This window comes from Nesoenas mayeri (assembly GCF_963082525.1).
Source record: "Nesoenas mayeri genome assembly, chromosome: 15".
Classification (NCBI taxonomy): Eukaryota; Metazoa; Chordata; class Aves; order Columbiformes; family Columbidae; genus Nesoenas; species Nesoenas mayeri.
The window spans coordinates 6,213,556-6,335,451 of record NC_137559.1 but is presented as its reverse complement, the minus strand read 5'-3'; the positions used below and the strand labels follow the sequence as shown (position 1 = coordinate 6,335,451).

The 121,896-nt window shown below is 53.4% G+C and overlaps 2 protein-coding genes across 2 annotated transcripts; one reads left to right on the top strand and one right to left on the bottom strand.

The window, feature by feature from the left end:
• Positions 1-648: 648 nt before the first annotated feature.
• RAB26 (RAB26, member RAS oncogene family) lies at positions 649-25,021 on the bottom strand (the record flags this gene model as incomplete). The annotated part of the gene is made up of 9 exons (XM_080354135.1): positions 649-751; positions 1,246-1,322; positions 1,724-1,780; positions 1,937-2,002; positions 3,935-3,987; positions 4,702-4,768; positions 5,344-5,385; positions 22,034-22,144; positions 24,809-25,021. 9 exons carry the CDS (start codon positions 25,019-25,021, stop codon positions 649-651), a joined length of 789 nt encoding a protein of 262 aa, XP_080210261.1.
• Positions 25,022-37,300: 12,279 nt separating this feature from the next.
• Positions 37,301-121,233, top strand: PKD1 (polycystin 1, transient receptor potential channel interacting; the record flags this gene model as incomplete). The annotated part of the gene is made up of 46 exons (XM_080353888.1): positions 37,301-37,554; positions 68,746-68,817; positions 69,646-69,717; positions 71,093-71,262; positions 74,050-74,718; positions 75,003-75,186; positions 78,772-78,986; positions 79,691-79,803; positions 79,885-80,011; positions 80,935-81,212; positions 81,686-82,435; positions 83,449-83,580; positions 85,217-85,392; positions 85,829-85,962; positions 86,509-90,131; positions 91,080-91,229; positions 93,586-93,729; positions 94,598-94,877; positions 96,218-96,434; positions 97,260-97,410; positions 98,319-98,471; positions 100,904-101,048; positions 101,878-102,480; positions 102,976-103,132; positions 104,772-105,024; positions 105,674-105,869; positions 106,975-107,145; positions 107,576-107,719; positions 108,262-108,472; positions 108,808-108,934; positions 109,773-109,880; positions 110,267-110,316; positions 110,492-110,694; positions 111,498-111,603; positions 112,085-112,203; positions 113,278-113,480; positions 113,778-113,972; positions 114,753-114,892; positions 115,869-115,996; positions 116,686-116,854; positions 117,351-117,476; positions 117,632-117,806; positions 118,474-118,761; positions 119,107-119,241; positions 119,919-120,233; positions 120,601-121,233. 46 exons carry the CDS (start codon positions 37,301-37,303, stop codon positions 121,231-121,233), a joined length of 13,164 nt encoding a protein of 4,387 aa, XP_080210014.1.
• Positions 121,234-121,896: the final 663 nt, after the last annotated feature.

Sequence of the window (121,896 nt, the reverse complement as noted above, 5' to 3'; positions counted from 1 at the left end):
CGGCAGTAAGAGAACCAAAGCCTTTACCGAACAGATAAACGTTCAGGAACCTCTGTACAACGGACGGGTCAGCAGGAGCTCACTCAACAGACAGCGAAGCTCTTGTCTTCAGCGGGAAAGGGGAGAAACCTTCATTGTGGAGGCGTGTTAAACCACAGGAAAACGGACAGACATACGTAAGCAACCACAAAAACCGTTGACTTGAAAACAAGTCCTGTGTGCCTCAGGCCAGGGCTCCCAACAGCTGAATTCCAGGTACATGGGGAAAGAAAACGGGAATTTGGGACTTTTTCCTACCCAGATGTTTGGTGGGGAGATGGCGTTTGTTCCCCTTGGTCACGACTGTTAAAGAAGCCTTGTAATGCTGTGATGCTGGGACACCAGCCCCCCAAAACCCCCTGGGGCCCAGTGGCTGTGAGGGGGGAGCTGGTGGTGCCGAGGGACGCGCCGGGGGCTCAGGGAGCAGCACCACGCACGGCCCCGGCCCAGAGACCTCGTTTTGCTGCTGCTTCCATTCCCCACGTCTCGGCTCAGCTTTCCAGCAGACACGGACAGGACAGACAGACAGACATGCACACACCGGCCACAAGGAGAGCGTGCAGCACACAGACGCGGGGCGTGAGTCTCTGTACAGACACACCGAGCGTGTTAGGACCGGCAGCAGCCCGAGCCTCTCACTTCTTTCTTCACGTAGTCGTGGAGCTTGAATTTGGGCTCGTTGGGCAGCTTCATGGACCTGTGCTTCAGCTCCCTGCAGGAGGGGAAAACCATGACCGTCCTGCCTGCGCTGCCTGGCCCCGCTCAGCTGAGCTCGGCTTGGGCTCATGGGTTACTAAACCTCCCCCTGATGAGAGATTTTGTATCTTGGGTGAGTCTCTTCTCCCAAGTAACAAGTAATAGGATGAGAAGAGATGGCTTCAAGCTGTGCCAGGGGAGGTTTAGGTTGGATCTGGGGAACAATTTCTTCCCCAAAGGGCTGTGGGGCATTGGAACAGGCTGCCCAGGGCAGTGCTGGAGTCACCATCCCTGGAGGGGTTGGACAGATGGAGATGAGGTTCTCAGGGACATGGGGCAGTGCCAGGGCTGGGTTATGGTTGGACTCCATGATCTTGAGGGTCTCTTCCAACCAGAATGATTCTGTGAACCTATGGCAAGTCCTTGCCAGCACAGGAGCTGCAGGTAGGGGCACAAGGAATGGAAAGGTGTGTGACAGTGCCAGATGCGGCCGCTGCACCAGTCACTTACTTTGCGATGGCTGTGAATGCTAAGTCAACGTTGAGGCCACTTTTGGCGCTGGTCTCCATGAAGGGCACTCCGTACTCCTGCAGGACAAGAGACAGAAATGTCACCCAGGTTGTCCCTGGGGCCTGGTGTCACCACAGGAGCTCACACCCTGCCCTGGCACGGGAGCTCTGCTGTGGGGGCAAGAGCTGAGCAGGGGTTCACAGCTCAGGTGTTTCTTACACAGCTTCAGATAAAATTTTTGAGGGCAAAGAACTAGAAAATATGAGCGGGACCTTAGAGAAAGAAGAGTAGATGAGGAGGAAGAGGAGAGCAAGACAAGGGAAAAAAAGTAAAGTGCTCCCAGGCGGATTTTGGGTCAGACTGGTCTCCAGTTACCCACTTAACTGGTGCACATCACCCAGTACAGGTTGTACGTGCACATCCCTGGTCAGAGCACGTAACAGCTGATTCCACTGCAGCAGACAGATGCATCACGTACCTTGGCTAATTTTTCTCCATCTTCCCTTTTCACCACTCTGTCCTGGGCTGAATCCACCTGCCGACAGGATCAGCGAAGAGCAACGTGGGGTGATCTGGGAGGTCGGCAACCCCCACCTCCCCTACACCCTCCCGGCTCCCCAGCCCACAGCTCCATTGTGGGGCCTCAGGGGAGGAAGAGGAGGCTCTGGCAAAGCCATGGGGCCAGGCTCACCTTGTTTCCTAGTAACATGAGGACCACATCTTGCTGTGCGTATTCATGGATCTCTGTCAGCCAAGCCTGGAGGGAGACAGCCAGGCAGAGGGTGAGCAACAGCTCCGGGAGGAGGAGGATAGGGGCTGCCCGGGTCCTGGACATCGCACACCCTCCATGGGAAATGGTACCATCCCCAAGAGATGCTGCGGGGCTTCACTTGGGCACAGGGTGGAGGTGGCTGGGGCTTCGAAGCAAAACACAAAGCCCAGCTCAGAGCCTGGGCTGTGCAGGGCAGGAGACGATTCCTAGGTGAAGAGCTGCCGCCTTCCCCGCGGCTCAGCAGGACAAATTGGCCAGTGACCCTGGGGACACCTTGTCCCACGGAGCCCTGCAGACGGGCGGGTGTCCTGGGTTGTCACTGAGCCTCCAGGACCCGCTGTGCCCAGGACCCTGCTTCGCCTGCTGACCGATTGCCATGGGACAGAGCAGCCTGCCAGCCCTGCTGACCACTTCGTCTGAGCACAGCCCCTGTGGGATTTTAACCCAAATTCCCCCCTGGTTGGGACATTAAGACTAAACCTCCTTTTGGATGACAAAGCCGAGGGTTTGCTCGGGGACAGGCCCCATGCCATGTCTTGTGTGTACCAAGCATGCTGAACCTGCCTCCCCGCACCACGGGCTGCTTTTCCTGCCCTCTAATCCAGCCTAATCTAATCAAACCTGCCCTAATTCCCTGTAATCCCTGACCCCATGGGGCGAGCGGCCGCTTGCTGCCTGCCAGGTGGGCAGTGCTGCCACAGCCCCTGCCCCACGCTGTGCCCACGGCAATGCCAGGCAAGCCCCGCTCCAGCACCATCAACCCCCCGCCAGCCAGGGGAACGGGGAATGATTTGGGATCAGAGCGGGAGCCCAATGCACACAGACACAGCACCAGGACCCTGTGACATCCTGGCTGGGCTCAGGGTGCTCAGCTCCACAGATGGGCTGGTCCAAGGGAGGCTCCCTCACCCTGACAAACTCTTGGTCTGCCTTCTGGCACCACTCCCCCGCCATCCCTCTTTTCAGCACTTTGCAATTGTCCTGGGTGCTCATTCCTCCTCGCCAGGGCCATGCGTGCCCCATGGATGTCCCTCTGCAGCCGTCCCTCCCGTGTCCCCATGGGGACAGGAGAGCTGACGCTGCAGATGGGGCTGCGTTACCCAGCAGAGCAAAATCTCCAAGCTATTCTCCATCTCATTGCAGGGCTGCTGACAAAAGGAACCAGAGCAGGGACAGCCCCAGGCACCCAGGGCCAGGGGAATTGGGGGGCAGGACCCCCCAAGAGCCAGTGTGGTGGATCACAGCCCCCCTGCTCCCCACGCCAGGGTGTTCACGCCAGCATGGCCCCCACAGCGCCGTCAAATAGGGTGTTTTTGTGGGCGCACAGCCTGCTCGCCGCAGACACACACCGTGTACTGCGAGTCCAGGACACGAGCAATTACATCCTGTTCATTCAGGGCTAATTGCTCCTGGGTTCACTGTGCTTTGCTGGCGTGGGTGGCCCCCAGCAGCCACCTGGGTCTGGGGGTTGAGGGGACATGGGGCCCAGGTCCTCCTGCCCCCCCCAGCAGCAAACCCACAGGCCATCGCCCCTGCCCGGGTTTGGCACCGAGGCAGGTGGGGGCAACACGACCCCCAGGTCCGACACACCAGGGCCTGGAGGTGCAGGGGGGTGAGGGAGCCCCTCGCTCAGTCTTGCCTATGCTCATTTACCAGAGCAAGTTCTCAGAATGTTAATTTGCCGGGAAAGTGAATCCATCACCCCTTTTATTTGCTAGGAAAGGGAAAACCTCTGTGTGTCCCTGGTGTCCTCGCAGCAGGCCCACCATCAGACAGGCGCTCGGCATCACCCGCAGCCCTTGCAGCATCGCTCATGGTTCTCACCTCCAACCCACATCCCCTGCAGCACAGACCCCTCGGGCCGACCCGCAGCCGTGACCCAGCGCAGCGCACACAGGACCCGCGGTGCTGCCGTACCTGGATGTTGTCAAACGACGCTTTGTTGGTGACATCGTAGAGCAGGAGCAGGGCTGTGGAGAGAGGGACGGTGCGTTAGTGCGGCTGCCGTGGTGCCGGGCAGGCGCGTGGCCAAGCAGAGCCCACGGCTTGGAGGTCCCTGAGTCCCCAAGGCACCATGTCACCGAGAAGCACCCACCCCGCTGCCTGTCACGTAACAGCATCGCAGACATCCCTGCTGTGAAATATAAAGCAACAGGCTCCCAAGTAACAAGCGATAGGATGAGAGGAAACAGCCTCAAGTTGCACCAGGGGAGGTTGAGGTTGGATCTGGGGAACAATTTCTTCCCCAAAGGGCTGTCGGGCATTGGAACAGGCTGCCCAAGGCAGTGCTGGAGTCACCATCCCTGCAAGGGTTGAGCAGATGGAGATGAGGTTCTCAGGGACATGGGGCAGTGGTGGAGTCACCATCTCTGCAGGGGTTGAAGATACGGAGATGAGGTTCTCAGGGACATGGGGCAGTGCTAGAGTTAGGTTAGGATTGGACTCAATGATCTTAAAGGTCCTTCCCCACCAAAACGATCCTGTGATTCTGCACTTAAACCCAACCCTTAGACACGCGCTGTTTGCACTTTGACACACAGAGGCTCCTCCATCCTTGGCAGCTGCTTCCTAGAGGGAAACTGCTCCGGTGATTCCTGATCCACCCACTCCAGAGCTGTGGGTCAGAGCCCTGTGGAGCTGGAGGGATGGGCTTTGGGGTTCTCCCCCCGAGAAGCGGTTCTTACCATGGGCGTCCCGGTAATAGGCATGGGTGACGCTGCGGAACCGCTCCTGCCCAGCCGTGTCCCAGATCTGGAAGGCAGATGAGAGGCGGGGGGTCAGCCACAACCTGCTGCCACGCAGGCTGAGCCCCCCACCCTGCACCAAAACCAGCAGCAAAGCCCTCGGCACAGCGTGAGCCCAGGAACCTGCTTCAGCCGCCTGCTTCTAGGGACAGTAAATAGGAAAAATGACAAGTGCAATAAATATTGAAGCAGCACTTCCCCGCTCTGCAGTGCATGGAGACGATGGTGCGTGGCAAAGGGCTCCCGACATGTCCCTTAATGAGAAAATCCATCCAGCAGATGGATGCGTGGGGACGTACTAATTTAATTTATCAGTTTTTAATGCAGCAATACGTTTGCAGAGTGCCACGCTGCTGTCGGGGGAAGATCAGCACTAATGTTGTTACTGAGCTCTAGGCAAAGGGCTCAGAGAAATGGTCGGGTGTTAGGGGGCTGGAGCAGCCAAATGGGCTCGTAACACCGTCCCAGGCAAAGATTAGGTTGGGGGAACCGCTTCTGGGGCGCTCCTCTGCCGAGGGGCTCTGCACAGCCCCAAACACCTGGCGGGGGCAATGGAGCTGCTGTGGGGCCGTGGGGACATACCTGCAGCTTCACCTTCACCCCATCCACTGTCAGCACCTTGTTCTGAAAGAAAGGGGGAAAAAGAGGTGGGGAACAAAGAGTTAATAAAACCCAAGCCTAACGATCCAGCATTCCCAGTGGAAGGAGCAGAGAAGAGATTAATTTCCCTGCTCAATCCACAGAAATTAGCACAGTAATCAGTAGGACGTGATGAAAACATTGCCAGGGAATGGTGCACCACCACGATGGGACAGCCACTCTGGTGATTCCTGATTTAAATCCCATTTCTCTGCCCTGGGTCACCTCCTGGCACTGGTCACAACACCAGCTCCAGTGCCACCAACTCCCCTCGGCAAATGGTGACATACATGTGCCAAGGGCCATCTCTGCACATTCCACATTGCTCAGCACCAGGCACTGCTGGGGCTGTGCATCACCCATTTGATGTTTTTCATTAGGTTTGAAGGAGCATCTCGGCTCCTGCACATCCACGCTCACCAAACAGTGAGGGTATGGACAGGAGGAGAGGGCAGGAGCGAGCCAGAGCGCTAAATTTACCCAGTCTGCTAAAGCAGGCGCAGGGGAGACGATCGCGGTTTATAAATACCTTCAAAGGCAGCGACTGAGATGAGGGAGCGGAGTGATTCACAGCCCAGGAGCGGTAAAAATAGGCAGCCGGGCAGGGGAATCAAAATGGGCTGAAGGAACTGGTCGCAGGCTCGGGACGGCTCACTTTGCCGTATGCATGGGGCCAGGGAGCCTCAACCCAGGACAAAGAACCGGGGCTGCTGAAGGCTTGAAGGGCTCAAAGCCGAGGGTCCCCCTGCCAAGAAGTGCCCCACAGCCTCAATGCCTCCACACACGGTGCTGAGAAAATCCAAGCAGAGGAGCTGTGTCTTTGCCGTCATACCAGCAGCCGGAGAATCACGCTGCCAGGTGCCCATTCTGTGGGGGAGACGGGGCAGGTTTCTCTTCTGCAGAAGATCCAGTTTCCGCGATGTTTACTCTCCAAAAGCCCAGCTCCTACCACCAGCCCCGTCTCAGTGCCGCAGCAGAGGCACCGGCACATCCCGCACAACTGGGAGCCCCGGGCTCCGCACCAGCACAATGCTCATCCAAACACCATCCCCAGCCGGTGGCACCAGCTGCCAATGTCACCTGCCATGGACTGAGCTGAGGACACCGTGTCGGGAGCTGTGGAAAGGAAAACACTGTGTGCTGCCCCAATGGCCCCGGCTGCTCTGGATCTCAGCACAGGCACCACCAGCCCTATGGGACAAGGACACTTGGTGTGATGGGACACTTGGATGATGAAAAAGGACGATAACAGGAGCCTCATAACAAAATACGCACCAAACCAGTGCCCTTCTCTGCATAGCCACCAGCAATGACAGCTTGGAGAAGAACAGGTGCTGAGGGACAGCTGTGCCCAGGGACGCAGCCACGTCCCCAGTGTGACCAGTGAACACCAGCGGGAGGGAGGGTGGACACAGCCCTGGCCCTGAGCAGGGACCAGCCAGCCAAAGCCACCACAAACCATCTGGTGAGCAGCCTAAAAAGCTGAAGCTCCAGCACTGCACCTCCTGCATCAACCTCTCCTTCAGGAGCTTAATTAAAACCGAAGCTGGCAGCAGCAGGATTCACACTAATTACCACTGGCCTACATTTTAGGAGGGGGAAAAGCTTAAATCTAATTAAAGTCTGTAAGTGGACCCAGGTGCTGCTGGGACTGGGCTGGGGAAAAAAATGGATTCCCTGGGGTTTCGGTGTGACACAGCCGCGTTTCAGGGCGAGTATTTGCAGAGATGCACCTGCGGGCAGGAAAAACAGAGACATTCAGAGCAGCAGCTCCTGCCTGCATCCCTGCCCGCATCCCTGCCCGCATCCCTGCCCGCATCCCTGCCCGCATCCCTGCCCGCATCCCTGCCCGCCCCCGCGCACAGGGCAGCTGCAAAATGGGGGTGAAGAAGCCGAGCAGAAGGTGGGAGGAGCAGTGGGGGAGAAAAAGTCTTCCCCCCTACCACGGCTAATAGACTTTCCAGCTTCCAATTATTATTATTTTTTCCAGTTCAATTCCACGCTCGCAGCCCTTCAAAGGCACAGCTGGGGAGTGTAATGACTAATAAGCATCCAAAGACAAAAGACGACGTGTGTCAATGCACTGAGACACAAAATGCGCTGCCAGGCCTGGGCTCAAAGAGTGGGGCTGTGCTGCTCAGGGCTTGTTCTTGCCTAGTTTAATGGAACAGAGGTGATGCTCACAGCAGGAGCAACAGGAAAGCCGAACCCGCAACTCAGTTCTGTTGTTGCCCTTCGCAATTTCTGTTTTTATGTGTCCTTTTTCCTGGGGCTTTGGCAATGTTATTAAAATACCTCCTAGCAGGGGCTGCAGTGGAATGCCTGGAGTGCCTTTGTTGGAGGAACATGATGCCCGTAAGTTAAATAATCCTCGGGACCTCAGATAAATAAAGTTGGAACCTTGCAGATGCAGGAAAAATTAAATTACCAAGTGCAGATGGTCCTCAATTAAGAGCAGCGTTATCAACGCACCAGCGGCCCCGTCGGCTGCAGCCCCAGCACAATCCCATCCCAGCGACACGGCATGAGCAGCAATGACAATGTGTTGCTCCCCAAAACATGCACCCCATGATGGATGATGCTCCCACCCAAACCAAGGTGCCCCAGTGTTGGTCTCGTGTCCGTTGGTCTCCGGGGTCCCCACGGTGCCGGTGAAACACACTGGGAGCCAGCAGAACATCCCAGCCCACCTGGACACCGGAGCCTGTGGCGGTGACGGCTGCACCATAAGCCAGGGTCAGCAACTGCATGACAAACCAGCCGCTTCCCACCTTTTCCACACATTAGCTCATTAATTAAAGCCTTAAAAATTAAATTGGATATGTGGATTAACTCGCTGCATCCCACTTTGTCATCACCATCTCCATTACCAGTGCGCTTTGGGGGCAGCCCCTGCGGCCGACCTGGGAGGAGCTCCTGCAGAAAGGGGAAAAAATGGCACTATAGAACGTACATGAGCCCGACCGAAGGCGGCTGGGCCACCGGCTGTGTTAATTAGCGGCGGTAACGGCTCTGCTGCAGGACCTACGGCGCAGCCGCCCAGCAAATCTTGTTAGGGCTGCAACATCACGCACCGGCTGGGCTGGGGGCGCTGCAGGTCCCCGTCACCGCTCGGGAGGGCAGGGGACTGGGTGACAGCTTGGGGCACCATTTATTTCAATGAAGGCAGGAGGAACCCAGCAGCACGGCAGGGTGAGCTGGCTGAGGGGACACTGGGGGACCCCAGCCCCTGCCACAGCATGACCTGCATCCCAATTCCCACTCAGCAAAGCCTGGGGAGCCCCCACCTCCACAAGCACCAATGCTGCTGTGCCGAGAGGAGCTGGGATGTGGTTGTGACGGAGCCAGAGCAGCCAGACAAGCAAACGCCACCTCCAAAAGCAGCTGCAAAAATAGACTAAGGATCGATATGGAAATCTGCCCGAAACAGCAGGACACTGCATTAAATTTGCTCATTAAAACCCTGAAGTTTTCCCACACGCGCGCGTGCCGCTGCCAGCGAGCTGGTCCTGGCGGCTCAGCATCTCCTGCAGCCACCGCAGCCCGAGCGGGGACGGGGACAGCCCAGCTGGGGACAGCCCAGCCCTGGGCCAAGGTCAGGGCTCGGACAGCAGTCCCTCCGCTTTGCTCCCCCAGTACAAGCAGTTCTCTAAAAACCCGGCCTCTCAAAACTAAATCAGCCAAACAAAGCTATTTGCTTGAAGCCTGGGAGAGTCGTTTCATTGGGATCCAGCACTCGCTTTCCTAGTGCAGCAATAAATTAGAAAATATGAGCCGCTCTAGAGGAGGAGGAGGAAGGTCCCCTCTGCTTCTCTCCTTTGGTGTTTTCGCTCCGAGATGCTGCAGGCCCCGCTCTCAGCACAGGTTTTGCACCGCGTGTCGCTCCAGAGATGCCTCCAGGTTGAGCCCCCAGCAGGTTTCGGCTCTGCCTGCCCGGCATGGAGCTCCGCAGCCGGCACGATGCTGCGGGCACGTGGTTGTGCCTGAGGCTGGTGCAGCAAACGCGACCTCAAGAGAAAAGCTGCCCCAGAGCTTCTATTTGAAAAACTGCCCTGGAAGGAGCTGGTTTAAAACATCCCATTATTTCTGCTGGGGCTAATGAACAGGAAGAGAGTGGGCGGCCGATACCGTGCAGGGATCTGCGCTTCCGAAATCGAGGTCTGTTCAGCAACCACGAACAAATATTGAAATTTCAGCCATTCAGAGATGGCAAGCAGACACCAGAGCAATACGAGCAGTGCTGAGCTCTTATCTCAACTCTGTGCAAGTGTCCACAGCTGTAACTGCCCATCGCCGGGTCATGGGCAGCACACGTCCCTCCCGGACACACTGCCGTCACAGCCCGGCCACACGGCACCTCGGTGGAGAACCCAGCCAAGCACCAGCCCCAGCTGGGCAAAAACAGTTCAGAAGCACCATCCTTGCAAGAGAGGGCAGGGAACAGCCTGATGATGGAGCCCATCAAAGAGCAGGGAGGGACACAGAGAGACACAGGGCTGTGCCCTGGGGTGGCTGGATGCAGTCCCCACAGACAGGCCGGGTTGCTCTGGAGGATGCCCAGAAACATCTTCAATGATCCTCCTCATCCTCCTCTTCCTCAGCTATGGAGCAGCTACTCCTGGGCACACCCTGGACAGCCAGCACACCCCTCCAACACCTCATCCCTTTAATCTGCTCGGAGAGAAAACCCAACCATTCATCTCCCAGGGCTGGTGATGAATTTCGTCGGCAGCACCGTGTGTTTGCACTCTGCAGCTAAAAATAGAAACTTCTGCCTTTTTTTCTTCCCCAGAGGACCAGCACACCCCGGCCTGCACAGGGATGCTCCAGGGCCACGACCCATCCGCGCTGCCAAGATCCTTTCGGAAACCACGACGTGTCAGCGCTCAGCGCTCTGTTCCACAGCGAACTCTGCAACAAGCAGATTAACAGGGCACCTTGAGCGGATGATGCTTCTGATCCGCTCTGCCGCCAGAGCCACCCCGTCACCTCTCGCCTCCTTCTTTGGGGATCGCCCCGCCACGTCCCCTCTCCCCCTGCACACCGGGTCCTGGCCAGAGCACAACCTGCCGCACACACAGGAGAGAAGCCACAAGCTCTGTCCTGTAGCAATGTCCCTGATGTGGTGTCACCCCCTGTGTGCCCTGCAGAGCCCCTGCCCACACCTCACAGCACTCACCAAACACCCCGGGGTGTCTGCAGCAACGGCCTTTGCCATGAGCCACGTACGCTGCATTAAAGCACAATTAACATCTCCCTGGCTGCCAGCCCCCCACGAGATAAGAGTCAAGGCTCTTGTGAGAGCAGACACACAGAAGAATTAGTGACTTATCGTCTCCTATTCACATCAGTCTGCACATAAAAGGTTTTTCTGGCAAGAAGTACAGAATCTTGTCTTAGGGAGAGATTAGGGCTAAGAGGATCTGGTTAGGATCATCCATTTTAAAATAAAGTCATGCTCTGCTTCTCAGCATCCTGCAGCCAGCCGGCTCCTAGTGCTGGTGGCCTGGGGGGAAAGGAGCGGGATGAGGTGGGTGAGGTGTCCCCTCCCCAGCCAGGCTGCTCCATCTGAGCCAGGATGATCATGGGGACTGTTGCTCAAAAGAGGCACAAACAGTCAAGATTCAGACCCACAGAATCATTTTGGTTGGAAAAGACCCTCCAGACCATCAAGTCCAACCATTCCCCCACCCCTGGCACTACCCCATGTCCCTGAGAACCTCATCTCCACATCTGCTCAACCCCTGCAGGGATGGTGACTCCACCACTGCCCTGGGCAGCCTGTTCCAATGCCTGACAGCCCTTTGGGGAAGAAATTGTTCCTAAGATCCAACCTCAACCTCCACTGGTGCAACTTATAGATGCTTTTAAGCTCAACAGGGCTGCTCAGGCTCATCCCAACAGGCAGGAGACACGACCATGGGAGGTTTCCAGATGTCCCCATACCCACGGGCAGCCAGGGAAACTGGGTTTTCCACCCTTCAAAATCCACAGGATGGGATCTGCTGCAGCCGCCCCGGAGCCCAGCGCCAGTGACCCAAAAGCCAAGTCAGCAGAATGGCTGCGCATCCCCGTGGTTCCCCGTGCATGCCGGGTCCCGGCACAGATGGAGCTGCCGGTGTGCAGCAGCTCCCCCGCCACCCCGGGCTGCACCACTCACCCCTTCCATCTCTTCTTTTTTTTTTCTATTTTATAATAGAGGAGATATTTTAAAAAATATCCGTGCTTACTTCCAAACCAGGCAGCCTTGGGAACAAAAGGGGGCAGAGATGGCTCACGCAGATCAGTGCCAATACTGAGAATAAGTAACGTGGCGCTCAACATATTTATCTTCATTTTCTTCATCAAGGACATAGTGCGCTGCAAAGCAGAACAGGAATCTCTACAGAGCGCTCATCGCGATACCATTTCTCATTTACAGCAAACACAGCGGCTGTGGATGCCGCGAGTGAAAAATGGGTCATCAATTGCTGTTATACATGGAATTGTTTACTCTGCTCTGAGGGGGGGATAAAGCCCTGCATCAGTTTTCCTGTCAAAGCAGCCAGTCCCTGTGTCAGAAGTGGCCTACCCCAGTCTGAATTAAATGATAATTTGGTTTCTGAGCTGCAAAACCAGCCTCTGGGCAGCCACGTCTGCTCTCACTGCAATCCTGGCTACAAAACTCAGCTTTCCCAAGGGCAGCTGGGTCGCTTGGCCTGGAGGAAGATGCTGCGGACACCCTGATGCGCGCAATTAGCTGTACCTGCAACTAGCTATACCTGCAACTGTGCCAGAGGCACAGCCAGGCTGCTTCATATGGGAGGGCTGGCACATTAAGGGATGGAAACTTGCCCAAAGTTTCACAGAAGACTTTGCAATCCAATTAAAATACAAAAAAAAATCAGGTCTGAATATCCAGCAGCAAACATCCCAGCAGCAGCTGGCAGCAACAGAGCATCTTCTGCAGATGACATGGCAAACGGCATTATTAAAAGCACTTCTCATCCCTAAAAAAAACCACCAACCAAATAAAAAAAAAATACAAAACCCAAAGACCTGACAAATGAATCTGTAGCTTTTTATCACATACACACACAAACATCCTTCACCCGCAGATAAGGCAGACAGCTCTCGAAAGTCATGTTCTTGCAAAGCAGCAGAACTGAGCCCAGCTGAATCCTTCAAAGGATTCAGGGAAAAGAGTGATTGAACCACTATAATGAGATTTTCTGAAGTCTCCACAAGTCCATTAAGCCGCTGGGACTGGTTCTGCCCCAGCCCACTCAGAGCAACCCCAGCTGCTCCAAAACAAGAGCTGGTCCCTCAGCATCCCACTAAAATGAGCTGGAAGCCCCCAGAGCACCTGCATCCCCGTGGGTTTTGGGGTGACAGGGTGACAGGCTATGGGCTCGCAGGGCATAGCAGGGCTGGGAACACAGGGCAGGCCGTGCTGCTGCAAGACTCAGGCGCTTGCAAACCTGTTTAGCAAAGAAAACTGGACCAAAACCCACCTGCACTCACCACCTGCACACCCCTTGGATAGCCAAACCGCAGCCATTAGCTCAGGCTGGAGCGGCTGGGTCTGCAGGAAAGGATTTCAACCTCTGCACCAACTAGTGGGGCTGATCCCCGTGAGTCGGTGCCCCCGCACTGCACCGCTCCCCGCTGCTCCCCCAGCCGTGCCCCGCGGGGCTGCCAGGAGCAACGCGACCTCACGTGTGTATTATTCAGGAGGGAAAAACACATCTGTCACGCACTAACGCTTGCTCGGGAACAAAGTTATTTTAGGCATTGTCAAGCACTTCTCACATTAATTCACGCACGTTTAGAAGCGCACATGTTAACGTATTTAAGAAAGTTCAGGCTGAGCTGCAATCCCACCTGCTGATCCCTGCTCGAGACACCTCACGGAGCTGCGGCTCAAAGGGGCATGGCTGCACCCCCATCACTGCGGGACCCAGCTTTGCAGGTTCACCTCCTCGTTCCCAACTAAACCAAGCTCCCTGGGTTTGCTCTGGGAGGTTTGTCAGCGCCACAGCATGCAAGACCACGGCTGGCACTGCTCTTTGACTTTTGTGCACATCCCTCATCCCGGAGCTGGGCGGTGCTGCAGGAGCTGGTCCCTTTGGGAAAACCACGGCAGGCATAGAGCCCAGGCGTGAGAGCGCTTGTCCCTTGCGGCAGATCACACACGGCACAGCGGGCTCACCCCTGGAAAGCCATATCCCCATCAGCCCGGCAGAGCCGCCAGCCCTTCCCGGAGGCTGGTGCTGCTCAGGTCTGTGTGGGCTGGCTGGCGGCATCGCCAAAACCTGCGCTGAGCTCTAAAAATTGATGCTGAGAGTAGCAACAGCTACTGGTGAGGCAGGACAGGGGGCACCCGGTCACACAGGGGAAACAATGCCATCCCCCTGTAACCACAACCTTCCCTGCAGCTCCCGAGAGCCGAGTGTGCTTAACACTGGGGAAAAAAATAATAAAACAAATTAAAGCCCAACCATCTGGGCTGCACAGGCAGTGGGAAGGGCTCCCAGCACACCCAGCAAAGGGACTGGACTGACCTGCACACCCCGGGGCACCGAGTCCCTGCTGCAAGACGGATGCTCATTCAGGGACCAATGCCCCCGACAAGGAGATGCCCAGACAGGGTCTTCGCTTCAAACTCCGCCACAATGAGACTGGGCTGAATTACTCATCCAGCCCCACAGTCGTGTTTTTCTTAGTCACCGGCTCCAAGGAAGCATCAAGGCACAAAGGCGCCGCTGGACCCGCTGCCGTCGAGCAGCACGGGGGAAGCAAACCCCAGCAATTTGGACCAAATTCAGCATCGCTGACCAAACGGACGAGCAAGGTCCTGAGCAGCGGGGTTTGCGATCCCTGGGGTGGCTGAGGGTCCATGGACACCTCCAGCAACCTCCTGCGCTTACCTTTGGGGAAAAAAGAAATCATTAACAGGGATTGTTTCAAGGTTGGGAGCAAAAGGCACAGCAGTGCCAATGCCAACAGCTCTCAGTGGTGGGAACGGTACCGCGAGCTGGGGCTGGTTCAGTTCCATTATCACTGATGAGGAGCAGCAGGACCCCCCACACCTCCTCTGCCCCCCATGCCTATTGCATTGCGGGTCCATACGGCACATGGCGGCAGTTTGGCAGCTCTCGGCTAATAACCACATTAATGCCATCAAACAGCCACGTCGGACAAGGCGTTCGCCAGGCGGGCGAGTGGGGGTGGCTACGCGGTTGCCGTGACGACGCCTGCGCAAGCAAAGCTGGAAAAGCCAAAGGCTCCGTATGCCCAGCGTGTCACCAGGCGCGGGGACATCGCAGTGGGGCCAGGGGGAGGAAACAGCCTAAGACGGGCTGGATGAATGAGGGCTGGTGAGGTCCTGGCTCACCACGGTGGCTTTGTGGCATCCGACCCTGGCAGGTTCGGTTGTGTGGATGCAGCTGGGCACGGCTCCTCACCACTCTTTCCTTTCAAAAAATTAAACATTAAAAAACCCACACAAAATGAAACAAAACCTGTCTAGATGTTCACAACAGGACCAGCTGCATCCTCAGAAAAATGCTGCCAGTCTCATGGCCTTTCCTGCGGGCTGAGCTGCCTGCAGCAGTGCCCACCTCAGACCCACCATGTCCGTCACACCAACATCATCCCCAAGCTGAAGCTCCAAAGCATCATCGAGACTCCCGGACACCCGTCAGGCTTCTCCTCACCCTGAGACAGCCATGGACCAGGGCACTGAGCATCACCCTTTAAAGCTGTAGGAGCACAGCCTCCCAACACATATAAGTTACGATCAGGGAGAAATATTTTTTCCAGTGCAGGCATAAAGAAGAAATATTTGCTGTTGCTTTTGAGAGGTTCTGCAATCCTTCAAGGCAACGGCTCGGTGCTTAGCCAGGATTAAATATGATGTATGCCCCCGTTAGACAAACAAAGCAGCAGGAGCGACCCCGCTGCGCTGCAGATCCCTTGCCGGGGGAGCAGCGGCGGCTCGGTGGCTCTGGGGACAGCAGCACCGCGGTGTCACTGCTGGGGCCGGGAGCCGTACAGTGCAGCTGAGCAGCATCCTGGCTCTGCCGCGAGCACGCGATGGCCTGGCACAGCGCCGAGCCAGGCGCAGGCACCGCCGCAGGGATGTCCCCAAGGTGCCACCTGCGTTGCTCCATGCAGGAATCCCACAGCTCCCTGTGCTTCTCCCACCACCCTCCTTCTCCCCAGGGCCACCCATGCTCGCCCCATCCATCACGCACCCTCAGGTCAACGCCACCAACAAAATACTTCATTTCCGAGGGTTCTTCAGGTGAATAAACCCTCAGTCCCTGAACTCCCCATTGCCACAGGAACCAGTATGCGTGTCCCCATCGCCAGCCAAGGATGAGTGGACAACTGCTCAGACACGCACCGTGCTGTGGCTCCTTCCCCTGTAAACATGGCTGCGATTCACTTGGAAAGGATTGTTTGGATTGTTTTCTCCTTTTATTTTTCTTTCCCCAAAGGGGGACAATTTTGTGCCAGAGGAAAGTGGTTCTTTGGGAAAGCAGCGAGGGTTCGGGGGTACCCAAGGGGCTGAGCAAGGTGAGAGCCATGGGGCAGGGATGCCCCGAAATGCCCCCAGCGGGGGGATGGCAGTGGAGGTGGCATAGGGGGGCAGAGCCACCCCAAACCCCCCATCCCCACAGCTCAGCCACCTCCCCTCCGCTTTCAAAGAAAAACCTGGCTCTACACAGCTGAATTCAATACTTCATCACAAATAAAAGATGAAAGTGAAATTAAGCCAAATGTATTCCATTAAATATTCAAGCCATTTAGACTGACTCTAGACCCATTTAAATGTTTCATTGGCCATAAAATGCTTCCTCACAGGCCCTGGCACCAGGAACGGACCCAGTGTAACACCTGGCAGACACCAGTGTCCCCCCACGAGAATCCCCATGAAACCCCATGGCCCCAGCACTTGCTGTCAGCTGAAATGGATGCAATGTGTCACACCTGGATTAAACACACAACCTGTTCTGGGTGGCATTTCCCAGGCACCACAGGGGTGGGAGAGCCCCCAGGTACCTTCACATCACCCTGAAAAACGGTTAAGAGTTTTCTTAACCAGGTTCTGCGCCTTGAGGCTGCTCCAGCCACTCATTTAAAGAGCAACTCAAGCACTTCTCAGATCTGAAGACATTAATCTTATCTCTTTTTGCTTTCCCCAAGGCGGGAATTGAGCCTGTTGTCCGCTGGGAGTACTGCCAGCACACGGGTGTTTGCAGTTTACCGGTGTGCTGCAGAACTGGAGCACACCGAGGAGGGTTTATTATTTTTCCAACGCAGGAGCCAAAGAAACATGAATAAAATACTAGCAGCTGTGAGAAAGCGGGTGCAGCCGCCACGGGTGCTGCTCGCAGCATCTCTTGGCAACTGAGCCCCTGCATGCAAATGACGGGCTGCAAAGCTCGGTCCTTCTGCAAGGAGGAGAGCAGCAGCTGAAAGCAAAGCAGGGCTCAGTTTCCCAGGAAAAATGGCTATTTTCTCTCCTGAGAGCTCGTCCTGGGAGCGGGGAACAGCAACCAGCAGCAGCTGCGGAGAACCTCTTGTCCTAAGAGTCAGAATGGACATAAATCAATCAAATGAAGGCGTGTTTTGGCTAACAGAGCCTGGCCTCCCTGCGCCAGCTCCTGGGACCTGCCTCACCTGCTGCCGCATTCAGGCAGCACTGGGTCCTTACGGCACCTGGTCCCTATGGCATCTCGTCTGCCCCGAAACCAGGCAGAAGGGATGGGAAGCACCGCAGGAAAGCTCCTCTGGGCAAATTTAGCCTGGCTTTCCTTAGCAGTGAGAAACGCAAAAGTATGAAATCAGCTGCTGGCTTCTATTAAAATTCATACAGCGATAGGAGATGCCGAACCAGCCGATTTCAGACAAAGAGCTGCTGGAAATGCAGACCCGAGGCAAGCACACCAGCATCCCTGCCCGTCCTGCCGTGCCACACGGCAAAGCGTGTGAACCGGAGAGACTGAGCACTCCGCTCGGTGCCCAGAGCCCCTTCCCTCCACTGGTCAGGGCTAATTCTGTGCAGAAAGACAGGCTGGAATTAATTTATTTCCGTTTCTTTCTTCTGGCCTAAGCAGATCCCCTCCCACTTTTTCCAGATTGATCCCTCAGACAATTAGCGCCGCTGACGCTCAGTGCCAGCCGCCCAGATCAGAGCCAGCCCTCGGCTTCCACACGGCTCCGAGTGGCACCGACCCTTCCCCAGCATCGCGCTGGGCAGGGATACAGGGGCATCCACACCTCCTCCCCCGAGCACACAAACACCCAGGACCAGACTTGCCAAATCCAGACCCTGGCCAGCGTTAGTTTGCACACCCTGCACAACCAGAACGAAGCTTTTTCTGTCCCTCCGGCCGAGGGAGGCAGCAGGCAGGCAGCAGCTGCTGTTCCACCGATGGAAGGTGCACACACACACACTAAAAAAAATAAACAGAGATGCAACAAATCTCTTATGCAAAAAAAAAAAAAGAAAAAAAGAAATTATACACCGCTGATTGCGCCCTCAGAGCAGCGCAGGGCTGACTGTAATTAAGAGTCCTTAGCGCTCAGGGTCACAAGCGACAGCTTTGATTTCCAGCGTGCAGCAGCCGTCGCAGTGGCAGATTAACTGCGGCATGGCCATGGCTGGAGCAGAGAGCAGGGCTGGGGGCTCAGCCATGCTGGGGGGCTGTGGATCCCTGCAAGGTGACAACCAGCATAAACCCCTCCTGGTGCAAATCGGGGGACACCAGAGCCCAAACTTCAGGGGAAACAGCCCCTGTGCCCTGTGCCTGCTCAGGAACCCCAAAGCTGCGCTGAAGCAGTGGGGCTGGCTCCCTCCTCTTCCTCCTGCAGCACGAGGATGCTGGTTTGTTCCCTCTGCTTGGGGCAGCAAGAGAGGGGTGACACCGCTACAGGCTTTGGTGTAACAAAGACAACCCACCCTGCTCTGAACTCCACCAGAAAAAAGCACTTCCTAAGAGCTTCGTCCCACTGATTAATGCAGAAACCACCTCCCTGCTAACGCAAAGAAACTCATTAGCACCTCCGCCCAGGGAAAAAAGGCTCAGCTTCATTTTTTTTCTTTGATGTTCTTCTTCTTTCAGGTCAAATTAGAACAAGAATCTTAACTCACCTGACCCTGCAAAGCTCAGGACAGAGCACCAGCCATCAGGCTGTTGGTCCCCAACATCAGAGGGACATGGACCTGTGGGAGCGAGGCCAGAGGAGGCCACAAAGATAATGTGAAGGCTGGAGCAGCTGCTATGGGATGGGCTGAGAGATTTGGGGTGTTCAGCCTGGAGAAGGCTCTGGGGAGACCTTGGAGAAGTGCCAGTACCTAAAGGGACCTACAAGAAACTGGAGAGGGACCTATGACAAAGGTGGGTAGTGACAGGACACGTGACAATGGCTTTACACTGAAAGAGGGTGGATTTAGATCAGATCTAAGGAAGAAATTACTTCCCCTGAGGGTGGTGAGAGCCTGGCCCAGGTTGGCCAGAGAGGTGGTGGATGAACCATCCCTGGAGACATCCCAGGCCAGGCTGGACGGGGCTCTGAGCAACCTGAGCTGGTGAAGATGTCCCTGCTCATGGCAGGGGGGGCACTGGGGGAGCCGGGAAGGTCCCTTCAACCCGAACCCTTCTGTGATTCCATGATCATCAAGGAGGGGCACACGCAGCTCCCTTTGGTTTCTCGCCTTTGCAAGACGTTCCTCCTGTCGGTGTTACAACGAGCCAGCAGTGCTGTTGGCTGCGCAGCTTTCCTTTCTGTCGAGGTTTCTGCTGCGCTCCCAAAATTACAGCAAAAAGCAGCTCCCTCAGTAGCACCGAGAAAAACGGGATTCACACCTCTGAGCGACAAACCTGCTCTTTTCCAGGAGACTCTTCCCCCTGCAACTCCTAACGTAGGAAGTTAGAAAAGCACAACCCGTCCCTGAGGATCTGCAGGGACAGAGCTGTCCCCAGGCAGAGGGACCTGCTGGGACCCCCCAGCCTCAGTGACCGGGAGGAGTAGGAAGATCTTGTGCCGCAGCTCAGCACAGCCCCGGCCACACCGCAGCTCATGGGAGGGAATAATTAAGCCCCTCATTACCTAGCGATGGCTGGACACCCCAAAGGTGACACCTGTGAACAAGACACCGTAGGCAGAGGGGGGTTTGTCCCCTCAGAAGGGGGCTGCTGTGTTCCAAGGAGCTAAAGACACTCCCCCAGTAGAGCCAATGGTCAAAGGAAGAAAAGTCAAAGGACTCAGCACCTCCAAAGCCAGAAGCCAAGAGGTACCATTTTGATGCATGTTTTTCATACTATGATCGTCTTTATTTCCTTAGAATAAGTGGTTTATTTTCCAAATATATCTAGATCAACATCCTTCTTTGTTTAAGAGATTATAATAAACACAATGCCAGAGGCTTTCCCCAACATAAAACAGTAGGAGGGAAAAAACCTAGGGGGCCATTAGGAATTGTAATGCCAGATTAATTTCAAATGGATTTCTATTTATTTACATTTGCTCAGGCCTACACAGTCCATAGCTTTGCACATCTAATGGTCTGACATCCTCAAAAACAAGCGGCTGATCCGGGAGCCCATTGAGACCAGCAGATGGACTGGGACAGGAGGAGGAGAGCGGCTGGGGGGACATGAGGGCTGCCCCCCAACACGGCTCCGTCCCATCCCAGGGCAGAGATCAGTCAGCACGGAGAGGAGCAGAGAGTCCCGAGAACACCGCCAGGAGCCAGGCAGCTCCGTCCCGAACATCCGCAGCCCTCACCCCAGCCCCCGGCAGCTCCCGGCCCCCCCGGCTGAGCAAGGTCGCCCGTGCACAGGAGCACAGCTGTCGCACGCCCCAGCCTTGGGGACGTCCCTGCAGTCACCACAAGGCTCAACGACTGCCACAAACCCAGCTGAGAAAGCCTCAAACACCAAAATAACGCCCCGTGCTTGCTATGGGCTGAGCTGAACGCAGGAAAAACCCAGCGACCGCCTTCCCCAACCACAACCATCCGCGGTCACAACCAGCCCCGCTTGCTTCACTCAGAAAACCCCATGTCAAACTGCGGGATTAAAGAGAAAAGGAGCCACGATGTGACAGTTTCATTCTTAGATAGATGCAAACTAAAACCCAGGCGCGTTCTCGCAGCACAAGCCTCCAGCATTACCACCCCAGGGCTTCATCCGCATCGCGATGCAAACGGCCAGAGGGGCACAATTACATGACACCTGCGAACGGGATTATCTTAATGGAAACGGAGATGTGCAATAAAAAACTATTTCCATGCCCTCCCCCCCCCCCCCAAATTATGAGTGCCTTACAAAGACAATAATAATGAGTTTCAGGGCATACACATGATCTTCCCTGCTGTTTAATCCACTCATTTCAAACCTATGTAGCTCTAGTAGCTCTATTACAGAAGTAAATTAACCCTAATTTAGTTGCTTCTTAGTAGCAGTCATTTTAGTGCTCTAATCAATAAGTGACATGATTTTATGACTGCCCTCATATCAATCATTCGGTATCAATCATTGCAATAAGTAATAAAACACTTTTCATTTTAAGAATACCTGAAATACCATGTAATTACCTTTGTATAAAATTATGGACTCCAATTTACCAACTTCACCAAGACGCTGGTGCTGCTCCAGCGTTGCTCTGCACCAAAAGCAGGGAAGGACATCACTTTATTTCTAAAGGCTTTCTGTGCCATCCCTCATCTCTTCCCCTAGTTGCTGTACCACCAAGTTATTGTTCACACCCTGGCAAAATAGCAGGTTACAGGGGACACTCATCTCCCAGAAATCCTCCAGGAAAGGGGGAGATCCAAGGTCTGCTGAGAACGGGCGGTTGGGAAGATGCAACACCGGCACATGGCATCACCACCAGCTCTTCATCACATCCATCTAGCACCACTGTGGCACCAAGACGTTCTCACCTGGCAAAGGATGCTCTGTCCACAGCAGGGCATTGCGGGGCATGACATGTCTCCCCTTCTGCCCCTCGTTCCCCACATTGTCCCCTCTGTCCTCGCTGGTGCTGCACAGCCCTGACATGCTGCCCTCAGGCTCTCCCAGCACCGGGATGCTCTGGTCACTGCCAGTAAAACAGTTGCTCTCTGAGAGCTCAGACAACCCTCAGCACAAAGTATCCCCCCTGCCAGAGGGAGCAGGGTCACCCCAGCTCCGCATCCCCACCTTGGCACCCCAAAGCTGTGCTCAGGAGGCGTTTCCAGGGGATTTTGGTTTAGGCAAGTTTTGGTTTGGTTGTTGGGGTTTATTTTTTGTGTGTAGGCTTTGTTTGTTTTGTTTTAAAACACAACAAATTCTTAAAAACATTGAAACCAACTTAGGGAAATATTTTCCCTGGGCAAATATTTTCCCCAGCACTACCTGTCCCAGGACCTGGTGCAGAGGACGCACTTGCCTATCCTCATGCAAAGCCCTAACGACGAGGCCACAGTGCTGCTGCCACCACCATCAGAAAGCTGCCCAGCGCCAAGGCACCCAGCTGGAGCTGGCACGGGTCAGGATGACTGCATTTAAGCTGTTGGAGCAGCATTTTGTGACTCCACTGCAAAAGCCGTCACTCACCTGCCACCAGCAGGGCCCAAGAACCCCCCGGCACTTACCCTGAAGTCGATCCCAACCGTGGAAATGAAGCTGCCGGCAAGGAAAGCGCCATCTTTGAACCGCACCAGCAGGCAGGTTTTGCCAACCCCCGAGTCACCCACCAGCATCACCTGCAAGGGAGGGAGGGGGGCAGTTAGACACCGTGTTTTGGGAAGGAAGCCCCAGCACAGCTGTCACCCATCCCCATCCCAAAGCCCCATCCTGGGAGCGAGCAGCAGATCCCGTATGCTTGAAGGGAAAAAAAACACATCCAAAAGCGGTCCTCAGACCCAGGGGAGAGAAGAGAGGACCCACAGCCGGATTATTCCCCACCCTGCACCACACATGTCCCTGAGCACTGGGCAAACTGCAGACACCTTCTGACCAAGACTTAACAAATTCCCCGTGGGGGCACAAACACCCCTTGAAAACCCAGAGGTGCTGTCTAGGCGAGGCAGGTTGTGACCCGATGCTGCAGGGTCCCCCTGCGCCCAGAGCACCCACAAAACACCTGCCATGCACAGGGCTTTCTGGGAGGGTGACACTTTCTGGGAAGGAGAATTCAGGGAGGCACAAACACCAGCCCCAGGGGTGCACTCTGCCTTCTGCAAGCAAACTCCTTCAGTAGGACGTGCACAGCCCCGCGGCTGCCCCCCCAGCCCTCAGGGGATGCCGAGGGAGCAGCTCCCAGTGCCTCCTGCCTCAGTTTCCCCACTCAGCAGCAACCCCAGGGTGCAGATGGGATGGGCACCCTTCCTGCCACAAAGAAACCACAGCAGAGCAGAAGCTGCTCCCAAACACAGCTCCCCAAAGCCTCTGTTCAAACCACAGCCCCTCCTGAGCCCTCCGCCCCACCCGGGGCCACCGATCCCGCTCCCCTCGGCAGGACAACAGCTTCACATCCTCAAGACATCCCAGAGCACACAGCTGAGCTGCGGTAGCAGCTTCTCCACCCGCACGGTCTGCCCGGCTTCACACTGACATGGCAGGGCTCCCTCTCTCTCAAAAGCGCTGCCATTAGCCCGTGACTGAATTTAAATGGTTTTAAGGCTGGCGCTGCCCTGGGTCACACCGAACCCACACAGGAGCCATCAGGAGCAGCAAATGCCACCAGCTCTCTGCAGCTCAGCCTCCCAGAGGCGGCAGCAGCCCTGGCCATGGCTGTGACTGGGTTTTGGGCAGGGGGGCACTGCCAGGGAGGGGAGCGGGCAGCCAGGACCCAGCCGCGGCACTCCATGGCTCACGGCTCAGAGCCCCATGCCGGCTCTCCCATGGGAGCACACACACTGAGCACCAACAGAGCAGGCTTAGGGGAGCCAGCGAGCCCACGGACGTATCTGTGCGAAGCCAAGGGGAAGGGGAAAACCAAATCATTTACAGTACAAAACAGCAGTATTGATTTTTTTAAACTTTCCAGAGCTCTGCTCTAGAGCAAGGTGAGCTGTAAGGGCAGCTTCTCCCTGCCCGGCAGCCCTTGAGCCTCAGCCAGGGCATGTGGCAGCACCCAGGGCCAAGCTCACATCACGGGCTCAGTCAGGATCAGGCCCAGTGCCCGGGACTTGCATTTGGCCAGTGCCTCTGGCAGAGCTCGGGAACCTCAGAAGAGCGGTAAGGCAAAGTTTAATAAACCAGGTTTTTACTGAATACAAAGCAATTTCTCTCTGCCATTGGCCAAACCATTAGCAGAGGTTTTGGCTTCCCAGCACGTTTGGGTTTATCTGAGACTTTATCAGGCTCATCCTCACACCATGGGGACAATCCCAGCCTGGGAAGGGACAGACGAGCGCAAAGAGCCAAGGACCAGCACGACCACAGAGGTGGCTCCATTTTAGGGAAGCTGTTGAACCGTTACTGCAGCCGCATCAGGACCAACCACCAACCAAATTCACTTCTTCAACACCCCTTGCCTCCTACTCCATGTCCCAAATCTTAACAACACGATGGGCATGACAATTGCCACAGGCACCAAGCACTCCGACACAGTGTGCTAAGGTTGTACTTGCCACAGCAAACATCGTCTTCTCAAAGCTTAATCCCCCGTGCCCGGTTACAACGATCTGTGTTAGAAACGCAGTCAGTTGGGTCATGCTGAACTGCAGCCTCAGCCACAATCGCTAAGCCAGCTCCAAGCTGGGCTTGCAGCAGGTCGCATGATGGAGGGGGGTGCAAATACGTTTGATCTGTGACTCGCTCATGAGAATCTGAAGTGGTGAGAAGCCATCTGAGCCCTTAAAAGAGAGCACAGTCTGGAGACGTTTCAACAGCAGCCAGAGGAGATTCGATGCCACTCAAGAAATATCATCACCTGCTTCACAACCATATTTTTTACGTTGTTAAAGAGGAACCAGGAGGTCACAATAACTCATCTGACCGAAAGCCTTTTGTCATCACTTCCAAAAGTTCCGCGGGAGCAGCCCTGCTGCCCAGGGCTCTGCAGGGGCTGCTCCACACCAAGCCTGGTCCTGGCTGCTCCGGGAGCCCCGACGGGGCAGACCCAGGACCAGAGCCTGGAACCAGGAGGCGGCAGCAGCGGAGGAGTGGGATACAGGACTGGAATGGGGAGATGAGGGGCTGGGATGGGGATGATGCCAGGACTGGGATGCAGGAACGCTCGCCCTCTCCTGATTCCCGGGAACTTCTCCAGCGGCCGCGGGAAGGCTGCACCCGGACCCGCACCGACGGACCCCGCATCGACGGACCCCGCACCGACGGACCCCGCACCGACGGACCCCGCACCGACGGACCCCGCACCGACGGACCCCGCCTCCTCCGCCCCGCTTTCCGCAGCTCCGCACCTTGAAGGCGAGGTCGTAGAACTCTCCGCTGCTGCTCAGCGAGGGCCGCCCTGCCGCCGCGCCGCCGTTGCGGGGCAGCTCGGGGGCGGCGGGCGCGGAGCCCCGCGGGGCGGCGGCAGCGGCAGCACGGCCGGGCCCCGGGGCGGCGGGGGGCAGTGCGGCGGAGGGCGCGGCGCCGCCGCCCTTGCTACGAGCCGCTTTCTTCCGCGACATCCCGGGGCCGCGGCGCCGCGCCGGGCGCTGGGGGGGGGGGCGCGGGCTCTACCGGCCGCCGCCGCCGCCACCTCCCCAGGCCCGGCCCGGCCCGGCCCCGCCGCCAATGGCAGCGCCGCGGGGGCGGGGGGGGGCCGGCCCGCGGCCGGTCGCTCCGCCCCGGTACCGGCGGACACGGGGGGGGCAGCTGCGCGCGCACGTGGGGGCTGCGACACGTGCGGGAGGGGAACGGTGGGGGCGGTTTGCACGGGGAGCAGCGTTGGGGGGGCTCACAAGGCCCCCTGGGGGGACTTGCAGCCGTGCCCGCGGCCCCCCGAGTCTGCAGCCCCACAGTGACGGGAGGGACAGGGGTGCAGAGTGGGGTTGGGGTGCAGCTCCCCAGGCAGGTTTGGGGTTGCCTGCTCTAGGTTTGCCACTGTTGAGGCAGAGCGAGAGGTTCACTCGAGGAACTGAATGGTCAGATGGTTTGGGGACCATCTGCCATGAGAATCACAGAATCATTTTGGTTGGAAAAGACCCTCCAGACCATCAAGTGCAACCATTCCCCCACCCCTGGCACTAACCCATGTCCCTGAGAACCTCATCTCCGTCTGCTCAACCCCTGCAGGGATGGTGACTCCACCACTGCCCTGGGCAGCCTGTTCCAATGCCTGACAGCCCTTTGGGGAAGAAATTGTTCCCAAGATCCAACCTCAACCTCCCCTGGTGCAACTTGAGGCTGTTTCCTCTGGTCCTGGTGCTCGTTCCTTGGGAGCAGAGCCCGACTGCCCCTGATTCCAACCTCCTTTCAGGCAGTTCAGAGGTCAGAAGGTCTCCTCTCAGTCCAGCAGAGAAGCTGGTCCGAGGCAGATGCAGAGCAGGGCAGAGCCCGAGGGTTGGCCGGAGCGGGGTCTGCCAGGGCAGCAGGCTCAAGTTTTTTTAAGACAGGAACCCACATTCTCCCCAGTCTGTCTCAGCAACTGGTTTCAGCGAGCAACACTTGGCATTTTTCTTTCTGACTGCAAATGAAGTGCCACCTGAGGCACTTGCAGCTCTCTCGACTGAAATAAATGTCTTTCACTGTGTGACATATTTCCAGTGGTGCGGTCTCGGCCGGACTGGAAAAGGAGGCTTGAACAGTCACATCGAAGCAGGAGGGGAAAATAAATTGCTCTGGTGAGAAGCCAGGCAGGCTCACAATGAAGATGTAAATAAGTAACAGCACTTGCACAAGAGAGAGGGGAGGTGATGGCCAACACCACGGGGCTCAGACAAACCCAGAGCCAGCGGCGGAGCTCGGGCGCCAGCTGTGGTGATGCCACGGTGCCGATGCTGGAACTCAAGCACCCGCACACTGAGGGGTTGCTCTCGCTGTGGGCAGGGACGAGCTTTTCCCTTCGCTTCCCTGGGAGCATTTAAATCTACAGTTAATCTCCATTCACCAGCCTTGAAGCACTCTGCTGAAAGCAGGAGGAGCGGGCAGCACAGCTCTGATGGCTTTTGCCATGGCCAAGGGAGATGAGCCGGGTCAGGAGCTCCTGTGCATGGTTCCTGGGTGTGATCCTACTTCTTCCACCCCAGTCTCAGCCATGGCCATCAAGGTTCCCAGGGAATGCCCAGGAGCTCCGGGTTCACAGCTTTCCACCAACACAGCTGAGGAAAAGCTCTCAAGGTGGAGGCTCAATCCCCTGCTCCCCTTCGTGTGCTCTTCATCCTAGCCAGGAGATGGAAGACCTCACTCGTCAGAGCAGACTCTGTGCCAGGGTTTTGCACTATAATTTGATTTTCCGGGACAGCTGCAGTCAATAGAGGCCGAGGCCTCGGAGCAAAGTGCGATGCTGGAGCCATCTGTGGGTCTGTAGCATATTTAACTAGTCCCTGACAGTGACCAGGCTGTGCTGGAGCTTTTCCCCAGTGCTGCCTGCCTGGAGGAAGGGGGTATGCACCCCAGCACCTCCCACCCTCGGGATGCACCTCCCCGCAGACTGTGAGCGCTGGCACACGGGGACTTTTCCCTTCTCTCAGCCACAGATGATGATGATGATGATGGAAATATCCATCAGCAGCTGCATGTTTGGAAGCAAACAAAGCCAGCTGCTTATCACCGCCACATCAGGGCAACGCCAGAGGAGGATGGCCCCTTATCAGGGGAAGTGTGCCTCGTTAATTCTGCCTTTATCAAAGGTCGTGTGCTCCAGCGCCTGCAGTAGCGCTGCTCCCCACCTCCCCGGCCCCAAACCTGGCTCTGCGCGGTGCCAGAGCTCTGTGCCCACCAGCACCACAGGGAGAAGCATCTTCAGCAAGTTTCTCCCTTTTAGCAGACGTGTGTGCAGAGACACAGTCTGCTCAGAAACCGGAGTCACGCCTGGAGATGTTGCTCCTCATATAGTTACAGGAATTAATCAGATAACTGCAGCCGAACTAAGGGGGATATGTTTACTAAAAATAGCTTAATGGAACAGCAGACGCCTGAAGATACGGCGTGCCTCGGGGAAGCGGGACTGCGGTATCTGGCAGGGCTCTGAGTGGGGCTGGCCGTGACAGCGGCTGTTTCTCTGATACATATAAGTAGATTTGTTTTTAATGGCAGAAAATCAGCTTGTCCCCACCAGGGCTATCAACCCAACAGGTCTGTTGTATTGCAGCCTGTGGGGGACTGACAACGCGAGCACTGAGAGGCAGCTGGTGCCGGCAATTTGTGCCTGTGCCAAGGGCCGAGCAGCAGCCTGAGACGCGTGGGGGACGGCACGTGCCCTTGGCTCGGCCATCCCTGCCTGGGGACAGAGCTGGAGTCACAGAGAACCTGCCCGGGGCTGGGCACTGGGCTCTGGCCAGCTGCTCTGCACACTGCGCTTCAGGATTTTTACATCGAGCTGTTTTCTTTGGCGTGGAAATCTGCAGGGCTCCGTGTGTGCCAGAAGTTGCACGCCGTGTTCGGAGCCAAGCGAGATATTTTGGGGCGAGGCTGGTCCTCCTTCCCCCCGCAGTCCATATTGCTCCATCGCTGGCTCATGCTGCAGCTGTCCCCATGCTGCCCCGGCCTCGGCCACTCTGTCCCCACGCAGGGACACTTGCCACGTCCTGGCCAGGCTCTGGCGATGCCGCTCCGGCCCAGCTGGTCCCTGCTCTTGTCACCAGCTCAGATGGAGCAGTCCCTCCAGCAGGCAGGCTGCAAGGACAAGCTATTCCCATCAGAGACGATGTCAGCTGTGCCGTCTTGGAAGATATTCATCTTCTTTGCCTGCAGGAGAAGTGGTGCAGGCTCTTTCCATGTGCTGCTGGTAATGCAGCTTGGCTTGCTGCTGCTGTCACCTACCGCAGAGCCACCAGCCAAGGTTAAGGAGACTTTTCTCCTCATGGCATGTAAACCTTCCAGCTCATCCCACCTGCTGTTCTGCTACAGGTCCTTTGCCAAGGGCACACACTGCTCTGAATCCAGAGTCATTGTAGAGAAAGGGCCTGGAGGCAGCGGGTGTCACCTGCATGGGAAGCACAGGAGGGCAGCTGGGGGACAGAGGTGACACCACCATGCTCACAGGGCTGACTTGTCACCTGGGTGAAATACAGAGAGCTGAGTTTCACATTGCACATGAGCAGCCATCCACCAGAGATGTGGGGCAGAGGGTCCAGCCCTGCCGCAGCAAGCGTGTCCCTGCAGAGCAGGGTGCTGCAGGGGACACGGGACACGTGCGGGAGGTGGGTCCAGCACCCTGCTGCGCTCAGCTCCGCCGCCCCGGCCCACGCAGCGCCGAGCAGGCACCGTTCCCTCCCTCACAGTTATTGTTCTTCCCTCCCCGTTGCTCACTTACCTTTGAACACTTCAGTCTCATTGCCTTTGTCAGTGTCGCTAGCTTTTAATTGAAATTCCTGAGACATCTGCTCATCAACGCAGCCCATCAGTTATTTTTGTGTGGGAAGCAATTGTTTTCCTTTTGCAGCTGTGAAAGTTAAATTCCAGTGTTTTGCTGGGAGACTGCTTTTGTCTCTTCCCTTTCTTATATTGCCAAGTCAAATCTTACATTGCAACCCTCCTTCCTTTGTCTGATTATTTCATTTTCCATCTCTCCTGTGCCCAGTCCCTCTATTTCCACCTCGGGCTCCTCAGCTTCTCTGATCCCTCCTGATGTGCACCTTTTACCTGTGGCTCACCCCAGCTGCCTTCATCGCCGTTGTTTTCCATGCAAGGCCCTCAGGAGGTTTGGAGAGCCCAGGCTGTTACTAAATTTTTGTTTCTTGGCATATAAATCCATAACTAATTCACAAAAGGAGCCTTTGCCCTGCTGCGGGGTGGCACCCTGGCATGACCCGCAGCACTGGCAGTGGCAGCAGCGGCCGGGGCCGAGCAGGACACGGTGCGGCTGTCGGTACTGATGGCAAAATAAACCGAACCCTGGCATAAAAGGGATTTGCTCCCTCCAGGTCAGCATCCCATGTCCCTGCCAGCAGCGTGCCGGGACACGAGCCTGCCTGGCATATCCCTTGATCCTGGCACGAGCCCACGGGCATCCCCAGGGAACCGCAGTGCTGCCCTGGCCTTCTACTGTCCCCTCCTGCACACAAAAGGGTGATCGTGCCAGATCCTAACGAGCCTGCACTGGGCTGAGGCCAGGAAATTAATTTTCCTTGTGCCAAGACCGAAAGGAGCCAAGGTTCCAGCCATGGGAGGACCGAGCGCAGGCAAGTCCCCAGCTCCAGCCGTCACCCGCCGCAGCTTTCAGACGTGAGCAGAAGCTGGATGTTCAAAGGGCCTCTGAAACGTGTCCTACTGAGACAGAGGCAGGGCCAAGCAACAAACGCTCAGCCTCCCAGATACGAGATATTTTCAGGCTATTTGGTAAATTTTAAATGCTTTTCAGACATGCCTCTGCAGCACCAAGTATTTTAGAAAAATAACATCTCAGCTTAAAACCATCCAAGATATTTTGTGTTCATATACAGACACATCCTGAGATGGGGAAGGGGTAGAGCACGGTTATGGTTTCAAAAGCAAGTGTATAAATGTCACGGGGTGTGTCTCCATTATTCGTGCACACTCAACTGTGTCCATCCCAGTTCATACCAGTCACACAATGTCTGGGAGCACCAGCCAGGTCGGTGGCTCCAAGCCTGGCAGCTTCTCATGGTGCTGCCTGCAGAGTCACCGCATGGCAGAGCCCAAGGAGCTTGAGCAGATAAACCCCCTGAAATCCTCATTTCTGGAAAGGTCGAGTTAGGCACTGCAGAGCTAGAGAGCTCCCCCAGGCAGCCCCAGCACTGGGACGCACACAGTGCTCTGGGGCCCTGTAAAATAACAAGCAGCAGTAATGAGGAAGCGTGGAAATGTGCAGAGGCTCATAAAGCTGCTGCTCCAGGGAACGAGTCAACCACAAAGGGCCAGGCTGGGAAGACATTCCCACTGGAGTGAATCTCTGCATTGCTGCCGGTGCTGGGCTCGCCAGCACCTTCCCCTGCAGCAGCACGTGCTGGTCCCTGGCCAAACAGGGGACACTTTCCTCAGGGGAAAAGGTAAATCCATCTCCTGAGAAAGCCACAGGTGCTGGGGAGCAGTGGGACATGGTTGTGGCTGTCACAGAGGTGGCAGATGAAGAGCTGGACTCCCACTCACTGGAGACGCAGATCCCTTGGTCAGCTGTTCATTGGAGCAAATTGGGGGCAGGTGGCTGATCAGGCACAAGCAGTGCCAGGTGGTATTTATCAGCCTAAGGATCAATAACTGCTGTCTCTCTGTTCTTCCTCTGACACACCTGCAACCCCGTTCCACGGTCTGAGCGGTTAGCAAGTGGCCCTGATCCAGGTGATTAATAATCTGGATGATGAAGTTGTGGTGTTTGTTAATGTTTTCCAAGGAAGGCTGAACATTTCCTCTTAGCAAAACTCTAGTAAGTTTGGGCAATTACTTTTTTCTTCAAGATGACAAGGCACGAGCAGCATGGCCAGCCCAGAGCCGGACATTTCCAGGCACCCTGAGCTCAGAAATGCATCCAGCTTCAATAGATCTGCTCAGGCAGCCTCCTCTTGCCTTCCCTTCTTGGTGATTTTACAATTTCTTGGTCTAAGTGTTTCTTTTTTATTACTGGAAATATCTTCCCTGGTGAAGCTAAGGGTTGTCCCAGCCCTGCAAACATTTTGTCTGCAAGTAATCTGCTCCACATTCATTGTCGTCCTGCAATCAGAGGGACTAATGGCACCTGAGCGCGCGTGAGCGATGGCCGGGGAGGGCTGGGAGCTCAGCCACGTGCAACCAGCAGCAGCCAATTCAAAGCACAATAAACTGCTGGCAAGCAACTTTTCTGAGCTGGCTTCTCAAGAGCAGATGTGTTGTAGTGCACCTGCCCTGCCAGCATTTTGGGGAGCACCCTCTGGCCCTGCTGGGCTTTGCCAGGCTGGAGTGGGGAGGAAGAAGCCTTAAACTCAGCCTATATTAAATATTTAGAACACACAGTCTGCCTCTGTGCCTCTCACCACCTGCACTCCGGCTTCAGATTCATCAGCACCTCTGCTGCACCCCATTTTCTCCAGTGTCGCGGGGACCCCTTGGCAGAGGCTGGGGGAGCCTCAGCCTTTGCTGCCTCAGCCTTCGCCGCCTCATCAACAGCATCTGCCGCAGAAACGGGACCATCACGCCCCAACTGGGTACCAGGCGATGGTCCTCCTGGGCTCTCTGCAGCAGGCTGGGAGCGTTCCTCCTGTGCAGGGCAGGGTGATGCCACGACAGGTGGCAAGAGGGGAGACAGCTTCCCAAAGCGCCCATGGTGGGGAAAGGAGCAGCTCTGGCTTCTCCCTGACTTTTCACCCAGGTAAAACCCAGGATGGCTTCAATTCATCTCAATGAAACATGCCAATTCCAGCCCTGCAGTGCCTGCGACATCAGCATTGCTATAGCAACGGCCCAGAGCACCCCCAGCCAGAAACCAGGAGTTCATGAGTTCAGCCTGGAGGGAACATCTTCCATCAGCCAAAGACCCCTGAAAGCCCTGGATGTTGAAAAATATTGAAAGAGTTTTATTTGCTTTGAAAAAGCATTTGGTGAATAAAAGCAGAATTGCCACCAATTAGTTACTGTGCAGAAAGTGTTGTCACCAAAACTACTCAGCTCTGTTTTACATTCACACTACGTCAAACGGATGAAAACGATCAGTGTGAATAAATTGACTTCCTGAGCTAAAACCGTCCACAAAAATAATCCCCAAAAAGCCCAACAGGGGCTTGTGCTGGCACTGCTGACTCAGCTCAGCCCCGAGCAGCTGAAAACCCAGCACAAAATGACAACCACATGCTCCTCCACTGGAGAGCACCGACCCCAGCACAGGCCTGAGAGAGGTGGGTCCCTTCTCCAGCCACCTGGGGAAGAGCTGGGTGGTGACATCCTTGCTTTGTCCGCAGCACCCTGTGCCCAGCACCTGCAGAGGTGCAGCTGGGAGCTGTTTGGTGGGCAAGTTGCTGAGTAATTAATCCAGCACAGATTAAATCTTCTCAGGACACAGTGTGAGATAGATCTGCTTGGTACATTTGAGCCAGGATAACTGCAATTGGTCCATTGTACATAGATGGCACTGACCGTATGGGTTTTGCGCTGCTCTCGGTGTGCGTGCACCCGTGTGAGGGGCAGCCAAGGGCAGGAGTTGGGATCGCCCTCACCCCACGACGGAGCCGCCCTCGGTTTGCATCCCATTTAATGTCACGGTGCTTTGTGCAGTAACTGAAGCCGCTTCCCCGGTTCCTCTCCCGGAGCAGCCGGTGCTAGAGGGCGCCAGGGGCCCACGAACCGGCCCCGCAGGAGCAGCGCTGGAGGAAAAGAGCTTGCAGCTCTTTTCGGGGGCACACTGCATGTACCCCCTTTGAGGGATGAGCCATGGCATCGTGCCTGCAGAAGAGAAGGCTCCGGGGAGACCTTATTGTGCTCTTTGAGCACTTAAAAGGGGCTGATGAGAAAGATGGAGACAGATTTTTAGCAGGATCTGTTGTGGTAGGACAAGGGGAGATGGTTTTAAACTAAAGGAGGGAGATTCAGGCTGGACATGAGGAAGAAATTGTTTGAACTGAGGGTGATGAGAGCCTGGCCCAGGTTGGCCAGAGAGGTGGTGGATGAACCATCCCTGGAGACATCCCAGGCCAGGCTGGACGGGGCTCTGAGCAACCTGAGCTGGTGAAGATGTCCCTGCTCATGGCAGGGGGGGCACTGGGGGAGCTGGGAAGGTCCCTCCAACCCAAAGTGTTCTGTCATTCTACGATGATGCCAGTGCGACCCCTCTGCAGAGCAAGGACACACAAAATGCAGCCACAGCACAACCCTGCCAGGATGGAATCAGCCATTTCTTCCCAGGATAAATGAAGATTTTCAGGTCCTGTGGGTTACACTCCTGGGTGCCAAGGTGTTCCCACCTCTCCTGCCCACCCCACTGCTCCATGTGTGAATGTGACAAAGGATTCCTGGGCAAGGGGAAAAGCAGCAGCACGGGAGGGCATTGCAGTGCAGAGCCTTGCTCCCTGTGTGCACTTTGGAAGCAGCTGCCCTTGTGTCTGAGGTGAAGCTGGTGCAGTGCCCATGTAGAGGGGTTTGCAGAGCGTGCCAGCTGCAGCTCAGCTGTGGGAAGCACAGCCTGCACCCGCAGCCTTTAATGTATAGAAATGTGGTGCTGGAGAGGGGATGCCGCAGGGTCTGGCTGTGCACAGAGGGGTTTCAGGGCTGGCCGGGTGCCGCTGGAGACGTCTGCGGTGCTTTTGGGATCTTGCCAGAGTCACCCGGAGGCAGCAGCGACATTCCCGGCCGGCCACAGCTCTGTCACGTTTTGCTGACCACAGCGTATCCATTGCTGCTGATGTCCTGGGTGCGTCCAGCCTGCAAGACTGGTGGGAGAGGGAGAATTAACACCCTCTTAGTTGGGGTTTTAATTCCACTTCGAGTAAACAGTGTTGAGAAACCCTGTGTTTGCTTGCCAGTAGGAGGAACCAGAAGAATCCCTTCCCCACAAGCCATTCCCAGCCTCGCAGTGAGCAACAGCCTCCCGGCCCCAGAATACATTTTCCATTTTTATAATTTTGTGCAGTTTGCATTTTAAAACCCATCCCGACCCAGCCAGGAGACCTTTCTCCAAGATAAAAAATATTGATTTGAAGTGAACAAATGATTCTTTTTGCAGCTATATCGAGATCTGCTGTCTCCTTTCCCACTCTATTATTTCCTTGTTTGCTGCCCTCATCACAGCTTGGCAGCCCTGGCTTTTGGGCTAGAGCCCTTAACTTCATTACATCTGCTGTATTGCATCAGTAATCTAATCTACTGATAACAATCCATACACAGGATATTTCCTCCTTGCTGTTATCTGAAGAAATATGAGCATCAGTACAGAAGAAAGGGGAAGAAATTTAAAAAAGCAATTTGCAATTGAGGGAGAGGAAATAAATACATCGTAGTCACATGAGGAAGTAGTAAACGCTGAGCTATTTTGGGCACAATACATCATGCAAAAGATGATCTGTCTTTCAAGCAGATTTCAAGTCCAAAAGGCACAAAATGTTTTTGGAAAGTAAATTCTCACATACATTAACTACCATGCCAAGAAGTGAAATCGGATGCTGTCAGGCTTGTTATTTAAGGTTTTTTCAGCATTTGGATAAGAAAAGCCAGAGCCCCAGCTGATAGGAACTGATATCACTCCTTTCGTTTCAGTGGTACATTGGACGGACCTAAAACTAGGCAGGTGCTTACAGACTTGGTTGGATGGGGACAGTTCTGGATCAAGATCAAGCACCCCAGGCTGAGCGCAAGGCGGAGAGCAGCTTGGGCGGTGTCACAGACTTCATCACCCACAGGAGATGCTCAGCCAGTGCTAACGGGACAGTCCCTTGTCCCCTAGAGAATCCCACGTGCCTGAAGTCACAAGAGGCTTCAAAAAGTCCTACACAATTAAAAAGGAAATTCACCGCCACCCTTGCCCAATCATCCCGCTCTTTCCTGAGCTTCCAAAGGTTGCAGCGTGCCCGAGGTGGAGGGAGCTCACCAGAGATCAGCTATTTTCTTACAGGCAAAGGGAAGATGCCCATGTTTTGTTTTGCCCGGTGCAGGAGCCAGGGCGTGCAGGACCACAGCAGCATCACACAGGGAAAACCTGCGAGCTGGCCCACAACGAGTGCGTGCACACAGGCACCCGCACGCAGGACGGCTCCAGAGAGGGCATTTTGCACAGACAGAGGGACAAGGTTTGGGCAGGGCCAGTCACCCAGAAAGGCAAACATGTTCCCGTAGCCCTCCCTGCCCCAGGTCTGTTCTCAGCAGAGGAATCATGGGGGTCACAGGCTCTGAGGCTCCCGCCGTTCGGCTGGTACCACCTCAAACAATTGTTCTGGCTCTCTGCTGCTTGCACTCTCTGGATGCTTGCAGACAGCTAGCATGTGTCTCTCCCACCCTTTTCTTTTTGTTGTGGGCTCTCCCTTGGAAGCTGCCAGGCAGATTTCCTGAGCCAGTTGGTTGACAGGGCCCCAGTAACACCGTGTCCGGTGGCAGCTCCCGGCACACTTGCCGTCGGAGCCCAGTGCAGCGCTGGGAACGCGCGCGGAAGCAGCAAAAAGCCAGTGGAGGTGAGAGGTGCAGTCCCAGCGGTGTCAGGAGCTCCACTCAGCTGTGCAAGCTGCTTCGGACAAGTACCAAATGCCCCTCACTCTGGCACCGGGGCGGCTGGGTGCTTGGGGTGACACCTCCCTGCAGGTGAGTGACGTGCCTGCATGGTGTGGCAGCAGCTCATGTCACAGAGGTGCTTGCCAGGCGGCACTTCTGAAGGATTTTGTAAAGACAGTAATTGCTGCAACAGCTGTGATTGAATAGACCATGGCTCCAGCTCTGCATGTGCCAGGGACTCCCGGGGACACCCGCATGCGTGACACCAAGGCTGAGCTGGAGTGATTTGCTGTGCAGAACTTCATTGTTACATGTGAATTTTTTAAAGGGTGTGAATGGCTGCAAGAACTAATGGAATCACGTATATGAAGAGCAAGATGCTCTTGTTCTCATTTAACAAAAACCTGCTGAAAGTTTTGTGTGGATCAGCAAATCTCAGGAGGAGAAAGTGCCTTGGGCTGGTACTTTAGATATCAGCCCCCACCAAGGAAAACGGTGCTTCCTTTGGTTGTATAGAGTCCTTATTTTAGTCAAATCATTCAGTCATTTTAAACTAGAATCAGTTCGGATCCCTGAGGAGCCATCATATAATGACAGCATGGACCACCATGTCTGGCCCAGTCTGAGCCATGGCCAGTGCCCTGGGCCAGTGCAGGGTGCAAGTAGCATCAAAACCTGTCAACTTTGAGATTATGAGCATTAGAAAAATGCACTGAAAAGTGCCTGCTTTGTTATTCCTCCCTCTCCTAGATATCTGAATTACTGACTGTGCTGTACCATGTAACACATGCCATACCCTACAGCTCTTACGGGATTCAGCAGCCTCGGGAATGAGCCACAGCCACGGGAACTGAGCACCAAAAGCCTTCAGGGAGAGTGCAGGTGGGTGCTCATGCTCCCCTCTGCCCATCGCCCCTGTGTGCAGAGGAGGGAAAGCCTTTCCCCATCATTTTGAGGCAACCAAAGCGTCTCCCTAGCAGAACTCCATGCTCATTGTCTGCCCCACCTGGTTACAGAGATGCCGCCCACCAGGAGACCCCTGCCCCTGGGATGCCCATGTACCCCCGGCCAGCGCCTGACCCCGGGATCCCCCTGCCCTGGGGATGCTCCTGCTCCCCAGGACGCCTGCGATCCCCCAGCATGGCCTCTGCCCCCCGCGATGCTCCTGCTCCCAGGATGCCCGTGTCTCCCGATGTCCTCCCGCTCCCCGCTATTCCCCGCACCACCTTGCCGAGCACGGCCCGGGGGCCGCCTGGCCCGGGCCCGGCCGAGCGCCTCCCTCGCCCCGGCCCTCGCCGCCGCCCGGGGCCGGTCGGGGGGCGGCTGCGCGGCGGGGGCGGCGGGGCTGGAGCGGCGCCGGGTTTCCGCCGGGCGGGAGGCGGAGCGGGGGGGAGGCGGCGGCCGCGGCCCGGGCGGAGCGCAGAGCCGAGCGGCGCCGGGCCGGGGCTGTCAGCGCGGCGAGCGGGAGCCCAGCGGGCCGGGCCGGGCGCCGCCGCCGAGCAGCGCTGCACCGCCAGCCCCGCGGGGAGAGGCCGCCATGGCGGGCGGGCGCTGAGGCGGGCGGCGCGGAGGCGGCGCGGAGGGGCGCGGAGGCCAGCGGCGGAGCGGGGCGGGGCGCGGCCGGGCCCGGCCGGGCCGGCCGGGGGAGCGGCGGGCCGGGGCCATGCCATGCCCGTAGGGAAGAGATGCCTTTTGGAAATGGAGACACTGGATCACAGCGCAAACATGGCGTCCCCGCGGCGCGGCTGCCCCTCTCGGGCTGGTGCCTGCTCTGCTCCCTGCTGTGCGGGGGGCTGGCGGCGGCCCGGCAGTCCCCGGCCCCTGCATGCCAGCCCTGCGCCGCCGGCTGTACCTGCACCGGCCCCGCCTGCCTCGTCAACTGCTCAGCCCGCGGGATGGAGCGCCCGGGGACCGGCTTCCCCGCCGCCGCCACGGCGCTGTGAGTACCGCGGGGCGGGGGTCGGGCCGGCGGCCGCTGCGCCGAGCGCTCGCTGCTCGGAGCTCTGTCTGCCCGCGGCTATTTCCGTGTTTTGCCTTGGGCCGTGGTGGAGATGGGACGCGTGACAGCAGGGACAAACCTGGAGAGAGACACGGCGGGAAGTTTGCCGGGAGCCCGGTCGGACACGGGCAGGAACGGCCCAAGCGAAGCTAAAGCCGGCTCAATATGTGTTAAATATGCGAGCCCAGCTTCAGCTCGGGAGGGCGAGCACGGCGGGCTGGCGGCCTCCGAAGCCCCTCCTGGCAACGGAGATGCTCTTGGCTTCGCACCTGGAGAAGCGTTTTCAGGATTCAGGCCAAAGTGGGCCATCTCGTACCGCTGCTCCTGTCTGGCCAGGAGCTGGCGAGGCCAGGGGTGCGCTGGCCACGCTGGGGACCCCGGTCCCAGGCACCCCATGAGTGCTGGGTGACCCTCAGGAGAACGTTCCCCATGGGTACCGTGAAGCCTGTGCTGCAGGGGCAGGAGGTTTTGTGCCAGGAGTTTGATTTCTGAGGTTCTGGGGGAAATCACAGGAAGAGGATGGTGTCGGGAAATGGGCAGCTGGACGTGGTTTAGATACTTTTAACAGCAGATCCAAAACACTCAGTTAACAAGTTCAAATAAAAACTTTCTCCGTGGAAGCGCTGGGGTGGGATGTCAGTTGTGTTTGTGTCCGGATGCTGATTTTGTTGTTTTGGGAAAATCGGTCAGAAAGGGACGTTTCTTGGAGGGTCATTAGAACGGCCCAGATGCTCAGTCACTTAAAGTTACTGCGTGATGCAAAAAAAGAGACTTTGGGGAAAAGTATTTTTAAAAAATTTATTTCTGAACCTAAATTTGTTTTCCTTAGGAAGCAACTTTTTTGTTCTTGAGGAGACAAAAGCATCTAGTGATTCATGTAGGAGAGATGACGTGGGGCCTGGCACGGTAGAAAAATTGCCCTTGAACTGATTTCTTCTGGTATTCCAATAAGTTAAGGGTCTGCTTTTCTATTTGGATATTCTTAACCAAGTTTCCACTTTTTAGTGTCAATATAGATTAAGAGATATTGCAGAAGTTGCCAAGTACCAAAGTAAACATTAAATTTTAGATTGGCAAGATGTATCTAGACTGACTTCAGGAAAATGTGCACATCTCTAAGTCCAGCAGACAAGGTGTTTTCCAGCTGTTTTCCTACAAGATACATTTAGACTTTTCCAAACAAATTAGTCATCGTTTATTGCAGAAAGTCCCTAACTCGGAAAAACTGATTTTTATTAAGGGGTTTCTGCATTGTATGATCTGTTGTCAGTCGGACGTGGGGATCTACAGCTCTGCAGACTGAATGTGCCGTTGTGACAGAGGTGGAACGTGCCAGCGCTTCGCTGGTGACTGGTAGAGCAGCCTTCTGAAGACTGTGATGATAAGTCCTTCATTTGGCTTTTTAAGGATTTGGGGTTACTAGAGTGTGTTTCTGGGATTATTAATTTCGGTAGTAAGTGTTTGAGACTGTTTATATTATTGTTGTTTAGAGGCATTGAGTTGTAAAAGCTCCCAGAACATTTTGGATTAGATCCTATTCTGCGATGACAAATTGAAGTCGGACATAAAGCTCTTGCAGGTCAACAAAACAAAGTGGGAAGGGGAAATCTGCTACAGCAAATGGTAACCGAGCGGACAGGAGCGTGTTCGGGACATCCCGCTCTGCTCCTGCAGAGAACGGGGAGCTCACAGCGCTGCCGACAGCTTTGCTCTGCCCAGGGGTGGATGTCTTGGGAGTCCGTCTGTGCACAGTCAGCGCTCAGATGAGGAGTCTGCGCTGGGAATATTCCGGTGTGAGATGCGCGGGAGCGCTCTGGTGTGACACTCGGGTCTCCCCTGCTCCTCTGTTTGACCTCCCGAGGATGGGGAAGAAGGGACGTGTCCTTACATTGTCATTATAACCATGAAAGATTTACGGATCAATTTCTGTTGGAATGAGAGGGACTCTGGCTCATGACATGGAGAAGTTATGCAAGCGGTTTTGTCTATTCATGTTCTCTTTACTGAACACTGACAGATAAAGTAAATAACACTTTTAATGATTTGCTGTCTATTCTCTCGCTAGAGGAAAGCATTTTCTTAATATCTCAACAAAACATTTTTTTTTATTAGTCTGAAATGAAAACAGCCTTTAGGAAGCCAAGTTCAGAAAACTGGGGGTGCCGAAGGTCCCAGATTCTGCAGCAGACGCGGGTGCTGGCAATCGCACTCAGCAAATGTGATACCGTAGCTCTAGAAGTAAGGCCTAGGAAATGAATTCCTCTCGTATCCGACATTATAGACGCAGCAGCTTTGAAGAAATAAATGCCGTTTTCGGCAGCGCTGTTACTAGGAGCACAGAAGAAGTGCCCCATCCAAAGAATCACTAAGGAAATGAGCCGGGCTGCTTGCAGACAGCCGTACCTGGCTGAGAGCAGTCTCCAGGCAGACGGAATGGGAATATTGGCCCCCTCCCATCGCCAGAGTTGGGTTCTTGAAGCGTAACACAAAGTCTGGCTGGAATCAAGAGCAAAGTCTGTTTTTCCAAATAATCCGCAGTGTGCAACTTAAAAAAAAAATCACCACTCAATACTTCAAGAGCAACAGGCTTCAAGTGGCAGAATTTGCACTTCTGAGTTTCCCCATCTGCAGAACGCTCTGATCTGATCTCTTTTCAAGTGCTCTGCTTGCAGGGCTACCGGATTTTGTTCGCATTTACTTTGAGACTCAGCTGTTTCATGAGCTGGTATCGCTCCTTTCATTCCTCAACTGGAAATAAACCTCAAAGATTTTCTGACTTTCTTTTGCAAATATTGACTGTTTCTGACACATCTTTAGTATCGTCGTAGTTTTGAAGTGGAGATTAGAATCTCGATTTAAAGACTGGAGTTGAAACTCCGGTATTTTTCCCTCGTTAGCGTGGAATACTGTTTGTGGATGGGTGAGGAGCCGCTGAGCCCCGAGCTCTGCTATCACCACGTCCTGCAGAAGCAGAAGCTCTGCAGATTTGTGGGGTCAGAGCTTTCATCCAAAGCCCAGCGGGATTTTTTGTGGATTTGGCGGTGAGCCCTGGGGTTATAGTGCCTAGCCGGTGACTTCACCTAAGCAAACCTTCATAAAATAAACAGATTTTATGATTCAGGAACCTACAGTCTGTGAGATTTAAAATTTCAAGAGTTGGCAGCGATTGGTAGGTTTTGCTATTATGTGATGCATTAAAAGCCTTTTCAATGCTCAAGGTGTCTTCAAAAGCTATCGGGGGGCGGGGGGGGAAATATCCAATTAAAACTGAAATCTAATTCAGAAGTAGTGGCATGTCTGTACAGTAGTGTCCAGTCCACAGAAGCAAAATAGCTTTACTGCTGTTCCTAGAAAAAACTTAAACCAGCCTGTAATGTCATTCTTATAAGAAGCCATATCCCCAGTGAAAACAAAGCTGTGTTTCTCTTTTGTAAGAAATTCTGGAGGGGGAAAAAGGCCCAAATGAGGTGCTAGATGAATATTTTGCAGACGAGATTCATTCAGCCTGAGGAAGAGACCAATTACACAAGCAAATTGTAACTATAGTTTGAGCACCAAACAAGGAGGTAATTCTGTGTTATTCTATCAGAGCACAATGGTCTCTGGTGTTAGTGAAGTGTCAGCATCATGTCATTACAACAGCACAAGCAGAGGTCTGCCTTGGTTATTGTGCTCCTTCCTAAGGCTGCAGAGGAATTCAGGGGCTGTTCCACGACTGGGAAACTCACCCTTTTTAAAATTAAAACTTTGCTAGCGTTTTTGGTGGTGTTTAAAAGTGTACCAGCAAACCTGTCCTGCTAGGTAAGAAGAGCTAGCGTTGGAAGGTGTTCCTGCTCCAGGGCAAAAATTGCAATTAAGTAATCCTGAGCAGCATCAAGATGTTTAAAGGTTTTGTGATTTGCAATTCGGTGCAGCCAAACCTACAAACCCTGGTACTGACAGAAAACCAGGCACTAGGAAACCGTAGTGGGACATCTCCTCGCCCTGGTGGGAAGGTGGTGACATGGGACACCGGCTCTCTGCCCGCCTCATCCTTTGACATCTGGGGTATTTTTTACCAGGCACTGTTTGCATTGATTTTCCTCTTTATTTCCTGCAATTTTTGAGTTTATTGGTGGTGTCTTTCCGTCTGTGTTTTTTTCCCCATTGGAGTGAACAGTTTCTCCAGCTGAGGAGCCCCCGCCGGGTCTCTCCTGATTCACTCAGCTGCTTTCGTTCTGCTCACACAAAGAGGGGTTTTAAACAGAAAATCACTCCCTCAGAAGGCAGGGCGAAACAGACTCGTGTGGTTTGTTAATGCTTCTCTCCCCGTTTGCCATTTCATGGGATTCCTTGTTTTATCTCTGGTCTTGCTGCATTTTCCACCCTGGAGTTTCCGTAACGCGTTTCTGCGTCATCCTTTATCCATTTCTTCAAGCTTTGTTGTCCTTTGCTTCATTGTTGCAGTTCAGCTAGATTTTCAGTGTCTTATTTACCCCATATGTCTGCAAGCATTTCTCTGAGTTGTAAATAAGTGAATAAGAAAGTAAGCGGGGGTGAAGAAGGACAGCTCAGGAGCAAAAATGTGCTTTTTGCAGTGCCAGAGAGCTGCACAGAGAGAGGTTCTTGCTCTTACGGTGGGGAGCATGGGGGACACGGCACTTGTGAATTATTCCATAGCCAACAGCACGATCCAGGCAGTCGCTGTCAGGCTTAAAGAGAAAATTTCTGTCTCTTCCACAGTGGAAAGTTGGCAGCTCTGCTTAGGGGCTGTGCTTACGGAGCTACTACCGTTCGAAGGAGCGGCTGCTGCCCCGCATCAGCCCAGCTTTCTCGCCAGGCTTTGCCGAGCTGAGACTAAAGGCTGGAAAGCTCCAGCAACCGCAGCTGCTGCCCGCGCTCCCCTTGCTGCTTGTGCCGCCTGCACGGACATCCCTGCTGGACATCACTGCCCGGCCCAGCAGGAGGGTGGGGGCTCCAGATCAGACACCCCCAGCCCTTATTGCTTAACCTGCCTTTGCAGGAAAGGATTAGCTTGTTTTTCACATCGAAGGGCTGTTGTTTACTTAAACACCAAGTTGGCATCTCCCTTTGCCAAAACTAAAAATGTCAAATTGAAATATAGCGTTAGTTCTTGCTTTGCACAAAAAACATATGATTACAGCCGTTCCCATTTTTTTAAGGGATAACTATCATCAGGAAGAGCATCAACAACATGCAAGTTGACCATCTGTAGCATTTGTGGTACATTATTGGGACCGTAACCAGTAAACCGATTCTGTCCTCACTATCCAACTCCTCCCTTTCCCCTAAAAGATTGCGTCTATTTTGATGATGTGCTGCCACTGGATTTAAACAGAGATAATCAAAACAAAGTATAATATTCTTCAGTCAGCTATTTCTGCCAGTCTAACAGTAAAATAGTTCCCCTCAGGTTAGGAACGAGTACGTCTCTTTGGCTTCCTGGCATCAGGCCTAGTAAAAACTTCAATAAGCTGAGATCAGAGACGAAGTTTCAGATGTGGCATGCGGTCTTGTGTTATTCTGTTTAATCCAGTGTCATTTTTGATGTAATTAGCAACCCGTGTTAAGATGGCGCGATATACCGGTTTGGTAACAGCATTGGATGGAAGGAGATGACGATGTCTGTTCACTGTGTGGTGATGAATATCCCACCTACGGCATTTTTCAGCCTGTGTGATGATCTGTAGTGACATGAATTCCGAATCCAGACCAGGACTCAGCCAGCCTGTTCCTGTCCGTTTGAAATCGCAGCTGGACACCACACCATGGCCCATCCTCCTTACAGCGGCAGCGGGCAGCTCGTATTCCACCCGTTGTGCAGGCAGCTCCCTGCACGGAGAGTGCGTTTGGCTCCGCGCGGTGCTGTTTGGCGTGTCTGTGGTGAAGTCGTGAGGTCTCAGCACTGGTTTGGAGCTGAGATTTCCGGACCCTGTGCCCTTCCTTGGACAGCCACCGCCGGTGGCACTTGCGGGTCCCCAGCACTGGCCCCTGCGCAGCTCCACTGCAACATCCCCTGTGTTTGCAGGGAGAACTTCTGCAGATCCAGAGCAGAAAGCAGCTTTCCCTGCAGCAGAGAGACAGTGGAGCCTCTTCTTCCTCTCCCTGCTGCGTGGGGTTCGGTGAACACCTTTCCCTGCGTTGCTGGGGTCACAGATCCTGCTGGGAATGGGTTAAATAAAATAGGTTCTGCTACAGCAAATGTTTCATGGTGAGGGAGAGGTGGGAGTGGCTCTCCAAAAAGAGGATCTGGGGTGTGGGTTGAGCCCTCCTGAGGGAGGAACCCGAGGAACAGCTAAGCCTGGGAAAGCAGAGCCCAGACTAATTGTGTTGGCCAAAGTTGTGAGTTCCTCTCCCAAAGCCTCGGGAAGGGGGTGGGCTGAGTCCAGCCTGAAGGGTGAGGGTTTGTGTTTAGGTCAGGTTGGTGACAGCACCTATGTCTGGTCCCATCAAGGACTGTTTGTGGCAGCTGCAAGTGGTTCCTGCTGCTCTGCAGACAGACCCACGGGGTTTGCTGGTGGGCAGGGGAATGTGCTGGGAGCTGAGAGTCCTGGGGATGCATCGTTTACCTTGCTGCAGTGATGTGAGCACATCAGTCCCTTTAATAGCTGAAAAAAACCCCATGATCGTTCCTTTTTGTGTATTTATTTTTGTAAGGCAACCTCGTGTTGCTTGAAAGAGCACTGCAGAAGTGGCTATTTTTGTACTGCTCCGTTCATCTGCTTGCCTCACAGCTGGGCTCGTTGTGCTTTCGGGGTGGGATACAGCTTGGCCTTTCCAAGTGTGGTTTGGAAAAAACAGATGTTTGCTTTGCTGCCTCTGATGCTCCCCGGTGCCACACGTCCAGCAGCAGGACATGGCGCTGGCACCCAGGCCCTGACCGCGCTCCACGGTGTCCGTGAGCTGTTTGCGGAGCTGTCGGCAGAACTGGCCACGCGAGCGGAGACATCGAGGGGACACACATGGCTCTCCCAGAATCTGGCTCCCCAGTCTCGCCGGCAGAGTCTGGGGCCAGTGTGCTGTCTGATGGGGATGGACGGTCACAGCCTCACGGGTGGCTGCTGTGCTCCTCAATGGCTGTCACACACAGAGGCTGTTCGTAAGCAGAGAGAACCGTCTGAGCCGTGCTCTTCAGCCAGTGCCAGGCAGTCCATAGGGTGATAAGGATAATAGTCACGGGCTCCATCCTGTGCCATGTGCTCCCAGTACAGACCATGTGCCGCGTTTGCTCTCCTGGGCCTTAGAGAGCTGAGGGAACAGATGGAAACCCTAACCAGATGCAAAGTAGAGAGTCTCCAAGAAGTGTTGCAGCCATGTTCCCTCCACTTAACTCTGCTTTTTACTCCCTCAGACACTTCTGTTTATGCTGCAGTTCTTGCTGAGAAAGAGGAGTTGGGATGGGGTTTTTTGGACAGTGTCTTGCCAGTGGGGGTGGTGAGAGCCTGGCCCAGGTTGGCCAGAGAGGTGGTGGATGAACCATCCCTGGAGACATCCCAGGCCAGGCTGGACGGGGCTCTGAGCAACCTGAGCTGGTGAAGATGTCCCTGCTCATGGCAGGGGTGGCACTGGGGGAGCTGGGAAGGTCCCTTCAACCCAACCGTTCTGTGATTCTGTATTTGGACAGGAGCATCGTGAAGACACTGTGAGGAGTGATGTCCAAGTCACAAAACTGCCCTTGCACCCAAGCCATAGCACAATTAAAAAGAAATCTTCTCCTATTTCCTTAAACAAAGCAAAGCACTGATCTGAAATACAATGCAGGGTGATTCCCTGGGTGAAGACTTTCCATTGGAAAATGTCTTGGCTCCCAAACAACCCTCTGTAAAGCAGCTGTAGAGGACAGCTCATTATTGCTACCTGGGTGGTTTCCTAGAAGGGACTGTTGCAGGAGCAACAGGTTGGTGAAGCCCTTAGTCAGGATCACTTCTGCATAATAAAAAAAGGTTCTGCATCCTCCTGGCCAGAGGAGGCAGCTGCAAGTAGAGAGCCACTGAAATGAGCAACGTGACGTTAGCCAGAGATTCATAAGTAATTAATTAAATCTGTGCAGATCAAAGGTTTCTATCAGAATGTGGGAACATTATTTTACTCCTACAGAGGGAAAACATGAAGTCACTGGCTTTATGAACTGAACTCTGCCTAGATTTGCAACCCCTGATTGCATGGATCAGTGCAAAGTTTGTATCAGAAGTCTTAAAAAAGTTCATACGGACAGAACTGTGATGGTAAGACAAAAGCTGGAAGAAGCCAAGGATTAGACTCTGTTAGCTTTTCAGATGTAAGGAGATTCACTGTAGCTAAGATATGCGGATTGTGTTCATACCAGCGGTACGTAACGGCTTTACTTAAGTAAAAAAGGAAAGTGCTGCCCCTTTGTGCAGTGAAGCTGTTCAGGGCACAGCTGGTGTCGGGGCAGCCCATGGAAACAAGGCTGGGGCTGCCTGGGCGGGACTGGTGGCTCTGCTGGACTGACACAGCCCACTCCTGAGGTCTGATTTACAGAGAACACACCCCATTTTTTGCAGGGTGTGCCAGAAGCATCACTTGTTCTTGAATCTGCATTTTTCATACAACACCAAGTGACTTCGGTAGCCTGACAGCCAGACCCCGAACTCCGAGAGCCTCGGTCCTCACTGCTGCCTGTTGTCGCTCATCGCACGCAGCAATTAGCCGTTTCTTGAAAAGTTTTCTGCCTTTCCAGTGCTTGCTGGAGAATGGACTGTCAATGTCACGGTCCTTGAACAAATTGATTTCTGATGACATGCACAGATTGCGTCTGATACAGCCATCAGTTTATGTTGCATCGCCTTGGATTTGCTTTGTGACCCCACGTTATGCAGCCAGTCAGACTGGGGTGTTGCTCTCTGGCATAGTTTAGAATTTGCAGCATTTAAGTGTTGATTACAACGAGCCATCAGATCTCTGAAACAAGCCCGCAGAGCCCACTACTGTCTTGTCTTTCGGTGGATGAGCTCTGATGCATCCGAGCCTGTAGCTTGACCCCATGACTTCAGAGAGAACTGAGAGAGGAGACTGAGTTTGGAAATTAATCCCCCACACCTGTGTTCCCACAGGATGCAAAGCTTCCCCCGAAGTAGACGCACTCTCTGACTGTTTGGGAAAGACCTTTTGTAAATCGTCTGAGAGTCCTGGATCTTTTGCGGGCGCGCAGCCCTGCTCCAGATCCTCTCGTCTTGCAGGTGCTGGTGCAGATCAGCAGCACGGAGCATCTTTTTCTCCTTGTGCATAACTCCTGTCCACTCCCATGGCGAGAGGAGGTGGCAGTGGAGCCCGTGTTGCATTTATTGGCTTTCCATGCAGTTCCTGGGAGCCAGTAAATCCTGCAGCAGCCGCGGAGGCTGCGCACAGCGCAGTGCTTGGGGCCAGGACTTGATCCCCCTCTGCCCTTCTCCCCTCCCTGTCGGGGAATTGCAGCGCGTACCTTGGTTTGGGAGAGAGCCGAGCTACTGGGGGCAGTGTTGTCTAACAGCTGGAACGGGAGGGGAACGCGGGACTCCTGGATTTGGTTTTGTTTTCAGTTCTGATCCTGGTTATGGGGGCTGGGCTGTGTTTGATTCCCCCGCGCTCGTCTCCTTCCCTGCACCATGGGGCTGGTGCTGCCTTGCCTTGCCTTGCCTTGCCTTGTGGGAGTATTGTAGCGGTTATTGATGGGAATTTAATGCATGCACAGGGATTAAATGCTTCGCTGCTGGATAAATGCCCTGGATTTCTGATTCCTATTTGCTTGGTGCTCTGTCATCCTTGTGAGAATTGGGGTTTTATATGTGTTGCGCCGTGAGCCCTGGGCAGGATTGGAACCTTGCAGGGCTGGATGCTGTACACAAACATACCAACTAACAGACCTTATCCTCAGGATCTTGCACTAAGAACAGACAAGGCAAAAGAAAAAGGAAATCTTCCCATTTTTCATCTGGGTAAGGCTGTAAAAGCTTTACGCTCAGAGGGAGTGAGGGAGTTGCCCGGGGTCACGCAGGGACTTTGTGTCCGAGCCCGGCGCTGAGCACTCCCAGTCGTCCGAGGGGCAGCTGGGCGTGATGAACACGAGCGCTCACACGTGCTCGAGGGGCCGAGCTGATGTGAAGGGCTTGTGGTGTGAGGTGACTTGCTGGGGGTGCACAAATATCTGCTGGGAAACAGCTGCTGGGCTGGGCTGCTGGCAGCAGCGGTTCCTTTCCAACAGGAGCCCCTGAACTTCATTAGTCACCAACAAGCAGCAATGCATCCTGCTGCCTGTGCAGTGTGACGTGATGTATGAACTGCAAGTAACTAATCTATGAAGGCAAGGGCCATCCTGTGGGGTGGGAGGGGTTTGGTGGGTGTTGGGTTGAGCTTTACCACCACGAGCAGGTCTGGTGGGACCCATGTGTTCAGCCAGGGTTCTGTCTGAAAAGAGGTTGTAACGTGGAGGGGGTTGGTTTCTTCTCCCAAGTAACAAGCGATGAGAGGAAATGGCCTCAGTTTGCACCCGGGGAGGTTGAGGTTGGATCTGGGGAACAATTTCTTCCCCAAAGGGCTGTGGGGCATTGGAACAGGCTGCCCAGGGCAGTGGTGGAGTCACCATCCCTGGAGGGGTTGAACAGACGGAGATGAGGTTCTCAGGGACATGGGTTAGTGCCTGAATTAGGTTAATGGTTGGACTTGATGATCTTGAGGGTCTCTTCCAACCAAAACAAATCTGTGATCTGGCTACCACTGGTCTGTAGCATCTCCAGCCTGGCAGAGCTGTGTTTGCTAGTGCTAATCTCAAAAGCAGCACCACCAGGCTTAGATGTGGTTCATTTTGGAGTGCGGAGAGCAGCACCCAGCCCGTGGATCCTTTGCTACCTTGTGCAGAGCTGTCCTCTCCATCCCCTGCTCCTGGTGTGTGTGGAGGTCCGGTCTCTGTGGGGCTGTGTCGGGACCGTTCCTCCGTGGTGACCTCCAGGAACCAGGATTCACTTGGGGAAACTCGGCGTGACAAGAGGAACAACATTGCATCATGGATTTGTGGCAGGGTTCTGGATTAATCATTACTGCACTTAATGTGTTTTAACTCAAAGCCAGAACCGTCCGCATCACCTGACCACTCTACAAGTCCAACCAGTGGAGTATCAGATTTTGACATGGCTTTGCTACCTGGAACTGGGGTTTCTGCGGGGGAATGGAGAGCAATGGTTAATAGGTAGGATGGAGTTAATAATTTACTGAATTCCTTAGCTACAGACTCTCTCCTCAGTCTCTTTTTTTTTCTTGGTGCGTTGCTGGAAAGGAAATCGGGGTATGTGAAGCAAAACCATACTTAACAAGTCACAGTAGCCCTGGTGTGTGCAGGATTTCTTGCCTTTCGCTGAGGGTGGAGCTCCCCTGTGGCAGCAGATGCTTGAATAACCTGATAGAGCCGAGCAGTGCTGAGAAATGTGATATATCTGCACCTTTCACTTGGGCTGCTTGGGCCACAGACTGCAGGAGAAATGTCTGGCCTTTCACCGCCCTGAGACTCAAGGTAAAGATCTGTGTTTTTCTCGCAGCAGTCAATGGCATCACAGCAGCTCAAACTGAAGTGGGAAAACTTATCTTGATTAATAAAATAGTGAGGATGCAATTCCTTACAGGAGCCCAGCCCTGCCAGCCAAAATGTGAGTCAGCTACCTCTCATAAATCTCAAGATTAAAAATAAACCAAAAAAGGCCAAATGTTGCTGCCTTCTGGGTTTTGAGCCTGAAGTCTCATGTAGGAGACATTTGGAGGCATCTGTGCTTCTCAATAAGGAGATGCAGAGGGGAAAAAAGACTTCAGCAAAATAAAAGAGAAGGAAAAAAGTAGAGATTATAATTGAATGTAATGATTCCAGGAGACAGCTTTAGGGAAGCCACCACTTCTCTTAGGGCAAGACTGAGTATAACTTCTAATTCCCTTTTTGGGGTAAAAGTGGGTCATCTAGAGGCAGGTGCCATGGGACTGGTGCAGGTTTTGAGGCTGCTAAAGAGGCAGCCGAAATCTTGAGGGTCATTTTTGGAGGATTTATCGTGTGATCAGATGGATTGTGTGACATTTCTGCTCTTTAGAGGTAAATATTTAATCTGTAGGTTTAATGGGAAGGGCAAGTTCCTCCAGCTCCCTCTTTGATTTCCGAAGTCTCGCCCATCCTTCCAGCCCCACCATCTCTATGTGCTCAGCTGGGATATCTCACCAATATTTTTCTCAGGACTCTGGTGACAAATTGTGACTCGAAGCCCATAGTACATAGGTGTGAGAGCAGATTCAGGTTTTTCCTGTGCCCGGAGAGCTTGCGAGCCTGTGAATGCCAAGTCCAAGGGCTAGTGCCAGCCCCTGGTGTCTGCACATAACAGACGTGGACGGATGCTTGTGTAGCCCATTGTTTCCCATTTGAAACTACAACCCCTAATTGCTCACTGTGAATTACCAGGACTGCCCACGTGGAATTTCATTAGACAGTATACTTAATGGGAGAGCAGAGGGAGCATTTAAAAGTGTGTTTGGTGATATGTTGAACTAAGGGAGATTTGTCTAAGAGTACAGATGCCGTTAGATGGGGAAAACTTGTAGTTCTGTTTCCCCCTTAGGAGCCAGCAGTTATAGGGTTGGGGCTGTTTTCACATCCGGAAAGGTAGACTATTACAAGAAAAGGATGGATTTAATTTACTGACAGTTTCTTGCCCAGCTTTTTCTGAGATTTTCAAGCTCCCAGGTAGGATGAGCATCCTGACCCTCTCCAGGATGATGGAATACATCCTGACCCTTTCTAGGATGATGGAATTCATCTTGACCATTTCCAGGATGATGGAATCCATCCTCACCCTTTCCAGCATGGTGGAACCCAGCCTGGCCCTCTCCAGGATCCTGGAATCCATCCTGACCCTTTCTGGGATCCTCTGGGAGCTGTGGTTGTGCAGGGAGGGGCTCCTGGCACCGGCTCTGTGGTTGCATTTCTTGGGAAGACTCTCCTGTTTCTTTCCATGCCGTTTGTGATCTTCCCAGCCTAGTTTGCCTCCTCCATTAAGATGAAGCCACACACTGACAAGGAGGGAGAGGGTTCTTGTGGGGAGGATTCTGAAATCACCCAAATCCACAGTTCAGAGACATCCAGTTGCAAAAGACTTTTCCTGGTCGGGGAAAGTGTCAGTTCCACAGGATGTTCGACACTCCTCTTGTAGCAGCGACCTGTAGCTCTTCATCTTCTTCCTTCTACCATTCCATCGTGCTCTGTTGCATCAGTTGCAGTTGCCCCTTATCTGATAAACAGCCGCATTTGCACATCCCGTGTGCTCCCTGAGCCAGGGGATGCGGCAGCTTGTCCCTGCACCTCCCCGGTCGCAGGTTTGCTGTCCCAGCACACTGTTCATCACCCGCCTGGTGCTCTGCTGCTCTGCTCTGCTCTCCTGTCTGCAGTGACAGGCAGATGGAGCCAAAAAAAGCCAAATGAGGATGAAAAACAACCCAGTCGGTGTTAGTCATGCTGCAGAATGCGTTAGCAGTTCAATAGTGGCCTTAAACACCTAGTGGGATCCAATTTAAACCCATAAAAGTGAGGAAGTCCGGACTTGGAGCCTGTTCTTCTACCTGTCTAAGCAGCCGTGCGTGTAGTCACTGTGGCACAAGCAGCCTGGGAAGGCAGTGGGATCTCTTTTTGCTCCATTGAACAATTGTCATTTGTTTCCAAGGATTTGATTTTGTTACTCCTCCTGTTTCATGCGGCAGGAAATTAAAAAAAACACCCAGACACACACGAGACCTCAGATGCAAATTTTTATTTGCTTAAATGATGCTGAATGTGGGAGCTGGGACAGCAGATAGCTTCACAAAAATGTCTTAAGATTTGATGGTTCTGAATGTAATAAAGATGAAATCCATTCACTGGCACCTGAGACCAGGCGATCGGCTTCTTTGTGATATGTGAGGACGCTGATCGCATGTCCTGACCCTTCCCTGCGGTCACAGCCCGGGCCGCAGCGTGGCTGCCTGATTTCAGTGCTTTGCCTTCCCCCATCTGCATCTGCCACAAACCTCGGCGAGATCCCTCTGTCTTCAAAGGCTTCCAAACCCCACAGGAGCTGGGGAGCTGGCCTCCCTGCAAAGGACCCAAAATACCTAATATTCTTCAGAGTAACCCCTCAGTCTCCTCCAGTCTGTCCCTTGCAGGGTATCAGGAGAGGGGAGGAGTGAGGACGGAGCTTTGCCAGCATCCCGCAGCATCCCCGGGTCCCTCCGCCCGCGGCCGTGCCGCTTGGGAAGCGTTTGCCAGCCAGGGCCGGCAGTTCGCAGGAGTTTTCTTGGCAGGAGGGTGTGGAAAATGTTGGAAAGGAAAATGGGAGCAAAGGCAGACTGTAGCTCAGTGTGCCTCGGGATCGGCCGTGTGCGCGGGGCTGGGGAGCTCAACTGCAGCGCACGCTCCTCATCCCCCTGCCTGGATGAAATCTTTTCCTTCACTGCTGTCCTTGTGACCCCTGCATGCTCCTAATTTTATTTTATTTTGAGGGAAACAGTAGCTCTTTGACAGCCTTCCAAGGGATAAGATGGGACAGACAGGCTACTTATCGGGAAAAGCCTCAGGGTCTTGGTCTTCCTGAACCCACGACTAACACAAAGCACAATTTCCAGCGAGTCTAATGTGCTGTTTGTATTGAGAACCAGAGAGAGGGGCACAATCAGCAGGGGCTGCTGCTTGTTGAATAGACGTGACCGGGCAGCAATCCCAGCATGACTTGGCCAAATAAAGGGCCAGTTTTGTGTTTTAGTACATGACCCGGGACCTTTTCTGACCACAGGTGCCCGGGCTGTGGTTTCCCCTCCATTCCCAGCAGCATGGCGGAGAATTCGGTCTTTGCTCCCTGGCATCCCTTTCCATTCTCCTTCCCATCTCTCCGCTGCGTTAGGGCTGGATTGCCCCTGTAAAGAGCGGTGGCTGGATTTCAGCAGTGGATTACATGATCCCTGTGCTTCAGTGAGTTCCGTTGGTAACGTCCTTCTGGACTCGAGAGGAAGAGGGATGCTATGGAAACGTAACTTGTTATTATTATACGGGAATGAAATTTGTTATTTCGTTCTTCTGCCTCGGTTTGTGATTACACCATGGAGCAATTTTTAGCCTTGGCAAGGAGGTGATTTAACATAAGACCAAAGATGCAGCTTAACTCAGTGTCTGCCATAAATCCTGAGAAGCGCTGGTGCTGTCTGGGGCTCCGTGTGCCGCCAGAACCGGGCAGCTGTTCCTGCAGCCAGCAAAGCTGACATAAGGTCTGATTTATGAGTGTGATACTTCTTGACGTTGCTGTGGTGTCCAGAGCTTACCGAGGATGTTTACCAGATCCCTCCAGACTGTGGATGGAGCCTGGGGAGGGATCAGGCTGAACTTGGTGTCCTACTGTGCCAAACCTGCTCCTGGGAGCCTTCCAGCCTCCACGGTGCTGGGAGCAGCGGTGGTGGTGGCACAGAGCACACTGGTGACACAGAGCGTGCTGGTGCACAGCAGAGTGGGCCACATGTCCCCACTTGCTGGGGACACTCTGTCCTTAGTCTTTTATTGGGTTTGGCATTGCTTGGGTTCATGCTCTTCTTTTCGTTTTGCACAGAACAGATTTACTGGTGGTTTGTATTTACCGCTGACACCCTCTTACACAATCACCCTTGTGGTTTTTTATCTTCAGCTTATGAAGAATAGGGTAATTTTGTATTTAATCATCAAAGTGAGACATAGTCGAGACAGTTGCCTGAACCTGGAGCGAAGCACCAGCCTCCCCAGAGGCTCCTCCGCCAGCACCGACCGTGTTTCATTTTGTGTAGTACTGTACCAGAGAGGGGACTCGATGCCCTTTCTGTTTTACTCAACAGAAAGTGAAACAACAACAAAATAAATCTGTTTGTAGCAGAAAAATAATCCACGAAGTGGAAGGGGTGTAACTTTTTTTTAAGAGATCTGTCTCTGCTCCAGTGTCGTCTGCCTTGTTAAGTCTCTAATGGTTTATTTCTCCTTTCTTGGTGTGTGCTTTGACAACTGTGTGATGTTCTTTTCTTCACAGAAATGATTGTTGGGCATTGGAACAGGCTGCTCAGGGCAGTGGTGGAGTCACCATCCCTGGAGGGGTTGAACAGATGGGAGATGAGCTTCTCAGGGACATGGGGTAGCGGTGGACTGGGCAGTGTTGGCTTAACGCTTGGACTTGATGATCTTAAAGGTCTTTTCCAACCAAAATGATTCTGTGATCCTATGTGCGATGGCTTTATGTGTTAGCAGTAAGCGCCTGTTGTTCAGGTGAACTGTCAGAGAACCTGGTGCTTGGGAAGGCTGGAGAAAACCAACTGGTGGGAGCACCCTGGGGTGCTGAGCCCCCAGCCACCGTGTTGCTCCCAGCACACGCCAACATGGGGATGTTTATAGATTTTACAGCCCGCACATATCAACCTGGGAAAGAAATGTCTCTTGGCTTTGCAGATGAAAAGGAAAAAGGAGAAGGACGTGGTATAGGCTGCTGTTGCAAAAACTGCAGGGAAGGGATGCTTGCCAGAGAGAAAGAGTAATTAAAGAAAAAGGGTGGCTGTAGTAGGAAAAAAAAATGCTGATTGTGAATCATCAACTGTCTGTGACTTTCCTGCTGTAAAAGGTTGAATGGTCCAGTCTGTGTATTTGTGCTGGCAGTGAGTGATCCCTACAATAACAGCCATGCTCTGTTTAGCTTTGCTACTATGTGGAGAATCTGTGCCAGGACTTATTGGAATCCCCCAGGCAGGCATTAGAAGGTCTTTTAAAATTTGGGGGGGGCAGTGGGAGGTAAAACCCCTACTCAGTCTCCAGAGAAGTTGGCTTTGTTTAAAAAAAAATCCACAGTAGGATGCTAAAGTGTTGCGAGATGTTTAATACAACAGCTTTTAATGCGATCAGGAAAGGAATACCTCCCAGGAGTATTTGCAGGTATTAAATCATTAGGAAGATTAGCAGAGTTGCAAGGCCTTATTTTTCCCCCCTAGACAGTTTATTCTCCGTAATGATGTTTTAAAAAAAGGATTACAGGTGTTGGTCCCATGAGAGAAAGGAACAGCTGCTCTAGCCATCTTCCTGTCAACAGATCACTGACATGACCTGGGGTCTGAAGTGAGTGAAATGATGCTTTACGTGGTTCTCTCACAACACAATCAGGCCGGCAGCCCCGTGTTCACGCCGCGTACCTGGGGGTGGCAGAGAAGCCCGGCACAGGCTGGGCTGAGCCCTCGTCGCTGAAAGGGCTGGATGGCCCGACACAGCAGAGGTGGACACGTCCTCTCCAGCAAAGTTTCTGGCTACGTTCATGTTATCTTCAGCCTGATGAATAACAGAACTTTGCCTTTGGTGCTGCTGAGAGAACATCTCTTCCTGAGGGCCCGCGGGCTTTTCTCTGGTTGCTGTAGCACAGGACTCATTTCCCTTACGTACTCATTTCACTTCTCCTCTTCCTGCTGCTGGTACAGCCTGCCAAACATTTTGTTTCTTCCTCCCCCGTAGATGTGTCTGCATCCACTGCTGTTTGTGTTCCTGCTTTCCTTTAGAGGCTTTTTGCATTTTATTTCTTGGAACGTCGGTTGCATTTTTATCGTGTTTGGATCCTGTGGGTTAGAGATCATGCACAGCGCGGGGCTGGGGGGAGGACACTGCACTGATAATGAACTCGTCCTGTCAACTGCCCCGTGGCTGTCAGGAACAGACCAGGTTGGTCTCGCTCCTGAAGTTCAACAAGGACAAGTGCAAGGTCTTGCACCTGGGAGAACATAATCCAGGAGTGCAGCACAGGCTGGGATCTACCCGGCTGGGGAAAGAAGTCATCATCCTGCTCTACTTGGTGCTTGTCAGGCCATCCCTGGAATCCTGAGCTCAGTTTTGGTCCTCGCTGTACAGAAAAGCTGTGGCCAGGCTGGAGAGGGGCCAGGGAAGGGCCACAGAGATGATCCAAGGACTGGGAAGCCACCACATGAGGAAAGGCTGAGAGGATGGGGCTTGTTTAGCCTGGAGAAAAGAGGCTGAGAGGAGAGCTTGTCATGTTTCAGCGGTGGGTACAAAGCAGCTGGAGATCCCTTCGTACAAGGAGTCCCATGGAAAAGGAGTGATGAGTACAAGATTCTGATTGAACACAAGAGGGAAATTTTTCCTGATGAGAACAACCAGCCATTGGAATAATCTCCCCAGGGAAGCGGTGGATTCCCCAGCGTTGGACACTGTTAAGATTCAGCTGGACAGGTGCTGGGCCAGCTTGTCTAGACCAGGCTTGTGCCAAGACAGGTTGGATCAGATGATCCCTGAGGTCCCTTCCAACCTGGGATTCCATGATTCTATGAAATTGAGCACCTGGAAGAAATGTGGACCCCAGACCTGGCCAAAAGCTCTTGAAAGAGCCCTCACAGAGGGGAACGCCTATCCCCATGGCCAGTGTCAGCGTGGCAGGGCAGCCGGTGCTGGTCCCTCATCTCCTGAGGGAAGGGGATGGGGACATGGGGATGGGGACAAGAGGAGCTGCGCTCGGGCAGGAGCTGGGCGAGCATTACATAAGGCTCCGCTCCTCTCCAGAGACATTCCGATGATTAATTAGAGGCTCTGGCAGCCGCTTCCCTGTAATAATATTTTAAACATTACTTTTCCACTGGTCCTTGCCAGCAATCGTTATTTTGCGCTGTGGAGGCTGTAAAATTTCACTTCAAGGATGGGTTTCACTCCTGTTACAAAATGTGTCTGGAATGTGCAGATGTTTCCTTCGGGGAATCGCGAGCCAATCCGCTCTAACACATCATCCCGACGGGGAGGACTCAACATGCTAAGCAGCCCCGTTCGCAGAATCGCAAACAAACACACACACACACACACAGACACACACATACACACATACACAAATACATTCAGGGCCCTGCGGAGCTGTGCCTGTGCTGGGCTTGACACCCAAACCCCGGTGATATGCAAACCCTGCAGGGTTCAAAATAACCTCCTGCAGGTATCCAAGGATGTGTGTGCCAAAGACAAAGAGGAGTTGCTGTAGATGTGGCAGAGTTGGAGAAAATGGAGAGACAGGGTTTAGCTGAACAACAACAACAAAGTTGACATGGAGAGTGGAGAATATTGAAATATGCTTTTTATGGAACAGTCACCGGTGGATGGGAGCCCCAGCAGTTGGGACTTCAAATTAAGGCTGTAACCATCCCTGGGGAATGTCTCAGGGGCTGGTGCTGTTTTTGTCAGAGGATCCAGGAGATCACTCATTTTTTTCACTTGTTTGTGGGATAGCTGGGCTGTGTTGATCTGTGTCGAGCTGTGTTGCTCCAAACCTGCCTCTGTGTTGTGAGAGCCCTTGGGGCCCGGAGCATCTCCAGGGACAACCTCACCTGGGGTGCTGGGCAGGTTGTGGTGCTGGGGTCTGCCTGGGTCCTGACCTGCACCTCGTGATTAATCAATATACAGGGCTACCTTATACTCTGCATAAAAAAACAGCGGGAGCCTGTAGGAGAAGTGAAGGCAGTTATGGATAATAAATATACATGGTACAATACTGGGAAAGGGAAATATTGATAGTGATGAGCATGGACTGAGAGCTCAAGGCAATCAAACACTGATAAGCAAAGGAATGCAAGGAAAAGTCTGTGGCTAGTGAAGTTGGGAAGATTTTTTCAAGGATATTGGGAATTCAAGGAATGAAATGATACTGGTCTGTTAACACACGAATGTGGTCAAATTATCAATGAAAATATAGAAAAGGAAGGACTGTTCAGTAAATATTTCTGTTTTCTATTTGGAAAACAGACAAATGATGTATTTGTATCATATGAGGATGATGAAACACTTTCCAGTCCAACAGTAACTGAAGGGGATGTTAAACAGCTGCTATTAAAGTTAAACCTTCTTAAACTAGCAAGTTCAGATACTTTGCATCCAAGAATTTTAAAAGACCTGTGTGAAGTTCCCTCTGGGCTATTAATGTTCACTTTTAGTTGGTGTTTGGGCAGTAGCGAAATTCCCAAGGGCTGGACCAAAATGACCATGGTGCCAGTGGTAACAGAAGGTGTATGGAATGGTACAGACATTTATTATCCTGATGTCCCAGTTCTGTAGCCCAAGGAGAAAATAGAGTGCATAGTGTGAACATCAGCTAGAAGTTAAAGGGGATAGCGTAATTAGTGGCAATGAACATGGAAAATTCACTTGTGGAAAATAGATCTCATGAGCCTCTACCTTTTAAAGTGAGTTTACAGATGGAATAGATGAAATGGTGACGTTGATGTAATACACATATGACTTCTGTAAGGTATTTGACTCAGTGTCCCATGTATTGGTCAGAAATTGGAATGAAAAAAATCAGCACTACATGTATTAAAAGGATTAAATACTGGCTTCAGAATGTAAGAATGAACTGGAGACGCTATGCTGAGCTTGTTGCAGGGAAGCCTCAAAGAGAGATTGCTGACCGCCTGGGCAGTGTGTGTGTCAGAACAGAACAGGAGTGACACTGGGCTGGGGTGACAGGGCACAGAGGAGGAGATGCAGCTTTGCTGTGGCTGGAGACTCAGGCACAGAATTGTCCCTCACTGAGGAGGCCACAGAAAGCAGATCTAACACTGGGATAGGAAGGAAAACGCAAACCGGGTTGTGCTGCAGCCGCGGTTTGAGCAGCTCTGGGGTCCTGAACGTGCTGCACGTTTTGTTTTGCTCCAGGTTCCCCAGGTTTGTGGATTTTCTGTCGCAGGCAGTGGGCTGTGAAATCTGTGGTTGTGCTTTGCATTGTTTTCAGAGAGCAGCACCGTTTACTTCGTGATGTTTTTAAACATATCAGGTGCTAATGTGACTGCCCCAAATCTCAGAGTTTTCTTTTTGGAGAAGAGGAAAATAAAGAGGGGGCTCAGCGTCTCTCCAGCACAGGCTGTGCTGCAAAATGTTGCCTGGACCTGGTTGTCTGTCTGGTCTGGTCCTTTTCCCCATCTCAGCTATTTTTAGTTAGCAGCCCATGCTATGAGCTGAAGGGTGTTGGTGAGAGCCTGGAACAGGGAATCTCTTAAATAAAAAGGAATGTTGTTGGTGAAACATATCGGAGATGGAAATCAGTTGACAGACAGGGCTAAAATACACACAAAAATGTTTTTCTCAAGCAGCCACCCAGGAACTTGGAGAACTTGCTGGTCTGTTAGAGATTGCTGTTAGCGACAGGTCAGACAGATTTGTACTGTCAGCTGCAAAAGGGAAAGCGTTCAAGGGAAAGTTATCGCCCGTGGGAAGTGACTGTCGGGATCTGCTGCGGGACCAGCGTTACTGGGGGTGGGTGTAAATTCGGGTACATTTTGGGTCCGTTTGGGCAGCGAGGCAGGTGCTGCAGGTCTGTGCAAGTCCGGGTGTGAGATCCTGGGTGTCCCTGCTCCGTGAGCCCCATGGCAGGGACACGCTGGGGGGTTTGGAGCAAGACCTGGGGGGCTGGTGCTCAAACTGTGCAAATGACTGAGGAGGAAATGGCCGCAGAATTGTTCGGTGAGGTGTGTTCGGCTTCGCACCGTTCTCACAGCAGGAGGTGCAAGCGGGGAACACACTCTGCTCATCCTGGGCTGCTCCCAGGGCTGGGGATGAGGGGACACGGTGACACTGTCCCTCAGCCGCCTCATGGCATTTGGCTGTGACACCTCCCCTGTTCCAGACCCAGGGTTCCCTCCTCGTGTCCGCTTTACCTGCCGCTTGTGGGTGGCGTTGGCTGGCAGGTGATGTTCCTCCTGAATCCTCAGTCCTTCATGAACCCCCCTTTTTTGCTGCCCTGGGGCTTTGTTTTCCCCTTGTTTGTGTGTCACTGACAACGTACTGACCGTTCTCCCAGCACAAGCAATGAGAGAAGAATTTCCCAGCTGTTTGGAAAATTACTTTTGATGTGATACTGTCATATCAGTCTCACTCACTGTCAGCTGGCTCTGAGTCTGAATTCAGCTATGAAGTGTCATTAACTTTGTACCGATCTCCTCAGGACGTTTCAGATGATCAGGGTGTCTCTGCTTCACAATTCTTGTGCTGTATTGATGCCCAAGCTTTTCCACTGTTCCTTTTGGGATACAAACGACGGATGCCCCAGAAGGTTTCCAAGGAAGAGGCCATGCAAATATTTTTTTCCAGCTATGTCAGTGTTTGCAAACTGCTTTGGAGAAGACGTTCCTGGGGTTCTCTGCGTTTCTTGGCTCCTGTGTCAGCTCAGTGACATATCAGCAGCATCCAGTGCCTCCTGCATCCCACGAACCTCGCCTGTGGCAGAACTTACGGTGCTGGGGGAAAACAGCATTGTGTTTTTGTTATTTCTCACTGAGAAAGAATATCCCTAGAGGACAGCTATCCAAGCAAAGGCCTCACATTAAAATAAATACAAATAGGATAATAAAAAAACAGGACCCGGAGCTTATCTACTCCATCCCCTCTCCCGGTGGTGAATTAATATTGACAGTGCTTAAACATTTTTTGAAAACTTTTTACTTTCTGCGAGGAAGATTTAGCACTTAGTAGCTCAGCTGTGTAATTCCTAAATTACAGCTTACAGAGGACTCACTTTTCATGGTAAAATAAAATATCACTGGGCTTTGAACAGGCTGACTTGGAAACACTCTGAGTTTTCAGGGGACCAGAGCTGGGTGTTGGAAGAGCTGCATGTCGCACGCAGGTTGTGGGGGCTCCCTGGATGGGTGTTTTGTTGGGTAAGAAGTGGGTATTTGCGTGGAAAGTGGCTGGATTTGGGCGCAAGTGTCTGAAATGGTCTGCCTGAGCTCTGCCATGCGTGCTGGGAAGATGCTTGGTTTTATCACATCTTTGATTTCATTGCAGACTTCCCATGAAACAAATGTATATTCACGGGGCTGACATTTAGCTGGATGAAACTGCAGGCGGCATGTTTATGTGCAGCACTAATTACAGACATTAACTTTATTTAAATATTTAGGTTGCTGCTTTCCCAAGCTGCAGGTTTCCCTGTTCCCCCCTCTCAGCGTGATGTTGCAGAGCAGAGCGGGGCTGGAGGATGCCTGGTGTCTGAAGCCTTGTTTTATGCCACATTGAGTCACCCCTTGGCAGCGGAGGGCAGGACCACGTCCAGCTCCTGTCACTGCTGCCCCTGCTCACTTGGGTGGCTCAGGAGATGGGACCTGGTGTGGAAAGCCTCTCTCATGAGGGTGGCCGTCCCTGTAGCCAGCTCCCTGTCCCCCGGGGTGCCCTGCAGCAGCTCCTGCTGACCCCCACGAGTACAGGAGGCTGTGGGGAGTCCCCAGTGCCCCCTCGCCTTTGGCTCCGTTGTTTCGCTGTTGGGAAGGAGGAGATGAAGTCAGTGGTAGGCTAAGAATAACTTGTAAAATGAGCCGTGCTGCGGGTCCCCGTGCAGACAGCAGCGCTTGGGTTCCTGGGAGCCCCGGGTGTGAGAAGCCCCCACCCAGCGCTCCTGGCCAGGGAGGAGTGGGACAGAGCGCATGATGCCATCGCCTGAGAGCCAGCCCTGCCAGAACATGACGTCGCTCCATGAGGTAACACGTCCCCTTTGTTCGAGTGGCTTCATCCCTGGGCCGACTTTATAACCATATTTGGGAAAAGTCTGTGGAAAGCTGCTGGCTGCGGGGATCCGAGGAGCCGCTCTCTGAGTCTCAGCTGCTCTGCATACAGCTCCCACCTGGAGAGTGGGGATGTCCTGGCCGTGGTGGGGATGTCCTGACCATGGTGGGGATGTCCTGGCCATGGTGGGGATGTCCTGACCATGGTGGGGATGTCCTGGCTATGGTGGGGATGCTCTGGTCATGGTGGCAATGTCCTGGCCATGGTGGGGATGTCCTGGCTGTGGTGGGGATGCTCTGGTCATGGTGGCAATGTCCTGACCATGGTGGGGATGTCCTGGCTGTGGTGGGGATGCTCTGGTCATGATGGCAATGTCCTGGCTATGGTGGGGATGTCCTGGCTGTGGTGGGGATGCTCTGGTCATGGTGACAATGTCCTGGCCATGGTGGGGATGCCCTGGATCCCGCAGGCGTGCACAGCATCACCTCTGTCTGTTCCAGGGATGGGACACAGAAGCAGAGGGAGTGTGGGTGAGCAGCGGCTGGGTGGGGGCTGCTGTGTCACCTGGGGTGTCCTGACCTCTCAGCTCGGTCTCCTGCAGGGCTCAGGGATCAGTCTTTCCCATGGTGCTTGAAGCATAGGCTCCAGCAGCCCCTTTTCTCCAGGGAGGGATGCAGACACCCCCTGCCCAGCCTCACCCCCAAACTCACTTCTACAGCGCCTGTGTGCAGCCTCTTACCTCGAGCGAGATTGTGGAGAACCTGTGGCCCCAGCCCAGCAGGACAAGTAGGGTTTATTCCTTCAGACCTGAGGGTTGTGTTGTGCTGGTGCTCTGGGTGAGGCTTGGGGCGGGAGCATCGCGTGCCTCCCAGGGCTCTGAGGGGACCCTACGGTGACGGGGTGACCTGCTCCTGGTCCTGCAGTGCAGCTGGGAGTGACATCGGGCTCTGGCCCGTGTCAAACCCACCCGTCTCCTGGCACAGCTGCCGTGCAAGGGCATTTGTGAGAGCGCTCTGCCGTTCTCCCAGGAGAGTACAAAGTGTACAGAACATTGCAAAAACGCTTGTATCCTTGCCTTACATTTTCATATCAACAATTACGATTTTGCCGTGGGAAGAAAAACATTTAGTTTTTAGATGAATATTTGTGAAAAAGTCTTTTGGGGAAAATTCCTTGGAGAGAGCTAAGACTTGGGCCAGCATTTGAAACTCATAAATTCAAAATGAGCAAATAAAGTGTCATCATGCTGTGACAGCCTCGGGGAGACAAGGGTGCTCATCGCCGTCTGTGAGTCCCAGCGTGCAGCCCCTGCGGCTGCGGCATCTCCCAGAGCCACCCCTGGCCCCTCCGTCCCATGGGTTTGCTCCCCAACAGCCTGGCCTTTTTTTGAAGCTGATCTCTGTGTGGGGTTGTTCCTGCGCACAGGGGTGAAATGTGATCCCTCAGTTTGCACTGACCCACAGCTGTGGGGAAGGAAGGGCTGTTTGGTGGCAGCTCCGATGCGTGATGGAGCTGGGATCCCTTTGCCTTGCAAAATCCCCACTGCAGTGGGACCGAGAGCAGCGGCTGGTGATGCTGATCTCCATGTGCTGTGCCCTGGGGTCTGCGCTGAAGGGCTGAGTGCCCATTGTGCCGGAGAGCTGCACCTCCCAGCACCCAGTGCGGGACCACAGCGTTGCTCCCCATGCACACAGAAAAACCTGTGTTTTGTCAGATTTCTGTAGCCACTGTGACAAGAATCTCTATTACCCCTTCTGCATACAAGCGCCATTACTTCTACTGTGCTTCCTAGGAGAGGTGCAAGCCAAAAGACGAAGAAAAAAAGGAGTCAGATCAGCAAAAACCTATAATTTTTCCTGGCTTGTACATGCAAAAACACATAGGGTTTTTCCTCCTCTTTTCTGGAAAGTCTGCTATGTACGTCAGGCAGTATCAGCACAGCGCTGCTGCATGGGGCACCGTGCTGCCTTGTGTTCCTGGAGACTAGGGAAGCGTTTGCCATGGAAACACCCACGGCAGCGCTGGAGCTGTCAGGCGAGCTCAGGGCACTTTGCTGCTCCATCGCTGCCGGAGGGCGCTGGGAGCCGCAGGCTCTGCCATGTCTCACAAACCATCTCACATGTCCCTCTGTCGCTTGTCCTTTCTGGTTGCCAGGTGTGGATTTTGGTGGGGGTGAGAAGTGGGAGCTTTGCAAAGCTGGGCTTTGCTTGAGGTGCTGCTGGGCTTTGTTCAGGGCACCGCTGGGCAGAGATACTTTCTGTGCTGCCTTTGCTGCTCACTTCGGTCATTGCCTCTTACCCCTGGTTGCTACAAGGCTTTATAGGCAGGAGAACTGCCAGGGACTGAGCAGCTTCATATCCTGAAGGTGAAATCCAGTGAATATTTTGGCCAAGTATGTGGAGCTGAGACGAGAAAGGGGGAGTTGTTTCCATGGAAGATGTGCTTGGGAAGGAGGCAATCTGGGGAAGGCTCTGGAGTCAGGAGTGGGGCAGAGAAGATGAATAAGAACAACTATTCAGTGTTCACCGTGCAGAAAATTAGGTGGTATCTGATGAAGTGATGCCTCTAGCAGGTTCCAACAAACCAAAGAAAGTATTTCTGTTTTAAAGCACGTGAGTTACGGAGCTTGTTGCTGTGGGCTCTTGGGGAGCCCAGGCTGGCTCGGGAAGGAGAGGGAGATGTGTGGATCGGTCTGTTGGTGGCTGTTAAATACGACCTTTCAGTGTGGTTTCTGGCTCTAAGATGCTGTGTTGCTGGTGCCAAGAGCTGGGAGGTGTGCTGGGAAGGGATTGCTCATGCACTTCCCTCAGCACCTGGTCCTGACAAGGGGATCTGGGGCAAGATGGACCCTTCGTCCCAGGTGCAGAGCTATTCCAACATCCCTGCAACCACTCCTGCCGTTAAAACACAGTCTCTGGGCCAAAATGGTGCCCAGCCCTGTCCGCAGGACTCTTACTTGTGTCACACAACCCCCAGCACCTCTAGAGCTTCACTGACCCACACACTCAGCTTTTCTTGTTGCTTGCAGACCTGGAGCTTCTTCTCTACCGAACGGCTGTGGCTCTTCCCAACCCGTGTGCAGGCTCCTCTGCACAGACGCTTCTCTCCGTCGGTGGATGCTTTTCCCATTACTGTTCTGGCTGGGCTCCACACACCAAAAGGGCTGGGGAAGGCACAAGCCAGCACTGCCCCCTCTTCCCCTCCCTCCTTTTTTTTTTGTGAAATGAAGGCAGAATGGGCCCACAAATGACATAATGAGAGCATGACATCAGGCTTGGCAGGCGGAGGCATGCTATACTCTGCTCAACATTATATGTTCTGTGGAATTCAGAAAAAAACAGCAGTGCACCAAAGTAAGCCTGTCCACCACAGCGTTGCAGAAATAGCCCCAGGGGTGGTGGCCACGGAGCCTGTCTGAGCATCGCAGGGGGAGGAGGCGGCCGGTGCCGATTCCTGCTGCTCGCTGCCAGCTGTGCTGGCCACACCAGCGCTCTCTGCTTCGTACCCCCAAAGTCACCCGACCCCGTCTCCGGGTGATCTTGTGGGCAGTGGCTGTGGCTGATCCATCGTCCCACTCTCAGGATGTAGCTGCTGCAGCCCCGTGGTACCCGCAGCACCAGGGAGGTTCGGTGAGCGCCCAGCACCGCGTGGGAGCTGGTGGCAGAGCTGGGATAGAGCAGGAGGCTCCCAAGGCTCAGGTTGGTGCCCTCATTACCAAATGTTCCTTTTCCCAAAGTTTCACCCTCCCTCCACGACCAGCTCCACTTTCAGAAGATTAGTTTGCTGAGCATGTGAGTTAAATGTGGGTGTTTGCTGGGGAGCTGCAAGGCAGCTCTCTGTAAGACATATTTCACATGTACCTTGTTCTACACCCTAGTCACTGGTGGGTTTTGGTGTCCCTTGTCCCACAGGGGTCTGGGGAGGAGCAGGCCAACCCTCCCAGCCTCCTCTGGCTTTACATGGCTCCTTTGTACAGTGTAGAAACTGAGGCAGGATTGAGAAGCTGGACCTGCTCATAGCTGCCCTCTTCCAGGCAGCACAGCCTGTTCTCAGTATCCCCCGTGGCACAAATAAACTACATTTTTCTTTCTTCTCGTGGAGAGGGCAGCTGTCTGCGTGCACAGTGCGTTTCAATGGAGAGCCTTGTTTTCTGCTGGCTTCAGCTCGGCTTTGAACCTGCTCCGAATTTCCTCCAGCCTGGCAGTGGGCTGAGAAAACACAGTCGTGGCAGTTTGTGGCACTGCGAGGCTGAGCTCTGTCCCACAGCCTCTGCGTTGGCTTTTATTGCTCAATATTTCCTGATTTTTTTAATTTCTTTTCTGCAGCCTAGCTGTGTTCACAGCCATCTTTCCCATGCCAGGAAGGCATAATGTGATTTTCCGTACGAGCTGGAGAGGGACCGGTGGGAGAAGGCAAATGGGCGGCTGGGAGCCCGGCTCAGTGACTTGTGGCATCTGCCACTGTTCCTGGCATCTCCTGTCAGCAGGAGCCCTGTGTCCCTTGCAGGCTTTGCACTGAGGAGCTCTGGGGAGGCTGAAAGCTGGGATTTTTTACATGAGTTCCTGACCAGGTAGTGAAGACAAGGGAATTGGGCTGTGGTTTGTAGGCACTGGTGGTACCATCTGGTGCCTGGTCTGGTGGAGGACAGCAGCTCCTTGGCAGGTCCTGGACAGGAGCTCAGACCGTGGAAGACACAGGGTGGCAACCAATGTCTTGGGATCCCTCAGGAAGCACTTGAAGTGTAGTGAAGTGACAAAGTGTCTGGGTGCAGAGAGAGTTTGGTTCATTATCACCTCCAAGGATTTGGAGCATCTCTCACTTCTGACGCAGCCTCACCTGGGAACTCAGCCCCAGTTTTCTCCTTTGAAGGTTGCTGGTGGAGCTTCTCTGCGTGCGGGGCTGTGGGTCAGTGCTGGCTGTGGGTGACAGTGGGTGCTGGATAGATGGGTGGGCTCAGATGATCGTATCTGGCCGCATGAGCTTGGTGACTGTGTGTGGAACGACAGCTCAGTTGTGCTGTCAGGAGAGGAAAGGGCGCAGGAGTCCCCTCCAGCTCTTCCACCATGAGATGCGTCCAAGTGGCCTGACTCCTTGACAATCTGTCCTATCTGTATGAAACAGCAGAGGCCCTTGAGCAGATCAGCGGGTTGAGGGTTGTCACTTGCTAGTTGATGGGGGACATCTCCTCCTGGCTCTTCCTGAACCAAACCCACTGGCCACAGCGCCAGCTCTGGGCGTCTCACTGGGTCACCCCTGGTCACCAGGAACTTGTCCCTGGTTCGTGCTGTTCGGCAGGCAGTGACATCTAGTGTCAGCCCAACAGGCTGTAAAAGCAGCACCGAGTGGGGAGTTATTGACTGTATTTGCATTTTAGCTCTTTGCGGAGGCGAGCGGGAGCAGCTCTGCCGCTGAGCATCTTCTGGAGCAGGTCCCAAGTCCCAATCATCCCTGGTCTTTCTCACAGGTGGCAATGGAGCTGGCTGACCCCTGGGAGGCCAGGATTTGGGATCTTCACCTTCACTTAATCTGAAGTTTAAAAGCTTTCTCTGAGATGAAATGGAAATAATGCTAAGGGCTGTTTGGAAAGGGCTGGGGACAGAGGGATGGAAAAGAGCAGACCTGCCCCTTCGGGTTCTTAATTTCCTCCTTGGGAAGCAACGAGACGGGCAAGGTGGAGAGAAATCTGCAGAGAGGGGCTTGGGGCTGGGTGTCCCCATTCCCTGCCTGGTTTGGGTGCTGGTGGTGCCATCTGTGCTGGCACAATGTGGCCAAGCAGCACTGACGGGAAGCGTTCAGCAGTGCCAAAGCCCTGGGTTTGCAGCAGCGGAATGGCTTGTTTTGGAGGTCTCTCTTGTTTGGGCAAGGAGCAGGAAGGCATCAGCGCTGAAACACAATTTCCTTCTGTCTTGGGCTTGAGGTGCTGCCTAAAAACTAAATGGGTCGTTTCCAGGTATTTTAAATAGAAATAGTTTTACTGGTCTCCCAGTACGGTAACTGGTTGGTGGTCTGGTCCTTTCCAAATCCGCTCAGGTAGCGGAAGGAGGTGCAGAGGAGTACGATGCACAGAAATCCACTCCGAGGATTTACAGGATCATGCTGAGGAAGGGTCTGCCCTGGCTGGCAGCAGCCGGGACTCCATCCAAGCTGGACTTTGTGTTTTCTCTTGCAAGCGGGAGCTGGAAACAGGTTTGGAGGCGACTTTCCTGTCTCCTGTGCAGAATGTGACCCCCGTGTGGTCAGTGAAACTGCAGCAAAGGATGCTCTTTAACTAATGCCCCAGCTACCCCCAGGCAAAAGAACACTGGCTCGATCGGATATTTTTGCCAGCATCTGTGTTGAAAGTGTATTTGTCGAGCCTTTATTTTTCACATTTCTTGGACTTCTTTATTGGTAGTTGCTGGTGAACTCTTCTGAATCCACTCTCAGCTTGGCAAAGAACTCCTGGACAGCAAAATCGGAGAAAATAAACCTTTTAAAGAGACATCCATCCCTGTTACTTATCCCAGACTTTCCTGGAATCGTCTGTAATTTTCCTGCCAGTTTGGCAGAATTCTTTTCATTGGGATAAGTTAAGTTTAAATGTCAGATCAGACAAAAAAATAATTGATTAGGGGGTAAAAAGAAGAGATGAGACAGCGAGGAGAAGTTACAGGAGATGATTGTAGGGAGAAAGGTGAGGAAGGGGGTGGGCCGGAGAAGGTTCCTTGGTCCAGCCCCATCCGCCTCCCCGAGCTCTGCCAGAAACCCTTGAAGGGTAATAACATCGCATGGGCTTGGGATCGGGATTTTGATGCTGCTAAAAGGTTTTGGCCAAAGGAGATTAATCTGAAACCTGAGAGTGAAGTTTATTAGGAATGAGTGGAGACTGATCAGTGAAACTTTCACTTCGTGGCTGAGTGACATTTTAAAGCTGAAAAAGAGGAGATGGGGTGAGAAGAGCTGGGCTGGAGGACAGAAACAATTTTCCTTTGGATGAGTTGAAGGCTGTTGGTGTTAGAGTGAGCGACTGGAGATTTTCTATAACAGTGTTCCTTTCATAAGGGCAACCTAACCTGATTTTAAACAGAAAATATTCTTTGTTACTTCTTCTTCCCTTTTAAGCTTTTCCAGGGAGAGACAAAAAGATCTTCAAAATGTAAAAGTTGAACGCATCAATTGTCTAATTAATTACCAGTTCTTTGGCACCAGAAATGCCCTTGGAAGTTCTTAATAAATTTTTTCTTGAAGTTAATTACTACTTTAGACTAAATTATTTCTTAATTACTTCTTTGAACACCTATTAGACTTGAATACTTTTTGAAAAGGATGCATTAAATTTAGTAATACATTTCTCATGTCTGTCATTACTCCAGATCTGCTGCAGAGTGGAATGTGTATGATGATAATCCTGATCTGTATCTACACACGATACAAAGCTTGGAGCAGCAAATGCTTTATAGCTGGGAAAGGTGTTTTCTTTGGCTGGGAGAAAAGCTCGGCTTTAACACACCAAACCCTTCCAGTCTGGAGTGGGGCTGGAGTTTGGAGAGAGGCTCTTCTAAGGGCTGGTAATGGAGAAATGACAAAACTAAAGTTGAACAAAAGCTGAAAATTGTGTTTGCTTTCTCTAGGGATCTCTCCAATAACAGGATCAGTGGTTTAGATGTGCAGATATTCGCAGGTCTGACTTCTCTGGCACAACTGTAAGTACACAGGCAAGAGAACGAGATTTGTCACAGAATTTGTGTTAGTACGTGGAAAATTGTGATGAAGTCGTGGTGTCCAAACCCCACTTATCATCTGAGGGAACTGGGTGCTGAGCTGAGGGTCCTTCGAAGAGCCCAGCACTACTGGGAAAGACTTGATGTCCCATCGCTCCATAGCCGGAGCTCTGCCAAAGGCCCAGACTGTGGCCAGAAGGGGAGAGCTGTGGTCATCACCACATTCACTGCTTCAGCCGCTGATCAGATGAGTTTGCGCTGTTACTCATTGATGGTTCATAGAGATTGACTGTTTTTTAAAGACAAATGAGACTGTCAGATCAAAAAAGGCACCAATGCAGCCAGCAGCAAAACCTGCTTTGGTGGCTCCATCTGGGTGGGTGGCAGCCTGGACAGCCTGCTGTCTACACCTCAATAACCTCCTCACAGGAGGACTTGGGGAAGGACTTGGAGCACTGGAACTGGACTTGAGCATGGGAACAGGCTACCGAGGGAGGCTGTGGAGTCTCCATCCTTGGAGATACACAAAAGCAGCCTGGATGTGACCCAGGGCAGCCCTCTCTAGGTGACCCTGCTTGACCCCTTGGTTGGACCAGGTGATGTCCAGAGGTCCCTTCCAACCTCAACCATGCTGTGGTTCCATGACTCAGTGACATTTTGCTGTCATGTGCGTGTGGCTGTTGAGACTCAGGATGCTCAGGGTGTCACAAGTACCCAAGCAGAGCTCGGGACAGAAGTTGATCCTTGTGTTGGCTGGGAAGTTGTCACCAACATGATGAACTTGCCTTTTCGTTTTCTCTCCTATTACAGAGATATAAGCCACAACGAGATTTCTACATTAGAAGATGGAATATTTGATAATTTATTTAATTTAAGTGAAATGTAAGTTCCTTCTTTTTGTTTCCTCGTTCTTTATTCAGACTTTTCCTGGAAGCAGCTTTTCCCTTCCAGTCAGGGTGGGATGTGGCGCTGCCGTGGGGAGCTCTGGGGCACGTACCCCACCAAGCAGCCGCCCTTTGGCCTCTCTCCAGTTTCTTCCTCGAGCTGTGTCCTGGCTCCTGTTGGTGCCCTTCAAGCCCAACCCCTTCCCAGACTTTGCTTCTGTCTCCTGGCTCCCTCCAACCTCTGCCGCTGCCTTCCTGGCATCCCTGCTTCCCTCCCACACCAGCAATGCCCACATTCTTGTTTCTGGGTCCCACTTGTTCGTGTTTGTGTGGTCACACCTTGGGACCGGGGGATCTGATGAAAAGGGCTCTGACCTGCAACATGGAGACGCCAACCAAAGTGTCTGAGTCACCTGATGGCATTTGAAGATGTTCTCTATGAGTGATTCAAGTTCTCAGGCTTATAGTGGTTTTTAATTGAAGTAATTAAATCTGTGCTGTTATGCGAAGGGTGACGAGGGGGTGCCACACATTTCCAGGAGAAATATGTGAAGTGACAGCACAGAATGGCCATTCTGTATTTGAATGAGCCAAAGGATTAACCCCGTGCAATCACTCTTGGCAAGCAAGAAAAAAGCTAATGCACGCATTCTCCTTGGCACCAGGACACAGAGGGCATGTTCAGCTCCTTGGTTTTGGTTGCAAGTGGTGCTGAAAAGGCACAAAGGATCCAGGCAGGGTCCACGTGAGTCTGTCCCTGCTCAGGCTGGCCGGCAAAGCGGTGCCTTCGGTATAAAACTCCTGGGTTCAGCCCCTGCGGCAGCCCAGCCCAGCTGGCGTCAGCTAAACAAACATCTTTCCATCTCTGGCCTGTTCGCAGCTGAATGCCAAAGGCTGTAATTTGGAGCAAGCTTAGCTGCAATTAAAGTTTCCATCTTTTCCTTAAACTGCCACATGGAAAGATTATCATTGACTTTGCATTTCTTTTTTGACAGATCAATTTGATTCTCTTAGCTATTTTTTAATGGAGCTGTAAATAGTCTCCCTTAGCTGGAGAGGCTGTCATTACAGCCAATGGCTGTGAGATAGAAAACTATTTTAAATGTAAGACTGTGTCTTTAATTTGCTTCTAATTGCAACAATTATTTGTAGAGTGAAAAAAGTACTTGGAGTACTTGCCTAATTCTAGCCTCTAGAAAAATCATGTTAATTATTGCTTGATTCCCTATTCATTAACTCCCCTCGCTGTTCTTTCTGAGGCATTTCTCTGGAGTGGTGCAGATGGGAACCGTGAGGGATCTGCACGCTGTGGTAATTAACACTTAGCACATGTCAAGTTAATGCCTGACTTTTGTCTGATCTCCCTCTTACAGAAAATTAAGTTGGAATCCATTTGTTTGTGACTGCAAACTTGCCTGGTTGCCCCGTTGGGTGGAAGACAGAAAAGTGAGAGTGGTTGAGGCGTCGGACGCGAGATGCACCCACCCTCCCCAGGTGGCAAACCGTTCCCTCTTCGACGTCTCCTTCCTCAGCGCTGCTTGCGGTAAGGGAACGCTGCGGGCGGTGCTGGGGGAGATGACTAAACCAGTGCAAAGGATGGGCCCAAAGGCTTCACATCTAGACCTCCTGAGACCTCAGGTCACCAGTTCTAATCTAATTAAGCAAATCATAGAATCATTTTGGGTGGAAGAGACCCTCCTGATCATTTAATCCAACCGTTAACCCAGCCCTGGCACTAACCCATGTCCCCGAGAACTTCATCTCCACGTCTTTTAAAAACACCTCCAGAAGTGGTGATTCAACCACTTCCCTGGGCAGAAACTACACAACTACACAGAAAGCGTAATCAAAAAACATTAAAATCAAAAGAATGCACAATTAAATGTGATTTAGAGACAACTAAAAACTGTTTTAGAAGCGCTACACTGCGGTTTGAAAGACTATTGCTGTAAAAAAATCTGCAAGATATTTGCGATCATCACGTTTGAGGAAAAGTTAATCCCAAAAGAATCATAGAATCATAACAGCAGCAGATGACTGTGCCCTGACGCCTGGGGCTGGAGTCAGTCACACCAGGGCTGAGATCAGCAAACTCCTTACAGACAAGCGTCAGGCAGCCATCAGATGGCACCAGCCCCATCACTTTGGGCTCTCCTCTCACGCTTTTGACAGACTGACTTTAAGCAGTGAAATCTCACTGGAGTTGATGGGACCTGAGGACATTGTGAGGTTGAGTCTGTGCAGCTGACAGGGCTCCACATTGGGAACGTGGAATGAACATCCGGATCTGCAGCCCGTGGCCTGCGCGGAGGGCAGTGTTGGGGCTGCCTGGGCTAGCAGAAACGCGGGCTGGTGTTTAATGGGAGGGTGGAAGGGAGACCCCTAAGAAAACTCATCCGACCTGGATGCTTAGCAACGTCCAAGTAAGAGAGAGGGAAGGAGAGCGAGTGCTCCCCCCGACAGGCATTGGGCGTCCCCGTTAGTGCGTGACAGAAGGACACGGTGATGGGGCTGAGCTGGATGAGCCCCCTGCTGAAGTTCAGTGCTCAGGGGGCCAAAACCCGGTGGATGGTTGTTCCTCTTTCCACAGCCCTGCAGCACCTTGCAGGAATTACCAAGGGGAATAACAGTGGCACTGTTACTCCTCTTGATAATTATTTGTTCCCCTCTTGATCTACTTAGTGTGGAAACAATAAAGTGAGGCTGTCTCTGGGGTAATTCAGTGTAATGGAAGCAGGCTGGGGACAGCCTGCCAGCTACTGACAGTTGTTAATGACCACCAGGAAATGAAGAAGTTTGACCAGGCTGGTGTTAAAAAGCAAAGTCGTTCCCATGCCGTGGTCTTCCTCACGGGACTTTTCTTAAGAAAAGTGGCTCAAGGTTTGCAGCAAAGCCATGGAGAGAGACGGACAGTTGGATGGGTTTGGTGTGGGAAGATCACGCAAAGCCAGAGCTGTTGGGATGTTTGGGGGGAGATGTTGTAGCAACCAGCAGCAACAGAGGAGCAAACATGGCTCGGCTGCGTGGGCAGCGCTGAGCGGAGGCCAGGCCGGCCCAGCTGGGCTGCGGCTGTGCACGTGGCAGAGGTCCTGCCGCTGAGTTTGTGGCAGAGGAACGTCCCACCCCTTGCAAGGGGGGAGCAAACTCCAGGGAACGAGCTGTTGCTCTGAGACCTGGGCTGCTGTGGCTGCCGTCGTACGTGCCTGCGTGTCCCTGCACGTGTCCGCCTGTGCTCCCTGCAGCCAGGCACGTGTTGTTTCTGTCCATCCTTGCCATGAATGCATACATGTCCATCCTTCCACACTCCTCAGGTGCCATTGCCCTCTTTTCTAGCACCAGATTTTGCCTGCAAGTAGGTGGGAAGCTCTTGGCCCTCCCCAGGAAGGCTGCAGTGGCTGCCAGTGATGTTTCCTCCATGGCCCCAGTGTGTCTGTAAAGTGTGTTTGGTTCTAGACATTTTGCTGGAAGCCCCAAGTAGCACATGGTGAAACGTGCTGCACCAGACCAAGCCAAGGTACAGCCAAGGGACAACCTTTTGTCTTGGTCTTACTTGGTGGCAAGTCCTGTGGGCTCCTTTGAGGGTCAGATTCAGGCGAAGCATGAAGTCCTGGGTCAAGGCAACCCCCGGTATCGGTACAGGCTGGGGGTGAAGGGATGGAGAGCAGCCCTTGATGGAGAGACCTGAGTGCACTGGGAGATGAAAGATTGGCCATGAGCCACCATGTGTGCTTGCCACCCAGAAGGGCAATCTTATCTTGGACTGCATCACCAGCAGTGTGGCCAGCAGGTCAAGGGAGGTGATTCAGACTAGAAATGAGGAAGAAATTGTTGCCCCTTTGGGTGGTGAGAGCCTGGCCCAGGTTCCCAGAGAGGTGGTAGATGAAGCATCCCTGGAGACATCCCAGGCCAGGCTGGACGGGGCTCTGAGCAACCTGAGCTGGTGAAGATGTCCCTGCTCATGGCAGGGGTGGCACTGGGGGAGCTGGGAAGGTCCCTTTAACCCACACTGTTCTGTCATTCTATGCCTCCACATCTCATGAGACTGTCAGGCTCTCCAAAGATCCATTTTATTTACTGAGTGTTGGTGCTCCATAAATCTGTGTGACTGGTTTATTATTTCTGTCATCATTAATTAGCATAAAGAGTTTGGAAATCATTGCTGAGGGATTAAAGACTTCCCAGGCAAGTCTCAAAAAGGAAGTGCTTGGAGTAGGAGCTGCCCAGGAGAAGCCCATTCCCAGGAGCCTGGGGTGGTGTCTCCTGGAGGGTCTCACCAAGCTGTGGCCTCACAGTGTCAGTTTGCCAGAGGATCTTCTGTTCTGTCCCCCAGGAGCTCAATACATAACGTGTCTGACGAGCAACCACACAGAAGAGGCTGAACTCATCATCCTCTTCACATCTGTGCACCCCGGGGACCTCACCGAGGAGACCTGCAGTGCCCTCTGTTATGCCGAAGACCAGGAATATGGAGGTTTCAGCAGCCAGGGGCAGTGTTTGTGTGGTGCTGCCCAAGAAACAAACTCTTCTTCCAGTTGTTTGCTGTTTTGCACTGAGCATTTGTCCGGGCAGGCCTGTGATGGCCCATCGCTCGTCCCCTCGCCCTTCCAGGCACAGCTGCCCGTGTCCTTCACAGGACTGCAGCCCCGGTACAGCCTGCACCAGGCCGTGCTCTTCAACGTCAGTATTCCCATCGCTGCCAGCACTTTACTGTGGGAATTTGGGGACCAGACGGAGGTTCTCAACACCACTGGAAACACAGCTGTCCATGTGTACACCTTGCCTGGGCAGTACAACATCACTGCCACCATCTTTGTGGGCACCAAGGTCTTATCCGTGCAGGCAGAAATTGAGGTGGTGGCCTCACCCCAGCAGTTAGAGCTGCAGTGTCCTTCCTTGGTCAAGACGAATGAGAGTCTGGACATCTGGATCCACAACAGGGGTGGCACTGGGCTCACGGTGCTGTACGGGATCACCGCAGAGGCTGGAGAGCTGGGCAGAGGTACGCGGGGTGGCTGCTGCTGAGCTCAGGGTGGCACTGGGTCCTTCTCTACCGAGGACTAAGGGATGGCTCCTTTGGGCACTCCTTGCTCCCCTGACGGACCAGGCAGCATTTGGTGCTGTCCTGGGCCAAGGAGATGACTGCACAGAGTGCACTTCAACAGCAAAGGGAATTTCTGGGCTCCAAGAAGGACGGGACATTCCTGGAGCTTCCCTCCCCAATTGGATTGGGATGTGTGGGCCCATAGTAAGGATGTCATGCTTGTGTTCTTCTCCCCCATGCAGCTGTTCACCCCATGTGCCCCCCCGATGGGCTGGTGTTCCCGGGCAACAACCACTGCTACCAGCTGGTGGTGGAGAAGGCCGAGTGGCTGGAGGCCCAGCGGCACTGCCAGGAGCGCGGCAACGGGGACCTGGCCTTTGTCAGCACCCCCGACATCCAGAGCTTCCTAGTCGCTCATGTCATCAGGTAAGCGAGGAGGGAAAGGGTTAAGATTTCCTGGGGACGGATCTTGTGTTCCTGGGGTGACACTTGCAGAGGGGTCCAGGTCCAGAGCGTCTAGGCAAAGCTGGTCAGGCTGGGGAGACACACGGTCCAGGCTGAGCACAGGGAAATGGTGAGGATGAGGCTGCTGAGCAAAGAGGAGGAGTAAGCAGAGCCTGAGCCCTTGCTGAGCTTGGCTGCTTTGCTTAAAGGCTGTGGAGGAAAGAAGAGAAATGGGACAGAAAGGGTGGAAGTCGGCACTGGGAGCAGTGGGATTGCTGCTGGTGGGTGTCTTATCCCTCCGTTGGTGCCTGTGGGTGCATCTGGAGCGGTGCAGATGTGCAGGGTGAGGAGCGAGTGGGGCTGGGCTGAGCCGAGCATCCACCCGGGAGGTCAGCATGGTCTGCAGACTGTGAGCGGTGGAGACGGTCTGGTGCTCTTGCCCAGAGGGTGTTTGAGTGCCACCACGGAGCCCCTTGCAACCAGCTCCCTCCATCAGCAGCATTACAGCTGTTTTGTCCCACCCGTCACACCATGGTGGCATCCAGCACCGCTCCAGCAGAGCCTGAACCAGTTCTGCAGCTGGGACCTGCACCCTCCAGCCACGGCTGCAGCCTGAACCCAGACCCTTCTTCTTCCTCATCCTGAGAAGGAGCCGTGCTCCTTTCTGAGTGTCAGGGTCCAGCAGCATCTGTTCCACCTCAGGCCTTGAGCTTTATAAACAGAGAGCACGGAAAGTGTCAGCCTTTGATTAAATCCGCCCCTCTAAGTGCTCTTTCTCCAACCAGCCGTCTTGGCGGGGGGAAGGACGATCAGAAAAGCTTTCAGGGGCCCAACAGCTCTTGTCAGCACTCCCAGATGCAGATGTTGGAGATGGCCTCTTCATAAACACGGCCCAGAAAGCACATGTGAAGGGAACAGCTGCGTGTGACGTAGGCTTTGAACAGTCCTGCCGAAGGTCTGACAGCCCCTTCTTCCCAAACTTGTATCCTTGCCGTGTTCCCTTCATGCTGGGATTTATCCCGAGATTGCAAACATGTGGTCTGTCCCTTCCCGCGGGTTAGGGACTGGTCACTGGCTGCTCCGATTTATCAGGCATTGCGTGCAGGGCTTTTGATGGACTGCAGTAAGGAAATCATGAGACCTCAGAAGGGAATGAGCCGCCCAAGCTGTTTCCCAGCTGCTGCCCCACGTTGCTCTCCTCCCCAGCCCCCTTTATTTCATGTATTTATTTTATTAATCCATTCAGATAAACATGAATGAAGCAGTTCCAGGATGCGATTTCCCTGGTGATAAAAGACAAATCAACTGAGCCGCAGCTTTTTTGGAACATGCAGGCTCCATGGTTTCTTGTGGGAAAATGGCAGAGGCAGAAATGTGTTTCCTATTAGAGCGTGCGGCAGTGATGGCCACTCTCCCTCCTTCGCTCCTGCCGCTCAACAGCCTCCCCAGGAGCAGAGTTCTCCATCCTGCAGCCCCCCGGGGACCCTGCTTGCCCTATGGAGGCAGCTTGGGGAGCCCCTCTCCCTTTCCTTCTCCCACCCTTGGTTCTGCACTCAACCAGGCAGCTCGCTCCTTCCTCGGAGCGCAGGGGTGCTCACATGCTCACATCCTGCTTCAGCAGAACCTGTCGAGAGCCCTCTGGTTCCTCTTTGCAAGGCAGTGGGCTGAGCCGTGGGGCAGGGGTGGAAAGCAAGCCAGCCATCCCATTTCTTCTTCTTCTATTTTGTGTGTGTGTGTGTGTGTGTGACTTGCAGTTAGATCATAGCTGGAATTAGAAAAGGAAAATCACTATCGGGTTTTACTGATGGCAGCAAACAGGCGGTTTCCTAGCCCTTTCTCCATAATCCCCTGCCAGTGGTTCAGGAGCAGAGTGCAGCAGTTATTTATTTTTTAATCTTATTTGCAATGAAAACTACTGATTCATGGAACAGTTATTTTTGTTGTCGTTTTTCAGCATGACCTCATTAATCATTTAATCTGGTTGAGCCCTGCAGTGGATAGACACCAATTATCCCCCTGGTCTGCTTTTTGCACAGCGGTTGTGCCACCCCGGGAGCACATGGGAGCGGAGGGACAAGGCTGCGCCAGAGCTGGGTGCAACCTGCAGGAGTTGGAGCTTTGAGGGTGCTCATGAGAAGTTAATACAGAACAAATGCCTCACTTTCTGCTGGGTGCAATTAGAAACAGTTGTCCAGGCTGTTTGTGGCTATGAGAGACTGTTCAGCACTTTCCAGCAGAATCTCTGCTGGGATTCAGCCAGCTTCCCGATGTGGAAGGGACATTTCATCTTCCTGAAGCGACACTGGTGGTTTTTTTGTGTTCCCCAACAGCCACTGCTGGACAGGGGTGGCTGAGGAGCTACTGATCTCCCAGCAGCTGCATCAAAGATCCCCAGATTTGTACAGGAGCTCCCGTACCTGGCACCAGCCGAGGTTTAATCCTGCCCTGATGCCAGTTCTGCTCGCAGTGGAGAATTGACTGGCAGCAAATTGCACAGCCCTGTGGTGGGCACTGGGAAGGTCAAACCTTGAATCCTGGGGTCAGTTTTGGGCCCCTCACACCAAGAAAGGCCTTGAGTTGCTGGAGCAAGTTGAGAGAAGGGAACAGAGCTGGGGGAGGGGCTGGAGCACAAATGTGATGGAGCAGCTGAAGGACCTGGGGGGTTCAGCTGGAGAACAGGAGCTGAGGGGAGACCTTCTGATCTCTGAACTGCCTGAAAGGAGCTTGGAGCCAGGGGGATCGGGCTCTGCTCCCCAGGAACAAGTGATAGGACAAGAGGAAATGGCCTCAGGTTGTGCCAGGGAAGGCTGAGATTAGATATTGGAAAAAATTGGGGTTGTTGGGCATTGGAACAGGCTGCCCAGGGCAGTGGTGGAGTCACCATCCCTGATGGGGTTGAACAGATGCGGAGATGTTCTCAGGGACATGGGGTAGTGCCAGGGTTGGGTTATGGTTGGACTTGATGATCTTAAAGGTCTTTTCAAACCAAAATGATTCTATGATTCTATAAATAAAGCAAAAGTTTTATAAAAGATGCAGCTTTTCCAGACAGTTCTGTATGACCGTGCTGTACCAGTCGTGGCTGATAGAATCGGTGCTTACCAGTGTGTCACGAGCTCTGTGGTGCCTGTAACTGAGTCCTCTCTTAACTGGAGCGGGAGGACTGGCATTTTGGCCATGAGATGACTCACATTGTGGGGCAGTGATCATCAGAAGTCGGACTCAGCAGCACACAATGACCTCCTGAGCTGCTTCTCCCCCCAGTTTATCAAAGAGCAGGTGGTTTTTTGTAGCTTTTGGGCAGAGGTGTGAAGGGCTGGTGGGCAGCAGGGCGGTGTGCTGTGAAGGAGCTGTTGTTGAAGAGCTGGGTTCTGGCAGTAGAATGGATGCTGGAATCCTTTAGTAACTAAAAGGCTCCATTAAGTGCAGCCTGTGGCACCCGGATGAAGCTGTTGTTGTTAAGATTATTATTTTTATAGAGAACTATAGATGGCGTCTGTCCCAGATCTTTATAATATTAATGATTTCCTGAAATCCGCCCCCTCCCCCCCCCTTTTTTTTTTGAAGGAGCCTCGATGTCTGGATTGGATTCAATGATTTTGCAAGCACTGGAGCGCAGCAGAGAGGTGAAGGATTTAATCTGGAGAGCTGTCAGAACTGGCTGCCAGGAGAGCCCCATCCCTCCAACGCTGACCACTGTGTGCGGATGGGTCCGACGGGCCAGTGCAACACGGACCTGTGCATGGCCAAGCACAGCTATGTCTGCGAGTACAAGCCCAAAGGTGGGTTCTGCTCCGAGCCCACCATTGCGGGCAGGTGGGTGTCCTGGTGACATCCACAGAATTGGGGTCTTGTGACTTACAAGACTAGAGGGCCTTGGAGATCATTAGGTGGGCTAATGTGTGCTGTGCAGGCTAGTGTTGATGCAACCTCCCAAATCTCCCAAAGTGGTGTAGGGAGTAAGAAAGAGAAGCCGAAAAGAAATGAAATATGGGAGAAGATTTAGGTAAGAAGGAAGAGCCAGCCCAAGGAAGAGAGCTCACTGGCCCTCGTTATGCTCAGTCCCCAGGACCTGGCGTGACTGTGACAGACCCAGAGGTGTTTGCTGCTGGTGGGAACCGGCTGGTCCTGGCCACATTTCTTGTGAAGTCCATGGGGACAGGGAGGATGAGGAGTTCACCTTGTGTTCAAAAACTCAAAGTAAACCATTGGGTGTTGGAAGGGAGAAGTATTTGCAGAGTTCCTAGAAGTCAAAATTGCTGAGAATTGCAAATGCAAACGTCACTTGTGTGAGATGAGAAAGAAATCAAAACACGTGTAAGAAGAAGGAAAATACAGCATCACAGCAGCTGCTTTTCCAGTAAAGCTGGAGATCCAGATTCCTGAGTGGTCCCAGCCCTGCGACAGCTCTGCTGCACCGTGGGGGAGTAACTTCAGGCTTTGCTGAGTCTCACGGGCTTTGTTCACATGTTTCCTTTGCAAACAGGAGTTCTTTTAAATGCTGAAAACTTCTTTGTGGGAGACCTGGTGTTTGACACGCAGGAGGCTGTGAGAAATGTGACCGAAGATGTGGTGTCAGCCCCGTGGGAAGCTGTGGAGGTGAGAAGGGTTTGCTGGTCCCGCTGCCAACACGGGAGCCTGGGGAGATGCAGGTGGGTGAGAACCGCGTTTGTTTTGCAGGTGATGGTGTTCCCTGAGCTGGCGTTCAGGCACGAGGGATATTTGACTGCGCTGGAGTTTGCGACACAGGAGCTGCTGCAGCCCGTTCGAGTGAGGTTCCAGGTGCACAGGCCAATCGATGGGGAAGGTGAGACAGCTCCTCTTGGCACTCGTCGTATTGTCAGAGCTGACACCATCAGGGCCTTGTCAAACCAAGTGCGTATGACCGTCTGTGGCCCCTCTGTCCTCAGAGCAGAAGCTTTGAAGCCTTAAAGGCTCAGAGATTTGGTATTATTTTTTGCGGAGACTCGAGTGCAAAATCTGCGGGCCCAGTTGGACAGCCTGAGGTTGCCTTGGAGAAGTGCTTGTCCTGGAGAAATTAATAGGGGGAAAAACCTTTCTCAATGCGTGAAGAAAATATGAGTGTAAGGAACATGTGTAGAAGTGAATTAATCTTCTGAATTATACTTTATACTTTGAGAAGACTTGATGTGTCAAATGGAAATGTCTTCTGGTCCATCTGGCCCCACAGGTTAACAAGGAAGAACGTTTTCCTGAGGCCGTTTCTTCCCGATGGATGAGATAATCTAATAAGCCTTTTATTCCTTGTACAACAGCTCAATAGTCACAGTTTTGGCAACAATTAATTTTGCAGCAGAATGTTTGCTACAGCTATAGGGTTGGCTGGTTACAAAAGGATATTTTTTGACACTGAAAAGCTGATACTTTGACATGGAAACATTAACTTAAGAAAAGTTGCTTAATGTGTTTTCAGTGTCAAAGCCGGCTCTGCTTTTACTTGGACTCGCTTTCGCTTGAACATAGATCTCTTTCAGATTGCAAATTGCTGCGTCCTCACTGGAAAAGACACTACCTTTGTTTTTAACAGTCTTTGTGCCTTTGTGAAAATTTCCTGTAAAACAGGGCACTTGTCTTACGCAGTACCAGGTCATGCTGCAGTTGCAGCTTTTACTAACTGTGGAGAAGAATGGTGGATTTGGCTTGAAAAGGTGCAATAGAAGTGCTACTTGTTGGAATGGTGATCTTTGCTTTCTCTTTCCCTCATTCCAGACTACCAGGAGGGAAGAAACGCTACAGAACCATTCCACCCTGCTCAGGATGACGGGAACTGGACTCTGCTTGAATGTCCTCCTGGTTTCCAGTGGTGTCATTTGACTAATTTGTGCTCGTCACTAAACAACTGCTGCAATGCAACCGAGTGTGCCAACATTTCTCTTGCCAGCAGCCCAACCCCCGTGTCCCCTCAGCACAATGGAAGCCAGCTCAGCTATGAGCTCGTCAAGGAATTTCTCTTTACAATACCAGCTGGCCCTTCTTCCCGATATCTGGTCAGTGTTTATTAGCTGCTGTAACCAGTGAGTAGGTGGGGCAGTTTTCTCTTGAGTCCTTTGGGTAAATAAAGAGTTGTTCCCAGTTCGCAGATGGAGATACTAAAGTCCCTTCAGATGAAGTGACTTGCCCAGTGTCACACATGCCACCGCTTTCTGTCTTTCCTGCTCTAAGCCACAGGCTCCCTGCAGTAAAACCTGTTACAATCGCACAGTTGGTTAAAGGCAGATTTCCTGGGCTATTCCATTGCAGTTATGCCATGGTGACAGAGCATAAAGATGACTTGTCTATTACCGCGTTTGATACTAAGTAGCCAAGGAGAGAGGAGTGGTGAAAGGTCTCCCCATGCTGTGTTTCTATCTGTGGCTTTTCCGTTGGTTTCCACTGGGCAGTAAATCCAGCCCATGCAAGAATTGGGTGTGAGTGCTCTCAAGCTGAGACATTAATCCAAAAATGTCTCCTCTCTCTGCAGGTGACATTCAGAAAAGAAAATATATTTGTTAGGGTCGAGGACATCTTCAGTATCCAGCACAATGCAGGCTGGGGCTCGCTCCTCCAGTGCCAGCAAAGCACCACATCCCCATACAGAACCAACATCTTCCGCACGAACTCATCCGAGTGGGCTCTTGGCCTGTCCGACGGCTCTGTTGGTGCCACGTGGATGAACGATGCCGTTTGCTCTCTCCGAGTTCGCTATGCCGAGGAGCAGCTGGTCCCGCTGATTGCCCCCCGCAACGCAGGGCTGGAACATCCAGGTCGATACACGGTCCGAGCCAGCGTGGACAACGGGCTTTTCAGCACCAACCTGTCCTGCAGCTTCTGGGTTGCTTCCCGGGTATCAGGGCTGCGTGTCATTCACCCTGCGCCGCAGGGCGGCAAGGTCTACCTGCCCTCCAACCACACCACCCTGCTTGTCAAGCTCTCCTCGGGGGTGAACGCGACCGCCAGCTGGCTGGGGGACAACCGCACCTTCCCCTTCCAGGGGTCCTGCCCTGCGGCTGTCGCATCGCTGACGCCAGAGTGTGCCAGGGAGACCAATGACACCTGGTTTGCTGTGGTCAGCCTGAGCGGCCTCCAGGAGGGGCTGAGCACCCACCTGCTCATTGCAGAGAACACTGTGAGCTCCCAGAACATCACCGTCACGCTGAAAGTGGAGGAGCCCATCCGTGGGCTGCGGGCCACCCCTGACCCTGAGAGCAGAGTCCTGCTAAACACACGAGTGGTGAGTGATTCCTGCTGCTTTTAATTTGTCAGGAGCATTTTTAGCCTTTACGGGTGGGTTTGGCGCACAAGGAGGGCTGGGGCTCAGCTCCACCCTGGTCAGGTGTAGCATCACTCGCTGCTACACGCCAGCTCCTGGATGATGTGGACAGAGCTGCTGCGGACACAGGTGTGTGGCAGAAAGCACTGGTGCTCTCCAGCAGCAAGGCAGCTCAGCTGTACCTTCACCTTAATTCCCTCAGGGGTAAGGCATCACCTCCTGCTAGGGGAATACTGGCTTTCCAGTTCCACAGAAAACCAGAGACATTATGAAAGGCCAGCATTTACCTTCTCTTGACTTGTTGAGGTACTTACTCCTTTAGGTGTTTGGATTTGCTCTGCTGAATCTTTACATCACCTGCCTGAAGCTATACAAATGTTTAATCCATCCATCAAAGTCTTGGAGTTCATGTGGTGTTTGCCATCATTTTTTTTTCCCCAAATCCTCTGTCCCCAGAGCTACAGCTGGGCCCTAGGGTCCTGTTTAATCACTACCCATTGCTATCTGATGGCAGAACCCTTTTCCTGCACTGCCTGTTGGTCTCACCCTTCCTGGCTGCTCTGCAGGAGTGAGGGGGGAGCCTGCTCTGTCCCCTGCAAACCATTTTTGCCTTTGGTTTGGGTACATCAATGGACGAGGGTCAGAGACCCAGCTTACAGGTGGAGCTAAAGCTGAGTTGTTTCCACAGAGATATCAGAAAGTTTTTTAGGCAGCAAGAAAGAGATCCGGTCACAAAAGAGGAGCGCTGGGTTATAGGAGCAGGCGGTGTGGGTTCTGCTCCCAGGCCTGCTGATGATTTATGGAGCCAGGGTCTGCATTTCTCTATCAGCAACAAAGCCACAGATGATCTCACACCTCCGTGTCCTGCTCTGGCGCTCTGTCTTACAGGTGTGCGGTGCCTCCCAGTCCAGCTCTGGGAAGCGCTCTGCATGCTCCTCCCTCGCACCAGTATAAAATGTTCTTATGCCTTTCAGAGCTACATCCCTGTGATGGACGCTGGGTCAGATGTGACTTTCCGATGGACAGTAGATGATAAGCCATCTTTCACTTTTTACAATGTTGTCTTCAACGTTATCTACCAAAGCCCAGCCGTGTACAAGCTTTCGGTAAGCCAGGGCTTTTCCTGTAAAACTGTTTCGATCCTGGGTTTCCATTTCATTCCACAAATGAGGCAGGAAAAGCAGCAGGGAGAGCAGAAGGCAGAGCTGAATTGAGGAGGTTTTCACTCTGCTCCTAACAAGCTCCTCTGCCATTTCTCACTGAGCTGCTCTTGCAAATGCCAATAGTAGGTTTCTTCCTATTCTTCTGTTACAGCTGCCTTCACTGTCTTCCCCATCTTTGCTTTCTCCTCTTTTTCTCCATGGTCTCTTTTCTGGTTTTGGCGTGTCTGTCCTCACCCGTTGCAGCAGGATGAGGCCGAGCCCTGCTGCAGGGTGCCAGCCGCTGCTTTGGCAGGTGGCAGATGTGGATTCAGAACTGGGCAGAGGCAGGATGCAAATGTCAGGTGTTCACAGGCAGGACAGAGCTGCCGCCACAAGCTCTTCTGGTCTCTGTCCTCTCTTTCTACTGGTGCAGACTGGAACAGTGGCTTTTGTTGTGGCCCCAGAAGAAAGATAGAGTGGAGAGTCTGGGCAGAGGGAGGTATCTATTGTGGAACAGGAATTTATCTCTGGCCAGAACGTCTCTTTGTGTAATGCCTTGTGCTGCCCTGGCTCCAAGCTGTGTGATCCCTTTGCAGGTAACTGCTGGTCCCTGAAGGGACACCAGCCCTGGCTTGGGGGATGCACCAGTACTCATTTTCTTGGCACAGCACTATGCTGAGTAGCTCTAATTTGCTGGGCAAAGCACAGTGCTGACAAGCCTGGATTGCTTTAACTTACAGTGTTGACAAGGCGACATTAGTCTGAGGTCCACTGGGTTCAGTGTAACATCTACAGAAGCCTCAACACAAGCTGCTTCTGTCTCTTGGGGTGGGACGTGTCTGTTCAGCTGGGTTTGAAGGATCCCTCTGTCAGCAACTCAGCTCTGCTGCTACTGAGGGGGTGACAAGATGGACTGGAGTTGGACCAAGGGTTGGACTTGATGATCTCTGAGGTCTTTTCCAACCTAGGCGATTCTGTGATTCGTCGTTAAGTGCCATGTGAGTGTCACATGCCTAGGTAATCCTGAGGATCCTGCTTTACTTTTGTCCTCTCTCTTGCCCATCTATTCTCCCTTTCCCTCCTCTGCCCAGCTTTGCTGTCCCTCTCTGTGCCTAGGATGCTGGAGCTGCACTTGGCTTGATTTTATGAGTTTCTCCCATTCCCACTCTCTGTGCTTGCAGCCACTTGTCTGTCACTGTCCTGAGGACACTGTGTGGCTGTTGCCCCCTTGGTGGCAGCAAGTGCCGGGGCTCAGCAGCTGGACACAGTGTGCAGGGCACATCAGGGAAGGCAAAAGAGTAACTGGCAAGTTCAGAGCCAGAGGAGTCTGAGGATGAGCAGCTCTTCTTGCCCAGTTGCTGTAGAACCAGTCCTTGGACTGGCTTTAGTGGTGGAGTTGTGGTGGTTCATCAAGAGGTGGCTTTGCCGGGTAGGTGGCCTTCCAGCCTGTGCTGCTTTCCAGTGCCATTGAGGCCGTTGCTGCTGCCCCTGTCTCCCCTGAGCCCTGGGGTGTCTCTGCAGCATCACGAAGCCACTCTCAGGAGAGGGCAGCAGGGCACGGCCATCCCAACTGCATTCTTTGTCCCACTGTCCTCCCCAGCTCACCGCCTCCAACCACGTCAGTAACTTTACGGTCAATTACAATGTCACGGTGGAGATGATGAATAAGATGAAGAACCTCACGGTGCTTGGTGTCCTGCCGGTCCTGCCTCAGAACAGCACGGTGGAGCTCACAGCAAGAGTTCAGGTTGATTCCGCTGTGGATGCTTTGTTCCTGTGAGTCCTTTGCGAGTTAGGATCTTACTGTGCGTAGCTTACCACTCTTGCCTGCACTGTTTCTCTTCCCAGGGCCAGCTGATGTCAAATGGCCCATTTCTCAGCTGCTGTCTAGTTAATTTGAAATCTTTGCAGGTGTGGTTCAGTCATACTGGCTGGGACCTCTAGTCCAGGCTGAAATACTTTTCTTTTAAAGGATTGCAACGTTGCTTTAATATTGGGTTCCTTCTCTTCTTACCAGTGGTGTACTCCTCTCCTAGCGACAATTCTGCAGCGTTGGGCACTGCTACTGCTTTGATACTTGGCATTGTGCTTCCTATGGTTTTTCTGGAAGCCCCAGCCCTGAGCCTGAAAGACAACGCCAGGCCAGGCCAGGGCTCCTCTGGGTTTCCACGGTTCTTTTGTGCAATGTAACATGGTTTGCATGTTTCTGCAGGTGGGATTTTGGAGATGGTGTCCAGGAGACATACCTGTTCAAACCTCCCTACAACAAGTCTTTCTTTGTTCCTGATCCCAGTGTCCATGAGGTTGTGATTGAGCACAACATTTCACACGTCTATCAAGACCCAGGTATGGTCAGGACAGTTCTTTGTGGAAGAAGAGGCTCAGGCATTTGTGCTGCCAGGGGGGCTACAAGGCACCTTCCAATAAAAAATGGCTTGAAAGTCATTAAGTTGTTCCCGAAAAAACAGCCTGAGTGGCAGGAAGTCTCCAGCCATTTCCATCCTCACTAACTCTGTTTCTAGGACAGGTTTGCCCCTGCTGTAAGACGCAGGTGCAGAGCGCACACTCCCCTTTACAGGCAGTCTTGCAGAGAGACGAGCAGCCAGCGAGCTCCGTGCTGGTGGGAGGGGGCAAGGAGGGGTCTGTGAGGGAACAGAAATCAAATCAGTACTCTGTGTCTGTCAGACTGGTTCCTTACCTGGTGTCTGGGCCTCACGTGCATGACCAGGTCATAATTCCCGCTTGTCCTGGCCTGGAGGGCGGAAGCACCGAATGTATGTGGTGCAGGAGCAGAGTATCTCCCCATCACGCCCCCCCATGCTGCTGCAGCTCTGTGGAAGCTGTTGCATGAATGTGTCCTCACAACTGGTCTTACGCTCTCTTCCAATGCAGGTGAATATGCCTTGGTGGTTGTGGTGTCCAACCAGTTTGAGAACCTCACCCACTTGACCCCGGTTCACGTCCACAGTTACCTGATTGATGTGAAGATGGAAGTAGAGGAGAATGTTTTAGTTGTGAGCCGTCCGGTCACCTTCAGAGCCACTCCATTGCCATCTCCTTACGGTGTCCTGTACACCTGGGACTTCGGGGATGGGTCCTCCCCGTTCACAGGGAGCCACTCTACAGTGACATACAGCTACCCCAGAAGAGGGGTGTACAACATCACCGTGACAGCCAACAACACCATAAGCAGCGTAGAGACAGTTGAGTGCTACCAAGTGTTTGAGGAGATCACTGGGCTCCGTGTTTCTGCAGATGAGGCGGCAGAGCTGGGAGCATCTGTGACCCTGAATGCTTCGGTACAGACTGGGGACAGTATCACCTGGATATTTGATATGGGGGACGGGACGGTGCTGAGGAGCCAGATGCCGGTGGTAGAACACGTGTACATCAAGGACATCAACTGCACAGTGAACGTGACAGCAGTGAATCCTGTGAACTCTGTCTCCCAAACTGTGCCCGTTCGGATATTTGTCCTGGAAGTTCTCAAAATAGAACCTACTTCTTGCATCCTTGAGCACCCAGATGTGCAGCTCACTGCATATGTGACGGGGAATCCTGATGATTACATCTTTGATTGGACTTTTGGAGATGGCTCATCCAATGTCACGATCAGCGGGGACCCTGTGGTGATGCACAACTTCACCCGCAGCGGCACATTTCCCCTCTCCCTGACTCTCTCCAGCCAGTTTAACAAGGCTCACTATTTCACCAGTGTCTGTGTGGAGCCAGAGATAGTCAACGTCACCCTTCTCCCTCCCAAGCAGTTTGTGAGGCTCGGGGAAGAGAGCAGCTTCCAGGTGAGTGCCGTGCCGCTCTACCAGTACCGCTACCGCTGGGATTTTGGGAACAACGAGTCCACTAGATCGAGTGGGACTGAAGTGACCTATACCTACAAGAACACAGGGGTCTTCCTGGTCACAGTGACCGTCTCCAACAATGTCTCTTTTAACAATGACACGGCGTTTGTGGAAGTTCAGGAACCAGTTGGAATAGCAAAGATTGAATATAATGGGACGAGTGTGCTGGAGCTGAACCAGATCTATCTCTTCTCTGCCAGCATGAATGGAACCAAAGTGAGTTATAGTTGGGACTTTGGAGATGGCACTACCCAGCCTGGGCAAATCGCTGCCCACTCCTACAACACCACGGGCCATTACACAATTAGTGTGATGGGCCGGAACGATGTGAGCTTTAATGAGACTGTCATCGACGTCGCAGTGAAACGTCGGCTCCATGGGCTGACCATCAATGCCAGCAGGACAGTGGTGCCATTAAATGGTTCAGTGAGTTTTGTAGCCACGCTCGTAGCTGGCACTGCCATCCGCTACTCGTGGATCCTCTGTGATCGCTGCACTCCGATCCAAGGCTCCTCCACAATCTCCTACACTTTCCGGTCCGTGGGCACGTTCAACGTCATTGTGACCGCAGAGAACAAAATCAGCTCATTGCAGGACAGCATCTACGTCTACGTCCTGGAGCAGATTGAAGGCCTGCAGGTGTCCAGCAGTGAGCTGGTGGAGGACATCTATTACCCAACAAACAAAACACTCCATTTGCAGGCAGTGGTGAGGGAGGGAACAAACATCTCTTACAGCTGGGTAGCCCAAAGGGATGGCAGCGCTGTGCAGACCTTCACTGGGAAAACCTTCTCCTTGAGTGTCCTAGAAGCTGGAAACTACACTGTCTATCTGAAAGCCACCAATATGCTGGGATGCGCAACTGCCAACAAGACGCTGGAGTTCATTGAAAGCCTTGGTCTTTTAAAGCCTTCTGCCTTCCCCAACCCCGTTGCTGTTAATGCCTCTGTTAACATAAGTACCACCATAACCAGTGGCACCAGCGTCACGTATATTTGGTACCTAGAGGATGGTTTCTTTCCCGTTACCTCTGAACCCTTTATTATCCACTCCTTCCAAAGCCCTGGAGTGACAGAGGTCATCATTGGAGCAGAAAACAAGCTGGATTCAACCAATGCAACAATTTACATCTGTGTAGAGGAGGTCATAGAGGGCCTGAGTATAGGGACTGCAGAGCTGGACTGTAGATACGTCTCATCAGGCTCCACGGTGGTCTTTGAGGGGGAGCTGCAGAAAGGGACCGAAGTGACATGGCTTTGGGAAGTGCCCAATGGCACATTGACTGGCCAGTCTGTGGCGGTCACATTCCCCACAGCAGGGTTTTATACCGTCTATCTGAACGCATCAAACGACGTCAGCTGGGCTCTGGCCAGCCGGAATATCTCGGTACTGGACAGGATTCAAGGGCTGGAGGTTCTTGCCAGCAAGAAGGTGGTGGAGCCGGGGGACCGGGTCACCTTCGTGATCAGGATGTCGTCAGGTACCTCTGTGAGTTACCTGGTGAGCATAAGCGGGGACTACTCTGTGGTGCTCAACAGCTCCAAGTACACGCACGAGTTCACCAAGAGCGGCGATTATTTGGTGACTGTGACCGTGCAGAACCAAATCAGCATCGCACATGCCCAGGTGCTCATCTCTGTGCTGGAGGCCATCCGTGATGTCAGGCTCCTCAACTGCTGCGAGGAAGGCATTCCCACGGGCAGGGAGAAAAGCTTCAGTGCCCAGGTGGGGAGCGGCTCCCGCGTATCCTTCTCCTGGCAATTCTCCCTGTGGAAAGAGCAGGACCGATCCCTGGTCACCATGGCAGGGGAGAGCGTTTCCTACACTCCAGAAGCTGCAGGGCTGCTTGAGGTTCTCCTCAATGCCTTCAATGACTTGGGAGGTATCAATATCACCAGAACCATCCAGGTCCAAGACCCAATAGTCCAAGTGTCCCTCACTGCCTCCAATGCCTTTGTCAACAGGACGGCCCTGTTTGCAGCTGCGGTGGTGCCCAGCAGCAGGAGCGTTGAGTTCTTGTGGACTTTTGGTGATGGCTCTTCCACTCAAATGACCAGGGTTGCAGTGGCCAACTATTCTTACCTGAGCCCTGGAGATTACCTGGTGGAGGTGAATGCCACCAACCTCATCAGCTTCTTTGTAGCCCACCTCACTGTCACGGTCAAAGTCCTGGAGTGTGAGGAGCCAGAGGTGGAGTTAGCCTTGCCCCCCCAAGTAGTCATGAAGCGGTCCCAGAGGAACTACCTAGAGGCACAGATTGACCTCCGAGGGTGCATCAAGTACCAGACAGAGCATCTGTGGGAGATCTACCGAGCACCCAGCTGCATGAAGCTGGATGAGTCCAGCAGGATCCGTCTGCCGAATGTTGACATGAACAGGCCCCAGCTGGTTATCCCGAAGCTGGCCCTGGAAGTTGGGAACTATTGCTTCATCTTTATTGTCTCCTTTGGAGATACCCCACTGTCCAAAAGCATCTTTGCCAATGTAACTGTGATACCAAGTAAACTGGTCCCAATCATTGATGGGGGGTCATACCGTGTATGGTCCAACACTCAGGACTTAATCTTGGATGGGGAGAAATCCTACGACCCGAACTTGGATGATGGTGAACAGACTCCGTTGTTATACGATTGGTCTTGTACATTCTCCTCCAAGGTAAGAGCAGTTTTGCTCAGCCAAGGTGATCATTTGGGAGCTGCAGCTGCACATCAGCTCCACTAGGAACGTGTCTGGGTTGAAATGATGTTGAAGGAAGCTTTTGTGAGCATCTTTAACAAAGCTGCTCTGGAAGGAGGGTTGCAAAGGTTTCCTGATTGCCAGCTCAGGAGGATGGTCCGGTTGCTGTGTCCCTGGGCACAGCAGAGGGGCCAGCACTGGGATCTGAGATGTTCCTGTTGCTGCTGCCCTTGGACTTGACCTCCACAGTTTCAGTGGAACTGCTTCCATAACCTGACAGCATTATAGAGCTGCTGGTGGCTGAGGGCTCTGGTCCCTCTCCTCTTTACAGTTAAATGTCTCGAATTCCAGCAGGGGCCAAAGTCAGACTTTGGAGGAGTCAAGTGACCACAGGTCATGGTCACTGTGGTCACAGACAGGCCACTGTAACACGCTGAAGGGCTCTGACCCTACAGTGGCAGAAGGGCAAGGGAGAACTGCTCTTCAGATTCTTCTGGGAGATCCACCTCAGGAGGATTTTTTGATTGAATGTGGGATTATTTTTCTTGTTACAAGTCATTGTTTTCTATATTGACCTCAAAACAGAAAGAAACAGAGTGTGCGTGGATTAGACTTTTGAGTTTAGTGTGAGCTTTTTGTGTTGTTTGTCAATGTTTATAAGCTATTTAGTGAAGGATTTATTGCTATAAAATATGAATTTGAAGCTCAGGTGAAATACAGGAGTATTCCAAGTACTATTTACTAACTTGAAGAATAAGATAATGTGCTTTGTTGTCCACACACCCCGTTTCTCCCACCTCAGTGGTGGCACATTGCACAGTGAGACCTGTAACGGTCACTTTGTGTGGACCTGAATGTTTGGGCTGTGGACTAACCCAATGTGCACCCGTACCAAGGAGGGTTTGAAAGTTCTTTTCTCCTTGCAAGCAGAGCTCGGCTGCAGGGTGCTCTCTGAATTTCAGTGCCAAGGAAGGGATTGTCACAATTTCCAAAGCGCTATTAGAAGCAGATGTGGAGTATACGTTCGACCTCACCATCAGGAAGGAGGGAATGAGTCCCGAGGCAACAAATCAAACCGTACGTACCCCTGATGACTGTCCTGTCTGTCCTTGGGTGCCTGTTCCTGGACACAGCTGAACTGCAAGTCCACAGCCCCTTTCCATGAGGAATTTTGCAGAGGAGAGCGCTGCTGGCTCAGGATGGTGCTCAGCCATGGGGACACCTCGGGCTGTGTCCCTGTCCCCATTGAGAGCCAGTGGCAGTTTTAGGGGGTGGAAGAGCCACCACCTGCCTGCACTGGCCAGCACGGGAAAGAGTGGGACACAGATTTTAGAGCATAACTGGGGCTCCATAACTGATCTTGTCCAGGTCGTTTGCAGGAACAGACATTGGTATCTCTGTGATATATTAATCTTTTGCTGCCTCAGGCAGCACTTTTTGCTTGTCCTGCCAAGTTCTTTTAGTTTCTTCCTTCCTTTTGACCCCGTGTTAGTCCCTGTCTGCGCAGAGGCTGCGTTAGTGCCCCAGCCCTGGGCGGCTCTGGCCACCGTTCCTGGGACTGAGAGTCATAGAATCACAGAATCAAAGAATAATTTTGGTTGGAAGAGACCCTAAGATCATCAAATCCAACCATAACTAAACCACGTCCTTAAGAACCTCATCTCTGAGTCTGCAGCTGCAGTTCTGCCGGAGCAGGACAGCAAAGGGCCCATGGTCGGTGGCTGTTGCCACACCATGCACAGTCCTGGGCTCTTACCACCTCGCAGCACCAGGTTCTCCCGTGGTTGTCACCCACAGCTCTCTCGCTAAGAGCTGATGCTTAGTTTTATTGTCAACAGTTCCTCCCTTCTCTGTTCCTGAATTTTTAAAGGGAGGATTTTTTAAGTGCATGTTGTTTATGTCAAATTAAGCCCAATGCCGAATGCATCTGCAGTCCGACAGCAGTTATGGTTTATGTCAGGAACATTCATCGTGGTGCATTTGGCAATTAGAGATATAGTTAGTCTGAAAGTGGAAACTCTTACCGCCTGGGTTTTAAACCAAAGCTGGAGGATGAAAAGAAAAAAATTAAATTGATAGTCTTTCAAGGACATTCCGTACTATCTGGTTTCCATGCGTGAGCGCAAAACAATGGTTCCAGTGTCGCAGGAAATTTGCAAATACTGTCGGAATGAATGAAGCTTCAGTGCGCTCCGGCTTAGTGCTGGGGAATATTTATCCTCTTTTAAAAGTCTGCCATATTAAACAATGTCTTCATTACTCTCTTTCTTTGAATTCAGAATATTCTTTTTGCCAGGGCGGAGGGCTCTGTCGAAAGCTGGACAACCCCATTTCCGAGGGGATTAAAGGAGTGTAGATCAAGTGCAGGGGTCAGAGCTCGAAAGCCGCTGTGGCTGAGCCACCGGCGCTCTCTTCTCTCCAAGCGCTTTGCAGGGAGGTGTCAGGAAAAGGTGGTTTTCCAGGCTGCAGGACCAACTTGCTGCACAGTGGGAGCTGTGTTTTTTGGCTGTTTTTATCATCACTCCTGTCTCTCAGGGACATAGGTAGTGTCAGAAATGGTGATGGTTCTGCACAGATTGTGCACTAGAGAGCCCAAGGTCCTGAGATGTGTTCTGCAGCTCCAGACCGAGCTCTGTGGATTGGAGCAGGGGTGAGGGGACAGACTTGGCACAGGGCAGCACATCCTCAGTAAATGTGGGTTTCTCAGCTCCCCCTGAGCCCTCTGCCACTCCGGACTGCAAACACTTCCCATTTATCAACCTCCGGAGCTGAGCACAGGGACCTGCAGCCCCCCGCTCCCATGTCCACAGCAGATCTGCCATGTTCCCACCGGGCCGGGTGCTCCGCAGAGGTAGAACCAGAGTTTGGCCACAGAACACAAAGAGCTGCAGCCGCTTCCCAGGGCAGGCGCTCACCAGATGTTTGCTCTGTGCTGTGAAAAAGTCTTTTCCTCTCCAGGTTCAACTTCTTCTCTTTCCCAAGCTCTAACACACGCCCCATATTTGTAGGGCTGACATGGGTCCCGAGATGGTCAGGTCAGCAAAGTGCTTTGTTTGGCATCATCCCTACCCAACAGCACAGGCAGGACTTGCTGAGAATCCAGCACAGGGCACCAGAGGGACATTTGTAAAGTGAGTTGTGTTAAAAAGTGTAATATAGTAAATCCAGAATTACCTAGATTGGCCCAGCTTAGCAGTAGATGGCTCTTGAAAATCAGTGACAGCAGAACTCACCCTGGCCGATGTAAGGAAAGTGATGTAGCTTAAGTCTGACCTGAAATCCTTTGGAAATCCCTTTCTCCTGTTCCCTTGGCTCAAACTGGGCTGGTGCAGAGCGATTCCTCCTTGCAGACCAGCTGCTGGGATGTCTGCCTACCTGTAAGATGTCTGTATTTTAGTCTCAGATCTCCTGATGGAGCCTCTTGCTTTCCCAGGTATTCATCAAGAGAGGAGGAGTCCCCATTGTGTCCCTGGAGTGTGTTTCCTGCAAGGCTCAGTCTGTCTACGAAGTCAGCAAGAGCTCCTACGTCTACCTGGAAGGGACCTGCCAGAATTGTCACAACGACTCCAAGCTTGGGGTAAAGTCGTCAGCAACACTGGTCTTTGGTGGACTTAAGAGAAAAGGGGCGAGTGAGAGAGAACAGAGTGGAAAGAGCTGTGTCAGAAATAAAATCCCGGACCTGTTGTCCGGAGCTTTTCCTTGCCCTGGGTTGTGCCTGTCCGTCCTACCAAAAGACAAGTCCTTGCTGGGTCATTTTGAAGGCAAGCCCATGAATGACCAGCTCTTTTCACACAAAAAGTGAAGTGTTCTCTTCTCCCTGCTGACTGGCATTTTGCCTGTTATTCTGGTGGCTCAAGCCGAGGTTGTTTGGTCTCTTCTGATCCCCCAAGTCGCTCGTGTCCTCCTGTAATTACAGATTCCAGTACACAGCAACCTGTGGATGAGGCAGGGCTCAGGAGTGGAAGTCCCGTTGCAGGAGTCTTTATTGTTCCCAGCTTGTCCTTGCATGGCATTTTCTGACTGGCTATCTCACTGTTCCTCTTGTTATCACAGTTGTACATTTGTGCTATTAACAGTAACCATCCAGAACACGTTCAGCTTGAAGTATATAAAACATGGTATCCCATGGAGACTCCACCAGTACTTAATTTATTTCCTGTGTTTTGTATTCCGTATTATGAAATATTCTGTCGGAGGGTGATGTAATCCCAGAGACTAAAGTAGATCTCACAGTGGAAATATTCCCACCAGACATTTTGGAAAGGTTCCAGTTCTTGTTGCTGTAGCACACAAGACTAAAGCTGAATTATCAACTGCAAATTTGGCAGACGCTCCCACTAGAAATCTGTTACTTTTTATAAAAGACTCAATCCGAAAACATTTTAAGGACATAACTTCAGGTTTAAACAAAACCTCTCCTGTCTTTCCCCTCTTCATCTCTATAGAGATGGGCAGCGCACAGCTTTAAAAACAAGTCTCTCATCCTGGACAAGAAAACGACGTCCACTGGTGACACGGGAATGAACCTGGTCCTGAGGCAAGGGGCACTGAAGGACGGTGAGGGCTACACGTTTACCCTGCACATCACGGACCTCACAACGGGGGAGGAAGGCTTCGCCTCCATCGACCTGCTCCCCAACCAGCCGCCCGTGGGAGGCTCCTGCCGCCTGTCCCCCAAGGGTCCCCTCCGGGCACTGATGGCCAAGGTGCACTTCGAGTGCACAGGTGAGACGTGCGGACAGGGGTGCCGGGCACCCACCAGCCCTCTCTGCTCCCCATGGGCGGAGGTTTCTGTCACTGCAGTGTTCCCAGCCACCCTCCTCCCCGTAGAGGGTTTCTGACCCTCAGCTCCTGCCCCAGGATGCTGTTGGCCAAGGGCTGAGGTCAGACGTGGATCTTTCCATTTCTGATCCCCAAAGCTTGGACCACGAGCAGCTTTGTGCATTCAAACTGTGGAGCTCTGAAACACATGGCAGCAGGCAGGCACTTTTAAAAATCCTGATCTATGCAGTTAAATGATGAGATCCTGGCTAGGACAGTACTTGCAGAATAAAATAGTATTTCAGTGCGGGAAAAAGAAGATGGGTGCCCAAAACTGAGTCACATATGTGGGAAGAGTCAAAAGACAAAGTGCTGGGGCCTCCTCTGCCATGTGGGCTGGATGTTCCCATCAACAGTTACCTTCTCGACCAGCTGCAGAGACAGCAACAGCCAGTCCAGCTTTGGAAAAGTGGCCTGGCTGACGTCCTGTAGCCTTGGGCCAAGGAATAAGTGCCTCTGAAAACCAGATTTCCCCAAATGATTAGTGCTAGAGATTAATGCTGTCTGTGCCCAAATGCTGGGAAGCCACGCTGCAGAGGAGATGATGAATTCTGCTGGTTCTGGGCAGGCTGGTCACCAAAACCCGGCTTAAGCTGGAGGAGAAGCAGAAGTGGTGGGAATTTTAGCTCTTAGTGATTGTTTTGAAGCTGAAGTGAGACATGCAGGATGCTGAGCCACTGCTCCATGTCCAGTGCAGAGCCAGCGCCTTTGCTGGTGCTCACTGAGAAACACACAGTGCATTTCCCAACCACCCAGATCCCACAGGACTCCCCATAATTCCTGGGAGCTCCAAGGAAACCGTCGTGCAGTTTTTATCCTTGAGTCATTGCTGACATGCAGAACTGCCCAAGGGCTGTGCTAAGCCTGTGTCTAATGTCAGGCTTTGCAGGGCTTGTACAAAAGCTGTTGCCTTGGGTCAGGGCTGTTCCCAGCCCCAAACATTATTCCTGTTTTTATTTTGCTCATAAACTCTTCACAAATCCCTTTAAACGTTACAGGACCCAAACACCTGGGCAGAAACCCCGAAACATCCGAAAAATTCAAAAGGGTCAGAGCTTTACATTGCAGACATCCCTCCAACCGGGTGGAGTCCTCAAGCTGTCCCCCAGCAGTGGGGACAACCCGTCCCTCTGTCTGAGCAGGTGGGACACACCAGGGGACAGGCTAGGCTTCAGGATGGTGGCTGCAGCCCCCCGCCAGCCCTTTTGCCCCCCTCAGACTCCCCATTCGGGTTTGTTTTGCAGGCTGGCGAGACACAGAGGACGCAGAGGGGCCACTCGTTTACATCCTGCTGGCATCGCGCCACAGGGCCGGGCACTTCCACGAGTTCTGCATGTACAAGGGCAGCCGGGCCGAGCATGGAGCCTTCCTGCCCCCAGGCTTCCACGAGAGTGGCTTCGTGGTGTCCGTGTCTGTCCTCGTGCAGGACCAGCTGGGAGCCACTGTGGTGGCCATTAACCGGTAAGACCCACCACTCGCAGGCTGGGCCTACACGATGGCACCAGTGTCCAGCCTAAGCTCCTGAATCGCGTTGTTAGGGCTTGAGCACACGTTCCCTGTCCTGAAGGGCTGGGCAGGTCCTGAGTGAAGCATTTGCCTCCTGGAAGAGGCTGTTGGCAGGAAGGTGAGGGGAGGCTCAGCAAAATGTGAAACAAGAAAGCCCTTGAGGTGCTGGAGCGAGTTGAGAGAAGGGAATGGAGCTGGGGAAGGGGCTGGAGCACAGGTGTGATGGGAGCTCCATGCAGGTGACAAGTGCCCCTGGGTCATTGTGCAGGATTCTGAGCTGCTCTCAGCTGCCTGCCCGAGCTCTCAGGCTGCTGCTTCTCCAGGCTGATCTGCAACTCCCCGCACTGTCCATGCGGTCCCAGCCTCCTAGGCTGGAGCGCAGGGTCCTGCAGTGCTGCAGAGGAGGATCTGGGTCCCAGCTGCTCCTCGAGCCCTGGAGACCAATGCCAAAAGCAGTGCAGCTCCTCCCAGCCCTGGTGTTAAGTACTCTTTTTGTCAAACTAAACCCAAATTTTCTTCTGTGTACTCAGTGCACCCGTGTGCATCCTTCGTCTGCAGCTTCACAGAGCTGGAATGGTTAGGAGCCAGGTTTCAGGTCCATGATCCTACCCACAGCTTGTGCAAACTGGGCACCAGGGCAGGCATCAGCAGCGCTGTCTTTGTCGTTTAACCACCTGCTTCCCCTTTCATCTTCCTTCCCAGCCAAAGGGCAGATTCTGCCCCCTTCACCCAGCCCCCTTTCGTCCTCTGTGCTTAACCCAGACGTCTTTCCCTTGGCAGCTCCATGGAGATCGGCTTACCTGAGGGCTTCCCCAGCCTCTCCCACTGGCTCTACAATCAAACTGACACCGTGCTCCAGGGCTTAGTGAAACAAGGGGACCCTCAGCAGGTCATTGAATACTCTCTGGCCCTCATCACCATCTTAAATGAGGTAAAGCACTGCTGTCTGCCCGAGAGGGGCCTCCAGAAGACCTTGCAATCATGTTCTTTGGCCAGGTTTTGTACAGTGATGTAGGGAAGTGACTAATGCTACGGTTTTTCATGTAAAGCAGTGTACGTGCATGCTGGGACCTGGGCTGGAGCTATTTTCATGCATCAAAATAAGTAACAAGCTCCAGGAACACAAAGACCAGGGAAAGCAGGGGAGCTGCAGAATAAAATGGGTCTAGAGAAAGCAGTGGCCTGGGTGTCTCCCCTGCAGCTGCTTTTTTGCCCTCATATTCAGATAGTTTTTCCTCTTTACTGCCAACCTCAAATCTAAATGCTGAATTTAGAAACAGAAATCTTAGCCCAAATTCCCCACCTCCTTCAGGCTTTTTCTGAGCCAACCATCAGGACTGGAAAGTCCCTGCAGCTGCTCTGGGTGCTCAGGAGACCTCCTGGCTCTGACTGTGGAGCGAGTGCTGCTTGATCTTCTGCCTGAAGAAAAGGCTCCTAATCCACAGTGCAGGAGCATCGTCCTCCTGGCAGCATTCACTTCTACACCTACCTAAAGCAGAGGCCAGTCCCTTCATGTGCATCTCTATAGGCAGGGCAGGAATTTTGGTCTATGCTCCTGCTTGCCTGCCTGATAAAAGAGCTTCCCGGGGCCAGGGTGATGCCCCTGAGCACAGGTGCTGTGCTGAGCTGGATGAGGCTGCACATTGCTATGCTACTGAGCTTTTCAGATACCTGCTTGGGGAGTACAAGTGAAATTGAGGAAGTTCTACTGAAAAACCATCTCATTAGGTCACCCTCTGGGGAGATACAGAGTGCAGGGGAGAGGTGACTTCAGCACAGCTCATCATCGTCTGAAGCCACCAATACATTTCCTCACTCTACCTGATTTTATCCCTCCAGTATGAGCGGTCCATGCTTCTGGAAACCGAGACTGGGAACGAGTTTGAACTCCGGACCTGGACTCGAAACAATATCACAGAAACCCTGAACTCGCTGAATGTGAACACAGTTGATGACATCCAGCAGATCTCGGCGGCCTTGGCGCAGTGCACAGTATGTTCCCCGTTGCTCCTCCAGCTCCTCAGTTCTCGTTCTGCCTCCCTGTCTGTCTCCTCCACACACGTACCACACAGAGGGGACAGGTATCACTTGTTGATATCATTCAGGCTGGACATGAGGGAGAAATGGCTGCCCCTGAGGGTGGTGAGAGCCTGGCCCAGGTTGGCCGGAGAGGTGGTGGATGAACCATCCCTGGAGACATCCCAGGCCAGGCTGGACGGGGCTCTGAGCAACCTGAGCTGGTGAAGATGTCCCTGCTCATGGCAGGGGTGGCACTGGGGGAGCCGGGAAGGTCCCTTCAACACAAACCATTCTGTGATTCAGTGATTCTGTGATCATTAGGGTTTCTGGAGTGATGTCCCAAGTGGTGTCAGTTCTGTCTCTCACTGTGCCACCCATCTGGCAGGTATGGAGAAGATGATAAAATGGATAAGATGTGCTGGAAGACAGCACCTAAGGACTCTGCTGTTTCTCTGGCAGCAGCCCTGCTGTGGCAGCTTGCTGGCAAGGACATTCCTCCACTTGCAGATGGAGACTGCAGGAGAGGCCTTGAGAGACTGGAGAAGCACTGAAATAAATTGCTGGGGGACTCACAGAATCTCCAAGGACAGGCTGGGCTCCTGTCAGGAGTAACACAAGTAGAGCCGGACCTGCCTTAAGCCAGGGGACAGTGCCAAGGCCTGACATTCCTTCCAGCCCCATTTCTACCATACAAGATCAGAAACACAGCTCCACTGCTTAATGGAAGTGCTTTTTCCCCAGCCAGCTCCCAGTTTCAACTCCCCAGTGCTGGGGCTGCTGCCTGGTGGATTTAGGAGTGGCTTTGTGTGTTTTGTCAGATGGGCAAAGGGAAGAGAGCCCAGCTATATAATGTGCTGGGGCTTTGGTGCTCAGCCAGGCAGCTCTGGCACGCTCTTCCTCCCACATCTTTGCTTTTAGGACTGGAGTGCAGTACCCCAGCCTTGGCATCACCTTCCCAGCCAGGTCCGCAATCCCGCTTGGTGGGAAGGGCACAGACAATGCATCGCACCCACAGAGTCCCTACTCTGCACCTTCCTCTGCTTCAGAGGCTGCAGACCTCCAAAATCGCTTCTTTTCGTTCATCTTTGTTCAGGGGTTTGGGGTTCGGCACATCCTATGCTGGTGCTGGGTTGGGTTGTTTCTGTCTCTCCCACGTGCTCGTGCCTTGTGACTCGATCTCACTGTGGAAGCTCAAATCTAGAAATAGAATTTTTGTTCCAGGGGAAAAGCTGACGTTCCAGGATTAGTTTGTACTCTGGATTGGAATGGAAAGCTTAGAAAAACAGTAATCTAGAATTTCCCCTGTGGTTGAGACTAGTGTGGAGTTCACACATTTCCTTTCCTGTAGAAGTGTCAATCAGTGCTGATGCTTTTTTGATTTTACCTACAGGGGAGAGGAAAAAATAGAATTAATTTCTCCTGGAAGGGAAAAGGGGAATCTCATTCTTCTGAGTAGATTCTCCTTCCTAAGCAGCGTCTCTTTTGGTGGTTTCTCCCCATAACACTTTTTCTTCCCCACCTCCTTGGTACCTGACTGCGCTTCCTGAACTCCAATGCGCACAGTCTGTCCTCGCTTCTCCTCGCTTACCAATAAAAGCAGAAAAGAGGGAACTCTAGACCTGCAGATGCTGTTTTGATTCTTCACCAGAACGTATGGTGAATCACATCTGAATCCTATGATGATTAGAAGAAAAAAAAAAAAGATGAATAAGAGCTAGGAGCGGGGTCGTGGTAACAGCTTCCATGTGTTGCCTCAGTCCCTCCCATCCAGCCCTGGAGAGCGCAGGGAGCTCCAGGCCATGGCTGGAACATTCTGTTTCTTGGCCACATGTGGGAGCAGAGGGAGGGACATCCATCACGCCTGAGTGGCAGGATCCCTCCCACAGCTCTCAGGAGTGTTTGGACACCAAAATGGATTTGGTTAGGGATAAATCTTCCTTCCATTGAAGGCAGCGGAGTGGATGGAGGAATCCTATCCTGCTCCTTCTGGTGGAGTTCTGTAGGAATAACGTGGTGGGTGCATGTAAGGGCCAACAGCAGGAGACATGCTTGGTCCTTGCAGGTGAACTCCAGAGAACTTGAATTTGCTGCTCTTTGTTGCTCTTTCCAACCCTAATGCATCCTCCAGGCGTGTCTGCCTTTACACTGGCCGGTTGAAACGTGAGGGGAGGTAAATGTCCTAGAGACACCACCAGCGTCTTGCCATCTCTTGGCGTGAGCGGAGCAGCCGTGGGCTCTGCAGTCCCTCCCCGGGGCTGGGAAGAGCAGGGGTGACTTTCAGAGCGAAAATGGTGTTAGAGCGAATGTGCTCAGGTCTCTGCAGGGCTGAGCCAGCAGAACTTCCCACAGCTGCCCTTGTCTTTCTGGCATATTCCTGCTGCATCAGCCCGTGTTTCCCTTGGCAGGTGGTGAGCAAGGAACTGGTGTGCAAGTCCTGCCTGACGAGGACCTTGAACAAGCTGGAGACCATGATGACCATTCTGCAAGGGGAGACAACCCAGGGCACGGTGACACCAACTGGCATCGCCGACAACATCCTCAACATCACAGGTCAGCTTTGTCCCCACAGGGATGGGTGACAGGTGACCAGGCGGAGGGCACAGGTCTCCTGTGCAGGGCGCTGAGCTGAGGGAACCTTTGCAGGGTTTCTGCTGAGCCGTTTGAGGTTTGGCTCACACTTCCTCAAGCTGTTAGGGAAATCGTATCTAACATTTGGAGCGTGGCACCCCAGTACTTTCTTCTCCCTGCACTTTTCCCAGGGTTGTCCTGGCTTTGGCAGCTGTCCCTGCAGACACTTCAATGTGACAGTTGTTAATGAACTCACTAATACTCTGGGGAATTGTCTCTTCAGTAAACAATGAGTAACAGCTATGGCTTCCAGATGCTCGCCTTCCTGATTGCAAGCTGAGGAGGTTTCCAAACTTTGCTGGGACACCCGTAAACACTGAGTGGAAATCCCACCTGGTTACCCTGAGAGGATGCAGAGGCACCTTTTTTGCACTCCTCGTTAAGTGTTTCTGAGTGTTCTCCAGTTTATAACGCAGAAACATAGTAATATATATTTGCTTTATCGATTCCTTCCCTGGTTCCCAGTCAGCTTTTCTAGTCGATTCACAGGAGGAAAATAAAGCCTGTTGTGATCAAGTATTTACCACCAAATCTCATAGATCAGCTGAGAAACTGCAGGCGCTGCTGACAGTTCTATTTTTAGCTATGGGCTACTGAAAACTTCCAGTGTGTAGAGTTACAGTGAGAAGAAGACAGTAAGGAAAGACTTGTCTGATTTTTTTGGGAAGGTGTCAGATGTTATCTAGACTGTACCAGTTATGTTGGCTGTTTACCAGTTCCTCAGTTTGCACCTTTATTTCTCCCCTGGCAGGTGACCTAATTCACCTGGTCAATACGGTTTCACAAGAATCCAAGCCCCAGGAGCTGCTTGCTGATTCCAACAACTTGCTGCTGGCTCCCAAAGCCTACAACCTGTCTTCCAGCCTGATGCGCATCCTCATGAAGTCTAGAGTGCTGAACGAAGAGCCCCTCGAGCTGGTGGGAGGAGAAATTAAGGCCACGGGCAAGCGGTCTGACCCCTTTAATTTGCTTTGCTACGAAAACACACCAAACTGCCAGTTCTCCATTCCTCAGGCGTTCAATACCACCCTCTCCAACCTGACGGATGTCATTCAGGTCATGTTCCAAGTGGACTCCAACCCTTTCCCTTTTGGCTACATCAGCAACTACACCGTGTCCACCAAGGTGGCCTCCATGGAGTTCCAGACCCACAACGGAGTGCAGATCCCCATCGGGAGCCTGGACTCGGAGAAAGCCATCACTGTGATGGTGTCAAACAACACAGACGCTGACAATCTCTCTGCTGGCACTGAAATCATCGAGGCGAGAACGTCTGTGAACCTGATTGTGACAATGGAGAGCAACAACAGGGAGGCAGGACTGCACTTCCAGCTCACCTACAGAGTCCTGAATGGTAGTGCAGACACATCCAGCTCTTAATGCTCTTTCCAATTTCTTCTTGGGGCAGAGGAGGGCTGGGTGCTGCAGCAAAGCAGAGCAGTGTCCAGATAGAGCTGCTGTGGGAGAGGGTGGCAGGTGCAGCCAGCAGTTTCCACACCATGTGAGTGAGGTTCTGGCTGCCACGGGCATTGTCTAGTCCCCAGTGTGATCCTTGCTCATGGATTCTGGCACTGAGAAGCCTTTTGCTCTTTCGAGCCCTTCTGTTGAGCCATGTTGGCACTGGAGGGAGTTTGTTCTGTCTCTTGGTCAGGTACAGCGGCATCCAGAGCCTTTAGCTCAGGGATTCTCTGAACTGCAGACTGAAAGGGCAACTGGAAAAGCTTCTCTCTCGACTTTCTTCATTCCCAACACACCTCTCTGAACATCCACTGCTAGCAGCAGGCTTGCAGTCGAGCTCTCCCTGGTATTGATGAAGCACCTTCTGTGTTTTCTCCCCCTCCCCATGCAGATCACTATATTGCAAGTGAGCCCGAGCCCTTCATCATGGCTTATCTCCATCACGAGCCAGAGCCCAACGAGCACAACTGCAGCGCCTCAAAGAAAATTGGCTTGGATGCCCTGGCTGGAAATGACCACAAGCTCTACACCTTCTTCACCTCCCCCCGGTAAGAAAAGCCTCCCTCACAATCCCTGCCGCCCACAGGCTGTCCGCTGGGGTTACGTGAGGGATGCTCAAGGCCTTGCCGTGGCTTTTGCCAGGCTCTTTGTTGGGCTGGTGCTGTTCTGGCCATGCACAGCGCTCCTCTGCTCCTGCACCCCAGCACTGGCACCTCTTCTCACAGAATCACAGAATGTTAGGGATTGGAACTCCCTCCTGCCCAGGCATCTGCTGGTGCAAAAGCAGCTCAGTGCTCTGGGATTTGTCTTTCTGATTCGGGTAAGGGAGGGCTCCGCTTCTTAGAGCTGAAAATCCCGTTCCCTGGGAGTTTCCTGACCCTCACCCAGGGCCTCTCCTGCTGATGAGTCTCCCCCTGCCACCCTCTCTCTGATCCCTTGCCTGGTACCTGCTGCAATCTGTTGGTTACGTGCCCAGACTTGCATCCTCTGAGCATCCAGATCCTAGAGCTGCCCGTGTTTACCAGGACTCCCTCCCCAGGGGACTCCCCCTGCCCTTTGCAGATTCAGGGGTTTCTTCATGCAGCTCATTAAACCATTTTGTGCAGCAAAGCACCACTGGTGTTAGCTTAGTTCCTGAACACAGTGCACCCTTCACAAAAGCACCGTTATCGTCAGAGCTCACCTTCCCAGCGTGTGACGGGAGGAGAACACAGGTTCCCTCAGGAGCCCTGTCCTGCTGGCCTACTCCTGGAGCCTGCTGGGGCTCATTAATGTTGGGGTTTGCAGCAAAACTCTCTTGTTTTTATGAGAGCAGTCATTCTTGTAACTTCAGCTGCTGCTGCCTTGCCCAGGAACATGTGTGTTCATGCCTCGTGTTATTTCTGAGCCGTTATTGGCATTATCTGAGAAGAAAAGATAGGCAGCTGGGGAATAGGTGGGGCGAGAGTGGAGCCACTGGTTGTGTAAGTTGACACAGCTTCCATGGCTGTCGGTAACAGGATTCTCAAAGAGGGATTAATCGTCCTCAAGAGCGAATCTGCTCCCAGCCAAGAATCACAGAGTTGCCATGGAAGTGTCCTGGGGGTCGGTGGGACACGGGGAGGGCATGCGAGCTCTGCGAGGATGTGCAGTGCAGTGCTCCAGGTGCTGAAACCATGCAAAGATAAACTGTAAGATAAAAGATAAATTCTAAGTAAAGTGGTCTGTAGGACCCCGGAATTTCTGCACAGCCTAAGGGCGGTGTGAGCTACACCACTTCCACTGGGCTTTTCCTCATCTGGGGAGACCTTATTGTGGCCTTTCAGTGCTTAAAAGTGGCCTGCAAGAAGGATGGGGACAGACATGTTAGCAGGGCCTATTGTGATAGGACAAGGGGTGATGGTTTTAAACTAAAGGAGGGGAGATTCAGGCCAGACATGAGGAAGAAATTTTTTATGCTGAGGGTGGTGAGAGCCTGGCCCAGGTTGGCGAGAGAGGTGGTGGATGAACCATCCCTGGAGACATCCCAGGCCAGGCTGGATGGGGCTCTGAGCAACCTGAGCTGGTGAAGATGTCCCTGCTCATGGCAGGGGTGGCACTGGGGGAGCTGGGAAGGTCCCTGCCAACCCACACCGTTCTGTGATTCATCGTGTGCTCACTTCAGCAAGCGAGTTAAGAATGTCTCTTTGCTGTCTTTCCATTTTCCAGAACTGATGACACCATCCAGAAGTATTACTTGAACATCACCAACCATTTCAGCTGGTCCCCAGTGGAGGTGACGCTGGGGCTCTACACCTCCCTGTGCCAGTACTTCAGCGAGCAGGAGAAACGCTGGAAGACAGAAGGGATCATCCCGCTGGAGGAGACCAGACCAGACCAGGCCGTGTGCTTAACCCAGCACCTCACTGCCTTCGGAGCCAGTCTGTTTGTTCCCCCAAACTCTGTCCAGTTCATCTTCCCTGTGAGTAACACAAAGCAGAAGTTGTGCAGCATTGCCACACTCTGAGCAGATAGTTGTCACCTGGATGAAAGCCTTGAGCTCCCCTTGGCTTCACATTCAAGCTGGGCCATGGCTGAGATGCGCCCAGCTGAGCTGTGCCCAGCTGAGCTGTGCCTAACTTCCAGACCAGCACAAGTACCTGAGAGCCTTGGAGAGCTGCAGATGGGCACAGTGTGCAGAGGGGCTGTGTCCTGCTGTGAATCCTGCTGCTAAAAACAGCCCTTTGCAAATGGCTTTATCCTCTATTCTGGACACCTGGCGGTGTGTTCACCCCTTAGGGAGATGCTGAGTGCTCCTCCCAGCTGTCACCCAGCTCTGTTTTATCCCAGGAGCTCTCACCTGCCAGCTGCTCCCTGTCTCCTAGGGGTACCTGGGCTCTTCCCAGCCGCAGGTGTGATGTGCGGGGGGCAAAGAGCTCTTGGCAGCTGCTGCAGCAGCTTCATCCACCACTGTGCTATGTTGCGCATGGTCTGGGCAAGGACAGCTCTCTATTTGCACATGCTATCACATCTGTGATGATGATTGTAGCCAGGAGGGAGGCAGCACAGCTACTGGGCAATGGATGTTCCTTGTGTGGAAGGAAAGTGCCTTTCAACTTCTTTTCTTTTAGGCTCCAGGCCCAGGTCTCAACTACATTGTCCTGCTGACGTGTGCTGTCTGCTTTGTGACCTACTCGGTGGCTGCACTGATTGTGCACAAGCTGGACATGATCGACATTAACCGCGTGGGGGTGATTCCCTTCTGCGGGAAGAACGGGCTGTACAAATACGAGATCCTGGTGAAAACTGGCTGGGGCAGAGGATCAGGTGAGTCCACACACTGCTCCTGTGCTTGGTTCCTAGGCTGACATGTGTGCAGTTCCCCCGAGATCTCAGCTCAGCGCATCATGCATCGCATGTTCCAGAGCTGAGCTGGCGTTTGGGGCAGTGCTGAGCCAGTTCAGGGCTTCCCACGGCATCCACAGGGTGGTTTTTTTGCAGTGATGAGGCAGGCCAAGAGCTGTGGAGAAGAGCATGCTGCTCTGTTGCTTGCTTTTGGGGTGGGACAGGCAGCTGCTGCTGGAAGGAACCACCCAGTGTAGAAGAACCCCCCAGTATAGAAGTTGCCCCCGCTTTCCCTGCCCAGGCTGTGGTTGCAGGAACAGCCCAGAGCCAGTGCCTGTTCTCACTCCTGGTGCCCCTGCAGAAGCATCCTTGTGGGCCCTTCAGATGGACCATTTTCCTCTCCCCCAGCATCTATCACTTTGTTCTGCCGTCTGAATATTTCCCAGCGGCATGAGAGGAGAAAGCTTGGCTTTCTGATCCTGGGCTGGGTTTGTAGCTGCAGCTGCCAGAAACATCACCCTGGCCTTGGAAATCCGGGCAGTTGGGATGTGGAAGCTCTAAGCAAGGGCGGAGGTGGAGTGTCACTGTGTCACTGCCAGAAACGCGGTCCCATTGATCTTAGCGTAACCACTGGTTTCACTGGGAGCAGTTTTCTCCTGAAGCCACCCCAAGGACCATCCAGGTTGAGCAGGTATACCAAGGAGCATCTGATAACTGGTACTGGAGAGAAGCCAAAGGAAACAAGTCTTTCAACGACTTGGTGGAAAAATCATCCAGAATAAACATCTCCTCCTGTTAGGATGTTAGCAAGGTGAGGAGTGTCAGGTTCAGCCCCGCCAAAGAGGGGAACCATGAGCACGCCAGGGTCCATGCCCCAGGCCAAGCAGAGCATCTGCCTTCCAGGCTTTGTGGACAACTGTCCCTGGGCATGGGGTGGCTCTTGAAGACATTCCTTCCTCCCAGCTCTCCAGGTGACCCCTCTGAAGGGCCACTACATCTGGTGGCAGGTCGCTGGCAGGCAGGCAGGGCTGGGGAGTGGATCCGTCTTGGGTGAGTGTCCCTGACTGAGCCTTGTTAACGCTGCCAGGTACCACAGCCCATGTGGGCATCGCTCTGTATGGCGTGGAAAATAAAAGCGGTCACAGGCACCTGGATGGAGAAAACGCTTTCCACCGCAACAGCCTCGATGTGTTCCAGATCGCGACGGAGCGGAGCCTGGGCAGCATCTGGCGCATCCGCATTTGGCACGACAATAAAGGTGAGACATGAGTGGGCATGGGGGTTGCGGCAGCACATCCCAAGTCAGAACCAGGCTCTGCTAGGCTGCTACCTGGAGCTACAGCCCAGACTAACCCTGAGGGGACACCGTGGTGACCCACTGGCTTGGCAGCAGATTGCTGGGTGGAGAAATGGAGATTCTGTCACTGGGAGGGCTGCAGACTGCTCAGCCGTATTCCTGTCCAGACATGATGCAGTGTGCAGTGACAGCCTCTGCAAATGTCCCTGCAGCCTGGGAGGTGACCTGGCTGTGCCAAACCTTGCTGTTGGGGACCGTGCAGCTCCCACTGATGACAGCGTCACAGGGAAAGTGCTGCCGTCCCACAGAGCGGCTCTTGTGTTGCCCTCTTGGCTTTGCAGGTCCACCCAGGGAACATCTGTTATAAAATACGTTTCTTCATCTCTTGTAGGACTCAGCCCCTCTTGGTACCTGCAGCACATCATAGTCCGGGACCTGCAGAGCAGCAAGAGCTACTTCTTCCTGGTGAATGACTGGCTGTCGGTGGAGAGCGAGGAGAATGACGGCATGGTGGAGAAGGAGGTCTATGCTGCCAGTACGTGCTCAGCCCAGGGGTGCGGGGCTGGGCTGGCCGAGCAGTGTGGCCGTTCTCATCACCTTGGGGAAGGGCCCACAGCAGGGGACAGCAGAGGGACCACAGAGCCTCCACACTGGCCCCTCACTGCACTGCTGCTTGGCACAGCCAAGTGCTCCACTGGGTCCTTTGTACTGGAGGACAAGACAAGGACCAGCAGTGCAGAAGAGACCATTAGATTGGATCTTGGGAACAATTTCTTCCCAGAAAGGGCTGTGGGGCATTGGAACAGGCTGCCCAGGGCAGTGATGGAGTCACCATCCCTGGAGAGGTTAAACAGACATGGAGATGAGGTTCTCAGGGACACGGAGTAGTGCAAGGGTAGGTTAACAGTTGAACGTGATGATCTTAAGGGTCTTTTCCAACCAAAATGATTCCACAATTCTATATAGATGCTGTGAGGTTTGTTGTTGAATATCAGTCTGCAGGAGGGACAGTGACAGGCCCAGCCAGGTCCCCTCGGTGGTGCAGCTGGCCCTGAGCATCTCCCTCTTTGTGCTCAGGTGACACAGACCTGAGGAGCTTCTCCCGGATCTTCATAGCCGAGTTGCAGCGAGGTTTCTTTGAGAAGCACGTCTGGCTCTCCATGTGGGACCGTCCGCCGCGCAGCCGCTTCACCCGCGTCCAGAGAGCCACCTGCTGCTCCCTCCTCATCTTCCTCTTCCTCTGTGCCAATGCTGTGTGGTACGGCATGGTGGGGAACATACACCTCAGGTGCGCTGGCCCGTGGTGCTCTGGCCTGTCTCTCATGTCCTCAGTGTCCCCCTGCACTTCTCGTTACAGAGGGCAGGACAGACCTTGTATCTGCTGGGAATTGTTGTCTTATTTGTGACCTTGAGTCTGCCCACCCTTTCCCAAAGAATCAGGGACCAAGGGCAACCCTATCAGCTTCCACCCTTACCTGGTTTTGCTGTGTCATTTCTTTGCACAGCCCATGCACATTTCTTTCTCTGCCCATCCGAAGTGCCAAATTGGGCAATTTTGTCTTATCTGGCAACCCTGAGTGCTCCTGCTAACACCACTCTCCGATTTCTCTTGATTCTCTCCAGCCATGGGGCCGTTTCCAACCTGATCCCTGTCAATGTGGACACGATGGCTGTTGGGCTGGTGTCCAGCGTGGTGGTCTACCCTCTCTACCTGATCATTTTATTCCTCTTCCGGATGGCTCGCAGCAAGGTAAGGAGGAGAAGGGGTTGCATATGAGTGTGATGCCACCAGATTTGTTCACCTGGGGCTGGGTTCTGCCCTGTGTGGTGTGTCACTGCTCCAGCTGGTCTCTGCACCTTCCCAGTTGTGTCTCCGTGCATGGCCAGATCCTCACCCCTCCCAAATCTCTGCCTCCGTCTCGAGCTGGAAGCAGCCCTTGACCTTGGAGGGATAGATCGCTGCCTGGATGCCCAGAGAAAGCCCAAAAAGGCAGATTTTACAAGCTGTTTAGGCACTTGCTCCCTTTTGATTTGAGTCTGTGATAGGTACCCAAATGCTGTTTAAAGGTTTGACCCTTTGCTGCATTGGCAAGAGCTTGAGAGCTGCTCAGCAGAGCGTTGCTAATGAAATGCCTGCCCTGGGTACAAACTCAGCTATCTGAGCAGAGCTGGGCTTAGACAGCTGTGAAAGGATTAGCTGGGGATTTAATGACTGGTTAGACACAATTAGCAGCCCCATTAAGTACTGCAGCCAGCTGCTTAGTGACTGATGAGCAGCAAATGTGTCTGATATTTCTTGTTCCTGTGGGTGCTCCTTGCTTTATTGGAGGCTGCAAACTTCCTGGTGGCTTCCTGGGAGCTGGTACCTGGGGTGGCACTGGGCTGTGGTGCCTCTGGGTGCAAGTGCTTGGGAGGTGGGGGAGGATGTGCCTGTGACTGTTCCCAGCCCTGCTGGGCAGAACTGGGATCCCACAGCCTGAGGTGGAGCTTCTGAGCAGAACAAGGAGCTGGTGGGAGCCACTGAGCATCAGGGCTCTGAGCCACCATGATGTTGTCATCTCCATCGCTCCCCTTTCTGCTCACTGCAGGTCTCCATCAGCCACACCCTGACCCACTCAGACCAGCAGTCCTTGGAGATTGACAACTACCTGGACTCCTCAATCCTGGACAGCTCCTTCCCAGGGCTCCGGGCAGAGGTAAGCTGCTCCCCACCCCAAATCTGGCCAAGGTGTGTGTGCCCCCTGGCACAGACATAGTGTCCTGCCACGGCTGTGAGTGCGAGAGCTGGTGCATTCAGGTGCCTTTAGCAAATACTGGAGATGAGGGAGGGCCCCAGCACTCTGTCTGCACCCACATCTCTGCCCCAGCTGGTCCCGGGAGCTGAACTCAAGCTGTTTCCAGCCACTTCTCCGTCTCTCTGAGCCTGGATCATCCCTGGGCGTTATCTAAAGGAGAGTGGGCCCCTGGGGCTGCAGACCCGGGGCTAATGGCAGCTCAGGCTCCAGGTTTCCAGTGACTTTTGATGTTTTAGCAGAGCACAAACCAGTGTCATGTGCCTGAAATGCCTTTGCTTCCTCCATAGGCCTTCTCTGAGCAAACCAGAACAGATCTGTTCTTGGAGGACTCCAAAAGGTGAGTAGGTTTCTGGAGATGGTGCAAGTAGGAGTTTAGTTTTCTGCTTTGGTACGCTGAGATTTGTGTTCCCAGAGCTGTTCCCCTCCTAGACAGCCCCATGCCCTACTCAGGTGCTTTTCACCAGCTCCCTGTCCCCATGCCCCCTTGATGGCCCGTTCCTGTGTCCCCACAGCCTGGTGCACTGGCCATCCAGCGAGGCCCTGCTCAGCTGGCCAGACCTCCTCAGTGACCCCTCCATCATGGGCAACACCATCCAGAAGCTGAAGAGGGGCCGGGCCAGCCGTCACCTTGGCCTGGAGGCCCCGTTGGCAGCTGAGGAGGACAGCTTGTCGCTTGGCATTCACCAGGGACAGCCTCGCTATTTCTCTGCCTCAGGTGGGTGTGCAAGGAGCATTGTTCCATGCCAGGGTTTGAATGCCCCAGGGATGGGCAGGATGAGCAGCCGAGTCCCTGGGAACTCAGCTCTGGAAAAGGCAGAAGAGCAGAACCTGCTGTCATCACCCTGTTTTCAACGGGAAAGGCAGAAGAGGAGGGTGGGTCATGTTTTCTTCATGGGGATTTCAGCCTGGAAAAGCAGAAATGCTGCTGTGGGTCAGTCTGCAGCAAGTGGTCACCGTGTTGGCAGGCAAGTAGCAAGGAGAGGTCGGTTCCCCTGGGATCTTAATGTTGCAAGTGAGCAGCACTTCTGCACCGGCTGCAAGAGCACAGTGGGGCTCTGAGCTGCTGTACGTGCCTGGAGAAGGGGAAGAACTTGGCCTCCTGTTCCAGCAGTTGGATAGAATCATTTTGTTTGGAAGAGACCCTCAAGATCATCAAGTCCAACCATAATGTAAATGTAGCACTACCCCATGTCCCTGAGAACCTCATCTCCACGTCTGTTCAACCCCTCCAGGGATGGTGACTCCACCGCTTCCCTGGGCAGCCTGTTCCAGTGCCCGACAGCCCTTTGGGGAAGAAATTGTTCCCAAGACCCAACCTCCCCTGGTGCAGCAGGCCAGACTCCACAGACAAACTGGGGGTGGACAGGAGCTAGAAGGCAGTCAGGAGGGGAGCAGGGCCTCCCCCTGGCCATCCTCCTCCTCAGCTCACAAGCGTGGCTGAGCCCGCATGGTCAGAGCCACCCCTGTGTGGTGCTGCCTGCTCTGCTCCTGCCAAAGCCATTCACACTCTCTCCCCAGACGAGGATCTGATCCGGCAGATCCTGGCAGACGGAGCCAGCGGCATCTCGCATTCCCAGGACCTCGGGCCGTACATGAGGGCTGACACAGATCTTATATCAGGCCTGTGAGTATTTGGATGACTGAGTATAAGCTAATGCTTATAATACTTGAAATAATAAGGATATTCAGGATAAGCTGGGCCAGTGCCTCCTGTCCCTCACCCTCCTGCCCAGCTCTGCAGCAGCTGCTGGCACCTAGCCCCAGTGAGCTGAGATGTGCTTGGGGGCATTGCAGATGCCTGGGTCAGCCTTGTGACAAGTCCCTGTGTCCTTACTGGCCACGATCCCTACAGCACCCCCAGCCAGAGCTCCTGGAGGGCAGTGCCAACCTTCCAGAAGCCACCTGGAATGTCCACTTAAAGCCCCAGATGTGTCTGCAGAGCTTTGTGGGCTCCTGACAAAGTGCCCTGGCAGCCTGGGCTGCTCTCAGAGTGCTTCTAACCTGTCTGGGGCTGTGGCACTGGTGTCAGCACTGGAGTGCAGCCCACCTCGGTGCCAGAGCCCACGGTGGCACGGCTCAGCAGTGTCACCCCTTCGCCTTGGCAGGTCCAGTGTGTTTGGGGAGAAGGTGGAGACTGTCATGATGCAGAAGCTGAACGACAAAGGCCAGAGCATGGCAGCTCCTCCCAGGGACATCAGCAGATCAGCCAGGTCCACCTGGACAGGTACCAGGGTCACAGGGCTGTGCCAGCATTGGGGGGGATGTGGGAACAGAGGGGCCATTGCACACAGCAGCACTTGGGAGGCACAGGCAGGAAAGGAGAATGAAAAGCCTTGGGAAAGGCTGCTCCCCAGCTTGGGATAGATTTGCTTTTTTCCTGACAGCTTCTCTTGGAGCCTGAATCTCAGTGAGCCACCACTTGTTGTGTGACAGTCCCTCCCATGCACCCTGGGGAAGCTCCACTTGCTGCTTCCCCCGTTACTCTGCCCTGCAGCCATCAGCCCATCCATCCATCTGTCCGTCCTTCCAGCAGGAGAGTCAGTCTGTACATAACCAGAAGGGAGAGGGAGTGAAACACCAATAAAAGTTCAACAAGCAAAGCAAAACAAAGGAGAAGAGACTTCCTCCAGGGTCACGTAACGTCAGCTGGGCTGGCGCAAGGCAGGGAAGGGCTGTCGATCCCCGCAGGGTCTGAGAGGTGACAAGTGCCCAGGTGACCTGCGGAGCAGCTCGGTGTCGGTTCTCATAGCACAAACTCTAGGCTTCCCCGGGGCAGGGTGCTGCATGAAAATCAGACAGAGCAGCAATCCTCTTGGATCTGTTGAAATCCAGCATTTCATCTCGTTTGAGGAACGGCTGTAGTATCTTTGTGCAGGTGTTGGGTTGCAGGAGTGGCTGAAGGAAGCTGCGCCAAGCAAGCCCAGGGCAGGGTGGCTTGGCAGTTGGAATTTAGCCAGAGCAACAAATCTGGGGCTTTTCCTGGGTTGGACAGCAGCACCTCCAGCCAGGCTGAGCCTGCCCAGGGTCCTGGGGCTCTGAGAGAACGTTGGTGAACCCATCCCACCTCCCAGATCAGCGTCCCACCTCCTTCACCTTCCCATCCTGTCTGCAGTAGGAGGCTGGCTGTGTGTGCTGTCCCTGTCCTTGCTCAGTGGGACATGGCTGGGACAATCCCTCCACACTCCCCGGGGCTGGTGGCAAGCTCTCTGCTGGGATGAGTGCTGTGCTCAGCCTGTCCTGTCCCCACTGGGACCCTTTTGCAGTCAGGTTTATTCTTGTTTTCCCTCCCTCCTTCCAGTTGCAGACCAAACGTTCAGGAAGCGCTTGCTGCCAGCCTGGTGCTCCTATCTGGCTCACGGCATCAGCCTCCTGCTCTTTGCCACCTCCGCGGGGGTCTCCATATGGATCGGTGTGGGCTTTTCCTCCAGCGTTGCCCTCATGTGGCTCATCTCAGGGATATTCAGCTTTTTGGCATCTTTCTTGGTCTGGGAGCCCCTGAAGGTGAGGATACCATAAGGACACAAGCACATATCTGTACACATGTGTATTAGCTGTAATTAACAGCTTGTCCAGACAGTAATCAAGTCACTGCGCGAATGCTCTGTCCCATCTCCGTTTCTCCATAGGAGGAGAAGGCTGCACAGCAGCTGCAGGAGAGGCAGTGCCAGTGGCAATTTGTTTTAGAGGTTACATTGCCACTCCCAGAGCTGCTCAGCAGCCATGTCCCCTTCACTGGCTGTGCTGGAAGGTTTCTGGTGGCACCACTGTCCCCTGGCCCTGACACCACGTGTCCCCCAGGTTCTGCTGGAAGCCCTCTACTTCTCACTGGTTGCCAAGCGCCTGCACCCAGAGGAAGATGATACCTTGGTGGAGCATCCATTTGTGGAACATGTTTCTGAGAAGATCAGCAAGGTCCGGCCCCCCCAGGGCTTTGCCCTGTTCCAGGCCAAGGAGGAGGCCAGGAAGGTCAAACTGCTCCACAGAATGCTGAAGGTGAGATGTCCCAAATGGTGCCCAGGGCAGGGGGAAAGGCTCCAGGAGCTGAGACACAGCCTTGCGCGGGTGCTCCCAGTCCATCTGTGATCACCTGAGCTAGTAGGCACATCTCTAGTCTCTGCCTCAGTTTCCCCATCTGTACAAGACTGACAGTGACATTCATCTGCTCTGTGAAGCTCTGAGATCTGAGGTGGATGGAAGGCAGAACTATCAAGGGGGGTGATGGGGAGCAACTGGTGTGTTTGACCCCATAATTCAGGTGTTTGAGGTTAGGGCAAAGTTTGCAGTGACCAGTAGGAACCAACTTGCACAAGAAAATTCATTAATTGAGTCTTGTGAAAGATATTAACTCCCCACCTAGGAGCAGAAGTTTCCATCTCTTGTAGCTCATTCAGCACTAATCCCCTGCACTTGTGCTTGGAACACACAGCTGCTTTCACTGAGTCAAGTTATTTTTGACTGTGTGATTTCCCCTTAAAGGATGGAAACCCCCAGAACTATCGTATACAAGCTGCCAGTGTATAGGGGCTTGTACGGGGAGGTTGTGCAATGCGTATCAGCTTAAACATCTGGTGCCGGCCTGGCTGCTTTGAACAACAAATGTTGTTATGAGCCTGTGGTCTGGGTTTCATTTTAAACTGCTTCCTATATGGAAAAAGAACAGCAAGGTTTGGGTCCTGGTCCTGCGTGGCAGGCGGTGGGAAACCCTGATCTGCTGTGGGATTGAGAACTGACACCCTGTGCTCGGGTGTGATCCCTTTCTCCTCTGTTTGCCAGAATTTCCTCATTTACATGATGTTCTTGCTGGTGATCCTGCTCACCAACTATGGAGATGCCTCCCGCAACAGCAGAGCTTTCCTTCTGCGCAGCTCCATCAAGCAGCAGTTGGGCAGCAACGAATTCCTCCGCATCAAGAGGTACCAGATCACAAAGGACCCGGGCATGGGGCAGAACCAGATATTTAATCTCAGAGTAGCTATGCAGGGCTGCCTCTGGGGCTCCTGCTCCAGCTGCTCCCACAAGTTCTTGACTGGGGAGCACTGGTGCCTCTGGTGGCAGACACAGTGTGGCAGTGAGCATGTCCCTTTTTGTCCCTGTGGTTCCGCTATGGGAACCTGTAGGGGTTGAGAGCTTTAATTTCTTTGAATTTTTTCCTTAGTGGGAAGGGTCTATGTGAATTACAGGTGTTTATTTTTCTGTATTTGGTTAAAAGGACACAAGTTTGCTCTGTCTCTAGAATTCACAGCTGTAGGGTTTAGCCATAAACAGAGTCATGAGAACCAAAAATAACATCTCGTATAAATACAGAGTCCTTCCCTTCCTTGCTCTGCACGTATGATTTAACTGGGTTAAATTTTCCCAGCTGGGTTTCCACACTGCTGGGAACTCCAGCGTCCAGGCTGACATTGGAACGACTGCCTGGGATCAACGGTGTCTTTGTACCTGGCTCGTATAGACCTCTCGATTCTCTGTGCAAATAGATGTGACTTGTCTGTGCCACAAAGTCCAGAAACTTTGATTCACCACCATATGAATTGGGAATGATTACAGTGAACTCACTGGAGTTTTGGGTGTGAAAGTGGTGAAAAGGGGGAGAGCAGAGCAGAATCTGCTCTAAATATCATCTCTGTTCCATTGTGCTGCCACAGCCCCACTGCTCTGATCCATATCTACTGGGATGGATTTAATCGCCTTTAGCTCTTGCATGTCAAATAAATATTGTCCTGGCCCCAGCACTTGGATGGATGGAGGTGCTGCCTCTGCCCTGCTCCGGGAGGGAGGCAAGCCGGGGTGACCTCCCCAAAACTCCGTTGGTCATGAGTGAGACATGCAGGGCCAGCCCTGATGCAGCTGCTGCGGGGCTCGGCCTCTCATGTCTTCTCCCCATTGCAGGTCAGACCAGTTCTGGGTCTGGATGTCCCAGGTGTTCCTGCCATACCTGTACAACAACCGCTCGGCGCAGGAGAGCTCCAGCACAACGCTGGGGACAGCGCGGCTGCGGCAGCTCCGGCTGCAGGAGGGTACGTGGGACAGCGACCACAGCTCTGCTGTCAAAGTGGGGGGACATTCCTGGCGGGACAAAGTGGCTGGGGCTGGGTGCGGCTGGGGTTGATGGAGCAAGACAGAGGTTCTGGAGGAAGGTTTCTCTTTGCAGCACATGTATTTGTGTGTCTGGTTCTGCTGCTTTCAGAGACAGTGAACTGGGGTAGCTGCTTGTGAGGATTTACACTGAGGAGAGAGGGTGACGTAGTTGTCAGCCTGGAGAACAGGAGCTGAGAGGAGACCTGATCTCTGAACTGCCTGAAAGGAGCCTGGAGATTGGGGGGTCGGGCTCTGCTCCCCAGGAACAAGCGCCAGGATCAGAGGAAGCAGCCTCACGTTGCCTCAGGGGAGGTTGAGGTTGGATCTTGGGAACAATTTCTTCCCCAAAGGGCTGTGGGGCATTGGAACAGGCTGCCCAGGGGAGTGGTGGAGTCGCCATCCCTGAAGGGGTTGAACAGACGTGGATATGAGGTTCTCAGGAACATGGGGTAGTGCCAGGGGTGGGGTAACGGTTGGACTTGATGATCTTGAGGGTCTTTTCCAACAAAAACAATTCTGTGATTTTTGGAGGTGTGACTGGAGACATGGAGGGGGCTTGTACAGAATGGAGCTGTGCCCTGGTACTGGGCCGGGCTCCCCTGGGGTGACAGTGTCGCTCTCATTCCAGCCGAGTGCCAGCGCACGGCCCAGGACGTGCTGCACAGCCTGGACACGGCTGCCGGCAGCAGCTGCACTGACCCGCGCAGCTTTTCCACCACAGACTATGCAGCTGGCTGGGAAAGGGCAGCCGTGAACGTGACGGCAGCATGGTCCTACTCACCGCCCGACCTGGCAGGGTAAGGAGCACCTGCACCTACACCCCCTGCTCCATCTGCCAAAGACATTGGTTTTAAAGCAAAATAAATTCAGGCTGGACATGAGGAAGTCATTCTTGCCCCTGAGGGTGGTGAGAGCCTGGCCCAGGTTGGCGAGAGAGGTGGTGGATGAACCATCCCTGGAGACATCCCAGGCCAGGCTGGACGGGGCTCTGAGCAACCTGAGCTGGTGAAGATGTCCCTGCTCATGGCAGGGGTGGCACTGGGGGAGCTGGGAAGGTCCCTCCAACCCAGACTGTTCTGTGATTCTGTGATTGAATCTTTTCACTAAGATGGATCAATGCACTTCTGTAATTTATCTCATGAAATAAAGAATGAGGCAGCTGTGACCCTTGGATGTGCAGCACAGGGGTCAGGTCTGCATCTGCACCCTTGCTCCTGCCCTGCCGTGTAGGAAAGCACACCGGTGGCTGTTCTGTCCCCATGTGTCACCCTACAACTCCTCATTCCTCTGCAGGGTCTGGTACTGGGGTTACATCTCATTCTACGACAGCAGTGGTTACGTGCAGGAGCTGGGGACTTCTCTGGAGGAGAGCAGGGCTCAGCTGCGGTTCCTTCAGCAGCACACCTGGATCGACAACATGTGAGTGTGGCAGGGTGAAGGACACATCCTGCTGTCACCCGATGCGCTGCTGGGCTGTCATGGGACAGAGGGGATCAGTGATCCCACTGAACTGTGACACCAGCCCTGAGTCGGTGTTGTCCAAGTGCCCTGAGCTGCTGTTCTCCCATCCCCAGGAGCCGGGTGGTCTTTGTGGAGCTGGTGCAGTACAACCCCAGCGTGGACCTGCACGCTGCCATCACCCTGCAGCTGGAGCTCCTGGGGACCGGCCAGGCCATCACTGCTGTCACCATCAGCCCCTTCCCGCTGCTGCGGCTCAGCGCAGGTGTCACGTTGCAGCTTCTCATGATGGTCAGTGCGGTGCTGCCCCCCAACCCTCCTCTTCCTCTCAGTCACTGCACGGAGGGCTTGGGGGACTCTGCCTGAGGCCACTTGTCCCCACACCTGTCACCGCTTCACTTCCAGGCCTGAGCAGCACACAGAAACATCCCTGGTGCTGCTGGAGGGGACGAACATTCCTCCTGTCTGGCAGCATTTCTTGGTCTTGTCTCGGCCTCTTTGCTCCCTTGAATTTGTGCCTGTCACTGTGGGAATTGGAGGTTTTTGTTGTTCTGTCCTCAATGGGACATTGGCCATGGCCCCAGGGACCCTGCCGGGGTTCTACCACCCTGTCACAAGCGCATGGGATGTGTTTTGGGGAGCTGCCCTGCCAGGGCACAAGGGAACAATGGGGTGTGGATGGGGTGAGGGAGGCAGGGAAGGACTCAGAGTGTGCTACAGACTCATAGATGAGGTTCTTAGGGACATGGGTTGGTGCTAGAGTTAGCTTATGGCTAGATTCTGTGATCTTGAGGGTATCCTCCAACCACAATGATTCTATGATTCCAGCCGTGGGCTGGCAGAACTCAGCCCAGTACGTGGGGTTTTGCTGTCCCGTGGTGCTGCAGGGTCCCTGGTGCAGCACCGGGCTCGGGCATTGCCCTCTCCTTCCCTGGTGACCTCTCCATTCCTCCCCCAGGTCTTCCTCATGATGTTTGTGGTCTACTTTGTGGTGTCCGAGTCACTGTCCATCAAGAAGGAAGGCCGGGCTTACTTCACCCTGTGGGGCAACTACGGCCAGTGGGTGTTCATCCTGCTGAGCACCTGCACGGTGGTGGTGCACCTCAGCCAGGCCACCCTGGCCGACCAGCAGTGGCTCAAGTACCTCAACAACCGCAAAGGCTTCACCAACTTCTACCAGGTGGCCATTCTCAACACCGTCTTCAGCAGCTTGGCTGCGTCCCTCCTCTTCCTCCTGACCGTGCAGGTACGGAGAGGGCTGAGTGGGTGCAGCACGGGGACAGGGATGTCCTTTGCCAGGCTTTGGTGCTCCTGTGCCAGCTCGTCAGCCCTGGGCAGTCCCTCAGCAGGACTTTGCAGTAAAACCAAGCGCAGGAGCGTGGTCCTGCTGCACAGGCGCTGGTGGAACGTGCTGGGGCTGCTCCTGCATCCAGACCCTGCTGCAGGACGGGGTGGGGGCAGCGCGGCCGCACGCTCCCAGGCAGCTCTGCTGTGTGTCTCTCTGCTGGCAGGTGTGGAAAGGGCTGGCAGGGTCTGGCAGCAGCCTCTGCCGGGGCCACTGTGGTGACACCATCCTCTCTGTCGGTCGCAGGCCGCCCAACAGCTGCGGTTCGTCAGGCAATGGTCTGTCTTTGGGAAGACCTTTCAGAAGTCGGCAAAGGAGCTGGCCACCGCGGCGCTGGCGTTCGCCGTGCTCCTCCTGGCCTACGCACAGCTCGGCTTCCTGGTGAGTACCTGCAAGGGCTGTGTTGTCCCTCGTCCCTCACCACGCCGTGACCGTGACCTCCAGCCTGTGCAGGGAGCCTTGTCTGCCACAGGCCGAGTGGCTTTAGGCAGGGGCTGTGTCTGTGACCTGTCCTTGTCACAGACCATTTCTGGGCTGCTCCTTAGGGCTCATGTTGTGCAAGATGGAGTAGTGAGTATCGGGGGACAGGAGGATATTTTGCCACCGATCCTTTCTCATTGAGGACAACAGAGCTGGGGAAGGGGCTGGAGCACAAGTGTGATGGAGCGGCTGAGAGACCTGGGGGGTTCAGCTGGAGAACAGGAGCTGAGGGGAGACCTTCTGATCTGTGAACTGCCTGAAAGGAGCTTGGAGCCAGGGGGGTCGGGCTCTGCTCCCCAGGAACAAGCGCCAGGAGCAGAGGAAACGGCCTCAAGTTGCGCCAGGGGAGGCTGAGGTTGGATCTGGGGAACAATTTCTTCCCCAAAGGGCTGTCAGGCATTGGAACAGGCTGCCCAGGGCAGTGCTGGAGTCACCATCCCTGGAGGGGTTGAACAGACACAGATGAGGTTCTCAGGAACATGGGGTAGTGCCAGGGCTGGGGTAACAATTGGATTTGAAGATCTCTCCAACCAAAATGGTTCTGTGATTCTATTACATCTCCAACGTCCCCTTCGCAGCTCTTCTCCTCCTCCTCGGAGTCATTTCGCAGTGTGGGCAGCAGCCTCCTGCTGCTCCTGGCCATGCTGCGGGGCAGCGCGACCCTCCGGCCTCCCTTGCCTGGCTCCTCGGGCCTCTACTACCTGTTCTGCACCAGCTACATCGTCCTGGAGGTGTGGATCGTGCTGAGGCTGTTCACTGCGGTGCTGATCTACAGCTACCGGGAAATGCACTTTGAGATGTACCGTCCTGCCTTCGAGCCTCAGGACTACGAGATGGTGGAGCTTTTTGTGCGCAGGCTGAAGATGTGGATGGGCTTCAGCAAAGCCAAGGAGGTGGGTGCATCCTGGGAGGCTCCGTGGAGAAAGGGTCTAGCTGCAGAGAAGCGACATCCTCAGCCTTCCTTTGCCTCTGGCTGCCCTCTGCTGCTCCTCACAGTCAGGTTCCTCCAGCACATGAGGGCTGGAGCAGTGGCCATTCCTGGAGGCCCAAAAGTTGCGTTAGTTATGGGATGTTGTGGAGGCATCTGCTGCCAGTTCTCAGTCCCAGAGTTCCACATGTTTTTACCTGGGTTCTGTCCCCAGGTCCCTGCCATGGCCTGACCCACCAGCAATGGCCGGGAACAGCCCTGGGGCTGCTCGGAGGAGGACGCCCCAGCATAGTGTTCCCCGAAATAACTCCCGCTCACCCCTTCTCTTGCAGTTCCGGCACAAGGTGCGATTTGAGGGGATGGAGCCGCTGCCATCCCGAGACTCCAGCGACTCCAAGTCCTTTCGGGGCCCCACTCCCAGCGCCGCCTCCGACAGCTCCAGGGCCTCCACGTCCTCCAGCCAGCTGGACGGGCTGAGCCTCGTGCTGAGCACTCGCGACAGCCTGGAAGTGGACGCCGACATCCAGCGGCTCCTCTCCCTCTTCGAGATGCTGCTCGCCCAATTCGACCGGGTCAACCAGGTGACGGAGGATGTGTACCGCATCGAGCACCAGCTGCAGGGCTCCCGCAGCCGCCGCTCGCACCGGAGTGTCGCCCCAGCGTTGGAGGACGTCACGAGCAGGTACTGTGCAGGCAGCACAGAGCAGGGGCTCTCACCCGAAGTCTCATCCGACATGGACCTGCAGCCCCTGCGGGACCCCTCGCTGTCCCCAAACTCTCCTGCTGCCCCACCGGGCAGCAGCATTCGGGGCTCTGTGCCCAGCCGGCTCCTTCGAGCCAGCAGAGGCATCAGCGTGGCGGCATCTGTGCTGCCCCCGCACAAACCCTACACTGCTGCAGCTCCGGCGGGGAAGAAGAAACGGCCCCTGCGGGCTAAGAACAGGGTGCACCCCACGGTTAAATAATGGGCGTTGTGCTGGGCACGGCGGGGAGAGGAGCCCGCGCAGGGCAGAGCGCCGGGAAAGGGGTTTGCGAAGGGTGGGCTGTGCCCGCCGTGCAGACCTGGAGCCTCGGGAGCTGCCGCTTCCGAAAGCTCCCGCCACAGCGGCTGTGCCTGCCGGAGTGCATGGGGCGGCCGCTGTCCCCAGGGACCTGCCGCTGTCCCCATCAGATGTGCCGACTGCCCCACCGGTGGTTTCCAGCGATAGGGGTGGTTGGAGAAGGCTCAGCCTTTCCCTCGGGGACAGCCGGGAGAGGCTGCGTGGGGTATGCGCAGAAAACACAGTAGGGCAGTATTATAAAGTTGTGTGTTTTGTTAAATGGCACCATGTGCAAACAGCCGCCTGTGGCGACTGTGACAAGGACACTTTAGGGGCTGCACAGGGTGACCGTGCGAGGCTCATCTCCCCCCGCTGGCTGTGCCGGCTGGAAGGGGGACGGGAGAGCCCCAGGCCTTGAAGGTTTGAACTGTCTCGCATTTTTGTTGACCAGACACACTGTGGAGGAAAGCTACAGGTTTCAAGAAGATATTTAACCCTTTTTTTTAAAGCATAAATATATATAGACAAATGATATCTACACCCAGATCAGTTAATTTCTAGTATTGGCTACTTTTATCCTCCAGAAAT